Genomic DNA, 101339 nt, shown 5'->3' with positions numbered 1-101339 from the left:
CCTTCAGCAGCTTTGCAGTTCTTCAACTTGTTGATGAAGTTTCTCACACGAGCTAACCCGAGGTCTCTGCTTCCAGACTGGCTCGGGGCCCCTTTATAAAGGGAGCGGAGAACGCACATTTAAATTTAGCGATATGGCTCAGCATTACAAACTGGAGTGTTGGAGGATGTCTCCACCAGATGAATCATTTAACAACAAACAAGCAGTCGCCGAGACGACTCCATACGTATACTTTCTTTCCCAAACCCAGTCCTGGTTAACGCATGGTACCCAGACATACGATCGAATCAGTGTTATCACTGTGGGGCAAGAGGTTCCCTCGCCCACATAATATGGGAGTGCCCTTTGGCCCCAGGGAGGGCCGTAAATATGGACACCGAAAGAACCTGGGAGACCCTGCTGCGCAGCTCGGACCCTGAGACGAAGCAGGCAGCGATCCAACTGGCTGAGGAGGCCGCCGAGGAACAGCGCATCCCGGCCAGCATCCGAATCGGAGCGTCACTCTAGACACCCTTCAGGACCGAGTCGAGGGGTGGAGGAGCTCCGCACCATTTCCGTTGAAAATAAAAGTTTACTCCTCCTCCTCCTCCTCCTCCTCCTCCTCCTCCTCCTCCTCCTCCTCCTCCTCCTCCTCCTCTTCATTTCGTGACATACACTACGCGTATCTCACTATGAGATCATCGCCCGACTAAAATTAGTGACAGCGATGCGAAAACATGGGCGCAGTATAGCATTTGCCATGAATGCCGGTAAGAAGTACGGATAGCTAATGAAGAATGTGCACGCGATTGATGCCGAGTTTGTTGTGGGACATTAGTCGTCCGTCGCCTTGGGGTGTGGCCTCATGATCATGGTCACGGCGACATTTGGCATCGCTAAATGACGACTCTATCTCTCTCTCTCTCTCTCTAGAGGAGGCGCATCCTTGAGTTGAGGTGTACGTAATAAGATTATGCAAAGCGGATGCATTTGGTCATTGGAAAACTGCCACGACTCATCGTTTGATCAGCGTGTCTACGCCGTACAAAAAAAAAAAAAAAAAAGACCGTTACACGTCGTGCCGTATTTCATGCCACCATTGTATTTTTACGTACACGTTCCTTATAGCTGCGGATTACCGCCTCTCAAATAGTGTTGGTGGGAGAGGCGAGGCTTAAATTGTTATTCACGACGTGGTTTGTCAGCTGAAGAAAAACAAAGACGCTATCTGTGCTTTTATCATTTTCTTTTACCAGAAAACACGAAGAGTGAAGGACACGTCTTTCACTCTCTTTTCCGCGTTCTTCAGCCTCCGTCTATCGTTGGTGTGAGTCAGAAAAAGAAGCAAATTTGGCAAACGTAAACTAGTTGAAGGTTATCTCCTGTGACGATTAAAGTATTTCTCTCTCTTCTTTCTCTCTATTTGATGGTTTAGACATGTATTCCTACAAATTGTTTTATTTGGGGGCTCATTGCTTGTGCGAATTCCAATGCAATGATTGGCAATGCCCTTTGATGTTCTAGTATGCTTCAAGACAAATCAATTGTTTTATATTTCTTGCTTGTGTCTTTTTTGTCAACGTCAAGTTGTTTGTGCGCGGTTTCCTGGTCTTATTACATCACCATTACGAATGTACTTCGTTCAATTAATCAACAATAGGTTTTCTGCCTAGTGGAAAAATTCATAATCTCGGTAGCCACGCGAACTTCAGGCCATGGACCCCTTTCTGGTCTGCACATGCCGATGCTTTAAGAGTTCGAGGCATAGTTCTGCAATGAAGTCACCATGTTATCCTCTCGGATTACCCAGCATTCTTTCACGTGCCTTCCAACACTGCTCGCAGATATTTAGCGGTTGCAGTGGGTGGAAACGGGGCAATCCCTTTTTGTAACGCGCTTCATGACAGTAAAAGTGGATAGTTGCTTCCAATATATCGTCCACACCTTCTCAAAAAGTCCCCCTTCGAAGGCAGAGGAAGAAAACCCTTTTGACCTCTAAAATGGTAATAACGGGTTAGGCTACGTCAAGCAAATCAGCGTTGAAGAATGCGCTCTCGTTCCATAATAGCGGGGTGGACGTAAACAGCCTCATCTGGGAAGACTACGCGCGGTGGACGAAGGAAAAGAGAAAATGTAGGGCCAGGGGCCGAGAGTGCAAAAGTCAGCACTTGCGCGCGACGGCTGCAAGGAGCTCGTACAAGCACAACGATGAATGCAGTATGCCCCCTCCCCCCCCCCCCCCCCCCCCCCCTTGCTTTTTATCCGCCCCTTTCTTTGTCGTCGTTCCGCTTGGTAGGAGGTGCGTACGAGGCGCGCGCTCACGTAAGCACACCTAATGAGCATGTTGGATCAATTGGGCGAATGACTCCGTAGCATTCCCCGTTAAGACCCTCCTCAAGACACGGCAGAGCAAGCACTGGAAGGGGGGGACGACACGGCAGAATGAACAGTCGCCGTTCCTCTTCCCAGAAGGGTGAACAGTCGGGAACTGCGAGAAGCAGGGTACAAACAAAACCACCCTCCCATCCCGCCGGATGAAGCACATATGAACAATAAAAGGCAAACGATGCTCGAGGGGGAGCCACCGACCGCCGGGAGCGAGCAGAAGCAGCCCTTTGCCTTTTGATGTATTCCGGCAAGCATCACGAAGCACCACCAGTGAAAGCAGGTTTGGGAATTCCCGATGCTCGGTGGCTAGGCGCTCGCTCAGACGGCGCCGTCGTTTTCGTTGCCTGCTTGATGCGACCTCGCGGCCGTATAGTGTCGGCGCGGTAAGAGTTGTGGAGGGGGGAGTGTTGACTGCGGACGACAGCGTGGTGTGACCGGCGGCCTACGGACGTTAGTCGATTCGTCGGCGTCGTTTATATCGACTCTCTCTGAGAGAGCCACAGCTGGTACCGGAGCTGCTTCCGCTGAGAAGAAACAAGTGATGGGCGGCTCAAGAGTCGCTCAGGTAAGCACGACCTCAAGTTATGCTTAATGTAGGGACTGCTGTCGCTTGGCGTTTGTTGTTAGACACAGGTTCTGGCTTTCTTATTCGCCGTAAGTAGCGCCGTGTCGCTGGTGCCACAATCTGCTGCGTGCAAGTCATTGTCAGCGGCTGCTAGCTGCGGCCTTCTATGTTAAGGGACGAGAGTCACAGAAGCACCTACACCACGTGGTTTTCTTTTTTTTTATGCTTTTCAACCGGGAGCTCGAGACAGGAGCGTGTTTTCGCCCTGAAGATGAGCCTTGTTACCTTGCACGGTAGCTGACGCTTGACGCCTTAACGACAGCGCGAATACCGCCAGTCAATGAAGGTCGGCGCTGAAAGCGGCGGCAGTTTCTAACGCAAGTGATTCTTCTTTTCAAGGCACGAGAGGAATTCGGCTGGTTACGAAGGCATTGGAAGGTGTATCCGGTGCCAATTGCGTGTATGCTGGTTATATAGTCCAGCAGACGGATGCACTTTTGGCATGGACTGCAGCGGTTATCTTGCCTACTTTTGCATTGTTCGCATGTCAGCTGGTAACCACATCCCAACCCTCTACGATGTATTCGTATTTTCTTTTATTTTTTACGAAACCTTCTTCCGAGAATGGAGGCAGCCTACGAGGGATACCGTCCGGCCATCGTCTTACTGAGTGCACGGAGCTATAGACTTGTCTCCATCAAGACCAAGACAAGTGCTTTTGTCGAAACGCTGGCTAGTTAACTGACGGCTCCTTTCAATCATTTTTCTCTCTGTTCTGTGTTGTCGGTGGTTATAATGCATGGCTGTGTACTTCATTTATTTTGGTAGGTCTTATGCGTTTGACAGGCATTTAATGAAAAATGCCATCATACACTCAGCTAAGCAATCTTCCTCCCATTGCACACCTACCACCCCTTTTTCTTAAAAATAAACAACTAAATGAATGTAAAACGAAGGCCGCACTTGAGAACGTGACGTGCATTAAGGCACACCCGAGAGATCGAATCTGATTGAACCATAAAAAAAAAAATACAAGTTAAGAGCTTTACCTTGACCTTCCTACCAGGCGCAATAGACCACTTTCCCTTTTCTTGCTGCCCGAATGAGAAGCTTTTGTTGAGTGCGCTTGAAAGTACCTAAAGAAGCTTCAGGTGATGAGTGCAGATTTTTCTTTGATTTCCCTTTGGCAACAGCGGTTCATCTCGCTCACCGGGCCGCCCCATACGATCAAGAGATAAAAGCTTCGATAAGAGCACGCCAGACCCGTTTGGAAACGCCTTTCGAAACTGGCTGCGCCTGAGACCAGCTGCAGTAAACTACGCTTACAAGTTTCAGCGGACATGTTTTGCTCTAACACGAGCTGATCACACAAGGTTCGCTCGGTAAATCGCTGATTGTCCGGTGGACCTTGCATTCTCGTATTTGCGCGTGAATTACCGTTACGTGCGCACTGTGGGAAAGCCGTAACACTATACGCGGAAGTGCTTTTCATGCGCCGTCCTCCCTTAATTGCTGCCCCCCTGACCTGCGTTGCATTCAATACCAACCGCTAATTCGCGGTCGTTCCGCCATGCCCAACCTGCCGAAGCCTGTTGCAATAAGCCATCCTTTCGCTTTCTAAGGTGAACTGCGAATGACGCCAGCGGGTTATTGCTCTAGCATATATAATCGTTGCCTTTTGTCTACCGTTTCATTCCTGACGGGCTCGCAATCTTCGCTTTGCAAAAATGTAACCTGGCATTTTATAAGGTAGTCTGCGATTAGCCTCGTCTGCTTAAGCAGCGAACATAAGTCGTTACTTTTTACGAAATGCGTCTTCGTTTACTACAGCGATTCGGAACAAGGCGTCGTCATTGAAGTTACTTCTGACGAGTCTAAGAACCTTCGGTGAACAAGGCTCTGAGAGAGGTTAGGACACACACTTTACGAGCTCGTTAGCCTTAAGTGCGTGGTTAAGCGTGTTACCTTTTCCTACTCACCTCACGGCTGCCCGCCATGCACACAACGTTCAGCCCTGCAGTTCTGAAATAGACATACCCACACATTTTTGTGTCGCTTTATGAAACATTAGAAAAGCGACGACATGCACCCGTGCAAAAGTGCAGCTCTCTATTCGACGACGTACGCGTTATATTTAGAGAACAAAAGAAACTAAAATTTGGGCAGCGTAACAGAGCGGAGGGAGTCGCGAATATTGAGCAGCTTTTTTCCTGTTCGCTGTTTCCGCCTGCCTTAAATGCCACACGCGCAACGTGTCGGAGCCACCGTAACCGGCGTTGAAAAGACTATTCTAACGCACACGACTTTCATCATCACCAGCGATAGCTGTACCGGGTAATGTAAACGGCAATTTCTGCCTCGAGTCGGCAATGGACGCATTTTAAAAGACGAGTGCGTTCTTGAAGCGCGCGATCCGGGAGGAAAGACTATCAACGCCGCAGAAAGAAGGAATGTCTCTGTCTGCCCGTGTAGTAAATTTTCCCCATAGTCTGCGCCGATCATGCTTTCTTTCTTTTTCGCCTAAAGTCTCCTATGCTGAGAGGCTACCGTTAACGTTTTTAGTGCGAGCATTTCTGGAGCAGGCCCGTGAAAGCACGGGAAGGAACTGATATATTAAGGTTGGTTTGGTTTGCGGGGTTTAAAGGCCCAAAGCGACTGAGGCTATGAGATACGCAGCAGTGTTTAGGCTCCGGAATTTCGACCACCTGGGGTTCTTTATCGTGAACTGACATCGCACAGGACACGGGCGCCTCGCTTTTTCGCCTCCACCGAAAGGAGGCCGCCGCGGTCAGGATTCGATCCCGCATCCTTGGCCACAGCAGTCGAGCATCGTAACCATTCCACCACTGCGGCGGGTCGACATATTAAGGCGTAAACAGTAAGGAGTAAACAGCTTTTGAGAGGTCTTATCTGCAGCGCCTTTCCAAAGAGCCAAGAACGAAGCGAAGCGCTTCGAGAAGGACGCTGAAACTGGCATCGTATATCTGTGCAAATACGAGCGGGGGTGTGCTATGTATTTCTATGGTATAACAACGCCATGCCCTATAGCGCTTACTTTGAGAGACAGCTCACAGTAGTGGTGGCTAACGTCCTCAAGAGGAAACCTGGCGAAATCAGCAACGACAACATTAAAAAAAAGCCTCCTGTTAAAATTACAAAGTGTAAAAAAAAAAAAAAAAAAAAAATTCACGCGACCCTATAACTATACTTTATTGCAGTTCGATCGAGTTTTTGTCATGGAATTAAAGTTAGAAGCAGAGTAATAGGAATCGATTAGTGTTCTGTAATCACTCAGTTACTTTTTTGGGGCTTTAACTGACCACTGTAATCAGTTACATTTCAGATGAAGCAATCGCAATTATAATCGCTTACTTATTTTCTGTAATGAGTACAAGACTGGCGGCTATGGAAAAGGGGGTGATGCTTAACCTCAGGGTTAAGAACGAAACGAGCCTCTTGAAACATACTTCAGGAAACCTTTCGGCGAAAGGTTTCTCTTTTAATGATGCCCAGAATATTCACTTCTTTTAGTTTATAAACGGCCATTTACTCTGCCGGTGACTTCTCTGTGTTTGAATTTAATACATAAACTGTAATCTCGAGCCACGATGCGGTCTTGATGGTTTCCGCATATTCCACGAATGCTGTAAGTAAATTTTATATCTACACGTACTGCGTAATGGTCGAGGCTGTATAAATTAAATGGCATTCACTATGTCTTATATTATCGACAACTGCTTCTCAAGCATATCTGAGAATATTTAGCGATTCTCCTCTAACGTGTGGTCAGTTCAAGTGTTTGAGTTCAGTGAGAAGCTGGTCTAAATTTAGCTCCCAAGTGACAAATAATTTTAAGCGCCCCCCTTGATATTGTCCGCACACGTCGTCTGGATGCAACGGTCTCCGCTGATTTTGATGGGAAGTCTGAGAGGTTAAAACTATCACCTTCATTTGTGAACATAACAATATGCGAATTGGACACGTTGCCTATAATATCACTCATCGCCCAAGTGTTAGGCGACATCTTGAGGATCTGCTCAAAAGAGACAAACGATCAAGAAAAGAGAAGGCGACATGGTGCCAGCGCCCATGTCGTCTTCCCTTTCCTTGGTCTTTTGTCTCTTTTGCGCTTATCATCACGATAAACCACTTCCAATTTGCCCAATACAGCGTGCTGTTAAATTATATTAGGCGACTTCGGTCCCAGCTTGAGCCGACGACCCCAGACCAGGGTCAACCAATAAATATTTCTCTCGCTCGCTTAACATGCTACAACTGCTAGCAGAGTCGTACCTTCATCGCTGCGCCAGCCAACTCCAGCTGCTTACTCGTTTACGTCATCTTGAGCGTAGAGAACGCGCAACGCGCCTAACTCACACTGTGAGCCGGCACTGCTGGTCATTCATTAGTTGCCAAACCAGTAACATAGACAACGCAATCGATCTACAGGATGGTTTGCCTCATCGGGCATGACCCGACACGCAAGCGCCCACGGTAGAGCTGAGAATAAATCTAGCAGGACAACGTTGTCTGTTTTGCGGGTGAGCATTGGCTTGTGGTGCTGCAAGAGTTTGCTGCTTAAATAAGCAAGGAAGAGACAAACTGGTTTTGGCCTTTCGAGTTGTGGAGACAGCGGAAAGAGCTTTTTCTCAGCGTCCAAAGAAATGGGCGCGATGCCAGAGTTTATTTATTTCAATGAGTGCGTCGTTGAAAGAAAGCCTGAGTACAATCTCTTGTCGCTTACGTAATAACGGTATACACGGGCCATGAAGGGAAATGAATGAAGGTATGCTAAATAGATGGGAAGCGCGATTTTAATCATATATATACCCTAATTAAAAAAAAAGAAAAAAAAACTGTTTACAATCGACTTACATTTGACTGCCACACAACGCGAGCTAGACATTAACAAGTAATAAGATATTCAACTTAAATTTTTGCATGAGTGGCATAAAGCATATAAGATTATTCTAAATTACGGACACGTCAATTTCATGCTCTGAGCTTGTGCATTTTATTGGAAGGCGGCACAAATCTGCACGTTTCATTACCGATGTAATCACAGACACTGTGTTTTGTCTGTTCTGGGAGTTCTCAGTATTACCTTTTTCTGCTGCTTATAAGCAACATGTCGAAGCTGTAGACTTGATTAGACCCCAATACTTGTTTTTTCTTCAAACTCGTAGAAGACTGCCACACCCGTTAATAGCAGACGACCTTTTGACTGAGATATCCTTCCAAGTAGTACTTTCACCGGCCATAAATAACACCCCGAAAGGCTTAAAAGCTTGCTCCGAGCAAGCGCAATCATATTTTGTACAACCACAGTAATCCCACGAAATTCTGCCATGCCAATAGAGATACAGTCTATATTAAGAATACACCATGCCATCTAACAAGTAGTTTCTACGAAATCCTGAGCGATGGGAGGTCATGTTTCAAATCTCGCAGGGAACTCGCGATCTTTTTCGCGAGAACTCACAAGATGTGGGTGCTAGAGATAAGCCTTTTTTTTTTTCTGAGTTGCGCATGCGCTATATCAGCGTGAAAGCGGTGCGCCCTCAAACGTGACTTCACCGACCGAAAACAAATACAGCCGGAGTATATAGATGACGAAACACGCACGATCAACCGGCCGAAGGTCCGACCGCTCGTTGTTGACATGGCTGTGACCGGAATACGAGATGCGCGTGACGAAACGGCGCGGGCGAGCGGGACGAGCAAGGATGTCGCTGGCGACATGAAAGGGATTCCCTCCATGCCTCGCCCACTGTCGCATGTTTGTTTAAAGTGTCTCCCAGGCTGGCCGGGCGTAAATATAGAAACGCCCCGGGCTCAGCGCGACTTTTCTCGCCGTACGGATCATCCTTTGCATTAGGTTTTCACAGATAGATAGCGTATTTACGCTCTGCCTTTTTAAATTGCCTGAAAGAACCAGAGATAGCGGGAAGGTAACACAAAACACGCATGGCTTGGAACGCATCTTAAGATGAGCGGTTAAACAGCTAGCTGCTTTAACTGAATTGTGACCTAGTTAGGTTGTTTGTGTCTGTTAGACCTAAGCATTTCCTTCATTCCTGCCTTGTTTAACACAACACTCATGACTACATTTGAATTGAAGCGTAGCGGTTTGAGCGTCACTTCCGTCTGCAGCTCAAAAGCTCTATGGCTGGGGCACTCAGCTTGCGAAGGAGACGAGACGGGGAGAGGGTGGCGTTTTGTTTCGGGGGTTTAGGAGGACACTATGAGCACATTTTTGCGTACCCATCACTTTTATATCCCCTCACTCCCTTCCACCAGTGCAGGGTAGCAAACCGGTTCCTCCTTCCGGTTAACCTCCCTGCCTTTCCTCTTCTTCCTCTTCTGCTCCTCCTCCTTGCGTACTTGGGAACAAAGAAGTTAGCAAGCAGAGCGGGAGTTTCCTTCTGTTCTTTTTTTTTCTTTTAAAGTTGAACCGCTGATTGATGTCCCCCCCCCCCCCCCCCCCCGAGACGTAAGAATAAGTTCAGTCGAATACTGCCATGTTTACGAACCATGTTTCGTTGAAATCATGGGCTTTAGCACTTTAGCAGTTAAAGTATCAGTGAGATTGGGGTCTGCATAATAGAATACATCTCGGCATCTAAGCTTCGAACTAAACAACCTTATGTTTTAAAAGCGGCATGAATAACAATGTAATGTAAGAAATAAACAGTAAAAAAAAAAAAAAAGGAAGGGGGGGCGGAAGCATTCGCATGACCATCTCGTACTCCTTTTGTGGCAGAGACAAGATCGATTTTTCTGCGTACTCTTAGTGCGAAAGTATCTAGCACATAATTGCTCCTGCACCGCATTATGAAGTCAAGTGTCTTGATTTCCTTGGAAACTACAGAAAAAAAAAAAACGTCTAGTCTGAGAAGAGTTCAGGGTGCGACAGGGAGAAATAGTCATTGTGTATATGTACTTTGTTCTCTTGTTCCCAGACTAAAGAAACGGCGTACGCGCATGTAGATTTTTCGGGATACCCCGTTTTCCGCCGCAGAACTAGCTGACACGGCTTCCATGGGGCACCGTCGAATGTGCAACACCTTCATGGAACTCTGCAGTCATCTCTTTCTTGCGCTGCTGCAGGGCTAGAAAAGCAATCGGTGTGCTTGCGTGCGCTTGAGCTAAGCTGCTGCAAAACAAGTGAGAGAAAGGAGAGAGAGAGTGTGTAAGAGGTAAAAGGGCGAGGAACCCTTAGGGCCTAGACTCAGAATAGCAATCCTGGCTCGAGGTCAATGTCGTGAGCTGAGCCGCAACAATTTGGGAGGAAAAAAAGATGGCCACCGGGGGTAGGACCTACTAATAGGAATCGCTTCCGCGCCCCAACACAACCGGCCACCGTTTCACGGTTCATGCCGGTATCATGGCTGAAGGTACGAGCAACGGCGGCAACCTGCGCTTTCGATAAGGAGTCAGGAAAGATGCGCGCCGCAATATTCTTCGCTTCCCTTACGTTGGTTGGCCTTTGAGCCGCTGTAACCTAAACCATTTGTAACGTAGCAGGATGCCTGGAATTTCATTCGGGGAAGTGTGTTTGCCTTGCCGGTGTGGTTGGAGGTTAATGAAGATGGGTGGGGTGTGCGAAGATAACTGCGTGGTTTTATTTTCGTCTTTGTGAAGTCGGAGACCGATAGCTTAATTCTTACAATATTGCTTTTATAGCTCATTCGGTCGAATAGACGTCGCCATGGTCGTAACCCAGAATTGAGAAAAACGTGTCAGGAAAAATGCTCACTCGATTTCGTATCAGAATGGTGACACAATCATTGTTTGACCAGACTTCGCGACGTGGTGTCATATAATTTCGTTTCCCCTTTATCACATATCTGCTAGTCAGGTTAAAGCCTAGTTTGCGGTGTGTGATTCGAACACAGGACATATGTACCTCGTATGCCGTTCATTGATAGTGTAGGAGACCACTAAGAAGTGTCACAGATACGGCGCCTTCCTTCCTTTCCCTTAAACCAAACCAACTAAAGACTTTTAGTGCTTTGCCGAATTCTATGTTAGTCTCTGAATGTCAAAATTTAGCGGAATGAAATAAACCAATTTGCCAATTTACATTTAAGAAATGATGTTACAGGATATCACTTGGCTTCGCTTAAGATTTTAATGAAGAAAGCCTTCCCTTCTCCTTTTCTTCTGCCTCTATCTTGCAGGTTTGCGTATTTGTTATAATTTAATTTTTATCTTTATTTTCTTTGGTTTCGTCATCGGCAACATCGCATTTCAGGACTCCTCTCCTCGACACGCGAGACTGAACTGACTTACACGTGGCGCTAACTATAACTAGCCGAAAGGGGAAATTATGTCGACGCCAAAACACCTATTGTGACGTCTAACGGACGCGTCACTCGGAATCTCGCGAGCACATCTCGTGAACGAGAGATTTTCACCATGGCCCTAAAAAGGCTTTCGCCCTAAAATAACACCTTTTAACTACAACGAAATGTGACCACGAAATGTGAAAGGCTGAATGAATGAATTTTATTTTCAAAGTGCAGTACGTGACACTCCATTGTGGTGGTTTTCAGCTACAGTCAATATATGCGAAAGCACGAGTGGGTGCTGCTGATTTATGTTGTTGCTACGCCTGTAATCATGTTGTCATAGTATTGTTTAACGAAAGACACAACGATTATAGACCTGGTCAGATTTTGTGTTATGATGAAATTCAGCCGAGCTCTTTTTATAAATAAATGGTAATGACCAATCGACCACTTAACGCCACCTCTTATAACTCTAGTTACATCATGGCGCCCACGACGTATAAAAAAAAATCAAAACATTTAACGTTCTCCGTCGCACAGTACAGTCTGGGCAGCAACCAGCTATTATGCACCACCGATAACTACACTCTTCCAGACATTTTGTAACCGTAGGGCACTTTCTTACAGTCTTTTGCAATTTTCAGCGCATTGCTTTTAAGAACGAAGTTCACTTATGAGATAACTATGAAAGGTTGTGCCGAACTGTGCTAAAGCACGTCGGGGTATGATGCAGGACACTTTTTCGTCTCGTTTCTTGCATTGAAATTCATGGCGGTCCACGTATTTTTTCATGGTTTTTATATACATCTGGTATTATATCAACTGTTCCTTCCGCATTCATTAAGGTTCAGCCCCATTCGCGAAAAGGCGGACAACTAGACGGATAAAAATGAGCAGATAATGAGAAGAACGCACATAAGGGGCCCGAAAACGAGAAAGTGATAACATAACCCTGTAATGAACTTCATGCATTAAAGAGAACTATACTGGGCGCAGAGAAGACGGGACCAAAATGGAGCACTTACAATATCAGCCTAAACCTACTGTATATATGCGTATATATATACGTATATATATATTATATATACCTTTGGATGTTCGTCCGGTGGAGCCCTTTTAGAACAATGGTAGGGAAAAGCATTAAAGATTGGACGTTCGTTCTCAAATTTAAACACCTTCCTCTGCCCTGTATGTACATAAAACCGAACGAACCAACGGCCAACGCATCAGCTTCCTGAACAGAAAAGTTTCTCAGAAGAGTTCCGTCGAGGGACGGCAGCTGACGTACGGCGAGCGGCGAATAAGGCGAACATTCTTGGCTGCAGGATGTTGTCCCCGCGTCACGATTTCTTGATCCTGTTTGGTGTCGTTGTTGGAGGTGTGCCGCAAATGACGACTTAATGTCGTCAGAGAGCGTCTGCACGAGCCCTTCACAGGTTTGTCATTCAGTCATGACTCGCCTGTTGCTTATGAGTTTCATTCTGCTAGGAAAGTCTACGAATGAAGTTGTTTTGAGGTTTTCATTTTACTCCAAGGATTGCGAAATCACAGCTAAATTAAAGGATATCGCAATTGTCAGCACTTAACTGAACTACCGATGCGGATGACGTTGAAATACCATTGAAATTGCGCTTGAGAGCTACTTTTACTATATAATAACTCAATCACGTCATGCAATTACCTATCGTTGCATGCGTGTGACGTTTTCTTGTCTTGAGGGTCTCTTATTGGTTGGCAGGACCGCTCGCGCTGTTGAAAGAAGCCAAATAATTAAAACAAATAAAGTTTTCAGATTACAGATAACCTCGATTGCTATCTTTAATTCTGCGCTTCTAGTTGCGGTCTTAACGACAACCACTCTTTTTCTTAAGTTTATTTCGCGATGCTTGGTCGGTGTACAAAAGCGGCCTTCCGAAGACGGCAAACTGACATCCTCTCATTTCACAGCCTCGCATCCCATCAAGGATGACCAGCGCTGAACAGACGTCCAGTGACAGACACCTAAGCAGCTCAATGTCACCACCACGCTCTCGCGCAGAGCGTCTTCGCGGCAGTCTGCATTAACTCTTCCTACTGCAAAATCCCTCGCCGCCACCGCGGTGATTGAAGATTCAACGCTGACTGGTGCCGTCTTTGCATATACCGCGCGGATGATGATCCAACCTTGTGAGGTGTGAGCCCTTCTAGACTCTATAGACGGCCACCCTTTGACCCGCGTATGCCGTCCGCGTACCAAACGCGCGAAATGCAACGCTGTCTCTCCCCTTACGCTCGCGCCAGTGGCCTCATCAAACGAGGCACGCGAGCGGCGTTTCCAGCGGATGCTTTTAAAGGATGTCCGCCGCCTACCGCGTAGCAGCCAACGTTGCATCCACCGACGCCGCCTCAGGCCGAGTTCGGGGCACGACAGGACACGTGGTGATTCGGCGAAGTCGATCGTACGGACTGCACGGTGAGAGTGAGACGCGTCGTCTTTGTTTACCTGGCCGGGTGTTCTGATATGGTATTGGATGCACCGGTTTGGCGGGTCTATTTGTCGCTCCAGATTGATGGTCGGTAGCGGCATCGGGAGCGGATGGCTTCTTTGCAAGCACGACCAGGTTGTGCCTGATCCAACCAGCAAAGGAAGAGAAGAAACGGCATGGCGTGGGGGAGAGGAACCGGAGGCTTTCTTTTCAGTTAGAATTTGCGACCCTAGTCGTAGCAGACGCCAGTTTGGGGTTCAGGTGAGCCTCGCCTATTGAACAGAAGACGACGCCACCAAGGCGAGGTGTGTGCGCGTGTGACGCAGGTGTAGCGAGAGGGTGGCACAGAAGCGCTCTACCCTCTCCTCCCCTTCCCCGATCCTCGGCGGCCGAGGCAAGCGAAGACGAGAGTCGTCTGCGGTACGTGTATAAAGGGCAGTGCGGAGAGGAACTTCCTCGGCGTTGCCGCTGCATTTGGTCATCCGGGAGCAGCCGACGCGGAGCGTGTTGCCTTCGCCGGTAGTAGTGAGAGTGGTTGGTGGTGGTGCGGGCAGTCGCGCGCGTTGATCGCGTGTGTGGGTCGCCGACGCACGCGGTCGCTTCTTCGTTGCTCCCTTGCTCCCGGACATCAAACGAACGCGCGCGTGTGCGCGCTCTCAGAGCTCGCTGTTTATTGGCTTCGCTTCTCCGACGAAAAGGCAACTGCTGCAGAAGCGACAAGCTTCGACAAGCACAACCCTCTCCTGCTCTATGGTTCGGACCGAGTTTTGACGTTAGTAGTCTACCGTTCTGCATCGAAGGTAACCTGTGGCATCAAGCGGGAAGTTTCACGGATACCAGGAGCCTCGTCATCATGTCCACGACACTCAGTCTAGCCTTGCCGTCGAGGGTGAGTTCTCCCTTCTCCACGGACTGTGAAAATTTGCGAACAGAGAACCGTTAAAGGAAAGCCAGATGGAGGGGGGCGGAGTATTTGTAAGTAGACAGCTTTCTGAAAACAGTGGTCTAAGAAGACAATGTTGCGTTTGTGTGGACAGCTTACAGAAGCGGGCTCAACTGAGTCATATTCCCAAAGTTAATGACAACCGTTAGTTTAAATAATGAAAAGATAAGCGCTGACAAGTACCCTTGCGTTTCATTACATCCCGGCTCTGTTCAAGTGTCCACAGAAACAAGTGTGACAGATACGGCGCCTTTCCCTTCCTGTGAACAAATCATATAGATTTAATTACATCCATATTTCTTTATTGTGATTAATGTGATTAATGGATTTATTGTGATATATTGTGATTAATGGATGTCCAACTTTTGTGAAAACAATAAAAAAAAAAAAACTAGAACTTGTCAGGAACGTTTAATTCTTTGCAAAATGTCCATCACATATAACCAAGCGTTTAGAGAAACTTTTGTTTCTACTCCTGTATTCATGTCAAAAAGAAATATAACAGGTTGGAATAGCGCGGCTACCACTTTGGCACAAAACGGTACACATTCCTAACCTTGCGGAGTATCCGTACGTTAAGTTAGTTGCCGTTGCCAAATGCACAGAACCTGAAATCAGTTCTTGCCTAAGGTATGCGTTAAAGGATGACCCTCACGACATTCTGCCGTAACATTGATCGCAATATCGTTACATTTCGTTAGCTCGGTAGTAAAACGACTTTTATTCTCAATCAAGCCTCATCAGATACGCTCCAGTTGGAATCTTAATTTTTTTTTTATACTTTCGCTTTGTTCTAATAGGATTAGAGAACAACCAATGCATTCAGTGAACCATGCGAGACGAGCATGCATCCTCTGCACTTATTCAGCAGCATATGCCAAAAGCTTAACGCTCGCTGTTCTTTCACAGAGCTCTCCGGCTTTCTCAGCCTGTGTATACGACGCATCATATAACCTGTGGTCATGGCACACTTCTTGGTCTTTGCGAGGATTCCGGTCCTTTTCGCTTTGAGTCCGTTGCACTTCGCGCTGTACATATTTAACCCTTTCATGCCGACTTGCAGCAGCTTCCTTCCGGCGGTCAGCGTATTTTTTGTTACCATCCGCAGAAACAGAGGAATGGCCTCAACTAGTTTGCGAGCAAAAGAAAGCCCCCAGAGAAAAACCCGTCTAAATCTCTCGTGCCTTCTTTATATTTGCAGCAATTGTAAAGCGAAAGGAAGCGTAACGGCCTTTTTGTCCGTCTCTTTTGGAAACGTGCCGGCTATTGCGGTTTCGGGAGAAATAATAAAAAGAATAAAAATAAATAGAGACCGTGTTGTTGGCGAACGCCCAGCAAGACATGCGAGTTCGTGTTTTCGCGGTACAAACTAAGGTGGAAGAGGGATATCGCAACTTCCGGCGCTGCTCTACACATCAGTGACTCGTATACTTGTGCCGTCGATTGTTCATCTTGAGCGTTCGGATTATCTTCCGCAGGTATCTTCAGAATTTAGAAACTCTCGCACGATAAGGGAACTCACGTGGTCGAAATTAATCAGCAGCTCTGCACTGCGGCGTATCTCATATTCAACATGCAGCTGTGGGACATTAATTGTCAGACACAATACGAACAGGGTGCCAAAGCCATAAACGAGGTGGCTCCTAAAAAAAAAAAAAAGTACGAAAAGTAGGAAATCAATGAAACAATCGCTTTAAATTTTCGTCTCCTACAATTCGAAGCCTGTGTCTTGGCTACTCCCTCATAATGGGCATTTGTCATGGTTTCTGAGGTCAACCAGGCAGATAGCCAAAGTAGCACTCACCACTGCCTCAGCTTTGAAGGGATGCCAAAGATCCCCTCCAAAAATATAAAAATGCCAAAAATATCGTGCCGACTCAGTGACGGTGATAGAGACAAACTAGTTTTCAAGCCGCCACTTTATCTTTCGCACGGAAGCATATTTCCGACAGTCCTTAAATCAGCTTCCCTGGTAAAAAAAGAAAAAAAAGAAAAAAAAGTGATTGTACAAACAAAGTACTCCACAAAATGTGTAAAAAAAAAAAAGGGGGGGGGGGGATACCAAACCTCGTCATTTGTTTCCTTTGCGAACGAATGGATAAGTGTGCACGAGCCGCCGCGGAGCTGCAGACATGGTTAGGGCGCTCGACTTCTGTGCCCAAGAATGTGGATCGAATCCCGGCCGTGGCGGCCACCTTTCGATGGAGGCGCAATGCAAGGCGCCCGTGTGCTGTGCGATGTCAGTGCACGTTAAAGAACCCCAGGGGGTCGAAATTCCCACAGCCCTCCAATACAGCATCTCCCATAGCCTCAGTCGCTATTAGCCAAACCAAGTGTGCATGAAGGCTGAGCCTGTAAAATCTCGTACAATAGTCATTCGAGACAATAGCCTATTGCGTGCAAATTACTAAGTAAGGGAACAAAGCAGCGGTGCGGAAGACGGGGCAAGAGAGCGGCGAACACATGCTCTTGTCCCGTCTTCCATAGCTCTGTTTCATTCCATTCTTCAACACGTACCAACCAGCCCGTATTCGCCCTCTTCAGGAACACAGTTGAGTGCAGGTCCAAGCAGACCACTGGAAACAGGAAACAGCAGTTTAACGCGACGACTGCATAGAAAGGAGTATTTGTGATTGGAATTGTCAATTTGAGACGTCTTGAGGTATTCTCGCGACGAACGTCAGAAAGCCAGCGAAGAAGGTTGGAAAGCGAATATGCCAACATGGTGGCCAATCAGCATTTTACTACATTCCACTATCGCACTCACCGCGCAACGCGGAATGACACCCGTTAAACAAGAATCCGTTACATGTAGGCCGCCGCCCTAAATTTTGAAAATAAAAACAACGTTGTAATTTTTGGGTTACACAATTAGCTGCCTTGCTTTGGTTGCGAAATTCGTAGCTGACCCCGTGGCTTGACATTCCTACCGCTCTCAGTTGAGAAAGTTCTTAAGGCATGCGTTGTTATTCGCAAAAAAAAAAAATCCTGAGCTCAGCGCTGGTTCCCAGACTCGTATTTATATAGCTCGAAATGTCGATTAAATGATCGTCTTCACACACCGTTAAACATGTGAGGGCAATAAACGATCAGACTCTTAAGACATATAAGCCTGTAAATTCTCCTTCATGACCAAATAAGTACAAATAATGCGATACGCACGCTTGCTCAGAATTATATTTTTCAATGGCCTTAGTCATGCATACCCACGCTGGGTAGCTCTGCCCTGAGGCTTCGAGACATGGTGTGCCTCCGTTCAGGCTTATGTATACAGAATGTATAGTTAAACGTTTTGCGCACTAAGTTACCTTGGGTGTTCCAGATTCTTCTAACAATTTATCCAGTTCATATGTATCCAGATGAATATGGGAGAGGCCTTCGCCCTGCAGTGGGTATAATCCGGCGGGCGACGACGACGACGATGATGATGATGATGTGTATCCAGTGTGAGAAAGGAAGATCTTTTTGATGCTGCACAATGTACCTTATATCAGCCTGCTTTGTCAGCTGGAGCATTGCTTGGGGTTCCCTTCTTATGTTCGCCCATTCATTCGCCGCCGCTTCGTGGAGCGGAGGAAGTAGACGCATGGGAGAATTGCATGCTGCTGCACAGCCATAGTTTCCGCTCGACTGTTGCGTGGCTATCGTTATACCACAATATAATCGTGCTTCCTTCGTGGAATCAATCAGCCTACTTAGTTAAGGCTTTGTAGGCAGGGAGGTTAGTACCTGGCGCTATACAAGCGCGAAAAAGCGACGGAGAGAACGCAAGGTATACGGCTAGCTGACGTTAATACGTTGTCGATTCGGGCGTCCAAGGGTGGAATTCACATGTATCCTCAGGTGCTTATAAGGAAACACGGCATACCTTCAAGCATCGCCGGCAAGAGTACACATATACATGCTACAGGCACTTTGCGAGCCCAGTTCTTCACTAGCTCTTACAAGTAATAATATCTGTCACCTATTCAAAACACCACGGTGATAACTCATTGATGTTTTCCTGAATACACTTTAAGTATAATGCACTTTTCACAGCCTTAGAAAAGAGCAGCCACCCACAAAAAGGCGTACGCCTTTGAGAACAGTTGGGAGGGCAAGTTGTCAGCGTTAACGTAAAATAACAACAGGGGCCTCAACACGCATGGTTGTTGGGGAACGCTTGAGCGAAGTAAAAAAAAAGTTAAGGGTTTTGCAGTGGCATATTTTAGCGATTTCACGTCTCTCTATTTGTGGTTTGACAAATTTTTTTTATATTTATCAATCGCCATCGAATGGGCAAACAGTAAGGCAGACGTTAGTGTTTTCTTCCGTGTCCAACACCTTGTGCCTGCTCATCTGATTATTTGTTTACCTGCTCACGCAAAATACGTTTTCGGCTCTAAAGACGACAACAGCTCTTCCTGGGCAATGCACAACACTGAAGCGCCCTTTAGTCTGCTCAATGGAAACACTTGTCTGGCGTTTTAAACATTGATCATCGCATCTTGGTGGCAGTGCATGTTGTTCGAGTGGTCGGTATAAGTGAGACGCGGGAAAAATGCCGAAGCAGGAGAAAGAAGGGGAAAAAAAAAAGTCAGGAGCAGGGCAGAGAAAGCGCTCTTCGAAGAAGACAGACGTACCTTTTTATTCTATATACATCTAGTATACTATGGGGCCAGAGCAGAATACACAGACAGGAGGGCCATACAGCACTCTTCGTTGCGGTCGATGAAAGAAACTCAGTTCAGTTCAGTCGTTCAGTCGTGTCCGACTCTTCGTGACCCTATGGACCATGTCACGCCACGCTTTCCGGTCTCTCACTATCTTCCTAACATCACATAACTTTATCTGCAGTGACTCGAGGATGCCATCTAACCATCGCGTTCGCTGCCTACCCCTTCTCCGGCGACCCTCAACCTTTCCCAACATCAAATCTTTCTCCAGCGACTCCTCTCTTCTCATCAAATGAACAAAGTAGCTGAGCTTTAACTTTAGAATTTGACCTTCCAATGAGCAGTCAGGGTTTATGGTCGACAATATCGACTGATTTGCTCTTCTGGCAGTCCAAGAAAGTCTTCGCCAGCACCACAATTCAAACGCGTCAATTCTTCGGCGGTCAGCCTTTTTCACAGTCCAACTCTCGCATCCATACATCACAACTGGAAAGAGCAATATGACAGGGAAATGAAAACAAACAAACAAACAAACAAACAAACAAACAAACAAACAAACAAACAAACAAACAAACAAACAAACAAACAAACAAACAAACAAACAAACAAACAAACAAACAAACAAGAATTTATTTGATCATAAAGCTGTCGCTTAATTCAATTATATCAGCGATCCCAGTGAACCGCTTCCGGCCTTTGGTGACCTCTATCGGCTTCTCTTGCCGAACATGGCCCACCACAGTTAAAAAAAGAGAAAACGAAAAAGACATTATTAGCCCGTCGTTCATTCGAGGCACTTCTGTCCCTCTTGTACGCGTAGTAACATATATCCGCGTTTTCAATCACTTTCTCTGCAGAAATCCCGTCGCTTTTTTCGGCTGTGTCTGTTTTAACTTCGGGAGAAAAGAAGGCGCATGGCCTCCGTCGCTTGGATGGGGAATGCAAGTGCTGGCGTTGTTTAATTAAACGAGCGAGGTGGTGCTATGAAGTTGAGGAGTAGTCCCAGGCTACTCTTGAACATGTTACATTTGAGTCAATCCTGGGTCCATACTCAGAGTCTGCGGCGTCGTTTTCAGAAAAGTGGTTACCTCCCTGGCCTTGAGTCACCTGACGGGCGTAAACACCGAAGCCGGACGTCAGTCCGGTTGCTACTACCTGGTCGAAGCGCACCAAACTTAGGATGTAGCCTTCAACCTACATGTTCTGAGAAATCAATATTCGCTTAATAAGTGCAGGCGGACGAATTGATCACAAGCCATACGCTGTGCATCCCGCATCGCCAAGGGAGCATCATTTAGAAAGTCTACTCACCATTTTACGTTTGTTAGGTTCGATCGCGGTTTGCGGCTACTAAAAAACAAACAAACAAAAAAAAAACGAAGGTCAATTTGACATTTAGGAGACGCGTATGACACACACACACACAGAGCCAATTGAAAATTACGCGAGTCTTTCCTTTTATGTTGTTCCTGTGGCAACTGACGATGTTTAGGCCCTCTTCTGACATTTTAATGCCAAGCGAACTTCATGTAATTTTATTTCTCCCAGGCTAAACTGCCTATGAAAAGAACAGGGCGCTGGTGCTTGATTAACCTATCATGACCATTTCACTTTAGCTGCATTTGTTTGGCTACCTGTGACACGGATAAAAAAAAAAAAAAAAGGATAAACCGCGAGCGAAAAAAAAACGAAAAAAAACAAACAAACAAACAAACACGAGTATGGGACACTTGCCAGGACCAGATTCAGCCGGGTAGGCTTGCGAGGTTTTCTTTTCTTTTATGAATATTTACGTTTCATCAAACACTAGTGCGTAAGTTCTGCTCGCTTTTTCTCTTGCAACCGCACATATGCGTAGCGCGCGCACTGGCGAACGGTCACTCTACATAGCCAAGGTTCGCCGCTGCTTCGGCACACCTCATCGCTCAACTCGGTGTTCGTTTTTCTCAGCGCATCGACTCCGCGCTCACGACCTTGGTCGGCACCAGTAGGAGCAAGATAAACTAAAAATAATGGCCCGTGCAGATATGCACCACTGTCCGCATATCGTCTCCGCCGGTTCCGCCGCCCCGCAGCAACGCAATCAGAGCTCCAAAAGAGAAAGGCAAGGGAACGCTATATGGACGGAGTGCGCGGAACACCGTGCGATCGCCGGGGGAGGTCTTCGGCTTCGATGCGTTGCACAAACCTGTTCCGACGGGAAGACCCCCACTTCGTCTTCTCCCTTACCATGAGTTTGCCGTGGTGGCAGACGTAAGAGTGCATTGCTTTGCTTGTAGCGCCGTCTTGTCAAGATGTCAAAGGAGACGCTTGTTGTCTCTACGAGATCCCGTTGATTTAGGAGCTTCGAGAGGCGCCGCTCACCGTCTGCTCATGAACCACGGCGACATTTGCCACCGACCTCAAGCTGTTTGTATAGACGCCCCGTCAAAGTGATAGGATCTCGCCTGCTGTCTCCCGCAACGGAGGCTCGTTGTCTGGAACATGCTTCTCGTATACCCCTGCGCCTGATGCTGCGTGAAGTCGCGGGTTCGGTTCTCGGGGCGTCTTGGACAGGGCGAGTTCGCACTCGCTGCATTGGAGGGCTGCAGATTGATTTGGATTATCTAGAATTTTACTTTAACTTGCGGTAAACTCAGAGCACAGAGGGTTTAAATTCCCGAATTTAAATGTGGGCAGAAACGCGGACGCAGAGTTAAGATGTTGATGCTTCGAATTTGTGGCGTATGGCTGAAAGCCCCGCTGAGTTACCGCTGCTGGTGACGATCGTTCATGTACAACTCGATGAGGCTATTAAAAAGCCACTTGTGGACAATCGTCTACGCACGGTATCCGTTAATACCTTGCTGTGCTTGTATCGACATATAAACACTCAAAGATGAAGACTCGTATAAAAGCGATAGCTATAAATAGCTCACGGTGTTTGCAGATTTGTGCAAGACGAACGACACTAAAGTACAGGGCTCCGCATTACCTACCGGTGACCGATGACTGAGAGCAAGGTCTGCAGTCTTCGCCAGTAAAAATGATGGGTAGCAAGAAAACGTCAATGGCAAGATGATCAAGTGGGTCCTACCATGTTGACCAGGTCGGCCACCTGAAGCATGTCTCTATGGCCTACGTTATATAGCCTATGTTGGTCAAGGTAGCCCAGTGAGAGCTGTGTGTCCCAAGTGAGCTATGTGCTTCACGTGAGTTTTGTTGTCTAAATGTGAACAATGTCGCCCAAGGGCCCACTATGGTCCAATGTGGATTATACATTCATGGCCCAATCTGCGCTTAGTACAAGTGAGCTACATGGTCCAATGTGGTCCATGTGGACCAATGTGAGCTGATGCGATCTACGGGACGCAATGTAAGTCAGTCAGCTATGCGGCTCATTGTGGACTATGTGGTGCAATGCAGGCTATGGGGACAAATCTGACGTATGTGGACCATCTGGGCTGGGGAGCGCGCCCCATAGAGAGAGAGGGGCAGAGTAAGGAGCCTTGGAACTAATGAAACGCAACAGATCCTTTTTGTGTTAGATGTGGGATCGAACATCTGTTAACGGTCTGTGGTGCAGGGCTTATAATTTTGAGAAAATGAAATCAGTGCCAACAGATGTTCTCATGGCAAAGTCATTCTGGTTCGCATGGTCAAATGATAATATTGAAAAAAAAAAAAAGAAAAACATTAGAAGCAAATTTAGAACGTGTGCTACAGATAACATCAGCCAGGAATCATGACAGCGGGGTCAGGAACACAACGTTTCCTATGCATATCCGAATGGACCGGTCGCGCGGCGTCATGTGTGACAGCATTAAGCTAACCCAGTTTCCAGCGAAGCGGAAAGCGCCGCTTTGTGAAAAAAAAAAAAAAAGTTAAGAACATCCGAGAAGAAGCGCGGAAGAATCTTCGCGTAATGCAGCGGAGACGGAAGCTAATCCTGTGCACAGCTTAAGTTTTGTTGTTTTCCCGGCACACAAACGTGAATAACTTTGAAACCGCCGAGAACAGTGAGGCGGTGCCATTTCTATACCGTCTTCACGATTACCATTTCCCTCAGCGCAGCGAGAGACGTTCCGAGTGGGAAATTCGAGAAATACTAAAAAAAAAATGCCGCGTCCGAATTACGTGTCTCGCAGTGAGGCCCCGCGCGTATCCGCGCGTTTCTTGGTCGTAAGAGATTCGAAATGGCGAGTGAAGAGAGACGCTTTCACGCCGCCTCTTTGGTGAAGAAAAAGAAGACCGCGTTCTCGGCGCGACGTTTCGAGAGCGAGAGTTGCTCATCGTTTTTTCACGCGTCAAGGCTGAGCGTCTGGAGTTCTCAGGCCAAGCGTGTAAACGTGGCTGCACGTGCTTTAACGCTTGGCTTGAGCGCCAAGTCACACTGTCGCACACGCTGTGTGCATCTTTAGCGGAGGAAGTTCCGGCTTTTCATTCCGTCCTGTTTACGAAGAAATGCACGCACGTACGCGCGTCATCCAACACTAGAGGCGATGTGGAAGCGTGAACGACAGAAAAACCTTTCGAGCGCGTGCGCGAAAGAGTGAAGAAAGAGAGGGTCCTGCTAGTTTTCTCGTTGGCGCCACCTGCATTGCACGGTGGTGACAGATCCTTGGGCAACAAGCGTCCTGTATGTGACACTGAAACCGTATGACTCTCTGGGTGCTAGGGCTGACTTTGAGGAAGAATTCACAGCGCTAAAATAACTTGCATTTCCCAACCCCTGAAGCCAAATGTATCTGCTAAAAAATGCTTGCTTATGGTCAGGTTCATAGAGTTTCTTACTCTTACCTAGAGGGAAAGCTGTGCTGCCGTCTATGGGAGTTTACATGGAGTTTCCAGACGGCCAGTTCAGCCACCATGGGCGCTCAAAGCATCATGGGCCGGAGAGCTACCGAGTGCAGAACTACAACTTTTGGCCAAAACTAATGCAAAGATAAACGTTGGTCTACCGTAAATAATGTCCTAAGATTGAATATTGTGACTATAAATTGCAAAAAGAGAGAGAAACAGAATGCCAGTGTGAGATTTATCCAATATAAGCGATGGCCCTTTCTCCTATTGGCTTAGTTTTGAGCAGCACAAATACCAATATTTCGCACTTAATAGGCACACTTTGAAACAAAAAAATGTTATGAAAATATTTATGGTCGTGCAATCACTTAAGGAAGTTTTTAGTGGCATTTCGGGAAACAAAAACCATTTATTGGCGACGTCTGCTTTTGCGCCTTCGCTACTATGGCTTTCGCGGTCTATGTACGCACCTTCAGATGACGATGATAACAAAAAAGAAACATTGCAGTAACGCCACTCCACGTACCCGAGAAAAACCGACTGTCTCGCAACAAGTAGCACACCGGCCCATGATTCTTAGCGCGCCCATGGTGGCTGAAGTGCAGCGCCCTCAGCTTTCCCTCTAGTTAGTGTAAGGAACTCTATGGTCAGGTTAGCTGGTAAACTAAACCTCCGATAAGCTGCTGTTATGCTGTTAATCATTCTCACCACTGCGCAACTTTAGCGAGAAAGGCTTAAGAGCATTTTGAAGTCTGTGGACACATCCGAAAACACTTCTGCACGCCAGAGTGAAAGGGTTGATGGAAAAAAAAAAAAGCTCGCTATGGAGCTCGATTCATTTCTTCTGCATTTTCGAGTCGGAGTTCAGAACTCTTCCATCACTATCATCGTCATACCGTAATTGCCCCTTCAAGTTCCTCACCTCATCCTTCAGTCAGCTTCTTTGATGCTGAGCGTAGAGTGCGTGCGCAGAAAGCATACACTTTCACGGCTTAGTCTAATCTCACCCGACGCCTCTCACGCTTGTTCTCGGGCACCTCACCGCACATCTGCGAGCCGCCTCAGCAACTTTCACGCCTCGATCCCCCATTGAATTTCTGGCACCGAGAGGAACTGCGGGACTTTCCCCACGCCGCCCGCATCCTCCATCGCTCACTCTTCGTCCCATCCTGCAAGCAAGCGCAGGTGTTTGCATCACGGCCGGCGTTCGGGCGCGTTAGATTGGACTCCATCAATCATAACTATAAGCGCGCCTGGGCAGCCCTGCTTAGAGTTCGTATGCTGCGGACGCCCCTGCATGCTTCTACTGCCCCACTCTTTATAGCCAACCACTACTGCTCTGCTTTCGGAGGCGATTCAATCGCGTCGCGGTGTCTAGACGGCGGATGCTGGGCGGCCTACGCCCGTGTCTTTCTTTTCTTTTTATTTTTTTGTTCACTTTTGCTTTTCACTCTTTCTCTCAAAGCGGATTCCTCCCACCAGCATCCACGACGACTCGACTCCCCATCGCGACACGCAATCGCCGCCCTGGCGCAAACGAAACCAAACTTGAGCGGAGGCGGCTGGAATGCTTGTTATTGTGCGGGCGGGTATAAATATGTGCGATGAGGGCACCTTGGCTGGCTTACGTCGGCTCCTCCGAAGCAGAGGAAAAGAATAACCCTGCCAAGGTTGGGGGCCACCGCAGCCGACGACGAGCTCGCGGGGAACGTCGTATAGAGTCTTACGTTTTTGTTCTCTCTTTCGCGGCCAATTCTCAAGGTTGCATGGCTTGGCCGAGCCGTAGCAAGCATACGCCGGCAGTCGCCCGTGACACGGAGTCGCCGCCTGTTTGTACGCTTCGGCGAACCCGGCAGTGTCTGCGCCAGTCTGCGCATCTCACAGATATGGCCGCCGCGCGGTTGTGTGTGTGTGTGCTTTCTTTCGGAGCCTCCGTGTAAGCGAGCGTATCTAGTGGAAATTCAATGGAATCGCTAGCGCTAAACGTGCCCGTCTGGCTGCCCTTTTCTGTATGTGTCGATACGGCGTTGTGTAATCGATAGCTCGGTCGTCTAACTCCCATATCAGCGTTGTGATTCTCCGGTACGGGGTGGAAATGCGTGTACAAGAGTGACCTCGAATACTTTTCGAGATTCTTTAACATTGCAGGGTTGTTTTTCTATCAGAATTTTATTTTTGTAAATTACAACACTGAAGCGAGCGCATAGCAAGATGCCTTTTTTTCTTGTTCTTAGAAATATGTTATGGCGCTGATATTTTTTTGAAATTAAACAAGAAGGGTAGAGGGGGGGGGGGGGCATTTTCGATTAAGAAGCTACAAATGATTTGCGTCAGCCGTACGCTAATCTGTCTATACGCGTTAACACACCTAACAGCCGTGCAGTAAGTGCGATTCCACAATGTGCGATAATGCCTTTTAAATCACAGTGCTCCAATCAATAGGCGTGTAGTTTGAAAAGGGCAGGGCCTTCGCAATGGATTACATAAAGGTTCTTCCTGCTTATCCGGGACATCCCAAAGACTGGTCCGCTCGAAACACATTTTTTTCTGCGACGTCCCAGACTTAATATCGAACAAGCCGGCCCGTACGAGTTATAAAATGTCACATCCTTAAATGGAGAAAAACGCCATAAGAACGAGAGAGAGAAAAAGAAAGAAAGAGAGGGGGAGGGGGTGATATGTGGGTCCCTATGAAAGAAACGAAAACAGGTGCATTGACTAGCAAGTAAAAAATTAAATGCGTTGCCGAAAGAAATATATGAAGAAAGGACAGTAAGCACACGCACACGCTCATGTTGATATTAAAAAAAAGTATAGATTGATTAGTTATGTAATTTACCTTGTTTGACTGCAGTAAGTCTCTTTTTCTTGATTCAGAATAAGAGTTCGAACCTTAAGTCATAGTTTGTTGGCGTTGCGTGTCCTTGTCAAATTTATTGCGATGGCGTGAAGGCACTCGATGAGTGCCTTAAGGAATATTAAGCTAAGGAATATTCCTGACAAGATTTGACAGCAGATGAGTTCTACCTTTTTATTTCTTCTTGTGGTTGCACCCGGAGGATGCACGGATACTATGAAGAATATTTTTGTTTCTTAAATTTAGAAAGTCTTGGAAAATAGAGAAACAATATATTAAAGGAAAATCGAGGACGCGGAATAACCTAATGTATTTTATACCGTCCCTGTGATACGTACGAAATGTATTCTTTATTTTCTATATGTTCCAGGAAGAGTTTAGAGCTGTTGAAGTTCCTCGTAACTCAGTAGAGGTGTCTTTCAACCTTAGTTCGCTCTCAAAATTTCTATAAGAGTTTCATGTTGAGCACATTTTACCATATCGGGAACACTTCGCAAAAATTCTGCATTTTAAGCAGTCTTCGCGCTGCTATAGGCGGAGTAGATAATCAAATAAGTGTCAGCCACATGGATATACACGCGTCATATTTACAAACGCGAGAGTAAATACTTTATGCATGACACTGTTGGTCCCACGACAAAGCAACCTTGAATTTGAGCGTTTGTTAATTTAACAATTCGAAGTCCGCGTGTCGTATGTTGCGAGAAAAAGTTGGCACTGACTGCTTACTGCAAAGCCGATGTCCGGTTTGCCTTGTGCGACCTTGGCACGGAGGGCACGTGGCTACGGCGCGTGATGTAAGGCCGGAACTAGATTAGGCGCGTAGATGATTTCCCAATCGCCTATAACTCTTTTCAGTGTGCTGCTTGCGTCCGTTCGGCGCTGAGAATGCAGGCCAGTATCGTCTTTCCCGTCATCGCAGCTGTCCCGTACGACCGTTGTAGAAAAATACCGCTTATTGTTAGATTGCACTATAGTAACAAGCTGACAACTGCCTAAGCTTGCACTGCCAGACAAGGCAATGAAAGCCTGCAAATGTGGTGGATTCTTGTTCCCATGCTTGCAACGCTCAGAGGTCATGACTCGCAGGATGTCTGGAGGCCGAGAGCCGGCGCGGGAAAATAGTCACAATTGCAGCTCATTAGCAAATTCGCGTTCCCAGCATACTGTGACATTCTGGAAGCCCAGTTCGCGTTAGTTGTGCGAGATTAATGGGCGCGAAACAAAGGAATACGGTCGTTTGGTGAGCTCATCGAATATATGCCAGCATAAATTACGCACTCGAATAGCTCGGATAATCCGGCGAGTTGTCAGTGAGAATCTGTTTGAAAGGCTGCGATTGCCTGTAACCGCTATTGTAACTCCGGGGCTCATTCCGATGGTTGACGAAAACCAGTTTGCGGTATGGCATTGTTAGGATTTTACGTCACAATGTTAGGCGCTCTCTGCGAGGGAGGCTATATATACAGCGGAGATTTCCGAGTTACAACTGACCACCTTCTGTTATTTTAACTATTTGCTGCCCCTACCGTAGAAAATTTTGCGTCATACAGTTTGTTCTTCGTGAGATCATTATACTGCATGTCGCTCCAAGATAAATTTTGATATCAGAACGACTGTTTTTCTGTCTAAATGTTTCGCGGCACTGTGAGTAGAGCTGTATGAAGAACAAAAGAAAAAGAAAAACGCAAGACGTGAACGTACGACCTCATGCCGTGACAAATGTCGTGAAAAAATTTGTTTCATAAAAAAAAAATTGCTGTATCTAGTCTTCGAGTCGGTTCGTGTCCTTCACTTTGATCTTTCAATAGAACAAATGCCAATTGCTCTTAAGTGACAACATATCAGTTTTCTCATACCCCAATGACGCTAACAAAATGTTGCTGTTGGATTTTGAATGTTCTTACGTCAGCTAGAAGAATGTGAATGTGTTGATTTTTTTCATATTACATTATGATCGGGGCAGTAAATGGTTAACGTGCTCTGTCATCACAAAGCACAGCGGTGTTTTTATTATCGCCTCCATAAAAATGCGGTCGCCGCGTTTGGGGTTCAGCCTCGCGGCCTTCTATTCTGCATCCTGAACTTTTTCAGCGTTCTTATCATACGCCTACATTTTATATTTTGAACCTGATATGTAATAACGACAGTTGTTATCGTTTTATATATAGTCGTGATACCTGTCTTCAGCTCCTTCATCGTACAACCACAGAGGGTGAATTTACTTGGTCTTTTTGGGGACACGTTTCGCGCGACAGTTCGAAAGCCGACATCATAACTGGAAAGCCAGCATCATCAAGATCGGCGTGCTTGAAAGTTACGGCAGCGAGTTACAACATTCACCCAGGCAAAAGAAGCCATTAAGTCATCAACGAAAGATATTCGATGAGCCGAATAAAAGCTCCTGCTTAAATAGCTCATTCGGCGACAGATAGAACCACTTCGTCCTGGTAAAAACATGCAGCCTTTCGGAACTTATAGAAGATGCGTTAACAAGGCAATGACCGAAATCATACATACGGGAATGGTTGGTGATTGATTGCTGTCTGCACGCTAAAGAGTTAAGGTAGCCAATGATATAAACAATTAAGCACTTGGCCGCTCATTAACCTGATTTGAGTGTGACCCGCAGTACGAATATATACGACCGTTGCGCAGCTGACGCAAGCCCTACACCTTCCATGGCACTGCGCTGTATTTCGAGAAAAGAAGAAAAGAGTATTTGCGCACTTACCGACATCATCTCGACGCGTTTGCACTCGCGGCACGCGTACCCACGTGGCATGAAAAGCATAATCAGCTTGCGTTTTTTTTCTTACATTTTTTTTTTTCGCGTACCCACGTGGAATGAAAAGCATATTCTGCTTGCGTTTTTTTTTCTGTCATTCTTTTTCTTTTTCGGACATCATGAAAGATCGCGTAGAGGCTAACGAGCGATGTCCCCCCTTTTCCGTAGAAAGCTCGGTATATTAGCGCGCCTGGTACTAACGCCGACGCGGCGCGGTGGCATGACATTGATGGCGACCCTGGTGGATGATGGTGCTCGGTTCACCCCGCGCGCAGAGGTCACGGCTTCAAAGAAGGCCTTTGGGTCCACCGAGACGCATGCACACGTATGCCTGGACCATTCTCCCCGTGCATAAGCGGGCCACCCGAAGTTATGTCGGAAGTGCCACGATCAAAGCCTGCACGGGGACGACCTGTTACAAGAGAGCGCGCCCCTTCTTCTATTGCGGCCTCGCATACACAGAAAGCCATTGCTCGACCTCGCGAGCGCGCTTCCGGACAAATTACGGCACATCTCTGACAAGGTGCGCACGGTGATGTTTTGAGTGCGCGGCCCAAGGGAAGAGATGAGAAAGGCAAGGGGCAAAGGAATGTATCATTACTCCCGTATTTTCACGGAGACATAAAACAATCGCTACTTCCCCGAGAAACCTGGGATTCAGCCGCCCTCACGAAAGTGCGTTTTCGTGCAAAACGTGTTCCCTGACGCATGTGAATTAAAGCTTTGATGCATTGAGTGGAAGATGTGAGGCAGAAAATAAAATTGAAAATAGAGCCTCGCCGAGCAGCAAAAGAATGATCGCTCGTTAAAAGCAGGATGTAGAATTGGTGCTTTATTTGGCGAGAAAAGGAAGTGTAACAGCCGCACATTCGCTCCATCTTTCCCTTTTTCTTCTCTTTTCGCTGAAAACCAAAGTTGACCCTCTAGGCTCCGCTGTACAGTACGGCAAGGTTTGCCCATAAAAACTACGAAATGAAGTACGTGGCGCACTGACTTACATGCACTGGTGCACTGACATGCACTGACTTACATGCACTGACTTACATGTACTGACATCGCTCAGCACACGGGAGCCTAGCTTTTGGCCTCCATCCCGCATCCTCTGGCAAATTAGTCAAGCGCCCTAACCACTGAACCACGCGGCGGGGAACGTAACGCGACATGTTAAGCTTATATAGACTTGGGACATTTTCACGAGCATGGCTTGAGCCGCATAATGATGTATCTAGTGCGAGGCTGTTTCTTCTTTAAAGCTAAGGGTAGTTAGGAGCAGGACTGGTAATAGCTAGCTTTAAGTATTTACGGCATCAAGTGCATGGTTGTCACGCAGCCTTTTTGATACTGCAAAGAATGGGCTGAAAATCTTCCCACACGAAGTCTACGGCTGGCTAATTCACAGCAGTTCGTATTGGGCTACTCACGCATGGCTTCACTTCATTATAAATGTACGCTGTTTGTGACGCAGCGATTAATCGACAGGTTGTCAGAGGTCACTAGTTACACCTGTGACACTTGTCAGAGGTCATAAGCTAAAGTTGCATATAAAGCCGTTAGCGCATAACTCACCTTACGGAGTGTTTGAAGCTCTGTCCGAATCAATCGTATTCTTCCTGTTTTCTTCTCCAAGTTTCGCCATCCTCAGCTTAATTACAACCACAAGTAATTTAGAAACACGGGCACGCTCGATAAGGGACAAAATATGTGTCTGTAGCTGCAGATTAACTGAGAATTAGGAACAGAAGTTACCAATAATAAGGATATTTATAACAACGACACTACTCTAATAATAAAGTTAGTGGACTTGAAGCTAGATGCTGCGGATTAATTTCGACCTCCTGGGCTTCTTTGGCGCGCACCGGGAAATCTGTGTATAGACTCGACTTCTTGAACGCCGCCTCCGTCCCTAAGGCACTGTCTAAACTTTGTTAGCTTTGCAAGGGAGCTTGGCCGTCGCCGCGGCGGTCAAACGCTGTTTCGTCTTCCTCCATGCACTCGCCTTCCTCTGGCGGTGCGATTTTCGCGGTCTGTTTTTCTGTTGTTTCTATCGGATGTTTCTTGCGGCCTTGCAGCACCTCCAAGTGCGTATACGACAACTTCTGCGTCTGATGGAAACTGGTTCGCATACCTGACGGTGGTATTTTTAACAGCGACCAGAAGGACATCTAATCTGATCGCGTCTCGCCGGCCGCCGTCTTTGTAATCGATTTTTCTTGTCGCAGGGACGGCCTTATCTATGCACACCGGGTAGACACGCGCTGCAGAGGCAAAAAAAAAAAAATAACGGGGAGAATGTAGTTTCCCGCACTGGCTAATACTCAGCGAGTCGATGATTTCCGAACTGCGGCTTTCCGTTGGTCCAAGCACGCGCCTCTCTCGTATTTCCCGCATACAAGCAGCTGCCCGTTCGAAGCGCTTTCTGAGGCCAGCGCTGTCGTAACAAGGAGGAAAAAATGAGCTATGCGTATAAGAAGCCACAAACGAGCTTTCGGGGCCGCGTCGACAGATGGCCGAGTCTGTGCAGCCGTTATTTCCCCAATAGAGCTTTAGGTGCATGGATTCTTCCTGCTGCTTCCTTGTGTCGCGGCGGTTTGTAATGGAACTCAATAAACGATCTCTAATTGCTTTTTCTTAATGAATGCAGTGCTGATTTACCGTGAGACTTGAAAGCTGCCCAGATGGGAGGTCGCCGCTGTTCGATGAAGGGCTGAATGTGGCACAGATGATGCTGCCATTGCAGCGTAATCAGAGTTGAGAATTTTTGTTTATTGGGATGTTTCATTCGAATACACGCGAGATGAATTCACCCAGAGAGATTTTGAAGTTATTCTTTCCTTTTTATTTGAATAATGTAAATAAGCTGCCAATAAGCGCTTGGCATATGAGGCTGATTACGATTTCAACGCGGTCTTCCCCGAAACCCAACGAACTAATGGAAGACACGGGGTAACATGGCTACTTTCGTAAAGCTGAGATCTGGGTGCGTTGGTATGCATTCATAGGGGGGGGGGGGGGGGGGGGGGGCAGCGCAATAAAGGCGGGACAAGGACGAAACAAGCGCTGACTATCAACTGGGTTTATTGAAGGACGGTAAGGGAAATGTATACAGAAAAACTAAGCAATGAAACAAAATGACGGTGTAAAAAGTAGCCCTAATATCAAATCTACGTCACATGGAAGGTGATAAATGATGTTTCCTTGTGTCACGGAAGGATTACTAATGCATGGGTCACCACGCCTTTGGATGTAATGCGCTTCTATTATTTCGCGTGTGTGCTTGTCTTTATGACGGAAAAGAACTTTGGTGTTCTTGTACTCAGGTGCGAACTTGCACTTTTTGCAGCGAAACTTTGTGCGCGGAAGCCCGCCATTTTGTTCTGATTTCCTTTCATTCTCTCTTTCATGATTGCATTTTCATTGCTTTGTTTTTCTGTGTACATTCCCTTGCCGTCCTTCAATAAACTCAGTTGATAGTCAGCGCTTGTTTCGTCCTTATAATAATAATAATAATAATAATAATAATAATAATAATAATAATAATAATAATAATAATAATAATAATAATAATAATAATAATAATAATAATAATAATAATTATTATTATTATTATTATTATTATTATTATTATTATTATTATTATTATTACTTTTTTTACCTGAAAAAGATGTATATTAGTGTAGCCATATATATACTGTGATTTGGTTTGGTTTTAGAGGTTTAACGTCCAGAAGTGACTCAGGCTATGAGAGACGCCGTAGTGGAGGGTTCCGGAATATATTGTATATTGGCTGAGGGAGCAATTAAAGCGCACGTTTAACAGCCGATTCGCCACCATAGATGACTGTGAGTTGAAACTGACACGAACAAGATTGAACAGCTGTCCCTGTAGATTAGATAAGCCCACCGGACGCGAAATTCTGATGTTATTGGTTCGGATCCAATCAGCGACAGTGTTTTATTTCCTCCGCTTTTTCATTTCATTACTTATCATTCATCCATAAAAAGATTGCAGTGGTAATCATTTTACTACTACAGCGGTAATTAAAAAAAAAGCAATCCGCTATGATTTTCTTGCCTGGCTGATTCTTGGCTTCTTCTATTTGTGTAACGGCGGAAAAAGGAAGACAACACACGTGCTATATCTTGCCGAAGGCCTTACGTTTTTCGTCGCTGTTTTTCTGCGCTCACAGTCATGTGTGGCAGGGAGCAAAAAGCTAGAATCGCAGTTTAGATGGTTCGAGAATTTTCTTGTCTACAAAGTTCTGGGAATGCACTGCTGCGGCTGCACTTAACGACAGGAATCGGCAATGAAGAAGTATAGTGTCACATAGTATGCGTACTTGCCGGATATTTCTTCCGGCACCGCAAGAACATGTGCTAGTATCATAGAGACTAATCTGCCCTTTACGCGCGTTCAGTAACACTGATTTAAGAGTTTAGCTTATGCGAATGCCAACCTGCTTAATTTAAGCACGCTACAGCCTATAACTGTACCGAGAGAAACCATCTGTGCGAGGCAGCGCTCGAGCTGTAATCGCCCAGCCCAATTTGTTAGCTTTTTTTTTTTTTCTCGTCCTCTCCGATCTCGCGCTGGCACGCGCCTCACTCCACATCGACGAGTGAAACGAGCGATGCGGTCATCTCCGACTGCGCACCGACAAGCGGGTGGCCAGCTGCGCGTGCCAGTCTAAATTTGTTGGCGCGGCGTGCAGCGGTTCCCGTTGGCTGCTGCCAGGCCAACACCTCGCGGGACGATATGCGTCGCCGCGCCCCAAATTGGACGACGGAGCTTTGACGTGCGTACGTAGAAGGAGTGGCGCACTGTTTGCCCGTCGCACACGCCTGCAGTTTGCCCCGGCCCTTCACGTCGTCGACGTCAAGGGGCGCTTCGAAAACCGCGCCTCAATGACGTGGATGTGCGATGTGCCGGATATAGGAACACACAGCTTGAGGCCCGCTATTCAGTTGTTTGCTGAGGAAAATCGGCTGTACACATCTGGTATTATTGAGGCGCGTTTGAGTACCCATTTACTGGCACTGCTATGGAGGCCGAAGTTAGAATTATCTCACTAAATTGTTTTTGTTTTGATGCCACCTTCGATCAGAATAACAAGGGTTGGGTAAGCGTAACAGCTGGGTATATACACTTCAAAGTAGTGCTGTGATGTGGTGATGCGAACGATATCTCTCGTGGTTACCTTTACTCATTAACAAACGTTACCTTTGCTCATTAACAACGTAACAGCCGCAGTTTTGTTTGGTTTCGGATAGCTAACGAAGATGCGGTAAAGATACGCTTTCGGTCATAGTGCGATAACTCATGGGCCACAGATAGATTTGTCTAGGAGAATCTCGGGTTGATTCACCTTACAATATCGTTCTCTAATAGTTTGTAGCCGCTCATTCGAAGTTACCGTATGCGATGGGCGCTATATGCTTCGAGAATATCTCGTGCTACAACCCCTACCGGAATAACAAGCGATGTAATTAATTTATTTCGTTTTGCTCAATCATGCTTGTCGCCTTTGAAAAGTTTACATTTTTTCGAGCTAATAAACTGTTTACCGGAAGCCGTTTCTCAGACGCTACGCGCACAGGACACTGTGGATAGTCTTGTGAATATGTTTTGCTCGCATTCTGAATAAAGACGAAGTAAAACCAAATAAAGGTATTCCGACTATCAGGTATACTACAGTAAGAAAGCTGAAAACTAATAAATGATTGTGTGAATGAGAGAAATACAGGTAAAATAGAGAAAGGCCCGAGGTCGCTGTTAGGGAACATGGTATGGTTCTCGTGTTTTCTTATTTTTCGCAAGTATTGCGGTGTCCGGATTATGGAGTGGAACTTGCATTAGTACGCTACTCTCCATGGACTCGTAACAAGTGCCCGCACCACTTTAAATGCTTCATGAGTCATTGGATTTCTATTTCAATTGCATGTCTTATGAGCACACTTAGTTCTTTTTGAGGAATTGTGACATAGCTGCCTAATGTACATGTGAAAACCTAAGCGTTTCGTTTACATGCGTTTGGTTTTCCTGTTGTTGCAGGCGGCTCGAGCTATGCAGCTCCTAATCCTGGCAACGTTGCTATCGGTTGGACTCTCGGAGACCGTTACTCAGGTAAGTTCTCGACACCGCGAGGCCGGCATTCCCGTCGCACTTCACGTGACTACCGGGCATACTTGGTGTCATTTACCAGCAGTGCAACATTGTACTTTTTTGTTGTTTGTTTGGTTTTACGCGCAGTGAAGGCTCGCTAATGGGGCTCGAAGATTTGAGTACGAATTACATCCCTGGTACCGATAAACAGTGACGGCACCGTGGTTTAACATATGTCAGACAAGTTTAAGTGCACGTTGTCCCATGCCCCACTTTTTGCCTTCTATAGTGATGGCCTTTCTATTCCTTCTTGCTGCTCTTCCTGAAAGCACATAGGTTAGTAATGGTTTGGTTTAGTTTGCGGGGTTTAAATCCTAAAGTGACTCAGGCTATGAGAGACGCTGTAGTGGAGGGCTCCGGAAATTTCGATCACCTGGAGTTCTCTAACGTGCACTGACATCGCACAGCATACGGGCGCCTCGCTTTTCGCCTCCATCGAAAAGCGGCTGCTGGTAGGTTACCAATGGACTTCTTGCTGGAAACGGGTTTCTTCTTCTGGGCTCGCCTTTAGTGGCTAAAGTGCCCGCTACGTCACAGCCTCGAGTGTATTTCTCCCGCTGAAATCAGCAGGTTCTCTTTCTGCCCGTGCGATTCGAAGGCATTGCACTTAGCAAGTGTGACTGACCCTCGTCCGCACGCCTGCGATTGCTGACGACGCCACACCGGAACGAACCGCGCAACGCGAATCTCACGTGAAGGCTCAATTAAGGGATTGCAGGGGGAAGGTTGCGGCCCGCAGATGCAATTCCGCGCTGTTTACCGGCCTGCTCCATCAAGACGAACGGCTTAATGTATACGCGTAAGAACGCCGTCGGCCAATCACCTGGTCGCGAGTAAATTTCTCAGGCGTGTCTGACTGCCGTTGGTCACGCTGCATTTCGTTCTCACTTCGTCCAGCCATTCCGTGCGGGCGGCTGGATGCTGTGCGTAATTTCGTTTTCGTTCCGAATGAGTCACTGCCTTGCATAGACATCTGCGGCGTTTCTCAAGCCCGAAACACGCCGAAAGGGTTGCCCCGCAGAATCCATGCGGGGAATTACATCTCTTGCTGGTTTAAGATGCTTGCAAAACAACAACAATATACGAGTTGAACAGCGGGGAGCTTCTTGTTGAGTATGACGCTTAATGACGAAAGTTTCTAGAAGGAGCAGGTGCGCCACGATGGCTGAAAAAGCGCGCTTACATGACAGCAGTTGAAGGACAAGAAACAAATGAATAAAATTATACACTTCAGTTTAGCTGCGAAACATACACTTTAGACTTCTATAAAGTTGCTCTGCCTAAGAAGACAGCGATAGGGTAGGGTTTGGAAGACTTTTGGTAAGACTGCTGGTATGACGGCCGATGAGACTGCTGGTGAGATTGTTAATAAGCCTGCTGGCAGGATTTCTGGTGAGACTTAATGAGACCACCGGACAACAGGGCTCATTTGTTGCTTAAACATTTTCAAACTGTTTTTGCCTTCCAAGAACTGTAATTACGTTTGTTTAATTGTTCACAGAGCCGATAAAACGTATTCTGGTTTCCGATAAAGACTTTACTCAAATGTAAAATGCAGCGAAGATTTCCGGAGTGCGTGCGATGTCGTGCCCATGTAGGCGGGGATCCGCACCGCTTGCTTCGCGTAGACAGCCAGTCACATTACATGTAGTACTTTAACAAAAATTACCTTTATTGCAAAGTTCGCCCAACGAATAGCATTTGAAGCCAAACAGAAACGGCCGCATCTTGCTACCACATTGAGTGGACGACCATGCGCTTTATTGTCGAGCCTTTGCTCAGCGTAATTGTTCAGCGAGCGACGTATGTTCGGTCAATTAATGGCCGATGGTTATCGTGCTCTGCTAGCTAGCGCCGAAGCCTTTACTGCGGGGTGCTTAAAAGTTAATCGATTATAGAACTGGAATACCGCACCGCGATGTTCGGCGGCTGGAGAAACTCTCACACTCCCCTGTTCGCCGAGTGTGCAATCTTCATTGAACGAACAATAATCTTCCCACGGGAAGTGCACGGTTGTGCCGCAGTGAGGTGCGCACATCACAAAAACCCGTCTTCCAAGGCAACGTCGTGAGCAACGCCGTTGTGCGCAACACGGGGCAGGTCAATGTCGCCGCTTTGGCGCGCCATGGAATCGACTGGGAGGGGGCCGAGGGAAGGGCGTGCTGTGGACGTTCGCCGCTTTGCGCGTCCCAGTTATTAGAGGCGGTCTGCGGCGTCTGCCTTCAGCGTCGGCAAGGGTTCGCACACGCGTCCATATACACGACGCGCATACTTATTGAAGAGGACGGGTCGGGTGAACCCGTATTCATCTGCCTCTATTCGTGCCGAGCCCCCGATCGGAGGGGTCGGCCTCCGTGAAGCACTCGATACTTCAGGTGGTTGTTTGGGAAGAGTAAATCAATCGCGCGGGGGCCATGTTCCTTCCGGATCCCTTAGCCGTCGGTCTGTGCTTCAAGTGCGACAAGACGCGGCAGGTTAAACGTCGCTCGGATGTGATGAAAGTGAAATCCGGCGATGGATGTGCACCGGCTTGTGAACTAGGGCGAAACTGCCGTGAGAATGATTGCGATGAGCGCGAGGCGAAAGAACAAACGCTTTGGTTTGAATCGACATTTCGACGGCGCGTACGGGCGTTACTCCACACCGCGTCAGAAAATTGCCTTGCGCTGGAATATTTATACAACATTAGCCTTCAGTTGCAGGTCAGGACGCGCGAACTTATCCCATAAACTCCTGCCACTTCTCTTTCACCCTTCAATCAAAGCTGGACTCTGGAACCCGTGGGAAACGCTTTCAAACTGACGAGATCGTTTCGACAGTCGATGCGCTGTGGTGACGCCGGTAGATTGGTCGTAAGAGGGCCGAACAGCTGCATCCTGGGCTAATTTCTTTATCAAAGTGATTGTTCCGTCTTGCCACAGCGCCTAGCGCTGATAATGCTCTGGAAAGCATGCCGGCGAATAAAGGTAGGTTAGAATTAACATTTCCGACACTCTTAAGAAAGCAGCCGTGACGGCTCATTATGTCTCTCAAAGTGGCAGGGCCCCGGAGCATCGTCGTCACTTTCTCCCAGGCTCGAAGCCATTCCTGGCCGTTCCATGGAGGGATGCTTGGCAGCGTACAGGTCGGCACGCATCAGCTCATTGTCGTCCTTTTGTCTCGAGGCGCCTCGTCCTATACGCGTTGCTGGGATACCAGAAAGGGAGGGTTATATTTTCGGGCCACTTCGCGAGCTCGCGTGCCTCTGCCTTGTTTCTTCTTCTTCCTGTTCTGTACTCGTGCACCGGTAAGAGAGGCCTTGCTCCTAGTTCCACCTAGGACGAGAGAGGCTCCTCCGTCCCTGTTCCCGCGTATACGCCTCGCTTCCGCCACACACCGCACTACGGAGCGCCCCCTGCACGACCCTGTATATATGCGAGCATACGCTATACACACGCGTGCCGGCAAGGCTAATTCGCGGCCGTTCTCGTTCCGCGTTCGGCGTTCCCGCCATGAGAGCCACTTTTCTCGGTCTCCCACGTTTTCCTTCCTTTTTTTTTTCTCTCTCCCTTTCCCTTCTGTTTATCTCTTTCATTTTCTTCTCGCGTTCGGCTCGGTCGAGGTCGCGGGAGACGGCGTCATCGCCGGGGTCAAAGCACGTGCACCAGCGCCGTAGTCACTTTCTTTTTATCACGCTCCGAGCGCTCTCGTCTGTCTTCCCAGCTACGCGCGTGCACGTTGTCCCGACGTTTGATCCGAGTGTTTCTGTTCCGACCTCTCGAGACACTGGCGAGCGTCGCTCGACGCCGAGTCCCTTGATCGACATCCATGAGTGCTCGTGTGTGTCCGCGGTGACATTCAATTAATGCAGCGTGGATCCGGCAAGCGGCGCAGTGGGTGGGCCGCCGAGACGTGTGTGTGTAGAAGCGTGATAGGGTTGATTAATGAGGAAGCACTGCTCGTGTGTACCTCGCAGCAAACGCGGAGGAGGGGCGACAATGGTAAATGAGCGCGGCGCGAGCAGGGGACCTAAAAACAGCCTTGTCACATCTTGTTTTCTTAGTTTCGTACCCATGTGCTCTCGATAGCGTCTATCTCGCTCTCATCGCCTCCTATGACCCGCTTCTCGCGTTTACTCTGAATGACACGGATCTACGTTACTCACCGGCCTGTCTGCATGGAAGCTCGAACGCAGACCCCTCAGTCGGTGGCTGCTGTAGAAACTGTTCCAACACGTCGTAAAAGTCACACACATGCTCATGCGCAGGTGTTTGCGCTATAAATCGGCCGTGTAGTTAAGCCTGGTAACGCGACAAGCGTAAGCGTCAGAAGACGCGTTGACCATTCTGTAATTAGCGTAAAATTAATCCCCGTGTGTAATCTCTCCCGCGACGGGGAACTTGTGTGGCGCAGTTAACTTGTTACCTTGTGTCCCCGCCGTGAATAGTAGGGCGCAGGTGAAACGAGACCCAGTTATGCGCGTTTATTTTGAAGACTCCGCTTACTTAGGCGTATAGGCGGTGTGAAAACAGGCTCGCAAGGGAAAGTGCAGTCTAAATGTGGCTGTCGTAGGCTTTATTCCGGCTCGTTGTCCAAACGCTCCAAGCGTGGTGTTCCTCGCGGACACTGGCAATTACCCGAAGGCCTTCCTGGCGTCTCCCTATCTGACTTCCCACAGTAAAACTCTTCTCTGTACTGCAAGTTCTCCCTTGTGCCTCGAGGCGCCGGCTAGAACGCTGCGTCGTTGGCTACCGAAAGCTGGTCATTTAAGATTTGGGACGTTCACTGCGTCCGGAAAAAGGTCTGTTTCCTGTTTATGATAAGAAGATGTGGGATGAAGGAAGAAAGTATTCGTAGGCACGGTGATTTTGCTCCCGGTAATCAATGGGACTGCAGCTCAGTGAGGGGCGCTTACTGGTCATTTACTTTCGCTGACTGGGGGAACCAGAATTGTTGCTTATTGGTAGACAAGTTGATTGTTCATAACTTCTAAACAGAAAGAAATCAATACAGTACAAAAAATAAATAAAAATAAAACACGCAGAGGCATGCGTAGGTTTAGCGTAGCAGTTTCCACTTTTTGAAAGGAAACAAGTGAGAGACATGATGTAGCGCCAAACTGCTCCTCTGCATGCGACGTTTAACATCTACCAAGCGCTTAAAACCGGATGTGATTTATGATCGGACTGAACAAATCAGGTTATGTGGGCTTATATTTGAGTCGCGGAATATTAGGTAACTCCAAAAGAACGTGGACAACAACACAGAAATATAGACGGCAGGACTGGCGCTGAACTAACAACTGAATATTTTATTGAAGACGGGCACACTTTACACACGCCTAAGCTTTCTTATGACGAGGTATCTGAAAAAAAAACCAGACTGATCAGTCAACACCGACATAACGCATATTTGTATCACACTGCCAACGCAAACGTGAGGCCTGAAAAAAAGAAATAGCGGAGAAGCCAAGTGAGAGGTTTTGAGGTTGGAGTACTAAGATATTTCTTCCGAAGGCACAACTTCATTTGTGCGTGGGTACAAGACACACCGCTTCCGCCCTCTTTCACTTATTTCCTTCTTTAAGTGTAATGCAAGTAAGTAGGACACATGCTGGTTTCTTCAAAATGTACTAGGTTGCAACCAAAACGCAACATATGTATCTGGACTGCTGATGATGTTCCGCACTGAGTTGTCTTTTATTTGCCTCCCTATGTAGACATTGTATTCCGTTTGCTTTGATTCGCCACTGAGGACAAATCGTGGTATTGTATATTTTCTCTATTGGCCGATTACAGCATGTAGACGCTTATTCGTTTTTTATTGTTACTGTTTTGCATAGGCTTTCGTCGGACTCAGCTGTTTATATGATCATTGACACTGAATTCACGAGAAAAAGAATATATATGTACATGAAATAGAAATACAAAATATTTACAGCAGTACATGAATTGATTTTGGAATTGTCAGGTCTTCCGAGGTCGCTGAAAATGCGTAATTTTTGTTCGGCCGTATTCACCCCAAGTGTCGCCATTGGCGACAAAACCTATTGGCAGTTTTCTCAAACGAACAGCCAATGTCAAGCAGCTGATCGATGATTCGTCTCTAAATCGTTAACCGAAGGGGAAAAATCAACCAGTCAACATACTCTGGAGTTGCAGCCGACGTATAACGGGCGATTTTCGCATCTAGAGTGTTGGTCGAAAGTCTACGGGCCACCTGCTTTCGTGCCTCAGTGCAGATCACTCATGACTCCTCAGTGTTCAAGGGAGCTTGAAAACGATACTTCTCGCTCGAAAGAAAGTTCTCGCTTTACACAAGTTTGCAGCTTCGCGGGTACCTTGAACGTTCTGCTATGCGACGGGAAGAGATATGAAGGAGATGTGCACAGTTAAACCCATGTGCGAAATGGTTATTTAAAGTTTTGTAATTCCCAAACCAACTCAAAGGCATAAGGTTCACGTCTTGAAATGAAAAATTCACAGCTAGTTTTACTCGGTGTCCTGCCTATTTGCACCAAGTTTGGCAGCCGTACGACAAATCAATCTTGCGGAAATCGGTTTTAAAATTTGTCTTTTCCTTGGTCTCGGTTCGCAGGATTTCTGCGGGCTGCACTGCTGTTGTGACGTCACGAATATTAATCGCATGTTATTCCTCTCTTTCCATGAGCAAAATGAATACTGAGGCTTATGTTTGGTCAATTTGTAAACGGAGGTAACATTTGCAGTTGCCATTTCAGCGGCTGAATGTGCATACGAGCGTTTTTACAAAGTATGTGACGTCATCGATACAGGAACCAAATCATTCGTGGCCACAAACCGAGTTTGTGCTATTTTAAAGTAGTTCGACTTGATATTAAAAAAAAAAAAAATGACCTCTCGGGTCGAAAGGGGCCTTCATCGAATGTGATGCGTTAACTCAAAATGTTTAGAAAAAATCCCGTAGCTATCACCTAAGGCTTTAAGCATAAAACATGTCACCTGTCGGCACGTTTGAGTGAAAGCACTTAACGATTATTGATAGTCGTTTCCAACTCAAGAAGGCATTGGCGAATCCGCATGGAAGGAGTCTTTTCATCCAACAGTGAGGACCGATTCTCAAAACGTCGTGGTTAATCATCAAGCTTTAAATGGTAGGTAGCTAGCAGATACTTGCTTTAAATTATATTAACCAGAACTTGACAACTGACCCGCATCATTTACTAGAGGGACTCCTTCGATTGCCACTCGCCGCTCCTTTCTTGAGCTGCATCCTACTGTAGGTAACCTAAAATATGTTTTATTCGCCTGTGGTTGATGTCATAATCCACTTAAATGGTGAAAACTAGCTGTACCAATTGCAGGGCTACAGTCACGATGCCTTTTTGTTCTTACCATTTTTTGTATCAATTTCTGATCAACTCCTGTGCTAGTTCTTGATTTTGGCTGCATTTACGAATTGTTGAAACGAAGGAATGAATTGTTTTCTCACGGACAGCCTACGCATGAAGAGCTTCGTGAGAGCATCAATTCACCCATGCCGTACGGCTTCAAGTACGAGGCGTACGGCGATGATGGCGGAGGCCACACGCGCGAGGAGTCCGCCGACGAGACTGGCCGTGTCGTCGGCTCGTACACAATCTTCACCAGGGAAGGGTTGCTGAGGCGCGTCTTCTACGAGGCCGACCACAACGGCTTCCGCGCCCACGTCGAGACCAACGAGCCCGGCACCAAGACGTCCAATCCGGCCGACGTCACCATCGTGTCCACGGCCTCAGGAGGCGGCGGCGTCGGTACCGGCGGCGGTCGAGGAACGGCGGACGCGCCCTTGCCCAACGCTGCCACAACGAGGCCCGTCAAGACCACGTCACCGGCTGCCGGCGGCACGACCGTGAGTGGGCCTTCTCACTTAATATGCATGCCTGAGAGTGTCTGTGTGTATGCGCGCACAGAGGAGCGTTTCGTTGCGGTGGGATGCACCGTGAAGGATATGTGAGCGTATGTTAAATGGACGCGCAGCTCTTTGAAAGGCGATTATGCCTTTTCGGCGTGGCGCGCTGCGGGTTGTACGTCAGGCGGAGGTCTTGTGCGCGGTATCGGGGTAAATCCTGGATTCTGGAAAAGGAGTTCATGGCTGGAGTGTATGTCTGGCGCCACTCCTCTACGGCTTTCGGAGACAACTCACTTATCGCGATGGGTTTTACAGCGCTCGCTTGGGGAGTGACGTCAGCCACCGTTCAGTCATACGAGCTCTGCGCTTTCGCGTCTGGCTGTGTGGCGAAACGCTGTTGCCCCCTGGCGAAAAACTTAAATGAGGAGGAACCGATGCAAGCACGCTTTGTTGGCGACGTCTTGGTGTGTATGTATCAAATAATGTTCCCTATAGCTTCCTCCTATATTAACTTTTGGCGAATAAAGCACAACACTCATTTTTGCTTTCGTGAAGTTTGTTTCGAGCGGGCTACTACTGCATCTTTTTTGTTCTGCACGCTTGCACAAATGCACATGCTTCCTTTATAACTACTGTCCCAGAACTTGCATTTTGTAAGAAATTGGACATTCACGGCTGTTACTCTTGTTCTATATTATGTGCTTCTTGGTTGCTTATACAATGCCTTCTTCGAACTGATGCTTAGGTTGATATGCAGCTGAGAAATCGCGCACTGCTGCACTGTAAACAAGAATTACCTTATAAGGGTGCAAAAAGGGAGTAACAAGTCTCGGGGTAAATATCGCCCACTATAATATACGGAATGCTATATCGTTGATAACAGAAGCTTATTCCTACCTAAAATAACTCTTGTTTAATGCTGTGTCGTGACGCTGGGGCTACGTCGACCCGGCCTTCACTTGGTAGCGTGCAGAGACTCGGGGTTGAAGTAGGATTGAATCTTCGAAGTTGGTGAAATATGTACAAGCAGGTTTAATGGCACTTTGAGAAACTTATTTACAAGATTATTTACACGAAAAAGAAGGGTACATCAGCAAAATGGCAATCGTTAAGAGTTCATAGCGAGAAGCGACTGGATGAGCCGTTTACCCAGGGCCCAGAGCGACATTTCGTGCTCTGCAGCGTCCTTAAAACCCCCCTATGTCCAGCCCCTCTCTGAAGATGTTGACCAACCAAATCCAGGGCACGCCCCTCAGGTATCGGCATCCAATCGAACACATCACTGCACTGATGGTCTGAAGCACTGACTGGTCCGGCATTCATTCGTTGGGCGTGATCACTTGTTGGCGGGAAAAGCTTGGGAACGGCGAGGAGAGGAGGTACATTTCTATTCTTCAGCAAAGAAACCACAGGCTGGTTCTGACAAGGGGTTTTACTTCTCAGAAACCCGAGTGCACGTGGCGCCGCATAGGGCTCCCAACATTGTCCCCTTTCGACAATTGCAAATCTTTCCTGCATTCCCAGGAAATCACTTAATGGCCGTATGAGTCATGCTCCTTTCTTGTCCTGCACGTCAGCGGACATGTCACTCTGTCGTCTCCTTTGGATAGGAGGCATTCATCACTGGAGGATAGCCCTTCTCGACTGGAAGGGTGAACAAAAGAAAGCACTTCCTGCTATTTCCCGCAGGGGGACGTTTCTTTGTGTTTTTCCAGACGTTCTCTTGACAGGGTCAATTTGGCATTTGCAGGTTGTCCACAAAGCAAAACATGCTTACAAAACAGGATTCCTGGAAACAGGCTCACTTAGAGCCATTGGACCATCACCACCTATTCACAAAACTTATCCATGCCCACAGGCGAACAATAGAGCGCGCAAATGCGGATGCTTGGTCGTAACAGCCTCCTCCCCCGCCAGAAGAGTCTCGGAGGGCAGCAGTCCCAACTGCTGCATGAAGAGACGACTTAATGGCCTGCACGTGAACGCTTGAAGCTCGCTGTTGCTTGTCGCGTTGTCTTGATTGTTGTAGGCCAAATTGCTCGAGCTGTCTGAAACTCAACCACATGTCTAAACAAGCACTCGGCTCCCGTCTGAAGAGACCAGGTTAAAAGAAAACTGCCATTGTTGTTCGAGAAAAGCCCACTCTCAAGACGTTCAGGACCCACGTATGCCTAGAAAACCAAACGTGCTGCTTTACATAGCCACACATATACAAGCGCACGAAAAAAAAAAAAAACCTGATTATCAATTTGGATACATGGTGAGGAACATCTCGGACCGCTTAGAAAGAGCGGCTAAGCGCGTCCGCATTCCCATTTAACTTCCCCTTTTTGTATCTTATTTCAAAATTGTACTGCTGTAAAATCAAGCTCCACCTAAGAAGGCGACTGTTCTTCGATGTCGCAGTTTGCAGCCAAGCCAGGGGACAATGGTCCGTCTCTACGGTGAATTTGGCCCCTCCAAGATAGCACTGCAATTTTTGAATGGCCCATACAATGCAAGCGCATTCTTTCTCTGACGCGCAATAAGCCCTCTCTCTAGAACTCAGTTTTCTGCTCAAGTAGAGCACGGGGTGCTCATTACCGTCGTCATCTCTCTGGCAGAGAACAGCACCTAACCCTCGATCACTGGCATCACACTGGACCGTGAATTCTCGGCCATAGTCTGGAGCTCGCAATACCGGACGGCTAATCAGCACAGCCTTCAGGTTTACGAAGGAGGCTTCCTTTTGTTCGTCCCAGACTACATTTGTCGGTTCTGTCTTGCGGAGAGCGTCGGTCAGAGGGCTAGCCAAAGCTGAATAGTTAGGGATGTAGTGATTGTAGTATCCCGTCAGACCCAAGAATGCCCGAATTTCCGTCTTCGTGCTCGGCCGCGGGTAGTCTGCTACCGCAGAAATTTTAATCTCGCTGGGTTTCCTGAAACCTTGACCTACATTGTGACCCAAGTAGTCCACGGTCGCCCTTGCCAGGCAACATTTCTCGGCCTTTACGGTTAGTCCAGCTTGACGCAAAAGGCTCAGTACAGCTCTTAGATGTACCATATGGTCCGCCCATGAGTCGGAAAAAACCGCAATGTCGTCTAAATAAGGCACCGCGAATGTTTCACACCCCTTTAAAACCCTATCCATGAGTCGGGAAAAACAAAATGGAGCATTTTTGAGCCCGAAACTCATCATTGTTGGCTGGTAGCTGCCCGTCGGAGTGACGAAAGCCGCGTATCTGCTGGCGCGTTCAGTGAGCGGTACTTGCCAGTATCCTCGAGTAAGGTCCAGCGTAGTCACATATGCCGCTCTACTGACCTGTTCTACTCTCTCCACAATATTCGGAATAGGATACACTTGATCCCTGGTGAGAGAATTTAGCTTTCGGTAGTCTACCACAGGCCTAGGGCCTTTACCTGGAGCTTCTACTAAGATCATAGGCGAAGCATAATCGCTTTCCGAGTGTTTTATTACTCCCATTTCCAGCATGCGAGTTACTTCCCTATCCAGAATTTCTCTTTGCCTTGGAGAGAATCGGTAGCACCTTGATCGCACTGGCACGTCTGAAGTCAGCTCAATATCGTGCTCAGTCAAATCAGTCCTGCCTGGCCTGTCCACGAAGCAGGCCTCAAACTCTGTTATTATTTCGCCCAGATCGGACAGCTGGGATTTCTTTAGTTCTCCTCTCTGCTCCGTCTTTTTGTGAAGCTCCTGAGCGTTGCTTCCTTTTCCGCTGAGGCAAATCAAGTTATCCCCAATCTCCTCAGGAAGGTTTAACGTTAGATTTACCATGGTTTCCCTCTGCTCATAGGGCTTCATAAGATTGCAATGATAAATGCGCACTGCTTTACGCCTATCGGGGATTTTCACTGCGTAGTTAGTGTCAGAAAGCTTTGCAACGACTTCAGCAGGTCCTTCCCACTGTACTTCGAGCTTATTCTTGGGATCATTGGCTTGCTCCATAGTTAAGTCCTCTCGGGTTCCACTTAAAAGTCTCGTGAGATTACTAGACACTGGCGGCAAGAGGTTATTCTCAAGAACGTCCTCATTCCGCGTCTCATCAAATTCACTTTCAAGTTGACTTATTTGAGATGCCTCGCTCTCAAAGTTTTCTGACCCGCTATCTTCCACATAGACCACTGTTTTAACTGCCGTTTCCTCCGCTGTGGAATTTTCTGGTATGAGCAGTGTAGCTAGTTCTCGCGCCTTTGAACGTGTTAATGCTTGCACAACACTGTCTCCGAAAAGGATGCCCCTCTTTCGCAGTAGCATGTCCGATTTGTTGGAAAACAAATACGGATAGCACTTAGGCAGCTTTTCTGAAACGGCAGCCTCGGTTGTTAACTCGCCGAAAGGGCCCGCGATGACCACGTTCGCGATTGGCAAGCACACACTCTGTTCCTCCACTACCTGGCGGATCCACGCACACTGTCCTGTATAGTCGGAAGGCGACACATACGCCGGATGGACAACATCCATCGTTGCGGCCGAATCGCGCAGTACCTTGCAACGCTTCCCGTTGACTACTAGGTCATGCAGGTAGGGTTCTAAAAGCTGCATATTTTCATCGCAGTCACTGACATACGAGAAAGCAAACTTTTCTTTCCGGCAGTTGACGGCAATGTGACCCTGCTCATTACACCTAAAGCATGTGAGCGGCTTCCTAGCCTCAAGCTTATTCTTTGTGTTCTGCGCGTTGGTCACTTCCCCACTTTTCTCACTGCCGTCCTTTCTAGGGCGTTTGCCTGAAGAAGCCTTCCTTTCTGCGTTTGCAAATCTAGCAAAGTGCCTTTTCTGACGGTTATTTACACTGAACTTGGGATTGCGGGGCCTATCCACTGCTGGGTTGCTGAATTGTCGGCGCGAAGCATACTCCTCAATAAGTTCGGCAGCTTCAGTTGCCGACTTAATTTCGCCTCGGTCCTGTAACCAATTTCTTTCTTTTTCTGGGAGGCAGTTATAAAACTGCTCCAAAAGAATTCGCTCGACTACAGCGTCCCTATCACTGTAGGAATCAGTGCTCTTTAGCCACTCGCCCAAATTAACTCTTAAATTGTACAGGAATTCAGGGTAACTCTCGTCCCTGGACTTAGTAGTGTTCCGAAAACGTTGTCTGAACGCCTCGGCGCTAAGCCTATACTTTCTCAGAAGGCAAGCTTTGACCTTCTCGTAGTTGTCCGCGTCCTCCTTGCTTAGCCGCGCGACAACCTCCGCTGCCTCGCTGGGCAGAACCGTCAATAATCTCTGAGACCAAGTGTCTCGCTGGAAGGACAGTTTTTCGCAGGTTCGCTCAAAGTTAGCCAGATACAGACCGATATCCCCTGATATCACATATGGCTGCATGTACTTTGACATCTTGAAATCTGCCTCCTTGTTGAGAAGAGGTACCGCTAGCTGGGGACAATTGCCCGACCTCTTGCTCAACTCTAGTTCTAATTTCCGGAGCTCAATTTCTTGGTCCAGCTTTTTTGCTTCTCTTTCACGCTTCTTTTCCTCTTTTTCCCACTCACGTTCGCGCTCCTTTTCCTCTTTTTCCCGCTCCTTTTCCTCTTTTTCCCGCTCTTTCTGCTGTCTGAGCTGCTCCTTTTTTTGACCGATGAGGTTCCATGCTTCACTGAGCTCCTCATCATCGGTTCCCAGATCAGTGATTGCCTTTATAATCAAAGGTTTTCGTGCCAAACCACTTGTATCAATTCCCAATTCCTCACACAATTGCAACAGTTCCGGTTTCTGCAGCTTTTGTAGGTCCATGATCGCTCCGAGTGTCGGCTACTTCCAAAACAACAGTGCAAACTACCAAACCTAAAGGCGTTTCAACACTTTTTACCAGTTCTAAAATCTAACCCTGTTCTAGAACCTGGTCCACATCAGAAGAAAAGCCAAGCACTCACCCACACATGCGATCGATGTTCCGAGCTGCTCTCTTGTTGGCCGATTGTTGCTCCTGCTTGTTGCTTGAGATGCCACCTCCGATCACACGATGTTGTGGCTTGCAGCTTCAGATCCACCTCCAATCACCAGATGTTGTGGCTTGTAGATTCAGATCCCACCTCCAGTCATCAGATGTTGTGGCTTGTAGATTCAGATCCCACCGCTGGTCACCAGTTGTCGTGACGCTGGGGCTACGTCGACCCGGCCTTCACTTGGTAGCGTGCAGAGACTCGGGGTTGAAGTAGGATTGAATCTTCGAAGTTGGTGAAATATGTACAAGCAGGTTTAATGGCACTTTGAGAAACTTATTTACAAGATTATTTACACGAAAAAGAAGGGTACATCAGCAAAATGGCAATCGTTAAGAGTTCATAGCGAGAAGCGACTGGATGAGCCGTTTACCCAGGGCCCAGAGCGACATTTCGTGCTCTGCAGCGTCCTTAGAACCCCCCTATGTCCAGCCCCTCTCTGAAGATGTTGACCAACCAAATCCAGGGCACGCCCCTCAGGTATCGGCATCCAATCGAACACATCACTGCACTGATGGTCTGAAGCACTGACTGGTCCGGCATTCATTCGTTGGGCGTGATCACTTGTTGGCGGGAAAAGCTTGGGAACGGCGAGGAGAGGAGGTACATTTCTATTCTTCAGCAAAGAAACCACAGGCTGGTTCTGACAAGGGGTTTTACTTCTCAGAAACCCGAGTGCACGTGGCGCCGCATAGGGCTCCCAACATTGTCCCCTTTCGACAATTGCAAATCTTTCCTGCATTCCCAGGAAATCACTTAATGGCCGTATGAGTCATGCTCCTTTCTTGTCCTGCACGTCAGCGGACATGTCACTCTGTCGTCTCCTTTGGATAGGAGGCATTCATCACTGGAGGATAGCCCTTCTCGACTGGAAGGGTGAACAAAAGAAAGCACTTCCTGCTATTTCCCGCAGGGGGACGTTTCTTTGTGTTTTTCCAGACGTTCTCTTGACAGGGTCAATTTGGCATTTGCAGGTTGTCCACAAAGCAAAACATGCTTACAAAACAGGATTCCTGGAAACAGGCTCACTTAGAGCCATTGGACCATCACCACCTATTCACAAAACTTATCCATGCCCACAGGCGAACAATAGAGCGCGCAAATGCGGATGCTTGGTCGTAACAGCTGTTATATAGAAATTGAAGAATATATTTAGCAGCGGCACTTGAAATCTTGAAGAGACTGAAACCTCGATTAAAATCCTCGTTACTGCGAAAGCTTCGAGTGTTTTCAAGTGAGAATCTGCCTACATGAGTTTCTGCATTTGTAGTAATGAAAATCTACCTCATATAAGCTCTAGGTTATACCTTGCGATCATCGAGTCATGCATCGTGGCTGATTCGGATAGGGGCAATGTTTCCCAACACTCTCCAGCTGTGTATTTGCGCTTTCCCCACTGCTCGGGTGAGACGAGCTGCCTTGTGGCAGCATTGTGCGTGATTGCCAGATACCAGAGTGGCAGTGAAAAGCTAGGCGAATTGACAGGTAGACTGCAAATGGCTCGGCCTAATGGTAGACATATATGTGCAAATATCTACAGTCGTGTACGCACATAGTCCTTACACGGCGTATACGATACAATCCTAGAGACATTGTGTAATGCAGGGAAACGTGTACTACAGAGGACAAAAATTCTGTGGACCACGCAAACTGCAACAAAGTGCATAACTTTCATATCGGCCAGTATTCTCGGACCATACTTGTCGATGCAACAGTTGAACTTTAGTTCTTTTATGTGTGCCAGAGAAATAAGGTAATAATTCATTTATATTGTGCTCCTAGTCCAATATCTCCAGATGTGAGTGAGTTCCAGAGACTTTTGTCCCCGATAGTACATACACTTTTACAGCATCCTGAGGTTTGGAAAGTGCTATCCTATTAACAAAGAAATGACAAACACGCAAGATGGAGCGCTATTGTCAACTCTCTATTTCTTAGAACAAACATGGGTATAAAGGCGCGCCGAGACGTCACATCATCTTAAGCGTTTGTAATGCACACGTGTTGAGCGAATAGGTTTCCTTTATTTCATTTACTTTCTTTTCACTCTCACTTCTTCATTTGCTTTTCATCTCATCATGTAAGTACAGAATCAGTGGCGTACTTTGCACGTCTTGTTGCGAATGATACGTGGTCTTGGCTCGCATTTGTATCCGTTCTTTTTCCGAGGAAAGAACAGTTGTCAGTGGCACTCCTTCGTGTATATTTGCTATTTTATTGTTACAAGCAAGCGCTTTGCAGACCTCAAGATGATTATAACGACTAGCCCTAACGCGGTTGCTATTCTGGCTTTGATATTTAGCACTGCGATACAAACACTATTTGGCAATGCAAGTGCGTTAGTCATCAGTTCAGTACTAGTTTGTATTCATATTAACGACAGTGAGGGCCATCTAGCTCTGCTAAGATATGCAGGTATCTCATTTATTTGACAAGGTCAAGATGAAACCTTTGACAGAACCACTAGCGCGAGGCTTCCCTTTTCAACGCGTATATACATATTGTTTTTTTTGCACACAGAACCAAACACCCGAGACAACAACCGACCTACCTCCCGGGTACGTTCTTCCTGAGCGCTACCGGCCAAATGCGTCCAGGCAACCTCCCGGGTCTGAGCTGCTAACGTCACGGATTTTGACGGTGGACAAGCCGGTCGACGGGAACCAGGTCTATCCCGGACGTCCTGGTTTCGAATCTGACACGAACGTCCAGAGTCCACCGGCGGGTATTCATACAGGACTTCCACCTGCCGGCATCATACCAGTAGGCCCCGCTCAGGTTACCCGAGTTCCAGGGCGACCAGGAGGCGCTCCGGTGTCAAGGCCTCGCCCCAATGTCAACTACATTCCGTCTAAAGACACGTACGGGCCGTACCGCCCTTCTTACGACGGGTCATTTAGGGTACCAGCAGGCTCCTCCGGAGGCATCTTTTCACCGTCCCAGCTGGCGCCGAAGGGGAACGTTGGAGGTCCTCAAGCACTTGACCAGAGTGGATATGGCGATGGATACTCACCGGGCAGCGGCTCAGGAATACCAGGTATTGGTCCAAATGCTGTCTTTCCCGGATCGCCGGCTGCTCCCCGCGGCCAAGGTGTAGGACCACAGTCGTACGGTCCTGGAGGCACAGGTGCTTTCCGGGGTGACTCCACTGTAGGGCAGAGTAGGCCGCAGTATCAGCCTCCCGGCCTAGGAGCACCGCTGTTCACACGCGTCACGCAAGGTTCTCCAAAGTTCCCCGCGCGAACTGACTACGGCTCCCAGCCGGGTTCCCCTGGAGCGATTCAGCCGGGATTCCCCGGTGCGCCAGGTGTACCCGGTGGAGTTCCTGGTGGGACTCGACCATCGTTTGGAAACAGAGGCCCCTTTGGAGGTTCACGTTTCAGACCCGGTGGCAGCCCAGCAGGGTCACCTTTGGGTCAGTTCGGAGGCGATGGACCCGCGGGGAATCGCTATAATATCCCTGGGCAGCCACTGTTCCCAGGTGAGGTTTATTCTTCCCTTGATCGCACAGCCTTAGCTCTGCGATAGCATGCTCTTGGCTATATGTATAAAGCACATACATGGTAATTGTGAACCCTCTTATCACGTAAGCAGCGCTTACTACCGGGGTGCTCCTGTACCGCAGACGTGAGGCGAGGTTAGTGTGATTGCAAAATGGGTTGTAATTTGAAGTGCTAAGGCTGGAATGGCTGTTCGCTCATATTTATTGTACGTTACTAACGTGGAAACCTTGAAGGTTAGCCTTAGTTCTGCGGTCCCATCACGGAGCAGATGTGCCCGAAATAGTAGCGTACTTCATACTGAGCATACTTCTCGCTTCCGCCTTCTAATCTGCACCTGCTCTTGCTCCATCGAAACATGTCAATGGCAAGTGTGTTTCACACTGCATGCTTCATGTCTCAGAATTTGGCTGGATTCCTAGAGCTATGGGAGTACATTTTTCAAAGTAAAACACTCGTAAGCTTGAGATGCAGTCAGGAGGATGTCTCTCGACGTCAGATATCACAGAATTTCGTCAGAGGCTTGTTCACACGGCGAGCGTTCCGGATGTGCGTCGATATAGGAGTCGGAAACAGGGAGAAGAAGGTGATAAGAAACAGCAACAATAGTTTCAGGCGTCGGCTCAGTTTTTCGACATACCGAGTCACTCATAGATGAGAGCCAAAGCGGATGATGTGCATGAGAGCTGCGAAGGAAACTGCGCGTGATAGCGCCTCACTGCAGCGGAAGACGTCGAACCTGAGTGACTGCGCCATCGTTTACAGCGATATTCGTGAAAAGGACTTTCTTCGGCACACAAGGCGTAGTATGTAGCGACCGGAGACCGTCGACTGATGTCCGGAGACAATGTTATCCACGCAGACCGAAGCTATGAGGAAGATTGACGGGCTATGTTGTAGTATTATCCTCCTGTTTGAATTGGGGCCGTGGCTAGTGGAAGCTTGCTTAGTAAATCAAAATCTATGTTTAATTTATCTTCTATGTACATATCTTAGCTTTCGCTACTTTTCTCCCTCTATCATTCTTCCGTGCTATCTTCCAGTGATCTGAGCTATAATTTTTTGAATTCAGGGACGGTTCATTTCATCGAGAACATGCTCTATGTGAACGCGGTGCCTCTAGGCACAGTCATAAAATATTGGAGGTGAAAATATCGATAAATGAAGCCTTCGGCTATATAAGTACAGAATTCGTGTTACTGCACGGCTGCGAATAATGAGAAAAAGAAGAATCACTCCATCTCACGAAATCGAGAATTTTAGATGTTAGACATGAAATGAGTTTATTACAGCCGCCACATATCCTGTAGTCCTGCTCCATTGCTCGGCTTAAGCAGTTGTGGCGGGGACGTCATTTGCTACACTCGACGCCTAGCGGCTTCCTCAAACCAGCCCCGCAGCAATGTCTACAGGTACTGACGGAGAGGACGACTGGACGGACGGTGATGAACGCGGGTTTGTTGTCCCCACGCACCGTGGCGGACTGTTGTAGACACTGGTTTCGTGCATAAGTCCCTGCTGGCCTGGTTGTGCGCCCGTGTTGACTGCAGCGTTCAGAACTATGGTGGACGCGTATTGCTGATGTCGTGAATGCTGCTGTGATGGTATGCCGCGGGCGTCTCTCTTCAGTTTCGGCACGTCTTCTCTCTTACCACGCTTTCGAGGTGTCCATCGATGAGATAGATTTTGGCTTCTCTCTGTTTTGAACAAGTTAGTTAGGTTCACCTTTGTGTTTGCACGTTTTCAATTCTTCGCCACTAAACCAGCGAGGAGTGAAGTAAGACACTTGTTGACGCATGCGCTGTTCCAACGCTAGCGCAGAATATAGGCATCAGGGGGTGACTCAAGAAAGTTCGTTTAGCGTTTAAGTTCGCCTTCGGTTCATCTGTGTTCTCGGTTCGGTGCCTCATTCTCGGTTCGGTGCCGCGTTCTCCCAAGAGGCGCACCGACAACTGGTATAAATAGATCCCGTGTTTAGCAATCGATTGAAACTTATTTCGACCGACGCCACTCATGTTAAAAGGATCCTTATCTTGACTATCAATAGCTAGCGTTAAAAACGTAAAAGGTGTAAGCTTCAAGCGGTCTAACAGGTTATCAGAACACGCAATGCTACTTTGTTTTAGGACAGAGGCCAAAGGTCAAATTTTTTTAGATATATAAATGTCCACTTCTCCTTGTTCCTTAAACAAGATATTTTATTTCGACGAGAAATAAGTCTATTGTAGATATCTGCGCGCAAAGTTGTTCTGAAATTATCCGGTGCCAATCATATGAAGCGTGAATATCCCAAAACTCCGGAAACATCAACTATAATCCAGCAAATTTCTCCCTGAAAGATTACCTTTATCGCGATAGCGTCAACAGCTCGTTCGGCTGAAAAAAATTGGTGTCTCCGTCGTCCAACTGCGGTCGGAAAAAAATACTAGAAGTTTCAAACAACTTGGAGGCTGTATAAATTTATGGTTTCTTGGAACTGATGTACAGTCGTGAGCAAAAGTGGTACACAACGCTCAGCCAGTGACAGAGCTCGAGATAGCATCAAAATGTCATCTAGCGACAGCGTAAGGGACATCGACACATGAATGTAGATAAAATGGGACACCCTCACTACTATCTATCACAGATAGCTGTTGCGATAAAGTTGGAATGCAGCTTTCTCGAGCTCCGCCACCGGCTGAGTGTTGTACACCACTTTTGCTCCCTACGTACCTTGAGCGGTTTGCTTCAAGGGGCGTTTTTATTGCGAAAGCAATACTACGACAGCTACGGGGGGCCGCAGCTACGCGTGAAGAGGCGTAGCTAGGTGGTCAAAATTACTACGTCGCCCTCCACTACGGCCCTCTTTCTCTCTTTCCGCTTTCACTCCCACCTTCCTGCCTTCCTTCTTTCCTGCCTTCTTTCCTTTACGGTGCGGTTCAGGTGTCCACATAACAGGTGTGGCAGATACTGCGCCTTTCCTTTTCTGTGAACCAGTCATGATTATTGTTATTAGAGGGGCTGTTGTTGTTGTGGCTGTAGGAAGAAGGAAAAGAAAATGCACGGGCCTGCTACTGGCTCTGTAGCTGAGCCACCTCCGCTGCCTCGTGCGGAGAGAATATAGAGAAGAAAGAAAAGCAAGAGGGAAAGAAAGACGCGCGCCGCAACAACAGCCGTCGTCCACCACCAGCGGTGGCGTGTGCAATGACGGCCTACAACAGATAAAAATTCGGTGCCAGGCCAGCCCCCGCCGCAAGCAGCGATGACCCACCTGCACCAGCCCCATCAGGGCAGAGCACTGTGTACCTAGCGAACTTTTTGTGGTGCGTAACGACTTACTAACGTGCGTTTGATATGTGTACTGATGTTACTTTATTTGCAATTCAAAATATAACCAACATAAATTTCAAAAAAATAGAAAGTCGCGAAATGAAGAGGCGGTGTTAAAAGCTCCTATCGCGCCTACTGATAAGGTGAAGCTTATAAGCGTCCTGCTAACATTTAATGCAGCGACACCGAGAAAACATAACGGTTACATTTATGACATTTCATTCTTGATATAGGAGGATTATGTGAGAAGGATTCTGTGTAAGCACTGAACAGAATGCAAGTGTTACACGTCGCAGAAACTTAGTGCTGCAGTATAGAAGTACTGTTGCGTTAGTGAGCCATGGCTATACGCTTTTGAAACAGCCTCATTCTAGCATTCCTTTTGCTAAAGGTGCCATTTGTGTGTGATTTTCAACACAGGTGGCCTTGCGGGAAGTCAAGGCTCACCGCCGGACGCGCAGGATGGCACTGGAGCAGTCACTGACGGTGGAGAAGTAAGTAGAATTGCTGTTACTTTATAAAATTAAAGTGATTGATTTGCGTTTGCATAATACTATGCGTCAAAATAAACACGAAGCTGAGGTGCTTGCATTACCCCGTCACGAATACCACTGCAAAAGTTTTGAGTCGTGCAGCAAGCACAGAAGAGGCTTAGGATGTCAAAAACTGCACGACTTTTTGGGCTGTAGCGCAGCAAAGGCCGAAGACAATCGGTGGAAATGACAGCACGAGTGCTAACTTCGGACAAATTTTATTTCACAAATGCAGCATATTTATAACCAAAGACATGCTAACACTGTGATATCGTATCGGTGCCTTTGGAACTTGTCACATAAATATATAGACGGAGTTTTAACACACGTGTCTTGTGATGAATCTATCCCTTAAGCTTCAATTATTAATCGCGGGGTCATATCCCACAATAATGTTTCAAGAAATGGCTTGCAAGTTTTTGATTTGTATGAAAGAAAAAAAAACATGCAGTCAACGAGTGACTCTCCTTGCCCGTTCCTTGCCCGTCACGTGCATGTTCTATTAACCGCTCGTTTAGACACCTTCCCGTGTGGCCGATGTACTGGATCCGGCATGATAAAGTGCAAGTGACGTACGGCTTCTGATGACGAGTCGTGCATCGACATGCTTTGTTCTTTTTTTTTTTTTTCAATCTTGCACAACGAGGCGAGTTTATTTGGGGCCCAAAACACAGCAGTATTTGCTCGTTGTCCAATTCATTTTAGATGGTGGGAAATCAAGCAAATAAAATCTCTCTCTGAGGATAAATACATCATGAGACATGTGTGTTAGGAGTCTCTATATTTTTATGTGAGAAAAAGCTCGTGTTTCTAATGCAGCGATACTGTTAGCATATGTGGTAGCATGTATTTGGCGTATAAACCTGCTGCACATGTGAAATAAAGATTTCTCGAAGTTATCACTCACCTTGTTCGTTTCTATAGGCGCCGCAGCTAAACGACGGCTCTTGACTGCCAAACGAGGTGGTCACGGGAGTACGTTGTGCTTGCGCTTTTACGTTTGTTTGCAATTTTTCGCTACCAGGTGTTCGTAAAATGGCCCGAAGTTAATTCCAGCCTCACAATAAGATGTTTTGCCCATGCTGTGATGTCAGGGGCAAGAGCAGCATCTACAACTGGAGCGGGATGTTCGGGTAATGTCTCGGTATCGTTCTATGCAAAAATACTATGGCCGCCACATTCCCAATTTGATACGCATCCACAATGGTATACCATGTACTAGCAAACCCTTTGATGTATGTAATACACTATACCTTTGCGTGGTGTCTGCAAAAATATGTCACAGCCTGCACCTCACAGACAGACGCAATGCAGTACGAGCGAACAAACACGTCGCATTTGCGATCATTCCCTGATGTATCCGTTTTTATTTCAGCAGGGAAAAAGAAGTAGGTAGCATTAGATCAGCTGAGCTGGAGCAGCGAGAAAATGTTATGTTTTAAACAACCGTTGATAACGTGGCATTCCGATTCTGTCATGATCAGCAACACGAACCAGTCACGAAATTCCATGTCATGGTTTGATGTTGCTTGTCATAATAGAGTCGTAACGCAAAGCCGGCAACTGTTGCTAAAGAAAACGACACTTGCTTGTAGTCCCCTGATGCCTCTGTTCTTCCTTCAGCAGGGCAGAAGGAATTAGCATTAAATCATATATATATATATATATATATATATATATATATATATATATATATATATATATATATATATATATATATATAAAGTTCCAGTTCAGCTGATCTAATGCTAATTCCTTCTTCTGCCCTGCTGAAGGAAGAAAGGAAGAACAGAGACATCAGGGGATGACCGCAAATGGGACGTGTTTACTCGCAGTTTGCGGCATTGCGTCAGCTTGTGAAGTGTGGACTGTTATAGACTTTTGCATAGAAGATACCATGCCCTTACCCGAACCATTCGCCCCACTTCTGGGCACTGTGCATGCCCCTACCATCGCGAGATGTGCAAGACAGTCTTACCGTGAGGCTGAAATGAACATTAGACGATTTTACGAGCACCCAGTCGAGAAAACTTAAAAGAAACGTAAAGAAAACAAGAGGCTTGTTATGAAATAGATGCGAAAAGAACCAGGAGCCACTGACACCAAGGAGGGCATAGTTTTTTTTTTGTTTTTTTTTGTTGACCAATGTGAAGTAATAATATACTCATGTAGATAATTGTTTATAAATTAGTACAGAAAACAACTACTTGTTTCCGGTGAGATCCCTACCTAAATTCGGAGGGGATGTGTCTGAATCCTATTGGCGCCATGCGGTTGTTTTGCTTTATAATCAATCGTCTCAACTGTTTCATTATTATTTCACATTGATTAGTATAACAACATATATGATCTATGTCTTCTTATGTGTCAGTGGTTATTAACTGACGTCGCACTTAATGCGGGTGGCATTCAAACGAAACAAGTGACGAATTCATAACAGCCTTTTAAATGTCGAGACCCAACGCCGTCTCGTTTTTATGAGTAAAAGGACTTCCGGCTGGGTTCTTAAAACTTTGAGCACTATATATGCTGCCAGTAAGTAGGCACCATCGAGATAGCTTGGATCGCCGAGATATGCCTGAATATAATGAGTGGAAAAGACAACTAAACACCTCTATATGTTGGCGTTGTTGAAAGAACAAATAATTTCCTCAGCCGAACGAAACGGAGGACAAGTGTCAACGGCACCTTCGAAGAGAGATCATCACCTTCATTCCGTATTGTGACTGTCTCAAATTTGCCTGTTGTGTGTAGTGAATCGTGCATACGTGCCGCCTCATCAGTGACTTCCTTGCGTGATCTCATGCATCGAGTGATTGCAGATGACGGTGTTTATCAACAATGCCAAGTGAAAGCTCTGCGTTCATCAGAGGTTTCGCGTCTTCATTCAACGCGTTTAAAGGTTTGGTTTGAATTGTAGGGCTTAAGTTCCCAAAGCGACTGAGGTGATGATAGACGCCGTAGTGGAGGACTGGTGGTGCAGTGGTAAGACGCCCGACTACTGTGCTGGAGTCATCATCATCATCATCATCATCATCATGATCAGCAGCAGCAGCAGCAGCAGCAGCCTGATTATACCCACTGCAGGGCGAAGGCCTCTCCCATATTTCTCCACTTAACCCGGTTCTGGGCTAGCTGCATCCATTTGACCCCTGCGAACTTCTTAATCTCATCCGCCCACCTAACTTTCTGCCGCCCCCTGCTACGCTTTCCTTCCCTTGGAATCCAGTTTGTTACCCTCAGCGACCATCGGTTATCCTCTCTTCGCACTAAATGTCCTGCCCATGTCCATTTCTTCTTCTTAATTTCTACTAGAATGTCGGTAACTTGAGTTATTTCTCTGACCCACTCTGCACGCTTTCTATCTCTTAATGTTACCCCTACCATTTTTCGTTCCATAGCCCTCTGGGTTGTCCTCAGCTTAAGTAGAACTCTCTTGGTTAGCCTCCACGTTTCAGCCCCATAGGTGAGTACAGGCAAGATGCAACTGTTGTATACTTTCCTCTTGAGCGATACCGGTAAGCTGCTAGTCATAATCTGCGAGTGCTTGCCAAATGCGCTCCATCCCAATCGTATTCTTCTTGTTATTTCCTTTTCGTGGTCCGGGTCTGCGGTTACTACCTGTCCTAAGTAGACATATGCTGGAGTACCTGGGTTCGAACCCGACCTCGGCGGCTGCGTTTGGATGGAGGCGAAACGAAGAGGCGTCCGTGTGCCGTGCGGTGTCAGCGCACGTTAAAGATCCCCAGGTGGTCGAAATTACTCCGAAGCCCAACACTACGGCTCCTCTTCCTCTATTTCCACTTTCATTCCCACATTCCTCCCTTCCCTTACGGCGCGGTTGCGGTGTCCACAGAAAACAAGTGAGACAGTTACCGCGCCTTTCCCTTCCTATAAATAAATCAGTTTTTTTTTTTAATTTTGGTCACCTGGGGTTCTCTAACGGGCACTGACATTGCACAGCAACGCGTTTAAAGGAATCCCCTAAAATGTACTCGCAATCAAAGGAAGGAATAATTACGGCTAAAATAGTTGCCTAGGTAAGCTGTCCTCCGTAGCATCTGGCTTCGTTTAGTGACATGTTAATGGCGATTATTCCTTTTTTTTTTGTTTATAGCACTCGATATGCCATAGAAATTTATTCTGGTAAATAACCCTCTCCCTCACGTCTTTCTATTCTCCATTCTACATCTGGCTCTCTTACGGCAATGTATTTTTTTTTTATCTCGATTGCAGCTGTACGTGTTGAAAAAACACGGTGATAAATAAAATTAACTCCTGGCTAAGAGAATTAACCACTGAATCCCTTTCGCAGCGTAAATACTGAATTTACTTGAACGTACTTTCTTTTTTTTTTCTTTCTCCGTACTTCAGGACTCCAGCAACGAGGACGGCTTCGCTCCCAACGACCCTCGGCGGCCGTTCCTCTTCAGAAACGAAGACCAAAGACCATCTTCTCCCGTGAGTCCCTCAGGCCATGACCAGAAGCCTGGAACTTACGCCATACGGGCGGACAACGGCAAAATTGAATCGGTCTCCTTCCAGACGGGTCCCCAGCAGTTCCAAGGCGCGGGTCCAGGCAGGCGCTTTGAGGAAAACCATGGCAACGTGCCTCGAGGACCTTTCCGACGACCTGCATTCGGGGGTACCCGACGTGACGATCCGTTCAGGCCGTACAAGCCCCGTCCCATTGAGGTATGCCTAATACTCCAACATTTAGAGCAATAGCATTACAGACCCTGTTCACCAAAAATCCGGCTTGTGATGTCGGCGTCTGCGTTGTGAGCGAAAAATCACGACCGTGGCGCTGGCAGGTGGTAGCTGGCAGCTGATATGGCCGGGCGCTAACTGGTCGTAGAGTATCCTGACCTTACTTTTCTCCTTGAAACAATCAGTCAAAAGACAAAGGAGAGGGAAGAGACGAGGCATACACGACTCTTCTGTGTCCTCCGTCTTTTGACTGGCTTACTCAAGAACGTGTACCAACTGACCGAGATTTCAACTCTACTGCCTGATATTACATTTCCAGGAGCTGCCAACTCGGGCTTCTCCTTTCATATGATATAGGCGATATCACAATCAGCCTGCCAGCCAGTAGGAAAAAATCTACAGAAAATTTTCTGCTGGTACGATAGAATTTCTGTGCAGTTTTAGACAGGAAACCTGTTGTGACAACAGAGCTTTCTGCTGTTGCGATAGAATTTTTGTGCAGTTTTAGACAGGAAACCTGTTGTGACTAAATAACTTTCTGTAATAACATGAGACTTTTCTGTAGTTACAACAGAAAATTGCTACAGAACTACAGGCAACAGAAAACTACACAGCTACAGAAAAGTGCTACAGAACTACAGAAAATTCTAACGTTTACGGCAGAGCGACAGGATATTTGTCGTATTTTTTGACAAGATTCTGCATTTTCCTTTGACTGGGTATCGAGCTATTCGATTCGCTTAACAAATCAAAAACCTGAATATTCATACTATTCAAAACGAATCGAATCCGTTTTCATGTTATCAGGAATAATGCATGACGTAGCTTCCTTTGGACGACTGTTTGAAAAATTAACCATAGTTTAACTGCGCTTAAAAACCGATCAGCACGCGTAAAAGTACTATATGGCATGGTTTGCCATAGTTTTGCTATGAGGTTTAGCCTTAAGAGCCTGCTACAAAAGTCTCCCTAAAACTGGGTGATACTCCACAGCGCCTAAAGGCTAAGGGACATCGCATAAAACAATGAAAAATTAAATCTCTTTTCTCTTCTTAAGGATTGCAATTTTCACAACGCTCGTTAACGCTCATACATCAAAGTAAGGAAACACTCCGTCACGTGGTGCAACTTGGGTTGGGGGGGGGGGGGGATGGGAGGGGGGAGTGCTTTTTTCACACCTCCTTGCCGATGCTCATGTGCCGAGATCAAAGTCGGGTCCGCTTTAAACTGGCCTTCGGGTTGGTATGCGTGTTTCTTACCTTGACATTACAGTGATGCGGAAAAACCAGCTTTCGGCGCACCGAATGTCAAACGGGGAAGCCAGCCTAGCTAACCGACGGCTTGAGGCGGTTCTCGCGTGGTCTCCTTCGCTGCTGAAGGTGACGCGATCAACTGTACTCTAATTATATTCGAATTATTATTTTGTTTACACGTACCAGTACCATAACTGACTTTTTATACATCAGCCATATATTTCCCCAAACAGCGTTCACTGCAGCTTTGATCTGAGCACCGATTCAAACGGAACTCATGCCGCGCTGCGCGAGAAGTCAGCAGCGCGTACTCCGACGCTCCGGTGTCTCTGCCACATATCTGGCACCTGCGCTCTCGCTCACGCAGCGGCTCGTTGCTCTTCCTTTTCTACGCTTGGCGGGAGGTGACGTCCGGCGCGCGGGTGCTCGCTCGTACGCCTCGCTGGTCGCCGTATCCGCGGCGAGCAGGGTGCCGCCGGTATGCCGGCGGGCCACAGGTCGCTGCAGGAAGCGCGCCGCTAGCATTGGTGCACCGTATTCAAACTTCTGGGTTACAAAGAGGCTAATCTGCTAGCATGTTTTACGTATGTGTAACAGGCACGTCGCAAACATGCTCTCACGTTAACTGAATATTCCTGTCATACAGATGCATTTAAGCATTCATTTTTTTCCATTCGCCATACGAGAATGAAACAAACTAGATTCTTCCATCACCCATGCATCTCCCTCTCCTATACAAAGGGGGCTACTGCCAACTCGGCCATGTCGTATGGTGCCGTGAAGTCACACAATACGCCTACCAGCCTGTGCGCGGCCATGTCACCTGACACTACCACCTGCCAAGTGGCATGCTGGTGATTTTTCGCTCACCACGCCGACGCTAGATTTTTTTACGGAACGGAGCCTTTAACACTATCGTATAAAAAAAAAGGGTAACTGGAAGGCTTCTTATACACTTGTTTATACGTTTGGCAATAATGCTGGCTTTGTACGTATTTTTGAGGCTGAGTAACGGCTTTAAACTTGAGTATAGGCTCGAAGAAGGATTTCCAACTATCTTAATTCGATGTAAAAACAGGATTAAGTCCTGTAGAAGTCCCAATAAGAACCGCACTAAAGGTTATTTAACTGCTACACCAGTATTATCATGTTCGAAGAAATAACGTTGACAATCAAAACATGTGTTGTTGTCTTTGGAGGCGCACAGTTTGATGGGAAGACATCATATGCCCTATTACGAGAAACGTCAGCGGCGTTCATTGATTTTTGGTCGTGCGCGCGAGAGGGTCATAAAGAATCCCAGCGATGGCAAAAAAAAAAAGAAAAAAGGACAACGCGACGTCATCAAGTGGCCTTATGACGCACACAACAAGCCGATGACGCATGGTGCACCACTGAATGTACCCAGACACATCAGCGACCGAGGTCGCCGCCAGCTCAGACAATCCTATACGTATCGTTCGTCTTTATGTACTTGCCACTGACCAACTGATCCTGATATTCGTATCAGAATGGTGGCACAATCGTTGTCATACAGTGCATGACTGCAGGCGTCGTACGATTTATCGTTTATCGTCACGTATGATTTATCGCACGTATGTTAGTCAAACTGGAGTCCGGCCCGAGATACGACATACGAACCTCCAGTTGTATACTCTTAACCCGAAATTTTGCCGATTCCCGCTCCAAGATGTCGCGTGAAGCATAGAAATGTACGCCGAATACACAAACACACACGCATTGAATACAATATTAGCAGAAAGAACATTAAAAGGTGTCGAAAAACATCACATGAAACCACTTCCCCCACGGGACTAGAACGCTTTCACATTCGTACCCGTTAGTAGTCTGAGTTGTGTCTAACAAATGTTTTCGCTATGCTCATAGTAACGGTCCCCATACAGAACTAGTGAGATTCGCTTAGATCAGTGGTAAGCGAACCAAAGCATCGTGCTTATAATTGTGCCTACAATAAAGGAGCAGGACCAAAGGTCCTTTAACCTTGAATATTTGAAGCCCGAGAGTGGTAGATACTTGTCATCAGTGAAGCCAACTAGATTATTGTAGATACTTATCAGGTACTTTATGTGGTTTTGCCTCTTTCTATTTTCTTTAGTTTCATATTCAGTCCTTATGGGGTTTTCTTTCTTGAATTACTTCTGCTTGCCTTGCGGAGATTTTATTGGACGTTCTGTATTCGCTTGCAAAAAACAGCACGTTAATGCAGATTTCTCTCGTTCTGTTTTTTCCCGCTGTCTAAGCATTAGCATATATGTTTCAGGCGTGCGTTGAAAGAAAGAAATGTCGAAGTTGAACCGCGAAATCATTTTGCATTTTTTGTTCATTTTGATGCAGAGTGGTCATCCAGAGCCAGTCTTCGTGCCGCAAGACATTTCTGGACCAGGCAGCCGCAACACACCGTTCGACAACGCTGACCCTCAGCGTATCGATGGTTTTGGATTTCCCCAGCAGCCCTCTAGCTTCGGAGGACAGAGACCAGGCGGCTTCTCAACTGGCCGCCCCTACCGTAACAGATTTCCTTCCGGTGGCCAGTACCCGCCGACCGGACAGCGGGACCAGTTTGACAGGCGGCCGCAGCAGTCTTTCACGCCATACACACCAGGCGCGCTGGTACCACCGGTACCCGCAAAAGCGAACGTGGGCAACGTCCCAAATCCTCGAAACCACTTTGCCAATCGCGTCTTTGACCGTACTCCTGCTGACACGTTTGGTAGACCTGTGGGTCAGCGCCCTCTTCACCCTCCTTCCTTGATTGGCATGGAAATTATTCGCTACGGTCCGGACGGTCCGCAAGTCCATAAGTTCAACGGCAGCGCTGGACCTGGATCAGTGACACCGCCAGATAATCTTGAGGTCGGTGGTCCGTTCCAGCCATCACGGTTTCCGGGCAGCGTTCAGAGAACACCGCTCTCTGCCAACAGGCTTGTGCCTAGGCCTCCGTTGCCTATCAGAAGTAACGTGAATCGGGTGTTGTACAGTGAAGCACCGCAGCAGCCGACGTTTCCCAGACGACTGGGTGAACCTAAAAGCCCCGAAGACGACTTTGGAGGCGGGTTTGAGGGCCTGATCAGAGACGAACGACCTGATCTGCTCGACCTAAGACCCAAACAGAAGCCGTCAGGAGCAGTTTCTGGAAAGGCTGGTGATGGCCTTGATTTTCTGGAAGAGCTTTTGCCGTTTTACGAGAAGGATTTGGATATTAATAAGAAGGGAAATGAAGCTGCAGGGGGAGAGGACAGGAAACCGGTGGTGCACGAGCCAATAGTGCCAGAACACCGCGACCTTCTTTGCGATGACGACGACCCAAGGTTCTCGGACCCAAGAAAGCCTGGTTGCATAAAGAAGCCGAAGCCAATCGGAGGGGGTGCAGGAGATGCTCCGCAACATGATGGCAAACCTATCGAAGCGCCAGTTGACGCTGATGAAGAATTCTTGAATTATAGAAACCCGTTTTCCGGCGTTCTTCCATCCCCCGAACGTGGTTCTCCAGAAAAGGTTGACCGGGATGGCAAGAACTTTCAGCGCCCGTTCCTCGACGCCGACAAGAAAGTTATTCCGGTGCTTATTGACCAAAACCAAGTTAAACCAGGCACACTGGAAGGAACCGTTGAAGTCACACCAAACAAACTTTCCCCCGGTGCTGGCGCACCTGGCGTCCCAGGTAGGCCACCTGCTTCTGGCCTTGATGCTGAAAGCCCAATTGAAGGCCGACGAGGATTTGGGAACAATGGTGCGTTTCAAAGAAATTTTGGAGCATTTCCGGGTCCCGGTTCTACACGGGGCTTCGGTAGGCCAGGTGCTGGTAAGACTGGTGCATTTCCATCTCCTGTGCAACCACCCCAAGACAGAAACGTATTAACCTTTCAAGGTATTCCCCAACGTGGCGGTAACGACCTTAGAGGCTTTCAAGACCCGTTCAGGAGAAACTTTCAATCTTTTGGACAACCAGCCTTCGCGCCACCGCAACAGACTGTTCGCTTTGGGCAGAGATTGAGCGGAGTGAGGAATCAAAACCCTCTCGTGCCTTCTCAACGGCCGTTCAGAATACAAAGCAGAGTCCAGCCGCAGCCGCAAGGTCAAATCGTATTCCCTCCGCCCCCACTCCACAGAAAAGCCGTGCTTTCTCCTCCTGACGTCCCAGACAGCCCCGCAAGCGGCTTCAGTGATCCCTTGTCGTTTACTTCACCGCAAAACTTAGGCCAGCCTGGTCAACAAAAAGATACTCCCTCGGGAACATTTGGAGACGGTGTCGCACCACCTAGATTTGCTTTTGTCGACTCTAGGAGACTGGGGAAAGGGGCTGTAAAGACACCCACACAAGGTTTCCCCGCAGGGAGAGAAGATGAAATTTCGGACGTCCAAGGGCAGCTTGTGTCGCAGGGTCCGGACGTGCTGGTTCCTGGATCTCCCACACCAGCTTCGCCTGTGAGCAATGCGAAGTTCCCAGACGAAAACGTCGCGCCACCGGCAACGTTCACGTTCTTTGATACAAAGAAGCCGACGCTAGTGCCAAATCGTCCTCCTCTTAACGTCGTGCGAAGGAAAACGCTGAAAACCCCAGCTGATGTGACTGGCAAGAGCGGTCAAGTTCAACTTGCGCCAGCAGTTCCTGAAAACGGTCAAGGGCTGGAACCTGGTAATTTACTGAGAAAGCCACTCCTTGCAGACAATGGTCAAATAAGCGATGAACTTGACAGGCGGGCACCGATTGGAGCCCCGGGCCCTTTTAATTTCGTGGACTCACGCAGGCCATTGCAGGTCGCCAGGCAAAGGGTCGTACAAAGGAGGCCGCAAGGTTTCGATTCAGCTCGTCAGCCAGGGTTGCAACCTCTGCGACCAGATACGGTGACCGTAAAAAGTGCTCCTTTTGACAGAAACTTGGACAGTGGCCGACAGGGCGGCTTTTCTGATGCACCAGAAGAACTTAGAAGGCAGCAGTCGCCGCAGGATGGGCCTAGCGGAGCTATTGATGGCGCTGTGGAATTTCCAGCAGTCTTGATCCCTCAGCCTGGGCCTGTTCGTCAACCAGTACAGGTGAGGCTATGTTCTACTATGTACTTTCTTACTCGCTGCTGTTAGAAAAAAGATAGCTGCAAACGACACATTCTTTTAAGGCGAAAGCGTTTCTATGCTCATGGTTACGTTCGTGTCCGTTGGCTGGATGTGTCCGCCGGGAGTGTCCGCGGCATCTAATTAAAAAAAAAAAAAAATCTCTGCAGCGGGAATCGAACCACTCTTCCTCCAATTCCCAGCCGCTACCTGGAGTGCGCTAACCACTACGCCACGTCGGGTCGCTTTTTGTGTATTGTCTAGCTGTTATCACACAATATTTCACTAAGGAAACCTGAATCGCAAAGTGAAGAGCACATGGCAATGTAGAGTGACATTGTGATCAGCCAGTGTTAGCCTAGCTTCATGGCATTAAAACACCCGCTACGACAACAAGGGCTCTACCCTTGAGAGCCTGTCGGGAAGTTCTGCAGCCACATTTTGCATGGCGATAAGCTAATGCGTACCCTCTAGAAAATAAATTCGAGCAGATCTTGCATCCCTGTCACCATGATACTCGGGTTCGTCAGAAACCGATCGCAATTCTCCTTGTCTACCGTGAGGATGATAGCAGTGATGACAATGACGATGCAGTTAGTGATAACGATAATGTTGATAGTAGCGATGACAGTGTCTGTGAATTTAGTTGATAATGATGGTGATAATAGCGATGGTGATGATGATGATCGTAGGGATGACAATGACGATGCGGTGCGTGAAAACAGTTCTGTAAAGTGGTTTTCACCATTGCCGCTCTTAAGGAGACTTTAGCGCAGCCTTTTCATTATTTTGGAGGCAGATAAAGCCTGCGGTAGAGGTCACCGACAAACTTAAACTGCCGGCTACCTGGAACCGCTGAGAAACTGGACATTTACCATCTCACTGACACATAGTTTTCTCTCTCTCTCTTTCGTCTTTCATCTTAAAAGTGGCCTTTTCTTTGTAGTTTAGTGAAGAGATCTAGCTTTTAAACAGATTGGAAAGGTGCAATATCTGACACACATCTCAGTGGACACCCGAACCAAGCTTTAAGGGCAGAAAGGAAGGTGGAAGTTAAAGAGAAAAAGATGTGCTGTTTTGAAGGGTTTCGGAATAATTTCGACCACTTAGGAGTCTTTAACATGCGCTAACATCGCACAGCACACGGATGCCTTTGCGTTTCACCTCCGCCGAAACGTGGCAGCCACGATCGGATTCGAACTAGGGTACTCCGATTCAGTATCCGAGCGTCTTAAGCACTGGTCCATCGTGGCGGGTCTAAAGTGACAAAGGATAACTATGAGCAACTCCGCAGTGGAGGGCTGCGGTGATTTTGGCCCTGTTGGATTCTTTAACGTGCACTGACGTCGCAGAGTACACGGGCGCCCTCTGTTTCGCACTCATTTAAGTGTAGCTGCCAGGACTGGCATCGAGCCTACGTCCTCGAGCTTAGCAGCTAGTCAAGCCACCTATGACATCTAAGCCACTAGGGCAGGGCGTGTAGTTAAGTTTTTACCCGCTCGCGTTTCGCGCTGATATGCTCTGTACGAGAGGACTTCGCATTAATTTAGACCAGCACAGAAGGAATAGAATCAACAAAAGAGTGTGTATGAAACTTTTCGGGTCTTGTGCTGTTTTTCTTTGCATTTTTGGCCCACGTATCTTACGCATTTTGACGTCTGCCAGCACAATTTAACCTGGCGAATTGTTAAAAGAACACTCTTCCTTTTCACCAAAGCGGTGGGCTACACAACACTGACAGTGCGGCATAAAACATTACTTGTCTTCTCCGAAACCATCGAAAATAAGCCGACCTTGACCGCATGCTGTAACACTAGAGAGACTGTCTGCGTCATTATTCTGCACCCGACTTTTTTTTATCTGCCGAAACACGAACACTGTACATATTGAGTTATCTAAGACAAATTTCCCTGTCGTTTATTTTTATAGAATACATTTCATTCTTGAAAGTCATTTACCCTCATTGAGTTTAGCGAGGCTAGATATAGAAGGAGCGGGTGGATAAAGAGGCGAAGAGTAGACAGCAAAAACGGCAGTTTTCACTCATTAGAAGGCAGGAAACCACGCATGAGCAAAGAATGGAGGCGGTGAATAGGGTATAGGATGGAGAGAGAAGAAAGAATGTACACTCTAAACCCGGAAAAGCATATAAAGGAGTAGGAATGGAACATAATGTCCTCTAGCACACTACTAATAAGGTCAGGGCATGAGCCCTGGATAAATGTATATCTCTTGAAATACGAAATATCTATGGTCGGCAGCGGAAGCTAGATCTCACTTCAAAATATCCGAATTTCTAGCAATTACGAAGATTGTAACTCATATTTGAATGTCATCTAATGAATGGCATCAAAACTTCTGTATGATGCAGCAGTTAAATATCTGCTTTCATTCTTAATTACATCAAAGAAATTTGACTTAAGAAGGGGATATGCTACCTTTGTCAACGTATAGCAGTCCGTACATTTAGTGGCGGAAATCTACTTGAGGGCTTTTAGAGAATTCCTAGAAGGGAGTGCGCTAGAGAACACACCACTCCTTTTTTACTCCCTTATGGACTTATTCGTGTTTAGAGTGAGAGAGGTAGATGCTACGCGCAATCTCGTCGCGAGTGGTAGAGTTGGCGAGTTCAACTTACGCATATTTTAGTCTGGCAGCCTCTTGACAGCCGTGCGAGGTCAGCGAGTCATCAGAACGTGAGATGATGCCGTACTATGTCCGCCAGTACGTACCCTGTAGAAAAAAAAAAAAAAAAACCTGTCATGCTCTTGATCTTCGGTGCGGATGATGAATTCTTCGCGAGCAGTTAAGCACGAAATGATGCACACACAGAGAGAGAGAGAGAGAGCATGTTTAGAGCTGCGAGTTATAAAACATACTCATCTAGCTGAAAAGAGTGTCAAAACAGGTAGGGAGAACTACTGAGAAAGGCGCTTAAAGGACCACTGACCTCGCCTATCGAGCGTGGCCTCCAACTTGTTACAGTGTGCGCCGTTGGATCTAGACATTTATTTTCCAATTATAATGTGTTATTTAGCCCAGATTTTAATTTCTGGTCGCATGTATGAAAGAAGCATGCAGTGAGCAAGTGAATATACTACGCAGACGAGCTTACTCTCGGTACACCTCTGGGTCCCCTGAAACAGTGGAAGACACCTCGCAACAAGACATCAATGGAGTCTCTAGTTATCTTAACACAGCTGACCTGTCATTCGCGCCTGACAAATCTGAATTAAAGCTTGTTGCGAAAGCCTGCTTTTAACGAAAACATAAGAATCTTAGCACTCTCACAATGGCAAGTCCCCCATCCCTCGCTTATCGTTGTGCCGGACTCTCGGCCTTCATATCCCTGAATCATGTAGTCAGGCCGACCTTGCTACAACCGTTAAAATTTGCCGTCACCTTACGCACCTCGTCTGTCGCATTGCCAATAAACACTCTGGGATTCGCGAAGGTGCGGGTCGCTCAGCTAATCCATCGCATTAGCCTCCCTGCCACTAAAGACATCAAATAAAGCTTGCACCTCAGACTTAGTATAAGAAGGCCCTTAATGTTCCAGTACGTACGTCAACGTTACATTGGGCTAGTTGGTCTTTGCGTGTTCGTAACCTGGAGGCTTGGTAACAAAATACATAAGGGACGACACAAGACACGGACGAAAACTTACTACTAAACTTCATTTTCATCTTTGCCAACAGTAATGAGGATGAGGATGGTTTTTGTCCCCTCCTCATTGGTGTTGGCGAAGATGAAAACGAAGTTTAGTTTTGCGTCTTGTGTTGACTCTTCTTTATTTTGTTAGCGCACCCATGCGTTATGAAGATATATCCACAGAACGAATATATTCAAAGGGGCTGGTTTTAAGCTGGAGAGGCCCCATCCAACAGAACTGGTATTGAAAAATTACGCCTCTTTCAAGCAAAAAGGGCAGGTGACTTGATACTTAAACGAGCTTCTCTCATGCCTATCAACCTTTCTATTATTACCCGGCCGTTCTCGCCCGTAGATAATCTCTAAGCTGCTCCCAATCTAAAGAAAACGTTGCAGCCGGTGCCAACCCAGGCAGACGCTCTGCACGCGTTGCCAACTATGCTCATTTTATTGATTCGACCATCGTTGACACAGACGCACCACGAATCTTGGTCGAAGCAGCTTGTTATTCTGTTGCGTGTTGTAACCAAGTTGTCGCACATACATTTGATCTTTGCACGGATTCCCTTCCTAAAGCGGCCCTATAGAGACCCTCGAAATCATCGCTATAGCATCCAGGAAAACTCCCAAGACCCCCCTGTAACCCATCAGTAATACCATACGTAGCGATTCAATGAGGCTATACGCGCAATACGTACAAGTCGGTGTCAGGTTCGTGCGCAACTGCGGGGCAATCTGCAAAAAGCTCTCACCAGTCTACCTCCCCACAATATCACACTAAGGTAGATTCCTAATTATGCTGTAGGGATGAGGTATAGTTTGGTGAGATGTGGTCTAGGTAGCAAGTTGCCTGGGCAATGAAAAATTACAGCGAACGCCTGGGAATCACCGGTGTTATCCACCCACGTGGAACCAAGCTCTCCTCTAATCACAAAAATAAATCTTCACTTTAACAACATTAAACAAGTTCTCCGCACACTTTATATTTCTGGACAAATCTCTCACCACCGCGCAACTAAGCATTCTTCAACGCGTAGGCTTAAATAACTTCTCACTCTTGCTTTGCGTTTTTCAGTACCGTATACGATACTCTCCCGTATTCCCCAACTGTCCCGAAGACTAAGCTAATTTAGAACATTGTGTTTTCTTCTACCTCGTTGTGATTTCTCTCCCCTCATTATCCACGCTCTGCTCTTCCAATGTGGCGGGCTTGGCTAGCCTCGAAACAACTGTATGAAGGAGCATTTGGGTTTGGTGACTCTGGACCAGGACGTACTCGCCACTTAATATTGCACAGAAACTTTATTTACTGCGCAGAACATTTTCTCTCTGCCTCGCCTAGCTTCCCGTGAAGTCGAAGATGCGGAATCATGTGTTTTAATCAGATGCAATGAAGCCGTTGAAACGCTAATAACGCTGCATTTTTACAGACGCCGCCTCCTGTTCTTCTGAGCGTTGAAAGGATACCGATCCGAGGACCTGCTGTCGCGGGCGACGCAGTAGCTGACCAGGGCCCAAGGAATATCCAGGTAGTGCACCTTTGGATGTTTCTTGTGCAGTCGCTTCAACATTAAGGTGTTTTTACTCCAGGTAGACCTTGTAAATCATTTACATTTGTTTACGGCCTGTAAATTTCTGCGTATGCAGCTCAAGTAGCAGTTTGACAATACTTCACAGACAATCGATTTAGCGAAGTGGCAGCTCCCTAATGTGACCCCCCTCTTCTACGAGGGGCAGTTTCAGATTAGTGTCTTGCACTTTGCAATTAAACGCAATTAGACCACAGTCTCTAGTGGATGTAAATGTTTTAAAGTTTTTTAATTGAAGCTACATATGTTGTCGGTTCAAATCCCTATCGCAAACTAGCCTCCATAATTGAATAGCATTTATAAGCTACATGGGAAGCGATGCGGTATAATATCATCCTGAGCGCTGAGCAATGAATGGGTGTGCCATAATTTATTTATGAAATCACGCGCTTTTTTTTAAGCACATTTTTCTCAATTCTGGGTTATGGTGACGGCAACGGCTGCGGCGATACTTTTTCGATCGAACGAACTATATACGCTGTCACGTAGGAAAGACGAGGTCACAACGGCTGCCCGTAATGCCTAAATGCAATGGTGACACGATAGAATCGAAAGAGGACTAGCAACGCTCGAGCGTCTACACTAAGGCTAGCTTTAAGTCTACAGCTGTAACTTTGAACCAGGATTTCGTGCAGCATCACTGTAGCGACAGCATCCAATGGCAACGAGAAGCAGATACACAACGTTTACGACATTACGCTGCCAGCTTAGAACGAAAAAAAAAAAAAAACTCGATGTGTAACCCTTCTAAACTTAGATATGCAGAGCGAAAAGCTCTGCTGGATGATCAGACGCGGCCTGGCGCTGCCGCCAGAGTTGCACTCGATCCAGCGCGCGCCTCCTTCAAGGGGAAACTGGAGAATCACGTGCAAAGCACCTTCTATACCCTCTCCTAGTCACGTGGTACTAAAACGGCAAAGCCAGGCGAGAGCACAGAGCTGCGCCTCTCCATAGCGAGATTGGCAGGTATGCGAAGAAGAAGAAAATGAGATGCAGGTATGCGAAGAACAAGATGCGAGAGCCGCTGGCTCCGCACGCTGCCCAGTGTACTTGACCATATATAATCGATAAAGCACCCTGGCCAATCCCTCGCCGTGGGTATGTGCCATTTTGTCTGACGTTATCATCATCATCATCAGTGGTCACAGCGGGATAGGAGGGCTGTGGCTGTGGAGACAACCAAACGACGCCTTGAGAACTGGATAAGGCTGACTAGATAAATGGTGTTGGTGGCGTTGCGCCACGGCGCGACAGACTCTGTCACAGTAGGGAATTGACTTGGCTAGGACCTTTATGGTCCACCTGGTAAAAAGGGAAGCCTCAGTACCATCCAATCCAATACAATCCAATCAAACGCTCGTCAGACTTGCCCTTAGCAAACATGGAGTAGTAGACCTCTGCGAAACACTACATGGCAGCCTTTGAAGGCTTAAAAATCACAGGTACTACCGCGGGCTATCTTCGTCGTGTCCTGCCGCTGTATTGTGCCGCACGGCCATATTGAAACAATTCTGGACTATTGCTCACTCCACGTATATTTTATGTACATTTACCTTCGTGCTCTGAGCTATTTTAAAATAGGGACAGACGAAAACGAACTGTTAATGTCCAGCCTACTCTTACCTTTATTGGACCCGAAACCCTGATTTAGCGTATCATCGAGGAAACAATTGAGAAATAGGCAGGTTCATGGAAGACCACACGCAATTTTAATGCACCAGGTATCATTCAAGAAATTTTGCGGCCGCACACCAATAAGCAAATCAGCGAATGCCTGCTTGTGGTCTCCAGCTGCTGCCGTGCCAGAATTTGGGATCGCCGGCCACTAGTCCTGCCGCAACTATTAAGGCACCCGGGACAGTCGTTGCAGGTCACAGTCGATCACCCGAGCGCATGCGAGCGCACCCGTAGGCCTGCGGGTTGTCGAGCTGCTGTGGCGATCCCGTGTTACCTCGCAGATCGAGAATCACGGCAGTCACTTGGGGCTGCTGCTGCTGCTGCTGCATGTTCGTGTGTGACAAGCTTGAATGTCGAGATCCGCCGCCCATTCCAGTCATTCGATGAGAACTGTGCCTGGAACCGTGTGACGGTCCCGCGGGTGGTCCTTGCTCCTCATACTCGTAGTAGAGCTGCTCCTGGCTCTGAGACAGACTGCTGCCTTCGTAGTACACGTCCTGAGTTTGAGTCTGGCTGAGCTGCCGTTCAATCCGGCGCGCCGTCGACTGGGGAGGTGGACGAGACGGGGGGCTCGCGTAATAGGTGTGGCTCCGCTGGCGTACCTGGCCACGGCTGCTGGGCCGCGGTGGCGGCGGCGGCGGCTGCATGCTCATCTCGGAGGGACGGCGCTCGTACACCTGCACTTCGACGTAGTTTCGCGTCTCGTCGTCGTCCTCGTACTCGTCATTGAAGTACCGCTCCGCGTACACGGGTCCGGTCTCGGCCATGGCCTTTAGCATCGTCTCCGACGGTTCCGGCGCTTTGTAGGGACCCTTCTTGGCTTTTTTCTGGCAAGACGTGGCGCTCTTCTTGGACTCTACGGACGCCTCGGAGGCGTCAGTCTTCTCGGAGAGCTTGGATTTCTCAGATTTTTCCTCGGCAGCTGGTTCGGCCTCTTTCCCACCCTTGACGGCTTTGGATGGGGACGCTTGCTTGGATCCCTTTCCTGAGCCTTTGGGGCTTTTCGAATCCTTTCCTTTGCCCTTGTCGTCTTTGCCGCCCTTCTTGTCGTCCTTGCCGCCCTTCTTGTCCTCCTTGGCCCCCTTCTTGTCCTCCTTGCCGCCCTTCTTGGCGTCCTTCTTTCCGTCGTCCTCCTCCTCGGGCATGGCGGCGGCTGGCGGGCCCCGGGGCGGCCGGAGATAGAAGCTGGGCGGGACGGGCGGCGGGAGACGCCGACAAGGAACCGTGCGAGCCGCTGCCCGGGATCGAACGAATGCTTCGCGTGGCGCGCGCCCCCGCTCGCGGCGGCCAACCCGTCCCTTCTTCTTCCACCTCCTCAGAGGCGCGTGGATACGCCCAGAGCCGTACCCCAATTTACGGCGGCTCTTTAGTGCTTGCGAGATTGTTGCTCACTACTTAGGTTTCTTAGAAGGAAGCTTGCTTTGGTTTGAAAGTTTAGTTTGTTATGCAAAAGAACGAGCATAAAAAAATAAAACTGCAGGGACGCAAAGGTGTTGAGCGCAATAGAGAAGATAACAGATGGTCGCTTAGGTTAACAAACTCGATTCAAAGAGAAGGAAAGCGTAGCAGGGGGCGGCAGAAAGTTAGGTGGGTGGAGGAGGATAAGAAGTTCGCAGAGGTCAAGTGGATGCAGCTAGCACAGGGCTGGGTAAATTGGAGGAATATGAGAGAGGCCTTCGCCCTGCAGTGAGTATATTCCGGCTGATGATGATGATGACAATAGATGTGAGCTAAATGATTATTTTCTTTCATAACTATTTAATAAGAAGCAGTAGAATGACGCCGCTTCCGCTTGAACTGTTCGAAAAAAACACAAAAAATAATGAAACGCAATATATCGTTTAGCGTCCAAGCGCGATATCGGTTATGAGGAATGCCTTAGTGCACCTAGGGCTCCGAAATGGCAGTCACCTGGGTTCTGAACGGGCACTTTAATCGCACAGTGCACGGGCGTCTTGTGTTTCGCCTTTATTGGAACACGGCGGACGAAATCGAACCCGCGTCCTCGCTATCAGCAGATGAACGCTGGACGAAACCGAATAAAAAAAGAAATGTGTAGGTGCAGGCCGAAAAAGTAAGCGCACAACATATACGCAGAGTGAAACATTGAGTGAGCAAAAATAAAGTAGGATTAAAATATTCACTGACGATCAATGAGATTCATTCGGCATATAGGCGAGAGTGCTACTTTTTTATAGCATGACATATGGTTATGTTGCTGGTTATGTAGAGTGGATCATTATAATGAAATGAGTTGCTTCAGTTAGCAGCTCCTTCCAACTCGGCTATGCCGTTCGTCCTCGTGACGTCACACAGCCCGCCGACCAATCACAGTGTCCGGTCAGGCCGCCTGCCAACCACAACCTACCAGAGGAATGTTGGTAACTTTTCGAGGTTGCGAAGGTTCAGGCAGGGGGTGTTAGAGTCCGGGTGTTTTCCAAATACGTCTGTTTCCGAGGTTGAGATGCTTGAAATGAGGCGTGCAAGGGTCCTGGTGTTTGTCACCTGTCCACTACCTCATTGTAGAGACGTCCTCGTCATTTATTGAGGCTGGGAGGCTTCAAACAGTCGACGCAGCCGACGCCGAGCGACAATTTTTTTCTCCCATGAGATACTGACGCCCTGGGTTTAAAATCCCGGGAAGAACAAAGAAGACAGCGGTTTCAATATGTTCCCCGTGAGACACACTATCCAGAGATAAAATTTACTTGAAGTACTGACGAAAACTTTGTTGCGAAAGCGCAGATGGTTTGATTTCGTCGTTTTCATTTTGCTCGTAGGGGTAACATTAAGAGATAGGAAGCATGCAGAGTGGGTCAGAGAAATAACTCAAGTTACTGACATTCTAGTGGAAATCAAGAAGAAGAAATGGGCATGGGCGGGACACGTAGTGCGAAGAAAGGACAATCGATGGTCGCTTAGGGCAACAAACTGGATTCCAAGGGAGGAAAAACGTAGCAGGGGCGGCAGAAAGCTAGGTGGGCAGATGAGGTTAAGTTTGCAAGGGTCAAGTGGATGCAGCTAGCACAGAACCGGGTTAATTGGAGAAATATGGGAGAGGCCTTCGCCTTGCAGTGGGTATAGTCAGGCTGATGATGATTATGATGATGATGATGATGATTTTGCACTCATCCATAACATTTGCTACGCACATTGGCCTCGCTTTGTCGTGTGTGTTGTTATGATTACGCTGCAGTTCTTTCCGGCAGAATTTCAGTATTTATTGCTCTGGAGAAAGACGGATGCCGACAGAAGCAGTGCACTATTGTTCTGTCTGTCCTATTTTAGTTAATGTAAGCTTGCCTAAATGCACGCGCAAACAGCGCATGAGTTTGAAATCTTGCACCATTTTCGGTCCCACAATAATGAGTCACATAAGAAAATTAAAAGAACCGCTTCTGAAATGAAATTGTGTGCAGTGTGGTGCAGAACTATTGGCGTATTTTGCATCGTTTTTTTTTTTGTTATTGTTTGTTCATCCTTTCTCGCAAGTACGTGCTGACCATAGATACGTAACGAAAGTCGTTTAATGTTTTTGTCCTCTCTTGCCTGGCAGGATTTTGTTCGAGATTCTCAAACGAAACCTGACAAGGGTATCTCCGGTCAGGAGCTGTTGCGGCGTGGTGCGAGTCCGGGAGGGTCTGCAGAAGAAGATGACAGAGCAGAGGTACGAATTAGAACTTTGTGGTGTGATTCGTGTGTGCCATGAGCAAGGTTTTCACGCAAACACATCGTCTCTCGACCAAGCGGATTGTTTTTTTTTTTTTTTTTAATCACGAAACATCACATGAACCAGCATGTAAGGCCTCTGCCACGCAAGGATTTCTAGCTCACAACTGACGAAAAGGAAAAAGAAGTCAACGCAGAGTCTGACAAGTATGCATTAAAACGCAACGATGCTTTGTTCCCAGACTGAATTTGCAATGTAATTATTTTCTGAATCGGTGTTTTCTGTAAATCCTGCCGACATCTTGTGAATTGTTGTACACAGATTTGTTGTAAATTTCTCTGCTATGATTGTGCTGGTACAAGAGTAGTGCTTTGGTTTCTGACGTGTTTAAGGGGGGGGGGGGGGATACAGCTCTTGCAACCAATTGCGAGACTTCCTGTGTCCTTTATTTTGTCCTGCCGCTGGTAGAACCTGTTCAGAACATTACCGGTCATCTTCAACGTTTCGCAACCCAACTTTCGTTACGTTACTCGCAGGACGGTGAGCCGCAGCGGGTCAACCCATACTCGTTCGGTTATTCGTCGTACGATGGCCTGGGCAGTCACGTGACGCGGCACGAAAGCAAAGACGACACGGGCCGCGTCACCGGCTACTACGTAGTCGAAGACGTGGACGGCCGCAAGCGCACGGTCCATTACGTGGCTGACAAGGACGGCTTCCGGGCCACAGTGCACACCAACGAGCAGGGCACGGACAACTTGGACCCTGCAAGCGTGAAGATGCGCGTCGAGAACAGGATGCCACACCCACCGCCCACTCCAAGGACTCCGTCTCAAGGATCACCAGTGAAGACGTCGCCGTCGCCAGCATTAGGCGATGACGTAGATGTGCCTGTTCTGGACACTGTTGACCAGAGCGTCAAGAAGAGCTAATCGTCGTTCGCCGCTGTCTTGACCATAGAGTTCATGCAGTTTACGACCGCTTGTATGTTGAAATGTTCTTGTTATGGTTACGCACACAAGAGGTATGCATTTGCGCCTCTACTTTGCAGTCTGCGTAACGATGTGGTAGGTTTTCGTGAGAGATCAGATTGCCACCTTTATGCGAGAGATGCATCTGGTGTTTCTGTGATGCGAAGGAGTATAGCAAATATACAGTTTAATTTGCGACATGGTTCTGATGCCATTACATAAACTGAGCTTTCAGGGGTTTTAATTGATGCGAACGGGGGTGCACGATGAGCAAACTGAAGGCTCACGTTGTTACGATAATTCAATGCATCATGGTCTTTTTGCAGAGTAAGGCCCAAAGAAATGCTTTAACAGTACATTAGTGCATAAGATGCCATATTTACAGCAGGTGCATAATCATGGGCGTGCGATAATACTAGGAATCATTCCCCAAATAGGTGCTTTCGAACGCAACATCCAAGACTACTTGCCTAAAATAAAAAAAAAAAAAAAATAGAGAGAGGGGGGGTCAGGGAGTAATGCGTTGACATTACAACGCCCATTATTTTTACCAGCTAAACAATGCGAAACTTGCTACGATATTTTGGCATTAAACAAAACGCACCCTAACTAATAAAGTGCAGCGACCATAATTCTGCTGAGGCTTGCTAAGAGGCCAGTGCGGTACAGCCTAGCACACCACTTGAGGTCGCTTTTCGCACTTCGCTAGAACCTTATGTAAACAGATGGCAAATAATTTACACTTACAGTTCTGCGACGTTTTTTGCACCGGTCACATGGCATAGGAGCGGAGCGCTGGATGCACAGCTTTAACCACCCCTTACGAGTTTTTCACTTACAGGGCATTTACTTTAACAGCGATGATTCAATTCACCGGATGAGGCACACTTGGCATCTCGGCTTCGCTCAGCCCCCAGGCGATGATGTCGGTGCAATTTTAGGACAGTGCAGCTCCATCACACATCAAACCGCGCGTAGTGAAATGAGCATGCAGGAGTTCAAAATGAAGGTGTGTATGATACGTGAAGATGATTTTTGTTTTTGTTCTTTTGCGTGTGTGAAACAAGTATGCTGGTTTTATTATTGATCTTTGTAACCACACAAGTTAACAGCTCAAGCAGTATTAGGCATTTGGTGTTTGACAATAGCTTGCAATGTATCTGCAAATGCTTTAGCATTTTCACGCAAATTTCACATCTGCTCGCCAAGCTCTTCAAGTCATACTTCGCTACTAAGTCTGTGCTGTTTTCATTGTTGTATTTATAGATGTGTCGAAAAGACAACTGGCTTGCATTGCTTCAGTCACTTCTGAGTTAACTATCTATTCAGAAGTTTAATTTATAAATGTGGCCCTCTGTGTAAGCTTCAGCATCATATTGGCGACTTTTGTGTACAGTCATTCATCAAAGACGTTTGGGGTCCTCTCATCTGTTTTCTTCAAATGCGGAAAAATGAGGTTGTTGAGTTATTTAAGCGATTATTTTTAGCCTCTACTGCCGTCATAAAACTTTGCCATACCTGCAGTTTTTACGGTTTTTAAAACGCCTCATTCTGTCATCAAGCCGCTGAATAAAAAAAGGTCTTTTCAATTGTTTTGTGACTTTGCTCTTGAAATGCGAAACCAATATTAATCCACTCTTGTAATGTGGAGGGGACGAAAAGAAACCATGAATAAGTTTCGGCCAAGGTCACCTGCGACTGTCCGCGTATATTATTGTTACATGCAGGTAGACGGAGTAAGGAGAAAATTAGCACTCCTAAAAGATTATTATGAATCTTTCAAGCTTCTCATTTATCTGTACAGTGCCTCTTAACTAAATACGCGTGGTGTAATCCGTCTCTTGTATGATTCTACACCATACCCCTGATGATACTCTGCCGTCTGTATGTGGCATTTTAATCGCAGTGACAATAACAGTGCTTCGCCGATGCGTGTGAAGCGCACAAGGTGAAGGGGCGATGTAAAACAATGCAGCTTTGCGTCAGAGCGCTCAGTGACTAAAATGACTACCGTATTTTCTCAAAAGAATCAACAAAGAGAAGTTGCGGTTCAGAAATGTTGCCGAACAAAGACGAACAAAATTCAGTGGTTTATCCTAAACCTACTTATCCGAGCATAGGCTCCGTTAAGCATGGCTACATGGTCATACTCTTGTGAACTTGTCACTCTTTGTCAGTCTTTGTATTGAGCCGATCATGCTTTCTCTTCGCTGCTGCTTCTCGGCGAAATATATCGGCTGGATGATCAGACTCAGCCTGACACCTGCGCCAAAGCGTTGATGCAGTCGTAGCGACGCGCACCTCACCCATGGCGAGACTAAACAACCAAGCGCCGACGAAGCAGTTGTTAAACCCTCCGTCTCCACGATCAGGACGACCTCTCTATGGCACCTGGTATAGTGTTACGGACGAGGAAGACGAAGAAGCCGGCAGTGGCCCAGGCAGTCTGTCTTCCTCAGAAATTATTTTATTTTTGGCCATGGTAAAAATACGTCTCAAAACATCTTTCTGTACCCCAATTCTTGGCCAATCCGCCAGTGTGAGTATATGTGCAATCAGTTATTAGGACAACAGGAACGCTTGCTCTAGCACCGCTCCAGCGATTCAATGTCAAACGCCGAAGTAAATGACCTTGGGATTTGCAGTGCGAAGAGTAGAGCTGCGCTCTAAAGGGGCCGGCTCCTAGAAAGTCTCCGAATCACGATAGGTACGTGCCTCAAAACGCAGTCTAGAGCGGATATTTGCTTTCAGCCTATACCTTTCTATTCAGCTTCGTGGTCTTGCTGCTTCGCTAATGATGTAGACTTTTAGGCTTACCTAAAGCCCACCCAAGCTCATAGTTGTCAGTAGACAAGAGAAGCAACGCAGATTCCTCAACCGGCCTGGGGGAACCCTTATCATTGCCTCGGTTCCTCAGCGTGGATGATGTTACCCTCCTTCCCACGAACACCCCCGGCGCCTCATACGTGTTCTTATCCATCTGTGTGCGGTAACCCTTCCCTGCGGTCTCACACGTGAAACGAAGGTTGTGATTTGGAGGGTCCGGGTGCGGGTTGCCCTTATTCCTGCTGTCACTGGGACGTGGGCTCAATTTTGCCACTTATATCCCTCCTCCACAAAGTGTCCTGTCTGCATCGGCCAAAATAGTGAGCAAGCAAAAATTCGCACCTGGCCGCAACGGATCTCTCGCCGAACAACCCATCGTCATTATATTGCTTGGATTTAAGGGCCCCATCATCGCCCCTCCTCGATTTCATTAGATCGACTTGCATTTTTTTTTTTCACTTATTTAACAATGCCATTTTCCTCGTAATTCCCTTTATTCAATGAGGCAATACACGACGTTGTGGAAAAGGATGAAGGAAAGCAATGAACGCCCCCAAAACGGGAGCATGAGATGGTACGACCGCTGTCTGCTGTTCGGAATGTTGTGACATTCCAACTAGAAGACGGTGGTCATAGCATGTCAGGCTGACGTTATTTTTTACCGTGAAGGCGCTGGCGATGAGGACAGGGCTGCAAATGATTAACGAGGAAACAGGCCTTTGAACTATCAACTCTTCTGTAGTTTTGAGAGTCACTGATGCTGCTGCTTCTGCTCATGTCCGCATCAAAAAATAACCTCTCTCTTCTCAATGAGTGCGTCAATTGCGCACAGTATCTAATCAGAGGGCCAAAGTAAGCGGAAAGGTCTGCAATGACAAGATGGAACATAGCGGAAGAGAAGTACTCGCAAGAGGAATTTTTTGCTTACAGCCACTTCATAGCGCTTCCAGTAATTGCCCACCTAAGTTGTAAGCAGAAAACTCCTCTTGCGAGTGCTTCTCTTCCGCTATGTTCCATCTTGTCATTGCATACCTTTCCGCTTCCAGCCAGCTCCGCCGGGGTGGTGCAGTGGTAAGACGCCCAACTACTGTGCCGGAGTACCTGGGTTCGATCCCGACCTCGGCGGCTGCGTTTCGATGGAGGCGAAACGAAGAGGCGTCCGTGTGCTGTGCGATGTCAGCGCACGTTAAAGATCCCCAGGTGGTCGAAATTACACCGTAGCCTTCCACTACGGCTCCTCTTTCTCTCTTTCCTCTTTCACTCCCACCTTCCCTTACGGCGCGAATCAGGTGTCCACAGAAACAAGTGTGACAGATACTGTGCCTTTCCCTTCCGGTGAACTAATAATAATAATAATAATAATAATAATAATAATAATAATAATAATAATAATAATAATAATAATAATAATAATAATAATAATAATAATAATAATAATAATAATAATAATAATAATAATAATAATAATAATAATAATAATAATAATAATAATAATAATAATAATTATTATTATTATTATTATTATTATTATTATTATTATTATTATTATTATTATTATTATTATTATTATTCCAGCCCTATTGATTTTAACACACTTGTAACTATGGAAGGCGGGGATTATTGACTTAGGACAAGAAGGGCTGAGTCTTGACTGGCAAGAGTATATAGTTTAGCGCTATAGAATAATTGAACCTATTTGATGCCAATTTCAGCAATAGGAGGTAGGCCTTTTACATACACTGATATCTTGGACATTGTAGTAAATTTCCTTGGCACTGCTTCGACATTTCTTTCTAATGTAACGTACAGAACACCTGCTGACATTTCTGAACGCAAGCAGCTCCGATGAATCCATCAGTAAATAAGCTCTGGCTTGCGCAAAGTATGCATGGTTTCTCTTCGATTAGCCACAGAAAGATGACATGGTTAAGAAACTAAAAACATTTGCGGCTAAGTTCCTTTTTTTTTTTTTTTTTTGCCCCGTGCGTTAACTTCACCTCCGCTTGCTTCTAAAAATACCGAGGCCTGGATGGAATTCCAAAGGGCAATATGCTAATAATCCTCCATTAGGTGAGCTACTCACGTCGGCAGCGCATCCTCGACGCGAAAGAGCACCGGTGTATACCATAAAAGTAACGGTGCGCTTGCTTTAGAAATGCAGTAGCACTGGGCACCGACGTGGCCTGACCTGGAATCGCATGTCCCGCGTAATGAATTCAGTTGCTCCATTTGCCTCTCCGCTCCGACTCGCGAGGAGCCTGTCGGAACGTCAAACAAGTCTGGACTCCCTTCCTAGCCTATAAAGTCTACTCAAATTGCATACGGGATATGGATCCCGCACGCCGTTACCTTATATGGGACCCTGCTCATCAGGGTTTGGCAGGAAACGAGGAAGCAGACGCAGCCGCCCGCGCGCTCTCTCTCCGGGCTGTTTTCTCCTCTTCACCCGATCAGGAACTCGATTTTAATCCGGTCTACACCTTCAAAGATATCACGACGTACTATCAAAATTGGCATCGCCTTTACCCCAGCCTATGTAAAGGTCTGAAAAAGACGGATGAGCGGCTCCTTCTCCGCTTTTTCACCAATACATTGCTGTGCCCTGCAGCCCGAAAACATTTTGATCCCTCCTTTAGTGGCAGCTGCCTACACTGTGGAGCGGTGTCTTCTAACATCTATCACATGGTGTGGGACTGCCCCTACAACCCGGTTATTCCTCTCATCCCCAACCCAACCCGGGAGGACTGGGAGGTGATCCTGTTTGGCTGCTATGTTTTACAGGCCCAACAAGCCTTAGTCGGACACGCCCGGGCGGCGGCAACCGCCACTGGGGTCCCAAACTAGGGACCTACACCTAGTGCTTGTAAGGACTGGCCCCTTATGGGCTAATCCAAACATACCTCTTGGCCCTTGTATAACCAATAAATGTTTTTACCACCACCACCACCACCACCTCACAGGGTAGCAGTTTTGCCTTCTTTTGTTTTTCATCACCCTGAGATGCTGATCTTCGACTGGCTGCTTTTTCAGACGCCTAGCTGTCACCTTTTCTATTGAAAATTTTTGTCCTTTGCCTGAGTAATCTGTGCAGGCCGGAGCACAGAAAGTTTATGACACCGAACAACAGTGCTAATTGCCTGCGCACAAAATAGTGCAGGAAAGGTAAATGTACTTAAAAAAAAAAATGTGAGGAACACTTAAGCTGGGGTATGCCGCGATAGCGTTCATGTGGACGACTGCCTTTGATGTTCCTCGTTGGGGTGCATGCAGTCTTTGCTCGCTTATTTACCAATATGCCTTAATTTGCGCCTCTCATATATCGTACATTGTTATTAGCACATAGTACTAAGCTACCACGTTACCCAGGTACCGGTTGTAGTCGACCACCCGAAATATAAAGACCCGCTTGAACCAAGCCGCATGAACGTACCTGCGTAGCCCAGGAGTAGCGTGTCTGGCCGTCACCACCGAGATATTTTTAAGGCATCGTAGCAGCCTACACCACGGCTGGGACAGGTGGGTCACCGCCGCTTGCGGCAGGGGCTAGCCTGCCACAGAATTTTTATCTGTTGTAGGCCGTCATTGCACCCGCCACCGTTTCGGTGGTGGACGACGGCCGTTGTTGCGGCGCGCGTCTTTCTCTCCCTCTTCCTTTTCTTCTCTATTTTCTCCTCTGTCTGCACGAGGCAGCGGAGGTGGCTCAGCTACAGAGCCAGTAGCAGGCCTGTGCATTTTCTTTTTCTTCTTCCTACAGCCACAACAACAACAACAAGAACACCACGACAACGGGTGGGCAATAGAGTACCAGCAAATGAAGGTGCGAGCGTGGATCTCAGTCGAGTCACGTTGTGCCCTCTCGCCACTTTACCCAAGCCCGTACGCGCAGATTCCTTGGCTGACCATTTATCGTTCATCCGCCTGTCGTGACGCTCGGCGATGGGAGAGGTCATGTAACGGCCTTGTTAGAATCTCGGTGGTCTCAGCATCCAAGAAGAGCACTGGAAGATTGATTCCTGATTCCTATTCCACCGTCACACCTCAAAAGAGCAGTCTCTTGCCAGCTTCTCCCAACTATTTGATATCCTGTCGCACAAACAATCTAATAATCAGAAAGCGGCTATGTCAGGCTGCCAGCTGCTACCTGCCAGCGCCGTGCCGGTGATTTTTATTGCGAAAGCAATGCTACGCCAGGTTTCGGCCCGTCGTGTAGTCCGTGGCCGCAGTCACGAATGACCTTGAACAGCCGAGAAGAAGACGAAGAAGGAGAAGAAGAACGCTCGGTCACCCGCAGCAAAATCAAATATCTCTGCACCCCAATTCTTGGCCGAACCCCCTTGTGGTTTTGTGCCATCAAATTAGAGAACAACAATAACAACTACTACAACAACGACAAAATAATGCTTTCGCTCCATATTCGGTTCAGCAGCGTTGAACCCTTCTCATTTTTTTTTCGCTCACAACGCCAACGCCGGATTTTCAAGGGTAATGAGATCATTTACGCTATCGCTTTAATATGTTGAAGAAAAAATTTACCTTTTACATGTCTCTTAAAAGGATAATGGCGAAAGCTTACCCTTCCTCTCCTGTCATTTGCATCTCATTGTTTGCCTCTTATCGGCGTTCGTTGCAGTGCTACTTATAACTATAACTGGTTTACAGGAAAGAAAAGGCGCAGTATATCTTTCACACTTTCTCCGACAAGTGTGTGTTTGGACGTTACATCATCGCTCCAGTCGCGTCGCGTTCCTTGACGTGCGTTCAAGTGTGGCATTGTAGATAGCAGGAACACTAGACAAGAACTAGGAATCTCGCGGAATATGACAGGTCTCGCGCACAGATCTCGCGCACAACTCTCGCGCACGGGATTTCGTTCCATGAGTCAAGAAAGGCTTTCGCCTTAAAAAACGGTTTCAACATTTTTTGTGAGTAAGCACTTTAAAGGCACCCGCTGAGCTCAATATGTGTATGCCAGTCGCGAGAATTTCAGACTACAAAATGCATCTTCAAGGAGCTTTCGGATACGTAGATGACTCGTAGACCACCTTACTCTCCACCCCATCTAGACGGATGGGGTGTTAGAAAAAGTTCAACTTGTCTCGACGACATGCTGCATCACAAGGGGAGAGGTCCACGCCGCAAGACAGCTTGGGGCACGTGCACGGATATGGAGCTGAAGTACTATTTTTAATTTAAACAGCGAAAGGAAGACTAGAGATTCAATGAACCACTGAAAACAACTAAGAAGGCTGTCATTTTACCAATAATTACATACTCATGGGCGACAGCCAACTAGGCAGCAATATTTATTTTATTTATTTATTTACTTACTTATTTACAATGTACCCTGCAGCGCCAAGAGCAGGGGAGTGAGCTTCACAGAGAGCACCAGGTTGTGCAAAACAAAATGCGCAAACATATCTTGTGAACAGAAACAGAAGCAAACAAGTACAGTGGAACTAGATCTCATCCAGTAACGAAACAAAATTGTTGCTGCTGTCGCCAGCCACATGCGCAGGAAGCGCATTCTATTTAGTGATTGCTTTTGAAAAAAAAAAGGAGAATTTCATGTGGTTCGTCTTGCACGTACTTTCTCGAACCTTATTTTCGTGGCTTCTTCTGGCTGACAGTGTTCTGGAGGTTGGGGGGGGGGGGGGGGGAGCATATATTTTTGCCTCCCAATTTCTGTCAGATTATAATGTATAGAATGCATCAGCTTCAGCCCAGCCTACTTTTTTTATTCGTCTTTCCTCCAACAGTTCTAGTCCTCCTCTTTTTTTTTTTTCTTTTCATGCCAGCGACGCTAGCATCTCTTGACTATTGCCTTAATATGAACATGGCTGCCCGGTTTTGTAAACGTCTAATTTATGGATTAGATAGTGTTGGTGGGGATCCCACACGAAGCTAGTGCACTCCAAGTGCGGCCTTACCAGCGTCTGATGGGCTGTAAGTTTAAAATTTTGGTGAACATTACGAAGTGTCAGGTTTAGTAAGAATTACACTTCCCACCCGCAAAATCATGACCACGAAAGCTTGTTTTTGAAGGTCGACTGGTGGGGCATTCCACTGTGGTGTGTGCGGTTTATCGATAACCTTCTGCCTCTCCTCAGTTCCTTGTACCTTTGTACGATTATATGTCCGAACTTAAACACCAAAAGATAATTATGGCTGGTGACTTTAATCTCCCATTTATAAACTGGATGAATAAACCTGAGTTTCACTTACTTGACAACCCTATAATTGATATTACGATTACATGCGACTTACGGCAGATTGTACTTGATAACAGCCATGTGAATGAAAATAGTGGTTCAATTTTAGATCTAATATTTTTAAGTAATGATGTTTCCCAATACACTGTAAGCACGGAAAATGGCGTGTCTGATCACAAGCTTGTATTGTTGTCATGTTTACTTGTTAAGTGCGCGCAGAAAGAAAAGCCACAGGATGTAATTGTCAGACTTTTCCCACGCTGATGATCAGTCTATACTTGATGAGCTTTGGAAACTGGCTGACAATCTTCCATGTAGTAACGCAGTGTCGTTATGGCTATTGCTTAAAAGTACAGTTACATACTGTATGAATGAATTCATCCCAGACCGAAAAATTAAACCAAAGCGAAAAAATCCTTGGATTAACCGAAGTATTATTCATTTAAAACGCAGGTTGCAGCGCGCAAAAAAAAAAAAAAAAAAGAAAACCAAATCTAGAAACTCTGAATAAATTCGCGAACTTCAAGCTCAGCTCTCGACTGAGTTCATATGCTCTCGGAAAAAGTACTTCTCCACGACGCTGCCAAATTTTATGAAGACAAATCCAGACAGGTTTTGGCGCTACCTTGGCACTGAAAGTGAGGGAATTGGTCGAATATTAAAAAAAATTCTGAAATCATTACGAAACCAAGCAAAGTAGCTGATATTATGAACAATTATTTCCACTCTGTGTTCTCTCCCAGAGATGAGACAGCTAACATGTTATTGCCATCCACTTCAGACCCAGACATTATTACGTTTGAAGGGGTGTTGTCACTCGTACTAAACCTGAAAGAAAAATCTGCTTCAGGTCCAGATAAAATTCCCAATTCCTTCCTTCGCCGCTATGCTGAACCAGTGTCGCATATATTAATATTCATTTTTAGCCTCTCGTTACGCACTGCTATTTTACCGGATGACTGGCGTATTGCTCGCGTTATAGCGGTTCACAAGAAAGACGATCGTCTCTTAATGGAAAACTACCGTCCTATATCATTAATCTCTACGTGCTGTAAATTATTAGAGCATATCGTGTCTGATTCTGTTACAAATTTTCTTGAAAGTAACCATTTGCTGTCTCCATTCCAACATGGATTTCGTAGAGGATTATCTACGTGTACCCAACTAGTAACAACAGTCCATGACATTGCTAAAGTTCCTGACTCAGCTGGCCAGGTCGATCTCATTTTTCTTGACTTTAGCAAGGCTTTTGATCGGGTTCCTCATAGCAAACTTTTGACTAAACTTAAACATTTCGGTGTTCCTTCCTTCATAATAAATTGGATCAATGCGTACCTCTCAAATCGTACCCAGTTTGTCGACATCAGAGGGCATTGTTCCAATACTTTACCTGTTTCATCGGGAGTTCCACAGGGAAGCGTCTTAGGGCCTATGATTTTGCTAATCTACGTTAACGAAATAATTACTTACATTCATCCCGATATTAACATCCGCCTCTTTGCAGATGATTGCCTTCTCTTTAAAAAAATAACATGCGAACAAGACCAAAGAAATTTACTCGACAGTCTAACGAATGTCAGTGCATGGTGTGCGGTATCGGGCGTGACACTGAACTCCCAAAAAACAGTACTGCTCCGTGTAACAAATAAAATGCATCCTTATGTATTTTCTTATGTTTTCGATGGTCACCCTTTAAGGAAGTAGATGAATACAAATACCTGGGAATTACAATTACTAACACTCTTTCGTGGTCTAGGCATATAACAAACATTTGCGCATCTGCTACACGTAAACTCGGCTTTTTAAGACACAAGCTAAAACAGGCACCTTCCGACCTAAAACTTCAAGCCTACAAAGCATTTATCTTGCCGAAACTCGAGTATACTTCAGTGGTCTGTGTCTACGTAAAAGACAAACAAAAGCTGGAAATGGTCCAAAGGCGTGCAGTTAGCGTTAATATTTAATAAATATAGAGCTACTGATTCTATATCAAAGGTTCTATCAGATAATAACACCCAACACTGGAACTAGGCGGAAAATTGCGCGACTTAAATTTTTATTTGCAATTTACAAAAAAATATCTGAACATCAACTCACAAAATTATATTCAGCCATTTTTATCGCGCTCATCAAGACACAGACATGCCCATAATTTGCTCCCTTATACCGCGCGCACCTATTTGTTTAAATACTCATTTTTTCCCACGAACAATAATAGAGTGGAACAATCTGCCTGCAGCCGTTTTTTCTTTGGAAAGTTTTTAGTGTGGTGTAACAAACGCATTACAGTTGTGATGTTTTTGGTTTTCTGCTGTTATTGTCGTGTAATGTTATATTTTGGGCTCTTGTAAGGCATTCATTTACTGGTCTGGATTTGTTGCTGTGTCATCCCTTTTATTTTTTCTTCTGTTAAACCAAGCGCACGTTTCAAGTATGTTTTTTTTTTTTTTTTGAAAAGCTGACTTGCATTGTTTCTGTATATTCCCACCTGCTTGGTCTTCCGAGACTGCAGTATTTCCAAATAAATAAATAAATAAATAAATAAATAAATAAATAAATAAATAAATAAATAAATAAATAAATAAATAAATAAATAAATAAATAAATAAATAAATAAATAAATAAATAAATAAATAAATGAATAAATAAATAAATAAATAAATAAATAAATAAATAAATAAATAAATAAATAAATAAATAAATAAATAAATAGTGTGCGCAGCGTATGCTAGACGTGGTCACATTTGCGGTGCAAGGTTTAAGCACGTTAGTTATCAAAATTTTATCTTGGTAAATTGAGCATTGCGCAAGCAAAGGTAAGTCAATATCTGTCTTGCAAGCACTATTCTCTGTATTGAAATTTATTTCCTGTTTTGAGTTGAGTCAACCCTTCTCTGAGTTTGCCGGCAAAACCCGTTATCCCGAGGTGTTCCGACCGGGCCTTTCCAGTCATTGTTTTTCTTATAGCATTTGAGGCAATGGACGTGCTAAGAAGAGCTAGGGCGGAGACCGTCTTTATTCCCCTGGAGTTCACTAGAAAAAGTGTAAGTTTGGTGCACTTAAGAAACCAGGAAAAAAAAGTTGCAGTCAGGGTGCAGTTGACGATTAAGTCCGTTTTCTACAAAACGACCCTACGAAGAGGCTGTGGGCCATCAGCTTTATTGGAAAGCGCCAATCGAATGTATCAACGCTCATCCGTTTTTCAGAAGCACTGATGCCTGTAATTCTTAAATGCACATAAGTCCTGGATAACTGTCCTTTTCCGTCGATAAATGTTTAAGAACACAATACATATATTTTTTGCAAATCCTGAGTTTGCGCCGTAACAGTAAATATACCCCAAGATCTCCCCTTTGGAGGTATGTGGTCTGTAATTTATGGTTAAAAACTCAATCCATCGGTTTTCTAAGGCAGTCTTAACTACTTGCTGCGCACGGAGGACAAACTTTTAACTGCAACATTGCCTCGCCGCGGTGGTGCAGTGGTAAGACGCCCGACTACTGTGCCGGAGTACTCGGGTTCGAACCCGACCGTTGGCGGCTGCGTTTCGATGGAGGCGAAACGAGGAGGCGTCCGTGTGCTGTGCGATGTCAGCGCCCGTTAAAGATTCCCAGGTGGTCAAAATTACTCCGTAGCCCTCCACTACGGCTCCTCTTTCCTAGGTGCCTCGTTGCGCGCGCCCTCTCGGCGGCGGAGGGTAGAGCGCGCATCGAGGCACCTACTCTTTCCACGTTCACTTCCACCTTCCTCCCTACCCTTACGGCGCGGTTCAGGTGCCCACAGAAACAACTGTGACAGATACTGCGCCTTTCTATTCCTTTGAACTAATTGTTATTATTTATTTTGAATCAGATGACTGGTCTATTTCCACGGATCTGTTAGCAACAGCAGTCCACAATTGCCTGGCCAATAATAAATTATATCCAAGTAAGGCGCACTTCAGCCTTCTGAAGTACCGGAACAATACAGCAATGTGCCATTTTTTGTTTGTTTTGGTCGAACGATATTTTGATATTATTATGTCCTTTTTCTTCTAACGCTGTATAAGGTTACAAATAAAGATCAAGGTCTTAGAAATGTTTGTTACAAAAAAGGCGTACCACATAATAAATATTTCGATAAGTATTCAAGCAATGTAAATGTAACGCATATGTAACGTAAGTGAGCAGTTTTGAATATGGTTAAGCAACAATATAGGCCCGCCACTGGTAGCGGCACACAACCTTGACGCTTTGATAGAACCAACAATGAAGGCGGCACTTGAGCTTCAAAATACAGCACATGCAGTTCCTGCCCTCCCCTCTGAACCAATATCATATAGGCAAGCTTATATATATATAATTGAAAGATGTCCCAATAATGATAATGGCGAGAGGGTAATAAGCACTCTCAAATATGGGTAACTAATACAATACTTCAAATTAGAAAGAAAACGATACGCAGAACGACACAAAGACCTCAGCAGACAGGAGGCAGTAACCTGGAGGAACATACAGGCTAGGACATTCCCAAACATAGCAAAGTACCACAAACTCTGGCCCGAAAAATTCAAGAATAACACATGGACTGCATGCGGTGAAGTCTCGGACATTCTTCACATGATATGGAACTGCAAAGAGCAATCAGAGAAATATATAGCTCGAGCGCTCAGCCAAGCGGAGTGGGAGGCAGAGCTGGCCCACACGGGACTCTCTGAGCAGCACAGCCTGCTCACCAGAGCCCGGGAAACAGCCCAGGCCAATGGTATCCTGGACTAAGGAAACCACCCATGCTATTCCGTTAAACAACTAAAGTTTACTCTCTCTCTCTCTCTCTCTCTCTATGGAAGGTGTAACTTCAGAGGTATAATTGCAGAGCACTGTTAGTTAAAAGCATCTTATTTCAAGAAAACAGGAGAATGTGCTAGGAAGTAGTGTTTGATATACGGGTGTTATATATAACATTATTTTAATGTTTGGGGCTATAGACTGCTATAGGGGAAAACTGCCACAACTCTGTGATAGCGGACTTGGTGGGTGTGGCAAGAGTCGGGGAAGGCAGACTACTGGTCTTCCTATAAAGATAGTTCGTTTAAGGGGTGGAGAAATGGCAGTTTCTCATGGAAGACAAAACACACTGAGGGCTCTCCTGACTTACGCCAGCGTTCATGTCCCAAGTCGCATTAGTAATTTCCCCCGGGCGCACGTATATTCGTACGGAGGCAAGAACCGGGCAATCCGTCACATTTCAAAGATCCCGCTTAGCTATTACGTCAAGGTATCAAACGTGCCGCGAAATGTCGTTCTTAGCTGCCTTCGTTCTCTCTGCCAGCACCTGAGACCCACCACGCGCGCGCGGCAAAAGGTGCGTAAGATGCACTTTGTGCTGCGCAAACCAGATGGCGCGCCTTGCATGCCGCTGTTCGAGAGATAGTCTCTCTGTGTACGTAATAAACTCAACTTATGGTGCCGTCTGCTGCATTTACCTACAGGAGCATACTCTCTAAAAATATATACAACAGTCACTGACTCTACTAGTATCAGGCATCACTACTGGTCACCTGAAGACACTGACGATGTACGTTAGGGCCGCTCTTCCCATTCTCATCTATAGAACGCGACAGTTCTGTGATGAGAGCACAGATGGCGCTAATAATACCGCAGTGGTAAGGCTCCTCTACACAGTGGTAGGAATCGAGGCACCATACGCAGTGGCCTCCTACCGCGACGATGATAGTGGTGGTAGTAGTGGTTTATTATTAAATAACCAAAAAGAAGGAAAATAGTGTTGTCTGCCACGGCAACTGCTATCTAAAATCTGAAGCGCCTGAGCGGCGGCCGGCGGGAAAGAAAAGGGAATAGGGAAAGGATCAGTTTAGTTCAGTCAATCAGTGGTGTCCGACTCTTCGTGACCCTATGGACCATATCTCGCCACGCTTTCCGGTCTCTCACTATTTTCCTAACATCACATAACTTCATCTGCAGCGCCTCGAGGATACCATCCAACCATCGCGTTCGCTGCCTACCCCTTCTCCGGTGACCCTCAACCTTTGCCAACATCAAATCTTTCTCCAAAGACTCATCTCTTCTCATCAGATGACCAAAGTAGCTGAGCTTTAACTTTAGAATTTGATCCTCCAATGAGCAGTCAGGGTTGATGGTCGACAATATCGACTGATTTGATGTTCTGGCAGTCCAAGGAACTCTCAAGAGTCTCCGCCAGCACCACAATTCAAACGCGTCAATTCTTCGGCGGTCAGCCTTCTTCACAGTCCAACTCTCGCATCCATACATCACAACTGGAAAGACCATAGCACGAGTTATACGGATCTTGGTTGGCATACTAATGTCTCTGCTCTTTACTAGACGGTCAAGGCTAGCCATGGCTCTCTTTCCCAGAAGCAGGCGTCTCCTAATTTCATGGCTGCAGTCTCGTTCCGGGGTAGTCTTGGAGCCCAAGAAGAGAAAATCTGTCACAGCTTCCACTTCTTATCCCTTGATGCTCCAGGACTTGATAGTGCAATACGCCATGACCTTTGTCTTTTTAATGTTCATTTTAAGTCCAAACTTCTCACTCTCTTCTTGTACGCGCATCAGAAGTCTCTTGAGTTCCACTTCACTTTCTGCCATTAAATTGGTATCATCCGCATATCTAAGATTGTTGATACGTTTTCCAGCAATCTTCACTCCAGCTGAAGACTCATCCAGACCGGCCTTCCTCATGATGCACTCTGCATATAGGTTAAATAGGCAGGGCGGCAGTATGCAGCCTTGCCTCACTCCTTTCTCAATCGGAAACCAATCAGTAAGACCATGCCCAGTTCTGACTGTGGCCTCTTGCCCTTCATACAGGTTCCTAAGGAGACAGATGAGGGGAATTGGAACTCCCATCTCTTGGAGAGCTTGCCACAATCTGCTGTGATCTACGCAGTCAAACGCTTTCGCATAATCAATAAAGCAGAAGTAGATGGGTTTCTGGAACTCTCTGGCTTTTTCCGTGATCCAGCGAAGGTTGGCAATTTGGTCTCTAGTTCCTCTGCCCTTGCGAAACCCAGCTTGCACGTCCGGAAGCTCCCGATCCACATACTGCTGCAGCCTACCTTGGAGGATTTTCAACATCACCTTGCTAGCATGCGAAATAAGCGCGATCGTGCGGTAGTTGGAACAATCTTTGGCACTGCCTTTCTTTGGAATGGGGATGTAAACTGACCTCCTCCAATCCTGTGGCCACTGCAGGGTTGTCCAAATCTTCTGACATAATGCATGCAGAATGTTAACAGCGTCATGGTCGAGGTTTTGAAGCAACTCAGCTGGAATGCCATCAATTCCGCTAGCTTTGTTCTTAGGCCCATTCAACTTCACTCTTCAGGATGCCAGGCTCGAGATCAGTAATCACAACCGTCTTATGTTGGGTTTGCACATTCGGTTCCTTCTTGTACAGTTCTTCTGTGTATTCCTGCCACCTCTTCTTAATCTCTGAGGCTTCAGTGAGGTCCCTGCCTCGTTTGCCCTTTATCACGCCCAGCTTAGCACAGAAGCTGCCTTTGATATCTTTGATTGTCTTATACAGAGCTCTTGTGTTCCTTAATTGGCTGTTGTCCTCAACTGCTTGGCACTGCATGTTCAGGAAGGCATTCTTATCTCTCCTTGCTATTTTCTGAAAATCCGCATTGAGAACCTTGTATCTTTCTCTTTCCCCCATAACTTTTGCCATCCTCCTTTCCTCAGCTATTTGCAAAGCCTCTTCAGATAACCAGTTTGCTTTCTTGCATTTCTTTTGCTTTGGAACTACCTTAGTAGCAACTTCTTGTATTATATCACGAACATCAGTCCACATCTCTTCGGGCTCTCTGTCTTCTAGTTCTAATTCTTGAAATCGATTCCTCACTTCCACAGCATATTCTAATGGAATTTGATCCAGATCATACCTGAAAGGGCTTCTAGTTTTCTGCGTTTTCCTCAATCGAAGCTTAATTTTGGCAACAAGAAGCTGATGATCGGTGCCACAATCGGCCCCAGGCCTTGTTTTTACTGCTTGTATAGCACTTCTCCATTTCTGCCGGCAAAGAATATAATCGATCTGGTACAGACCGTCCGGTGAAGTCCATGTGTACAGGCGCCTCTTGTGCTGTTGAAAATGAGTATTCGCTATGGTCAGGTTGTTTTCTTGACAAAACTCTACTAGCCTCTGCCCAGCTTCATTTGGCTCGCCAAGACCGAACTTGCCTATAATTCCGCATATTTCTTCACTCCCGACCTTAGCATTCCAGTCTCCTATGAGAAAAACGACGTCTGATGATGGGGTGCGGTCTAAAAGGCATTGTAGGTCCGCATAAAATCTCTCAACGTCAGCTTCTTCAGCAGTAGTGGTCGGTGCATAGACTTGGATAACTGTTATGTTGAAAGGGTGACCTTGGATCCGAAGTGAAATCATTCGGTCGTTTTTGGGGCTGTACCCTTGCACTGCTTTGCCCATTCTTCTGTTTACTATGAGAGCGACCCCATTCCTTCTCTTGGATTCGTTCCCGCAATAAAAGACATAATGGTCTCCGGAGTTAAATTCTCCCATTCCGGTCCACTTGAGCTCGCTGATACCAAAGATATCAATGTTCAATCTGTCCATTTCTCGCTTGACGACATCCAGTTTACCTTGCGTCATAGATCTTACATTCCATGTTGCTATGTGATATATCTCCTTGCAACATCGGACTTTCCGGTCGCTTCCCGACACATCCACAACTGAGCGTCCTTTTGGCTTTAGCTCAGCCGCTTCATTCGTCCTGGAGCTACTAGGAATCGCCCTTTGTTCATCCCCAGTAACATGTGGGACGCCTTCCAACCTGGGGGGCTCATCTTCCGGCGCCATATCATTAATGGTATTGTGACTGGCCATAGGGTTTTCTTGGCAGGAAATACTGGAGTGGGTTGCCATTACCTTCTCCAGATAATCATATTTTGTCACAACTCTCTGCCGTGACCTGTCTATCTTGGGTGGCCTTACACAGCAGAGCTCACGACTTCATCGAGTTTCGCAAGCACCTCCGCCACGACAAGGCAGTGATCCATGAAGGGGGGGTAGGTGAATTACGTAGCCTTAAAAGAGATTCATGCCTACATCACATACACCTTAGGTTGCTTCGCTCCACCGTCAGAGGGAAGGAGATTTGATATGGAACTGCGTGTATAGCTGCCGCCAGTCACACTGGGAAAAACGGAGAGGATACGAGGGTTAACATTCTGCTTTTGGCCAAAAGTGCTGCACGAATTTTTATAAAGAAAATGTCGAGAATGCCAACATGTACTTTATTTGCAGGATAGCGAATATATTCCGTATTTATTATGGGAGAATGCATACGCCAGGACTCAGTCTAGTTCAGCTGATTCTTTGGTATACTCTACCTGTAAACAATAACACTGGATCGAACTGTTGAGTCGAACTGTTAGTTAAATACTAGCATGTTCACCACTTTATTGAAATAGGTGGGAGTACCATGGAGGAGGAGTGGCGGTGTAGCGCATGGTGTTGATAAAAGCGTTTCACATCCGGATGAAGAGGTTCGAGTGTGACTAAATCTCGTCGTTGAATCTGTGCACCAACGATTAAGGCTTTCGCTGTAGATTTAACTCTGTCACGAGGGGGTTTAATATGTTAAAGATTGGCCATGTCATAAAGGACGTAGGTATAGCAGCAAAGGTGTAAACAGGAAATTAGACATGGGTATAATCAGATAGGAGTACTAATAGACACTTGAAGTCGCTGAACAGTTGTGCGCATATTAGCGCAGTAGCTAAGTGAATAATGACATTAACGATAGGGGCAATGGCACCGAGGGATTTGATTCCCATCCGCTAAACAACAGGAAGAGATGTAGCCTTGAAAGCAAAGCTAAATACAAACGCTACATAGTAGCTGGATTGGGTAACTGTAGGTGTGTTGAATAGGGGTGTGCGAATAGTACTTTTTCCAAACCGAATCAAATACGAATAGTGCACTCTTGCTATCGAATCGAATACGAATAATGTAGCTAAAAAGCGAATCGAATACGAGTCGAATAGTAGAGCGCTATAGAACGCTCTACTATTCGTTATAGCGCTGTTATAGTTCTGCGGTAGAGCGCTATAACTCATGGAGTAATAGATCTGACGGGAAACCGCTGATCTCCTCTAGGGGACGAAACTATTAATCTCTACGCACATTGTCAGTTGCTGGTTGTTTTTATCTACAACAATTACGTTTCAACGAGTTTATTTAGTGAACTAGTTTGCATGATACAATATATCAGATATTACGAACGGCTGAGCGACGCTTTCGTCCGACTTGCGTTCGCGTAACCCGAGGTTATGGGGCTGAAACGCGGAGGCTAACCAAGAGAGTTCTACTTAAGTTGAGGACAACCCAGAGGGCTATGGAACGAGAAATGGTAGGGGTAACATTAAGAGATAGAAAGCGTGCAGAGTGGGTCAGAGAAATAACTCAAGTTACCGACATTCTAGTAGCAATTAAGAAGAAGAAATGGACATGGGCAGGACATGTAGTGCGAAGAGGGGATAACCGATGGTAGCTGAGGGTAACAAACTGGATTCCAAGGGAAGGAAAGTGTAGCAGGGGGCGGCAGAAAGTTAGGTGGGCGGATGAGATTAAGAAGTTCGCAGGGGTCAAGTGGATGCATGCTAGCACAGAACCGGGTTAAGTGGAGAAATATGGGAGAGGCCTTCGCCCTGCAGTGGGTATAATCAGGCTGATGATGATGATGATGATGATGATGCTGATGATGATGATGATCATGATCATGATGATGATGATGATGATGATGAACCCGAGGCCATAGAGTGGCGCTTCCCCTGCTGTTGGCTCTTCGAACTAGTTATCGCCGAGCGCGCGATCTCCTCATCGTCCTCTTCTTTTCAGTGACTTTCGTTGCTTTCGTTCTTTCTCAATTAGCTCGCGTGCTCCCCTCTAGCTTGCGCTAGGCGATTACAACTGGCGCTAGGCGACCTGAGATATATAGTGGAGAGATGTGTGAGCATGAGCTGACAACATTCATGCAACTCTCATGTCATGCGCCACTCTCATAATAAACTTAACCTCAACTATTGATGATGAAAGTTAATGAAATTTTCAGGGAATAAACATGTAGCGTTACTTCTCGGCAGATTAGAGACGTGTGAACTATGACACGATTACGAGAAGTTGCCTCCGCGATTCGTGATATGTCCAATCTTTAAGAATGTTTCCATGCGGATGGACCGTGTCGCGGCCACGCTGAAGCATGTAGGCGCCCTAAAACGGTGATCTCTGCTTCTCGCGTAGGTTTATTGCGGCAGCAAGCTGTGCCTGCTCGGAGCTGACGCTGCCTTCGCGAGAATGGTCGGAGGTAACCGAGACGTTAATTCGTGCCAGTTATTCGAAAAGTATTCGAAAATTTGCGAAGATATTCGATCAGTTTCGAATAATTTTCAATTTCCACTATTTGATTCGTTTAACTAATCAAATATTATGATATTCAATTCGATATTCGAAAATTTCGAATATTCGCACACCCCTAGTGTTGAAGGAAAATCGGGATGCCATGTAAGAGACATTTGCCGCCCTCTGTCAAATGCCTCAGGACCTAGAGTGTTCCCGCACCTTTAAAAAAACGCCAATTTTATCTTTATTCACAAGAGAGGGCCGATATCAACCACTGAAATATTATTCGCAACTTTGGATCATTCCTTGTCACATACCGACCTCTGCGAGAAGCCTACGAAGCAAACTCGGCGCAGTAGTGCGCGATAGATAAAACGGTGTGAAACATAATTTTCGATTTTAACTCTATTCTACCACCTGGGGTTGTAGTAGCTAGAGTTCTGCTACGTTATATTTTACGCGCCTTCTCGCTGGAAAGTCCGAACAGTTTATTTTGTTACTTTCCCAGTTAACCAGAGCACGCACCCCAGAGAACATTATGGAAAAATGGTGATTGATGGTGGCTGTCGACAACTGAGTCATTGGCGAATATATCTGTGCGCTCGGGCGGCTGACAGTTTCTCGCTCAGCATGGTCGTACGTCAAAGCGATGGTGCTAGCAGCACTGTGCCGTAGAAGTATAGGGGTTGACCTAGTTAGAGGAAAAGACGTATATTGAGCATCATCATCAGCCTGACTATATCCACTTAAGAGTGAACGCCTCTCCCATTCTCCTCCAATTAACCCGGTCTTGTGCTAGCTGCATCCGCTTGACCCTGCGAACTTCTTAACCTCATCCGCCCACCTAACTTACTGCCGCCCCTTGTTACGCTTTCCTTCCCTTGGAATCCAGTTTGTTACCCTAAGTGGCCATCGGTTATCCTCTCTTCGCACGACATGTCCTGCCCGTATACCCATTTCTTCTGATTGATTTGAGCTAGAATGTCAGTAAATCGAGTTATTTCTCTAACCCTCTGCGCGCTTCCTTTGTCGTAACGTTACACCTACCATTTTTCGTTCCACAGCCCTCTGCGTTGTCCCCAGTTTCAGTAGAACTCTTTCCGTTAGCCTACACATGTCTGCCTCATCGTTGAGCACTGCAGGGTACAGCTGTTATATACTTTCCTCTTGGAGGAAACTGGTAAACTGCTAGTCATTATCTGCAAGTGCTTGCCAACAGCTGTTTCTTTCCGAGACTGTTCAGCAATATTTTAGCCTTCTGCATATCAATTTTTAGGCCTACTCTTCTGCTTTGCCTGCCTAGAATATTAACCATC

The 101339-nt window shown here is 46.7% G+C and overlaps 1 protein-coding gene across 3 annotated transcripts; it reads left to right on the top strand.

Annotated features, from left to right (window-relative positions):
• The first annotated feature begins 13584 nt into the window (after positions 1 to 13584).
• Positions 13585 to 81189, top strand: LOC146208533 (uncharacterized). 3 transcript variants are annotated; one of them, XM_084594471.1, is made up of 11 exons: positions 13586 to 14580; positions 35766 to 35837; positions 43332 to 43724; positions 52188 to 53148; positions 56897 to 56970; positions 61384 to 61470; positions 61555 to 61704; positions 65328 to 68027; positions 73124 to 73222; positions 78516 to 78626; positions 79166 to 81189. In XM_084594471.1, the coding sequence occupies exons 1-11, from the start codon at positions 14545 to 14547 to the stop codon at positions 79559 to 79561; spliced, it is 5079 nt and encodes a 1692-aa protein (XP_084450597.1). In that variant the 5' UTR covers positions 13586 to 14544; the 3' UTR covers positions 79562 to 81189. The 3 variants fall into 3 exon arrangements, with proteins under 3 accessions (XP_084450605.1, XP_084450597.1, XP_084450615.1); XM_084594489.1 differs by having other exon boundaries at positions 13588 to 14580; positions 52188 to 52704; XM_084594479.1 differs by lacking the exon at positions 73124 to 73222 and having other exon boundaries at positions 13585 to 14580.
• Positions 81190 to 101339: the final 20150 nt, after the last annotated feature.

The sequence above is a fragment of the Amblyomma maculatum genome, chromosome 1 (genome assembly GCF_055883805.1).
Source record: "Amblyomma maculatum isolate TAMU_Amacu chromosome 1, ASM5588380v1, whole genome shotgun sequence".
Classification (NCBI taxonomy): Eukaryota; Metazoa; Arthropoda; class Arachnida; order Ixodida; family Ixodidae; genus Amblyomma; species Amblyomma maculatum.
The sequence above is the reverse complement of the archived record's forward strand: the minus strand, read 5'-3'. Positions and strand labels throughout refer to the sequence as shown.

Excerpts from the sequence above, each read along its gene's own strand:
- LOC146208533 (XM_084594471.1), top strand. The coding sequence starts at position 14,545 with ATGTCCACGACACTCAGTCTAGCCTTGCCGTCGAGG. Across the intron at positions 53,149-56,896 it reads TGGGCAGCCACTGTTCCCAG|GTGGCCTTGCGGGAAGTCAA; the intron begins GTGAGGTTTATT and ends TTTTCAACACAG. Across the intron at positions 56,971-61,383 it reads CAGTCACTGACGGTGGAGAA|GACTCCAGCAACGAGGACGG; the intron begins GTAAGTAGAATT and ends TCCGTACTTCAG.